The sequence below is a fragment of the Vigna umbellata genome, chromosome 1 (genome assembly GCF_029865625.1).
Source record: "Vigna umbellata cultivar VRB3 chromosome 1, Vumbellata_1.0, whole genome shotgun sequence".
NCBI lineage: Eukaryota > Viridiplantae > Streptophyta > Magnoliopsida > Fabales > Fabaceae > Vigna > Vigna umbellata.
In genome coordinates, this window is record NC_142165.1 from 15,487,118 (window position 1) to 15,597,101 (window position 109,984).

The window sequence follows — 109,984 nt, forward strand, 5'->3', positions numbered from 1 at the left end:
TATAGAATTTATGATTGTCAATTTTTTTTTGTAAAATTTACCTTATAATGAGTGATTTAGGAGAGGAATCTCCGACGGCTTAGAGACAAAATTGGTGGCTGCTAGTAAAGATCACAAATGAAGGCTGTCTTCAATATAGGAAACATAACCATGCATTCCTTTAATACGATAAATTTCATTATTTAAATTAATCAAATCAATCTCACTGTATGTATTATTTATTTACCTTTCATATTATATATTATATTTATATATTATTTTAAATCTAAATCTATATCTAAATAAAAAATATTAAATTGAATAAAATGAAAAATTAAATAATATATATAAAAATTACAATGAATTTTAAGGTTTTATATTAAAGGTGATATGAGATCCTCACTCATATATCCGAAGTTGTAAAAACTTTATGTTAAAGATAGTATTATATGTCATATATGACTTATACTTTAGATAAATGTTTTACATAAGGGATGATTTAAACATTTTATATACACAACTCATCTTTTTCAAAACTATTATCGTAAAAAAAATTAACACATATAACATTTATTTATTACATTTTTTTTCTCTGAACATAATATTATTATTGAAGTAACTTTTTTTTAAAATTGAAACTAATGATGTTTATATGTTTCTTTAAAGATTTCTTATTTTTTGAGATTAATGGAAGAATGTTATATAATTTAGGGATTAAAATGATATTTACTCACTGATTTCAAAATTCCAATTATTCATAATTGTTGTTTCTGTGCAGTATTTTTATGTTCTTTTAATTATTTTCATATTGAGAAAAAATATTTAAAAAACAAGTTCTAGGCATAAAATTTGTTTTATTTTTTTTTGTTTCAAACAATTTATTCTATTTTATTATTTAATTGAAATTAATTATCTTAAATTTATTTCTAAAATTGATAATTTTCACTCAATTTTTTCAACTTAAATGATTGAAAAAATAATTTCTTTAATGTCAATTATCTAAAAAATAATTTTACAAACATTTAAACCAGTCGAACCTGTAATAAAAGTGCAAAAGCAAAATCAAATTACTCTTCTAATCAGCCGTCTTGTATATTAATTTTGAAGAATAATGGGTGAGATATAACTGGTAAAGTGATAAAATCAACCTTACTGACATATTCAATGACGATGTTAATACGTTCAGAACAGTTGCTGTAATCATAAAAAGTAGCTAAATTGATTGACATCGAATAAACTAAATGTTAACCAAATTCAAACCCCTTAAAAAAGTAGTTCAATTTACTGCAACAAAGAAATAAAAAAGTTGACTTTAATTACTGCAACAGAATTCTATTCCCTCCAAATAGTAGAGCCACTTGTCTATATCTCTATATATATATGTGTGTATATATATATATATATATATATATATATATATATATATATATATATATATATATCTCAAAGTTCAAACGTAGTTTATAGCAACAAAATCATCACCACCAAAGGCATTGCAGCGAGCTCATCAAATGGCGCAGAGTGTGGAAATTCCTCGTGTGAAACTCGGAACTCAAGGCCTTGGGGTATTAAATATTCTTAGTTTTTCTCTTTTTTATGATTCAATTTCATTGCTTTGGCAAGCATGGTATTCTGATTTTTTGAACAGGTTTCGAAGTTGGGATACGGTTGTATGGGTCTCACTGGAGCTTACAATGATCCACTTCGGGAAGAGGAAGGCATATCTGTTATCAAACATGCATTCGATCAAGGAATCACTTTCTTTGACACTGCTGATATTTATGGGGTCGACCATGCTAACGAAATTTTGGTCGGAAAGGTATCAAAATGAATTCTTTCCACAGTGACGAGTTTGAATGTTATATATTTTTCCCTTTAAATATGTTCAACACCTGTTTGACAGAAAGCCCATGATTTTCAACTGCAAAAATGCGTTTTCTTTTCAAGAAGGGTCAGTGGAATCGCTGGTTAATTATTTTTTTTATTCTGCTTGACCAGGCTCTGAAGCAGCTACCAAGAGAAAAGATCCAAATAGCAACCAAATTTGGCATAACAAAGATTGATTCTTCTGAAATGTTTGTTAATGGGACACCAGAGTACGTGCGGTCATGCTGTGAAGGCAGCTTGAAACGTCTTGGTGTTGAGTACATTGATCTCTATTATCAGCACAGAGTGGACTTATCAGTACCAATAGAAGATACAGTTAAGGATCTGTTCCTCTAAATCTAACAATAGTTTTTAGTACATATTATAGCAATGGTTTTGTAATGGTAATTGATATTATAGGTAGGTGAACTCAAGAAACTGGTGGAAGAGGGGAAAGTGAGGTATATTGGATTATCTGAAGCAAGTCCAGATACTATAAGGAGAGCACATGCTGTTCATCCCATCACTGCTGTTCAAATGGAGTGGTCCCTCTGGACTCGTGACATTGAGGAGGAGATAGTTCCTCTCTGCAGGTAAGTTCAACGTCTTCTCCAGTAGTAACATACTACACACAAGCTAACTACATGAAAAAAGTGATAAAAAAATGTATTTGATACAGGGAGCTTGGCATTGGAATTGTACCATACAGCCCTCTTGGTCGAGGTTTCTTTGGTGGCAAAGGAGTTCTGGAAACCGTGTCAACTGTTAGCTCCCTGGTATAATAATTATCGATATTCTTCATCTTTGATTATGTGTTCATCAAAACGCAAATACTTGAACAAAAGCAATGACTTTCCACATCAAAAAGACTTCACTTAAGAAGAAATGTTTAAGATGAATCTGGGTGTTTGATAATATTTGTTTCACTTATCAGATGACACATCCACGCTTCCAAACTGAGAACCTGGACAAGAACAAAAGATTGTATGAGAAAATAGAAAGACTTGCTGCGAAACACCACTGCACTCCTTCACAGTTGGCTTTAGCATGGATGCTCCACCAAGGCAACGATGTTGCGCCTATTCCTGGTGAGTGACTAAATATATTTTTTCTGTTCTAAATATATCAGGAGCAACTATTGGGTATGTTTAAACACATTGGAAAAGTTTTTATATAGTATTTCCTATTACATATGAAATGTCATCAATCAACCATTTTTAAAGCTCAAGTTATTATATCCATGCGAGTATGCTTCTTAAATGTGGTTATCCATAATTAATTGTTTGTCTGAATTTGTTTGGAGCGTACAGGCACTACTAAGATTAAGAACCTGGATCAAAACATTGGTGGGGTATCGTTGAAATTAGCAGAAAGTGAGTTGAGAGAAATTTCTGAGGCAGTTCCCATTGATGGCGTAGCAGGGAATCGACACTACTATGGATCATCTAGTTTTGCGTGGACCATTGCTAATACACCTCCAAAAGATCCCAGGGTCTAAACTTCAATCACTCAAAATCCTTTTCAATGGAACAATACACTACTATTTGTAAGATGAGCACGAGCTAACCGATGTCTGTCATCGTATGTAAAATCCATAGTATCAGTATTTGAATATGCGTGTTGAATTTAATAAATCCAATTCAATTATGGCCTCTCCATGATTGAAATATTTGGTTGGTTTTGCTGTACAAGTTTGTGATGTAACAAAAACATTGAATAATGCAATATACAACTTGAGTGTGAGGTGAATCTTTGCTCATCCAAATGTGCACTCAAGTTTTTCTTTGCAAGGTTGTTATTTTCTGTGTCAAGAATTGAGTCTCCAAATGAAAACAGTGCAGGAATCTGTCCATTCTCAGCTGAAAAATGTTGTAATGAAAACAACAAATGTTACAAGTCTCTGCCAATGATTAATGGCCATTCTTCATGTGTTATATGGCAGTTTATATCCTCTGCACAGCTCAGACAATAGAAACTAAAGTCAAACCTATTTAATGTATAATCATAACAAATAATCACAAATTTTAATCATTAAGTCAACTTAGAATTCTTGATTCAATTAGTTTCTATTCTTTATATTATATTTTTATTTTATAGAAAACAAATTAATAAATCCAAAAGTGATAAGCTAAAAATAAAACTACAATATGTCAAAATTAGTATAGATTAGAGTCCTTACTTAAAATATCGTAGATTTATCATTTCTAATTATAGTTGTTTACTTTTGTAATTCAACTTACCTTTTCAAGTAAAAGTGTTTAAAAACTGTGTGAATCTAAATCCTTCGTTAAGTAAAGATAAAGAAGTTAAACAACATGCAAAGAAGAAGTCATATAACTTAATATCTTAAGATTTTTAGATTAAGACTATGTTAACTTCTTATGTAAATTAGACTCATGTTTTATTTATGTTATATTTTTTCAATAAATCCTTTTCGAAAAATTCATTAGTATCAAAGTTGATAATTAATCTTAATAACTAAATCAGCCGATAAATTTTTAGTTAGAGGTGATCTATGAGAATTAGTCTCACGCTTCATTAATATTTTATCAATTCTCTCTTAAAAAATCCAACAAGTACTATTATACGAAATGTGCTCATTTCATGATAAAGAAAGACAGAGGAATGAAGGAAACCTGATTTTCAACTTTAATATTTAAATATTAAAACTAGAACTACAAATTATTGGCCATATAAAAGGTTTAGTAGAGTTGTTTTTTCACCATTTATATGAAAAATAATTTATATTATGTTATGAGGGATAATAATACTTTTGTGATTTCTCTCTCTTAAGATATACAAATTTTTGGCCATATAAAAGGACATCAATTTCCTAATTATCGACATCTATGTTGACATTTAAACAAATAATAGTTAATAGAAACTTAAATATATTTTACATTTCTACGAATAAAATAATTTTAATATATTTTCAGTCTATATATTTTGAGACAAGCTATCTGTATAATTAATTGTCCTTTATTTTGTTCTCCTTTGTAACAATATAGTAAAAAGAAGAAGTAAAAGATGCTACACATTGTAGAACAATAAATTATACATTATAAAATAATTTTATACTCCTATTTAATTAGTAAGAGTTTTTCATCACGTGTGGGCCCCTTTTGAATGTTTGGAAATAGATAATTAAAATGTGAAATAAAATTGGTGTATTGAATAAAAAAACAATATTTTAATATCCTCAATCATTTAATTTACCAGATGACAATTTGATTTAGTAATGTAATAATATACATATGAAATATATGTAAAACTCAAGCCTTACTACACACTATACCTCCAGTGTACATTAATTAATAGATGAAAGAAAAGAGTTCATAAGAAAAAAGTGTCATATGTGTGCAACCTTTCGTGATTTTATTACGCATATTTCAACTTAATACAATATTTTAGCAAGAAAAGATAATAAAGAAATTTTTTTCTGTCAACAATGGCACCACTTTTATCGTACAAAATAGAAACTTGGATGAAAAATAACATAAGGAAACATTAAGCAAAGAGTAAGCAGATTGCAGAATACTCTTAAATTTATTATCCATAAGAATAAAAGAAAAAACATAGAAAATGTGGAAGGTCTGGGAGATGGAAAATGACTATAAAAATCTTTCAAAAAAGTAGTGAACAATCACACGAACAACCCGCAAATTCAAAATAGTAATTTTTCCTTGCTATCATAATTAATATATAATTATTTAGACAAACTTCTCACAAGTATTTTTAATAAAAAGAAATAAGAAAAATTAAAATAAAATTACACATAAGTTAAGATTAATTTATATATAAATTACTGAATAGAAATTATTTCTTATTTATTTGAATTACTTTTTTTAACTTATGTATACTTTTATTTTAACTGATATAATTTTTCTTTCTTAAAAATACTTAGCATGAAATTTGTCTAAATATACCCTTATTTATATTATATGGGGAGTTCAAAACAATTGGCTGGTGTACTTTTCAAGAACACCATTCACTAGTCTTCTGTAAACGCCTTCTGTTGGATGGTAACTGTCCCAAAAGACATATTCCGAAGCATTAGAACAAGTGGAATCCAAAGGATTGCATAACACTGCAACCTCTAGTTTCCCTGTGCCACAGCAGCCTCTGTCCATAACTTTATAGCCTGCAAAAAAAATTAAAAGATGTGATTTTTATGAAATAAATTCTCATCAGAATCAATGAAGCCAAAGCTAACTTGGGATTACCATATTTGTGGTAGTTTTGAATGATATCGAATAGAGGGTTGTAAACATCAATGTAAACAATTCTGCTATTGGGGTAGCTGTGAAGAGAATGAAGTTCCTTTGAGAGTTTCGAATTGAACATCTTGGCTGCATTATTGTACTTTTCTGAGCACCCTCTTTCTAATCCTCCAGCTAGAGTTCTCTGTGATGGCACACACCCAATAGGTGGTGCACTCAACACTGCAATTCTACGAGCTCCCAGATTATACAAATCCTAATCAACAAAAAAATTCACATCATGAAAAGTGATGAAATTCTTTTTGCATATGACTTCAGTTTATTTTTATACAACATGAGACTTAGACTATTTTGAGATTGATTGATGAAGAAGAATCTAAAGCATATACCTTTACAAAATTAGAGGCTGAGTTGACCATAAGGTCAGTGTAAGAAGGAATGTCATACTGCAATATTCTGGCGTGAGCAACAAAATAGGTGTTGGCGATGTCGTCACTGCCTGCCACCACAAGGTAAAGACTGTTGGCTAGGATGAAGTTTGTTCTGCTCTCTCCGACAATGCCTTTCAGCTTTCCTATGTATTCCTTGAACATGTCTAGTTGAGAAGATAATGATATAACTGACTGTGTTTACACACCACAAACAAACGGCAATGATTAAGAATTTTTGCTTACATCTATGTAACTTCATGACAGGATTTTTGTTTTATCAAATGTGAAGACACTTTGTTCAATCATTATTGAAATTGGTTTATGTTACCGCTATTTGGGGTGTCAAAGGATCATATCCTGAAGCACCGGAGGCAAAGCAGACGCCAGTAACAAGATCACTGGATTTCAGATTTGGATCCAAATATGCAGGCAAATACTCCTTAATACCCAATTCTTCAACTGAAACTCAACGAATTTGCAGTGAGATTGATAACAAAATCTTATAATACACTAACTCATTAATATTATATTACTTTCAGAAGTGAATTTTAAGTTTACTGCAATAATACAAAAATCGATTTGTAAGATGAACACTTATATTAGATTTAGAAACACTGTTTTGATGCATTTTCCTAGGTGTTTTTAATGTTACTCTCTCTTCAAGTTAAAGATTTATCTTGACAGCTTAGACTGACTTTTATCCCAGGTTATTCCTATTTCAGCTTGACAATAATATATCAAAATTTTATTCTGTTTATTACAAGAGAAAGGGACAAGAATGAGAATATATAGTACTAAACTTTTACTGTAATTTAACAAACGAAAATCTGAGAGATGTAAACAAGACAAGACAACATAGAACAGATAGAAGAGAGTACCTATTATGTCTGAAGGGATTTTTCCATTGCAAAATCGACCAGTTGGTTTTCCTCCCTGAAAATCTTTTCCATAAGGTGGGAAGTTACACTTGATCAATGTTTTAATGTTGTTGTTGTTGCCGGAGTCGACGATCGAATCTCCAAATGCTAACACTGCTGGAACTGAGACGTTTGATGGCAGCTTCAGCACACCCTTTGTTCTGCACCATAAACCAAATATTACTATGAAACGCAGCAATGAGGTAAGGGAAAAAGTAGTAAGCTGCATGAAACTCATTCTTCTTGTTTCTAAATATGCTATACACAACAGGTTTCTTCACTGTGCTGTCTTCAGGAAGGTTATATTATATAAATGAACGTAACTACATGCAATAACTGCATGAGATCTCTCATATTCAATGCATCTTTACTGTTATTTTTTCATATTATTGGTGAGGAACATGTATTAATTTTACCCATGATTTTGTTTCAAAATCAAACTCATTTCAATCTTGTTTAGTAGCTGTTTCTTTGTAAGTATGTGTTTTAACCTAGATTCAAATTTAAAACTTTGTCGAAGAAGTTTGAGCTCTTAACAACATATATAACGTATTAGTATAAGAGACTCAAAATGGCTTAACTTGTTCCCAGTTATGAAGCTTTTGAGAAAAATGCAAAGATAGTTTGAAATAAGAAAAATGATAGATTGACTAGTATTGAAATCTGTACCTTTTTTTTAAAAAAAAAAAATTTTTTACATCCAATATTCAATAAATATGTAGATTTAATTTCCATAATAATTTTATTATTTTGTAATTTATTAATCATTCTAGTTATTTATTTACATGAATATTCGTAAGTGATATTGTTAAAATTGGCATAGTAATTTAAATATAACACAACAATAAGTTAGAAAATAATTAAGTAGAGAAGAGGGTAGGTTTGTTAAGATATATATATATATATATATATATATATATATATATATATATATATATATATATATATATATATATATATATATATATATATATATATATATATATATATATATATATATATATATATATATATATGAATGGTATTTGGGTGTGTTGATTGATCAAGCAGTAAATTAGTTGGTTGAGAGTGTATGAATGGATATGAATATGGTAGTGCCTTTAACTTCTTACCTGCCCCATGCAATTAACCAAAACCTTTATATCTTTTTTCCAGCAATTTCTTTTTCATGCACAAAATATTATTTAAAGAAAATTAATATATATACTATTTGCATCAACTACCCATTCATTTATGTAATGTACATCATCTAAATAAAACTAGTATCTGTATTTTTAATTTGTTGTGGTTTAAATGAGTTTGAATTGAATTTGAACAATACTGATAATAGAGCTAGCTAAATTTGTGCTGAACCAACCAAAATTCATGAAAGCACGTACAAAGAGAATAGAGAAGAACTTAAAGTTGACGGATGAGTTAGTTAAATCTAGTAATTTTAAGAAAAAGTTTTTGTCTCACATCAAAAAGGCTCCCAATTAATATTCACTTTTTCTATGTTTATATATATATACACACACGCACGTGTGTGTATATATGTACCCCATTACAAATTATATAACTTATTATTATTATTATTGAAGGGGTGGTTGCTCATCAAAAGAAGTGGTTATACAATTTAATAATATTAAGTTAGAACTGATTAAATGGTGTATAAATATATTTACTAATATAACTTTTATCAAATGGCCGTGGATAAAAATGATTTTTTTTATCTTATAATTTAAACTCTAACAAGAAAATATCTTAAAGATGTACTAAAAACTAAACTTAATCTTTTTTATTTCAAAGTTTAAAATCCGATAGTTAAATTTGTAAAGTCCAATAATATTTCTTTAGAGAAATAAAATGGTAAATATAGCTACATGCAAATAATATATTCTAAAATTTTAATGAATGTTATTAATTTAATTTATTAATAGGATTATCTAAAAAAACATGTTTGACAATATGGGTTAAAATTACACAATCTTAATTAAAAGAAAATGAAATAAATTAAAGTCATACTCAACTACGCATTTGGGTTCAGTTGAAAAAGTAAAACTAACGGTGAATTGGTGATCAATTTGTGAAAGTAATGTGTATGGACTTAGTACATCAGAAAAAGGTTTATTACCTCTGCAGGTGCTTGCTTTAGTACCAGCCAAACTTCGATAGTTCATCAAATAGAAAAAATGTGTGAAACTATTCAAAAATTAAATGATGAATGTATGGCAAAGGATGCCAAGGAGAGGATGCTTGAAGAAAACATAGAGCTTTTGATGAAAAATCATGAACAACAGAGTGAATACACAACAATATTATTAGCGACTGAAAAATAAGTTGGTATTTTATCACATATGCATTCGAATTATTGACCGAAGTATTTTAAAATTTCATATATTTTTTTACATTAGGGATTGATATAAAAAAGAGTCACTAAATTTTTTAGTCACTGAATTTTTGGTGGCTAAATTGATTTCCTAAAGTAAAACGTGACCAATCCTTTTAGCGAATGATTCGCAACTGAAAATTTGGTGATTATTTAGCGATTAAATTTCGATTTGATAATGTTAATTAGTTTGCAACTAGAGTCTTGTTATTACTTCTGTTCGATTTTTATTTCAGTTGCTAAACGATTTTTGGCCATGAAATTAGTGATCACTAAATGTCTTTTTTTTTTAGCAATAGTGGTTGATGAGGTTGTCAAGTAGTAATGTTTTATTAACTTTTGTTCCTCCTATTATTTTTATTTGAAAACACGAAAAGTATAAACAACTTATTTATATTCCCTCATTTCTCTTGTGCGTGCTACGATTTAAAGTTGGTGTTAGTTGGGTACGTAGTGATGCACACCTAAGCAAACTATATATTCAAATGTGTAAGCAAAATCATAACAACAAGTTATGTAAAATTATTGAAGATATAATTTGCAGTATTACAAAAAAAGCTATTAAGAAATATATGTAGGGTAGGAAATACTCCTTACAAGTAACATAGGATATAGATCACTATTATTTTTTTCTTAACAACTTTTATTACTATAGAATACAAAAAACAACACAATCGATAAAGTCTTTTAGGTAGGGCGTGTTTGGACCTTCAGAGAAAATGGCTTTGAAAGACGTACTTTTCTGCTTTTACGTCAAACAGATCGAGTGATCACTGAAACTGGTGAATATGTTTCTGCACAATAATGGGCACAAGCTTTTTGTAAACGCTCTCAGTAGGGTGAAAACCGTCCCAAAAAACATATTCCAAAACATCAGGACACGTGGCATCCAAACGGTTGCATGTCAATGCAACCTCCAGAGTCCCTGTGCCACAACATCCTCTGTCCCCGACTTCGTACCCTGCATAATTTTCTACAAACGTTAAAATCATCGAAGATTGTTACAGTTAAAGTGATAAACAATTGCAGTTTCTGTCATCAACAGATTACGAAGTGAAAAGTTACCATATTTTTGGTGATTCACGAAGATATCAAGTAAAGGGTTGTAGACATCCATGTAAACAATCCTACTGTTTGGAAGTTTCTGATTGAGGGAACGTATCTCCTTGAATAATTTATCGTTAAACAACATCATTGCATCGTTGTACTTTTGTATGCACTTTCTTTCTATTCCACCAGACAATGTTCTGTGATATGGCACACACCCAACTGGTGGCCCATTCAATACTCCAATCTTTCGTGCACCCAGTTCATATATTTCCTTCAAGACAAGAAAAAAATCAATACATCGCACAAAAGTTAACTTTTTTTTTCATGTTTTTCGATGATCGTATGATTAAAGTTAAAGGGTGAATTTGGTTGTAACTTGTAAGAAAGTTTGAGCAATTGTAAACTCTGGATACCTTGAAGAAAGTAGAAGCTGAGTTAACAAGGAAGTCAGAGTAAGCAGGAACATCGTATTGCAGTTGTCTGAGATGGGACAAAAAGTAGGTGTTGGAAATGTCGTTGGTGCCTAAGACGACAAAGAAAAGAGCGTTGCTTAGGATGAAGTTTGTTCTGTTCTGTCCAACGTGGTTTTTTAGCTTGACTATGTATTCTTTGAACATTTGTAGCTGACCAGATAGTGTTATAGCTCCCTGGTTATAAAGGAGTAAGCGAAGTTGATTAGAATTAGAGGAATATACAGAGAATTATTTTCAGAAATTAGGTTTGGAAGAGAAAAACTATGTACTGCAGTTTGTGATGTTAAAGGATCGTATCCTGCACCACCAGATGCAAAGCAAACACCAGTGGCTAATTCATCAGGTTGGAGATTTGGATCCAAGTATGCTGGAAGAAACTCTTTTACGCCCAATTCTTCAGCTGATCCATGCAATACAAGAACACAACAAATTCAGAAGAAAATGATCTTTATGAAATTTTGATTTTAATAGTTTCTTCAAACACTAATTAAAGATAAAATAAAAGTATATATTTGTGGATACAAATTTCAGTTATAAACGTTTCCAAGATTAAATTAGATTTAAAATTTATATTTTAACATAATATTAAAGTATTATTATATTTTATTTTAATGTTTTTTATTGAGTATATTATTCTATTAATTATCAAATTATTTATTAATATTTAAATTTATGTTCAAAAACTATATAAAAATATGTATTAAAAATTTCACGCCCACTAATAATTTAAAATAGATTAAAATATACTTTAGCATAGTTCAAAATTACCTGAATGGAAGGAAAAGATTGACCAAAAATACCTAAATTTAGATAAGAGTTTATATATATATTTGATAAAAAGAACTTATTTTTCTAGAATAATGTAAACTGAATATATTTGATAAATTATTATCACAAAAATCTAAAAATCTACTGGAAACTTTTACGCATTAACGTACTTGATTTCAGATAGTATATTTTCTAGAATAGTGATAAAGTATTTTAATTTAGAATTTTTGACATATTTAAAGGCTACAGATAGGATCGAGAGATAAGTAAAGTATTAACAAAAATATTATATCCAAAATATTAAAAAAAAAAACAAACAAATTCATATGTGAACGTGTAACCCTTTTAGTTTTTCAAATTAGCTGTTACAAAAAAAAAATATTTCTTATCAGGCTTGATCATCAATACTAAACTTTTCAATATAGAAATTAACCAAAGGCTACCAAACTACAAACCTAATCACACAAGTTTTCATAATTTTTAACGGAAATCCTATGCATAGCTCAATAATTTCACTTTTAAGAAAGCGATTTGATTAAAAAAGAAATTTTATAAATTTCACAAATGATCTAAATATAAACAATGATAAATATCACAGACAAATAATTGTTAACATACTATTTGTCTATGCTTTGATTCAACAAGTGATCAGTTTGTGGTGCTCCCTTTCTTGTTTGTCATTTCAATCAGTGATCCATCCAATTTTAAAGGAAATGCTTTGTTTTAATTAATGGAAGAAATAAATATTAATATAAGCGTCATGTCTTTTTAACGTAAAATATTTTCTATTATTAACCAATATACTATAAAATTTAATCTTAACTCAAAATTATTAAATATATAGCCATTTATGATTGCATGACATGTTTTGTAGTAGATATTTAACTCGTGATGTGATTCGGAATGAGTCCAAGGAAAAATAATTGAACAGAGAAAATTTCATCACGAATATTTATGGGATTCAAAGGAGTAAAATAAACATGAAACGAATTAAATACAATTAAAAATCCTATGATTCTTTTAAAATATTTGTAACTTTAAATGCAAACATTTCTTTCCAATTAATACACTTAAAAATAATTTATAAATTGAATGTTTTAATAAAGTAAGAGAATTTGATTTTTGTGGAAAAAGAAGAAGAAATTGAGAGCAAACCTATGAAGTCTGATGGAACTTTTCCATTGGAAAATCTACCAGTAGGAATCCCTCCCTTAAAATCTTTACCATATGGTGGGAAATTGCACCTTGCTGATGTTGCCAAAATCTTGTTGTTGTTGCCAGTGTCCATGATCGAATCTCCAAACGCCAATACTGCTGGAACTGAAAGTTTTGCAGACTCACATGTTTTGCAGATATCAACTAAGAAAACCACTGACAGAATCAAAACTGAGTTAAAGGTTGAAGCCAGAAAATAATGTGGAGAAGAAGAAGAAGAAGAAAGAGGGATCTTCATTGGAAGAAAAACAGTAGAATTAGATACTGTAGATTTGCTTTTGCTTCTTCGTCAGAATGACAACAAGAGTATATATGTACACAATAAACTCTGATTGTACTTTGAGCCAGACAGTTGCATCTCATTTATGACAATCATGTGTTTCAGTTTGGAGACAATACAATCAAATTTTTAAATAATGATTAATTTAAATATTAATTTATAAATTAAAAATTATAATTAGTTTTTAAAGTGATAATTAAAATAGTTTTTATTCTGAATTAAGTTATTAATATTAGTTACCAAAATTTTGACTGTTAAAAAAATGATCTTTAATTATAAAATTAGTTTATAATCATATTTTTAATCACAGTCATTAATTAAAAAGTTGGATAAAGGTCTGTTGGAGAGAGACAGATGAATATATTAGGCATCTAAAAGTGTCCTAATTAAAAATATGTGATTTTTAACTGATATTGGTACAGATGATCTGTAATTGAAAATAATGGCTATCAGATTCAGAATCTAAAAATGTGCACTTTGGTCGGGTAGACAGCAATCTCAGAGTAAAACAATTTACCGACCACTTTTGTTTCCTTTTCTGATTTAAATTTAAACATAGACATTAACTTCTCTTCAAGTTTAAAGTTTTACAAACACTAATCGGCTTGTGTTTAAAAAAAAGTCATCAATTAGGTTTGTCTGACTATAAATCTTATCATATATATGGAAGTATGAATAAAATAATTTCTATTTAATAACTATTATTTCAATATCTTCTCAAAATTATACTAATATCTCACTTTTAAAAAGTCAAATATATTTGTTGGAAATAAGCTTGTATTTTGTTATATTTTTGTAACTCGATTTAATGACTTCTTTAAAAAAAAATTATTAGTGTTTCTGCTGAACGACGGTAGTAACAATTAGGAAAAGATTATCTAATATAATTTAAGTAATCCAAAGTAATAAATTTTGTTTATTGGATTTTTTTATATGATAGTAATTTTTTTTTTAAAATGGATATTTTTATACATGTCTACTAAACCTAATAGTTACGTATATTAGATAAGTCTCATTAAATTTAATCTAATTGATAAAATTAATTAAATTTAAATTGGGTTTGATCTAGATTTAAGTCCATTTAAATTAGATTGGAAAAGAATTAAATTTAATTAATCTAGTTAATATAAATATAAATTATACATCTAATTTATTTTATTAAATCTAGATTGGAATTGACTGAATTTTGAAAATTTTAATTTATTTATATTTTTAATTTGATAGTGAAAAACAAAACATATTATAAATTAGTCCATCTAGAAGTCAAATTCAATCTAAATTGTTATATCTAACACCCTAAAATATAGCATAATATTATATCATAGATTAATCACACATAATAATATGATAGATTAGTTCATCAAGAGTTAGTAAAGTATTTAAATTACAGTTATCCAAAATAACCATAAAACTAAAAACTTTACAAATCAACATAAGTCTGATACAACAAAAATACAGACATAATTGAACGGTGATACAACAATTTGTATAACCCGACGGGTTTACAAAAGATAAACTAAACCTATTGATCGAACGATCGAATCTAAAAATATACACAACTGATGACCGAGCGGTCTTAACTTAAGCAATAGGGTCCTCACCTTCCAATGCTTGTTCCACCGAACACTCGTCACCTTCTACTCACATCCACAAGATGATCATTATAAAAGAAAAGATAACCGGACGAACAAAACAAGACAACCAGAAAGTAGGGTAAGCTAACGTAATTTAATTATAAACACATATATACAATTCGTGCAAGTTCAATACGTACAAAGACGAACGGTACATCATGCAAACACAGAATACATTTAGTCACATACAAACCGAACACCACCATTCAATATATATATATATGAACTGGACACTATGACTTGACCATCCGAATTGTATAAATATGTAGCTACAGTCGTCCTTGCACTTGTGGTAGTGTAACAGCTGACACCAATCAAGCTACTACCCAAGGTTAATCCCATAATACCTACCTCGGCATCCTGAGGTGGTAGGATCTCCTACTATTCTCACAAATGAAATACCTCTCTCCATATGAGAATGATACTCATAGAATTTCAGGATGAACGCCAGCTTAGCATATCCATATTCATACTTTACAATTCCATAACCATACACGAGACATTCCGCCTTGGACTTCTCTTCCACAGTATACATAAATCCAAAATTCACATATTAAACATAATTTGTCATTCATCAATTATATTTTCATTTATAGAATAAAGAGGACATGTGAACATTGGAGACCAAACACCTTCACACTACCCAACCGAGAGAATCGAACAGTCCATAATAAATAAAACTAAAGAAATATCCGAAAGCTATTCCTGACCGACCACTATATAAAAATCAATTACTATGAACTTAGCCCAAATCTGAAGAGCTTAAACCGAACGCTCATAGCTCAACTTGAACTCTTAAAACTTAGACCGAATGTGTATAGCTCAGTCGAACATCATTAATACAAGATATAAGTACGAGACTGAGTACTAATAGGCGACTGAGTGCTAGTACGAGACCAAACGCTTCTGAAACCGAATGTTGTATATGACCTATCACTACCAAAACAGTACATGACAGAGCGCTACCGAGAATGACCAACACACTTAAGACCGAACGTTCAACATTGATAACACTAAAGAGACCAAACCCGGTTAATGACCGAGCAGGCCGATCGCTATGACTACCGAATACTACTAGAACCGAATGTTAAACATAGTACTACTAAGAACAAACGTTAATACCAACCCGAAGACTGCTGAGGTTGAAAACAAGTATTTTATTTTTAAACGGAATGCCAATACTAAAGCGAACAACACTAAGTTAAAATATCACTACAAAACCTAATATCACTAAACCCGATTTCATGACTTGACCGAGTGTTCGATAATGAGCTCTCTACTTCCTACAATTCTGCAGAACTTCTCAACCAGTTCACAAGTCTCGCCAATACACAGAAAGCAAACCAATATCAATTTATTCACACATGCACCCGTTCAACCAAGCATTTCAATCATAAACAAACATAATTAAATTACTAGCTTCCCTTACCTCGAATAACCAGACACTTCCTACGCTTCCACAGTGTTGACTAACCAGCAACCACTTCTAAAGCAGCCTACTACAATTCTGATCGATGAAAAGGGACCAACCAGAGGATCAAAAACAAAAACTGGTTTAGAGAGAGATAGATGAAGAGCACATGCAAGCTGAACAGTGCTTGCATGTTCCAGAAAATACCGAAACTTAAAAAAGAAGAATGAGTTTACTTACCCACTTCACACAACAACTAGATTGATGGAAAAGAAACTCTTGCCACCAAGGAAGAACTCAGACACAACCCAGATGATGATCAGAAGAAGGATAAAGTGAGGATTTTTAGAGAGAAGAATGAGAATTGTGGAGAGAAGGAGGAGAAACTCAAAAATTTGGAGAGAAGAGGTGCATGTAAAAGTGGCTCAACGTTTGAAAATTTTGCTTATATATTACCGTCAAAAAAACTGATCGGTCAATCAGCTACACACCTGTTTTCCACTTTCTGAATTTTCTAAACCCTTACTCTACACCTGGCTTCCACTCACGGTTGAATTTAATGGTTTTGAAACTATATATTTCCAAACGCACAATCTAAGTATATTTTCGATTAATCTGAAATGTTAAACAACATTGAAAAAAATAATAATATAAAAGAATTTACCCCCTAGATTCTACAATCCAAAATCTTTCCGATAAAATTGAGTGGAGGGATATCTTTTATATTTTACACGCGGTCAGCGAGTTATTAAATTACGAGTCTAACAAGGTTTTAGATGCATCTTACTGTATTAAAGAATAATTTTATGGTCTTGGACCACCTTTTGTAAAGTTCTATTTTTCCATCTGTTATACATGTGAATATTATTAATTCGTATTTTGTTGTTAAGAAATATGTCAATATTTCACATTAATTGATGAATCAACACAGAACATGTTTTTGTTTAAAATATAACGTTATCGTCTCAAATCTTCCTAATTTCATCATAGTAATATTTCTTATCACCAAATTTGAGTAGCATACAAATTAAATCCTCCATATATATATATATATATATATATATATATATATATATATATATATATATATATATATATATATATATATATATATATATATATATATATATATATATATATATATATATATATATATAAGAACACAAAATGGTTAAAAACCCAAAAGCTAATAGATCTAAAAAAACATAAATTCTATTGAAATGAACGAAAAACAAATCTACAAGTAAAAAAAAAGAAATTAAGAATGAGCTATAATTGAAGTATAGGAACCATTTATATGAAAAGTTAGAAGTTAACCTTATAATTGATTAATTGAAAGTGGAGGTACTAGGAATTGACTAGTCACGAACAGTGTTTATTCTATACCTAATTCATAATAAAAAAAATTGATTTTTTATTTATTTGATTACTTAATAGATATTTGTTTAAAAAATATTTACGAATTTTAAAAAAATTATAAATATTTATGAATACTCACATATATTTCAAAAAATAATTACAGATTTTTAAAATAAAATTAATATATGTATAATATAATATAAATTAAATTAGATTTTTATTTTATTTAAATTTAAACTAATAAAATATAAATTAAATTTCAATTTTAATTCTCTTATAGATGATGAATATCCAAAAATAAAAATATAGATAATGTAATATTTATCATTGACTTATTTATAAATAAATATTAAATTATTTATTATTCATTATTTACGAATTATTATCCATGACAAATTTTACGTGTGAATTCCTACCAACATGGATATATTTAACATCACAACACACTAGTATATGAAATGAGGATTGGACTTTAGAAGTTGGATAAATGAAGATGCGCATATCAACCAAAGAAATTGAAAGTGAAGAAGAGAAAAAGACAAGAACTTGTTCATAAGAATAAGCAATAAAAAATAAGATTTTTCATGAACACGAAAGTTAAAAGAATAATACATCAATTACAAATGTAACTAATGTAATATGCATTTATTCTTTTTCTCTATCCCACTAGTCAAATTATTCAAAAACTTTATTTTTGAATCTATTCATTTTCATCTTTAAAAAAAAAAAACAATCACAACTTTATCTACAAATTTACTTTAAATTCATTCGTTCACTTTTTCTCAAATTTATCTATTTAAAGAAATACACCCTTAAGATTTATAAAAATTAAAAAACTCATTCTTAAAAAGTTTGGCAAAGAAACACAATTTTTAAGAACATATATGTTTAAATCTGTCTCTGATTCTTAAGAATTACACATATACTTATGCACTGGACACGTTAAACATAAGACTGATCTTTAAATGTTTGTAATTGTAAAGAATGTGATACAACTTTGTATTGTAAACCTATATATGTTTACAACTTTTGGTTTTAAGCAATGAATTTGGTAATAGTGTAAGTGTTGCTCACAAGAACTTGTTCAAATATTTTCCAATAACAGGGCTTATAAGCTTTTTATAAACACTTTCAGTTGGGTGAAAACTGTCCCAAAACACATACTCCAAATCGTTAGAGCATAATGGAGTGAAACGATTGCATAGTAATACCACTTCTATTGTCCCTGTGCCACAACACCCCCTGTCTCCCACTTTATACCCTGCAAAATCATAAGAAATATAACATGTTTAAAAATTAATAATCGATGAATAATTTCATGTTCGTATCAGAAGTACTAATTACTTACATGTCTATGTTTCAATGTTTTTTGTTGTTTCAGTCAATAGTATATTAAATGAACAGACCCACCTTTTAATTATCCTGATCTACTCATACATGTGCAAAGCTAGACATAGGAATAAATGCATCCAACTACCTTTCTAAAGAACCTAAAAGAATAGTATCAAATATCACTTATAAATGGCAAATTATCTTAAGAGATTTGCTCAAGCTTTGGAACATATTAGAAATGGTAATTCTGCAGGTAAATGTACATTACAATGTTTTTTTTTTTGTCATAAAAAGCTCTATAAATTAATATGCAAAAGGAAAAGTGAAAATTAAAATTACCATATTTTTGGTAGTTGACTATGATGTCAAGGAGAGGATTGTAAACATCAACGTACACCATTCTGCTATCTGGAAGCTCGTGATTGAGAGACTCGAGTTGCTTTGACAATTTGGTGTTAAAGATCTGTACGGCGTCGTTTATCTTCACTACAACGTCTCTTCGTATTCCTCCTCCGATCGTTCTCTGAGATGGCAAGTACCCAAGTGGCGGCACACTGAACACTGCAATCCTCCGTGCTCCTTCTCCATATATTTCCTTTCATTTGTATTCAGACCAAACATCAAACATCAGACTATCAAAGACAACATAGTCCCATGTTTGTGAGAGAATTTAAATATATAACTAGATATAAGACAATTTCATTGCAAGAGAAAAAGATATTACTTGTTACCTTGAAGAAAGTAGAAGCTGAGGAGAGCATAAAATCAGCATATGCAGAAAAATTAGGGTACTGCAGTTGTCTAACACGGGTCAAAAAGTATGTGTTGGAAATGTCGTTGCTTCCTAATACCACAATATAAAGAGTGTTTCTTAAGATGAACTTGGTTCTCTCTTCTCCGACCGCCGCTTTCAACTTCCCTATGTATTCTCTGAACAACCCTAGTTGACCCGATAATGATATGGTAAACTATCACAGCAATAGCACCAGGTTAGAAAAACGATCATAACCGGTTCTTCACTTTCAAGAGATATCAGTCAATCGATTTGGAGATGAAATTACCGATGATTGTGCTGTGAAAGGGTCGTATCCTGCGCCACCAGATGCAAAGCACACACCAGTCGCCAATTCACCGGGTTCGAGCTTTGAATCCACGTACGGTGGAAGAAGCTCTTTTATGCCCAGTTCTTCAACTGAGTTATGCAGAAACACACGAGTTATTCAGAATTTTTGTTTCTAAATGGTTAATTAAAAGTGCTTAATAAAATTATTAGTGTTATTAAGTGCTTTTAATCATTATTCTTTTGACTGCTCCTTGGTTGCATCCAAACTTTCAGTAACATCTACTTCACATCATGAGCTGTAATCATATCAGAATTACCTTGAAAATGACTTTTCTGTAGAACTTTATATAATTGGAAAACAAAAATATTAGTCCAATTTCCTTACATGTTATCGTAAAACTAACAAACACTTCTCAAATATGTTAATGTAATTATATTCTATACATAGTCTAATACATGAACTAGCTTTTTCATTAACATATAAGTTTGATCTCAGTTAAAAAAATAAAAAAAACTCTAAAAAAATGCTTATTGTTGAAATTATAAGATATAAGAATCATCAAAGTAAATCACATTTTTAAATTAAAATTAATTTAAAAATTATACCATGAAAAAAGTAAGATTAATTTGATTTATTCATAATTAAGTCCCAAAGTAATACATTAATTCAGCTTGTATTTTCATAGTGATGATACATTTGGTAGAATTTATTTGAAGAGTCAAACATATATAACTTTGATTGTCTTATAAGAGTAACTATTTATGATTGCTTGTATCATAAAATTAAAAAAACTATATGCATTAAATTTTTGCAAAGACGGGAAGGACAGTGTCATAAAAAAGAAGGGATGATAAATAGGACACACTCACCTATAAGGTCAGATGGAACCTTTCCATTACTGAATCTCCCAGTAGGGATCCCTCCCTTAAAATCTTTACCATATGGTGGGTAATTGCACCTTGCTGTTGTTGCTAAATTGTTGTTGTTATTGCCAGTGTCCATGATCGAATCTCCAAACACCAACACTGCAGGAACTGAAACATTTGGTGGCAGTTTCACAACTGCCCTTGTTTTTTCACACACAATCAAAACTGTTATTATAAATAATACTATGAAACGGAAGAGTGAAGAAGGAGAAGGAGAAGAAAAAGAAGGAGGGAACTTCATAAAAAGAAACATAAATTATTGGTTGTGCTTCTTTTTCTGGAATGATAATAGATAATGATGAACATATCTTATATAATTTGGATCTTAGCTTGTGTGCACCACAAATTGCATGAATGAATCATCGTCTGTTTTTTAACTCATTTATGGCATCATTATGTCAAGCTACCGGGAGCTTTTTCATTGCAGTTTCACGATTCTGTCAAGGCATTAATGATTACTTTCTTTTTAAAAAGTTTCAAATTACATATAAATGCATGCAATGCTTTGTTATTTTAATGAAAAAATTAATTCCGACACTTTTTCCAAGAGAGTAAAATGATTTAACGAAATTGAACTTTTATATTAGTAAAAGAAATAATGATAATTAAGAATAATGTAAAAAAAATTAAATATTACAATATCCTAGTCTAATTTTAATTTATTTTCTTTTCGTGATCAATTTTATATAAAAAAGAAGTCATACTTGTATCTAGCATTGGTCACTAAAAACAATGTTAACAGGAAATTTTGCTTTAGGAAAGAATAACGGATACGTAACCTTAACGAGTGAGCTTCGGCATATATTCTTATACATAAGCAAAAAAAAAGTATAAGATTAAAAAATCAATTTGTTGTATTAAAATTTACTAATTTTAATATTTTTTCATAAATGAAAAATGTATAATAATGATAGTTTATAGACGGGACATTAATTAAAGCTCCAATACTCCAAATGATATTAGTGACGTGTATATATATAAAATCAATAAAAAATAAGCTCCCATACTTGTTAATATAAATATTTACTAATAAGTTCCCATACTTGTTAATATAAATATTTACTTATACGTCGAGTTGGTTACCCAAAATGGTTTTTAAAGAAATAGCTTTTATTATGTAGAATTTATATTTTCTTTTAGTTTGGCTTTTTGTTTTGTGACTATATAAGCATTGGTTTAATCTTCTTATGATGTATTTGTTTCTTCTTTTTTTATGTTATTTAAACATTTTTTGAATTCTACTCTCAAATATGGAAATTTTTAATAATAAAAAAAAAACTCAACCGAAAATTTAAGTTTTCAATTATTAATATGTACGTGTTAAGTTGTTTCTTGGTATAGTTTATTTATTGTAATTATGATATTGTTTGTTTGTAATCATATATGAGTACTTCACATATGTATAGATGCAAAAATGAATTAATTATTTTAAACAAATCAAATCACATACCTTACACATGTACGTGGGTGTATAAAATATAATAAATACATATATCATCACATCTAGAGCACACCACAGTTACACTTTTATCCAATAATACTTAAATTTTTAATTACATATTAATGATGTAAAGTGATTTATCTTTGATGTATTCTAAAAAATTAGTATTAATCATTTTCCGCTAAATAATAACATTTGATCTCTCGTAAACATATTAAAAAATTAATTCTTGCTTTTTTTTGCCATGTTCATTACACCTAATTTTATAATAATATAATGCACAAATGTTCTTTAATTAATATACATGATCATATCATCGGTGAAACATTTCACGTCTTATTTTTAGAATAATTATTTTTAGAATAAATTTTGTTCTTACTATTATTACCCATTAGAATCATGATATCACCATACAAGCCTTTCATTACACACTCATAAAGTGTCACAACACACCCATAAAAGGTCAGACACATCACGTATGTAAAGGATCATTTTATCATACAAATGCATGTACATCATCATAATCAATAATATAAATATATATTTTTTACTACATGGATTTCACCAACAATCACACATCACTTAAACGACTTCTCATAGGATAAGTGATTTTTTTTTTATACACAGACAACTATAATATATGTGGGTTACACAAACACCAATAACATCTGAGCCAACTATATAAGAAATCGACATTACTCTTTACCCAAAACCTTAAGGCTATGGGTTAGTGGATCTTTCATCTTTATATAGTATTCTATTTTCCAATTTCTATCCAATGTGGAACTTGGACTCACACTTGAATTTTCAACATATTATAGGTTCACCCTTGATCCTTTATTGTTTGAGTATCACTTATTACAAAGAAGAAAAATTATATTGGTTTCTTTCTTATTCAAGCCCCAAGTCAACTTGAACAACATGCTTTGTCATTTGAGCATTTATGCTAAAGAGTTTGAACAATATTGAGTTCTGTTCATAGTGATAACTCATCTGTTAAATATCTCATGAGCAATGTCAATTTAGAAACATAAATTTTATTAGCATATAGTACAACAACTTCAATTTTAAAATTTACTTCAAACTACCAATTCAAGCACTCATATGATTGTATAACCTTCTTATTGTTACAACATTATTTAAATATATAAATTAATTGAAGTATATATTAAAATTAACTCCCTGATTGAAGAGAGCATGTCTATTAACAAAATCCATCTTGTATACTTCTAAAATACTACAATTGAAGCTTATGAATTTTTCAATGTGTTAATCTAGACATCATCAACATCTTTCTTTGATCAAAACTTCCAAAGAAAGAAGAATTAGGAATCAAAATAATTATTTGGTCAAGAATTTACCTGATTCACCAACATTTACATCTTGGGGGATTCAAATAAATTCTTGACTCAATCTCACTAAGTTTTTCAACTTTCTCTCCCACATTTTCAAATTTCTATATATATGTTTAATGTATGGAAATAATATTATAAGACAGGACATAGAATTTGTGAGAAAAAAAATGGAACAGATTAAGTATTCTAATCCAATCTATTTAGGTTTGTGTCTTATAACAGAAATTAAAAAATTCATTATATTTTAACTCCAAAAGTGATCTGAATTTCTTTATTTTCTTTCTTTTATTCATTTAATTTATGTTTATGTTTGAATCTCTAATTCAATTTTGTATATAATATTAGTTAATTATTATAGTTTTTAATAGATTAGATAATAATTTATTTTTATATTTTTTATTCATGTTTAACTTTTATATATTAATCTTAAATAAATGTTAATATTATGTTTATTATATTAGATCCTTGAACTAATCATTAACAAAACAGGTCAAAAAACTAATTTACAATCTGTGTGAAACAAGTTAACCCAATCCATTTTTTGGAAGCGAAATATAAATGGATGAATTGTTATTTTAAATGTGTTACTTTAAATTCTTACTTCCTATTTATTTCCAGTGACTTAAATTTCTATATATCGTACGAGTGTATTTTTTATTACTAACTATAAGACGAGTATAAAAAGACGATTAAGTAACTAATAAAAATACTTAAATTTGTAACATTTAAAGATTCTATTTCTATTCTTTTGTAACAAGTGAACTACTTTCTTTTTTCATCTAAGTGTAAAAATTAGGCTATTTATTACTATTATTACCTTTGTTATATTTTTAAAATATTAAAGTAATACAATTCATAATTATATTTATAAATACTTATTTATTTTTTTAATTTAAAAACTAATATGATAATACTAAAAACTTTAAAAAAAATATCTTTAGAGCTTCAATATTTGCTGTCTGTGTCAACACTACCAATTGCCAGTTGCTTTCCACTCTACCCATTTCCCCTTTTTCAATCCTAACATTATCTTTTAGCAAACATGATTTAAAAAACAAAAACAAAAACAAAATAATATATATATATATATATATATATATATATATAGAGAGAGAGAGAGAGAGAGAGAGGGAGAGAGAGAGAGAGAATATTGTTTTAGTTATCTTTTTAAAATTGAAATATAATTTTATTTTAATTTCTTTAAATTACGTAATTAAAACATGATTAAGAAACTATACATATATAATGTATTTTTAATTATGTTTTTAAAATTTAAATATAATTTTATTTTATTTGTTTAAGTTACTTAAATTTAATTATTGTAATTATATTTTTTTAGATAAATAATCGATTTAGTACAATAAACATTAATATATTTTATTTTTAATTTAATAAATAAATATAATAAAAGTTTTAATAGAAAAAAATTATTTTTATTAATTTTGTTTGAATTCTATTGATCTAATTGAATATTTACATATATTATTAAAGCAAAAAAAAAAGATATATTTATTAAAGGTAAAATTAGTATTAACATATAATTAATTTTAAAAGATCTTTTTTTATTTTATAAATTTAAAATAACTAGTGATTGTTTCAAAATTAACTAATTATTAATACGTGAATAATGATTTTTTTTAATAAACTCACTTACTAAATTCATGTTTAATTATATTGATAGTAAAATTTAAACAAAAAATATATAATTAAAATTATTAAAAAATTAAATTTTTTTATTTTGAATTTTAGAGTAATTAAGAAATAAATACCTTTTTAAAAAAATAAAATTATAAACTCACTTATTTTACAGGAATTAAAAATATATATTTAGATTTATTTTTAATCCATTTTTCACAATTTATATACATATATATATATTCTTTTAACTACTATACTATAAATATTTAAAAGAAAAGTGCATCAAGAACACTGATTAGCAAGACTTTCAATTTCAAGTAAATAAAAATGCTTACAATGACCCTCATTCAAATGAAAAATGATAAAGATCAAAGGATATTGTTATCTCACAGCTCATGGAAGTACACTAATTATAAGTCGAACCAGACTTTCGAGGAAATTGATTTCAATTTACTTCAGTACACCATTCTATTTCTAGCTATTGAAACAATACTGTGTTTTGATAGTAATGTTTTAAAATTACTATCTGACAGAGAATTTATTTCAATTTTCTGTTTTAAATTTTTTTATTTCTTTGTTTTATGTAAAATAATTAAAAAAATAAGAGTGTAAATATAAAAAAAAAAGTTGCATTATAAAAATAATAACTAAATAAAAGGATTTTCTTAAAGAGAGTAACACTTATAAAGAAACATAAGGGTATTCCATTTGATACTAAATGTAACAAGTGTGCATAATCTTTATTTATAACACTAACTTTTCTGAATTCAATACTCAGTTATGTATATTAAATTTTACAATGAAAAGTACAATAATTCATTGTTTTATGGTCATTCCTGATCTGATGCATTAATTAATTTCTTTTTTACTGGAGAGAAAGCTTGAATTAAATTGAATTTAGTATACACTATAACCTAATAATTAAGTTTTAATTTTGAATATTAAATCGTTTTCAGATGGGGGAGTGAGTAGTTATGGTGTTGATGCATTAATTAAATAAATATAAATAAGGGAGTTATGTACTAAATTGAGTTAGGTATCAGTTGCATAGTTGCATCAGTAATCACCAAATTCAAATAATAAGCAGACGCGTGTGAAGTATTCAATTTTCTGTCTATTGTAGCAATTAATTACACTTTTCAATAATTTGGCAACCAAAGCTTTCCCAAATGGTACGTTTTCAAAAATTCTCGTTCAAAATTTTTTCAAAAAAAAAAATAATGGAAGCTCTACCTTCAAGGCTAATTTACAGAATAAGTAATATAAAAATTATTTTACAAATCAGTTAATTAAATTTAAAATTTACATTTATATAAATAAATATAAATTTGTTAAAAGATAATTTAATTATACAAAATGATTGTATGTATAACATTTGAATTTATTATAATTATAAATTTGAAGTTAATCTAAATTCAAAACCTTTTTTTAATTATATACTCAAAATTAGCTTTGACCATGTGTTTTGTACCTTCATATGCTTTTGTCGAAATTGTTGATTCCAATTTAAAATACAGTGGTAGGGATGGAGAAGCAGTTCTTTTGCTTTTCATGCAACCATAAACGTGCTTGTAATAAACAATGTTGCCTAAGAACATGTAAAACTTTTGTAAAGATATATTAAACTATATTGTTTAATGTCATTTGTATGCACTGTCTTACTCTATTGGGTTTCTAATTAATAATGTGTCGCATATAATAAATACGTTTTGAGCAGTTCCTGTAAAGTTAGATGGTGGATGTTAATTATATTATCTTGCAAATGAAATCATTAAGTTTTGTCCACACAATCTTTGATAAGCACACGTCTTTCTGCTCTCTTCATGAATACAAGTCATGCAAATTATTCCATCATCAATGCATAATTACATTGTTATTATATTTAATTGGATATTTTGCTTCATTGACCTTTCTATCACGAGACATTCTCCCTGCACCTCACTGTCTTCGTCCTGCACCTCCAAAATATATTTTAATTTTAAAGTATACCCCTCAATACAGTCAACAAGAATATTTTGAATTTTTAAAAGGCTGACTAATTTTGAAACTTGAACTCTGCCGCATCTCACCCTCAAATCCTACACCCCCTTCTAAATCACTCCTCCCTCCTCCGCCCTCCCTCCTCTCCCGTTGTTCTCTCTGGTCTCCTCTGCCCCTCTTTTCTCCTTCTTCTTGTGCCAAGTTGTTTGCGTTTCTTCTCCGTGCTTGATTTCTCACAAATCTCAGGTGCTTTCTGGCGTCTAGGTTAGTATCTTGATAAAATGTAGGTATTTGCTGTCATACAAATATATGCATGTGCTTTTTGAGTTCTCTAGGTGGTGGTGGTGGTCGCCGGAGAGCAGCTGCTTAAACGCCAGTGGTCGCAGACTTCCGCAGTTGGAAGTGCGGAAAGTAGGGAAACCGCATATTGATATGCGGATGGTTTCCCAGGCGGCTCACACTAACCGCACATGTGCGTTAGTTGTCGCGCATTTCGAATAGCGTTTAGGTTTGATTTCTAGGTTTTTTAATTTTGTTTACTAGGTTAGTGTATATTTATTTTATTAGGTTAATTTTTTATTAGGTTAGTATATATTTATTTCATTAGGTTTGTTTTTTATTAGGTTTGTTTTTTATTAGGTTAGTATAATAAATTTAATTTTTTTTATTAGTTGATAAATAAAATGTTTTCTTAATATATTTTTATTTATTTTATTTGTTTGTTAAATTTTGTTGAATTTGTTATTTTTTAACATATTATTATTTTCGTAATATATTATTTATTATGTATTTAATTTTATTTATTTTTTTTTTATGAAATTGAAATAATTATTAAATTTTTTATTGAATTAAATTATAATTATCATCTGTAAATTTTGTTAAATATTATTTTAGATTTATTTGTAATTATTTAATTATTATATATGTATTTTTTTGAAATTCGTAGCATAAAATATAATAAAAGAAAAACGTGCACATATAAGAAACGCACTTCAAAGTGCGACAGAAACATATAAAATGCACTTTGAAGTAAAATTGGGGTACACAATGAAGGTAGTGAGGTGTAGAAAGAATCAGTCTTCTATCATTAGAGTTGTTCTCTTTTTTGTGAAATACTTTTAAGGACGAAGAAAACAATCAAGGTTTTACAAAAGTTAAATATGCAGCTTCAAGTTTTGACCTGCTTTAAAAATAAATAAAAAGAATAGAAATCAAATAAATTAAAATAAGGTTAAATAGTTTTAGTACTCAAATTTTAATGTGAAACAAAAGTACATCTTTCTCTCAAATTTTGATTCATCTTTAAAATAATAGATATAATCTTCTTGATTCAAGTACATTAAATTTTTTTTGGACATATTAAATGACATTTTTTATTATATCGTTTGAGTTGTTTTTACTGCTTTTATATGTTTCTATTAACCTGAAACCGTAGTTTAACATATAAAACAAAATTAACGTTATTAAATTAAAAGAATTATATTAATTTATTTTTGAAATTTGGAACAAACTGTGTCAAAGTTTGGACCATTGACTAATTTTAATTTTGAGTTCAAATTTAAAGACTATAAATATATTTAACCATTAAAATGTATGCTTTCAAATTTTGTTGGTAAAAAAAATTAAAGAATTTGTTATGGCGATTACAAATGTAAAATATAGTGAGACAAAAATATTGTATGTAGATAATTGTTGTAATAATCACATAAGTGGAAATAAGTTTTATTTTTCATATCTAAAGGAAAATTTTCTTTCTACCATGAGTTTTGGTAGGGAAAGGTGATATTAATATATAAAATTAAAAATAAGAATGATACGTAGAAAGAATTTCTAATGTTCTTCGTGTCTCTAAGTGTTGGTCCTAACAAGAAACATGTTATGAAACTTTTATTAGCAAATGTGTCTGAGAAAAGTTTTATCCTATTTGAGTTGTCATTATAATTGCAAAGATGAGTTCAAAGAAACTATTTTCATCTATAATTGAAAGCCAAAGTTAACGATTTTGCTCAGTTGCAACATTATCATTGTAATCATTTGAGATTCTGAGTGTATCGAAGATGTTGAACAAAAGACACGGTAACATCCTTTTCACAAATTATTGTTCATTGTTTAAGTTTGGGGAAAATATGTTGTTATTAAACAACATTGTTCTCAATTCTCTAATGACAAATTATGGAGAGTAAATAATATTTTGAAATGGCTCATTTCGAATATCTGTGATCCAATAAATTTGGCTTCTACTGAAAGTATACAATACATTATTTTCACTAATGATTTTTTGAAAAAAAAAACTTATAAGTTTTTTTTTTATTAGAAAAGTTAAAAGTTTTTTTTTATTTAAAATTTTCAAAGCTCGTATCGAAACTAAAACGAGAAAAATCATAAAGTCTTTTGAAATAAACCATGATAGAACCTGTTCAAATGAATTTTAAGAAGAAAGAATATATTATTTTAAGAAATTTTCTGACAGATGAAATCCATAAACAGCAACACAAACAGTTATCCGAGGTAACAAAAAAAGAACTAAGCAGAAGAAATTCTAATAGCTCACTTGAATTGGTACAAATATTTTTGAAGAATAGGAGCTATGAGCCTTTTGTAAGCGCTTTCTGTGGGATGAAAACTGTCCCAAAACACATAATCCTCAACATTCGGACACGTAGAATCCAAACTATTGCATAGTATTGCAACCTCTATTCTCCCTGTTCCACAGCATCCAGTGTCTCCCACTTTATACCCTGCACAAAATTCATGATTATTTTATGTTCGTTTGATATTGTTTTTTACTAAGGATAATTAGTTTAAGGATTGGATACCATATTTTTGGTAATTGACGATGATGTCGAGCAGAGGGTCATAGACATTGACGAAAACATTTCTGCTACTGGGAAAGTTACGATTGAGAGAACGCAGCAAGTTGGACAATTTGGTGTTAAACAATTGGGCCAAATTGTTGGGCCTTGGTGCACACTTTTTCTCCATTCCTCCACCCACTGTTCTCTGAAATGGCAAACACCCAATTGGAGGTGCACTGAACACTGCAATCCTCCTTGCACCTAACTCATTCAATTCCTTTCAAACCAAACATAAAAGAAATACTTTAAAGACCGATCATATCAAATTAAAAAACTAATACGATATTATTATGGTTAAACTAATACGATATTACCGTCAAAAAGGTGGAAGCTGAGTTCAGAAGAAGATCAGAGTAAGAAGGAAGATCGTAGAGGAGAGATCGAGTGCGATAGGTGTTGGAAATGTCACTGCTTCCTGCTACCACGATGAAAAGACTGTTGGCTAAGATAAACTTTGCTCTCTCATCTCCGACCAAACCTTTTACTTTCACTATGTACTCTTTCAACAGATCAAGTTGCCCACTTAACGACATTGATCCCTGATTAATTTTGTTAATTAATCCATCTTTCTTGCATTATTAAATATGCAGATAATTAAGGTGATAAGGTACTTTATAGATAGATAGAGATACCTCTAATATGGAGGTCAAAGGGTCGTATCCTGAGCCACCTGAAGCAAAACAGACCCCTGTCACCAAATCACTAGCCTCGAGATTTGGCTTTAAATATGCTGGCAGAAGCTCCTTGATTCCCAATTCTTCAACTGTTCATCATTTATGTTATGCATCAAACCATAAATAACACTACGCACCCACATGCACAACAAAATACTCACATTCTTACAGAGATAAAATCATTTTTCATTAAAAATTAACTTTTATATTAAAGAAAATAGTGAATATATAATAATGAGAGATAGTGCCAAAATTTTAGTATTAAAATATGACTGTTCTTATCACTACGTGGAAAAAATAACGTCACGTTCGGCTATCTTAAATAGTGTGAAAACGAGAGTAGAAAGTAAAGAATTTCGACTATTTAATTTATGATTTTATTATATCTAATAATGATGATGATAATTAAATGTCCCTTATTGAATAACATACATTAATTTGTGAATACTGGGACCCACCGTTCCTGCACGTCTGAGGCTGTGAATTGAAAACTCAACGTAGCTCAATAAATACTCTAAAGTACATGCGTCAGGGATATCGAAAATTTCCCTGAATTTTTGTTGTTCTTACTTTATTTTCTGACTTTAAAAATATGTTGATTTTAGTACGTTAAAATAATTATATTTAAATATACGGTGAAAGAATAATATAAAAAATTAACGAAATTCAAAATGGAGAGATGAAAATTTCGAAAATAATTATATTTTTTAATATATATAGTTGGTGTGAAATACAGTGAGGGGATTTAGAACTAGTGTAAATAAAATGTGCAGTGAATAAATAGAGTAAAGAAAGATAAAAATAAAAATGAAAAATATAGGTAAACAAAATACTTAAAACGCACACTCTATATAGGCAACTAGATTCGCTAGGTTTTGACAAGTCTAAAGTGTCGGTCAATTTCTAAATAATTTATATTATTTCACATGATTTTTAACTAGTTTTTATAAGTTTTATTTAGAAGAAAATTTTCAGAGGAAATCACTATATTACCCTTAAATGTTTAAATATGTAATTATCTTTTGACCTAAATTAATATTCAGAAAACATGGTTGTTAATTTTTTTTATTTTTGAAATTTATTTATTTTAGAGTTAAGACTATCATTGTATCACATTATATTACCCTTTGTCTTTTCTCTTATTTCCTCTAAAAAAAATAGCTAGGTTTTAATCATTATTGCTTACATAATTTTTTTTTTCTCTTACATTTCTTTCTCTATATTATTAGGCATTATTAATTAAAATACAAAAAATGGTTCACTGTATGAACTCTGACTAAAATATGAGCTTTCGAAGTCCTCAACGGCTTAAATGCTATCTTTTATTTATGTCTATCACTGTCGTGACAGTGGGGTGATGATACTTTCATTATGTAAGTGATACCTTCACATGCTCAGATAAGTAGAAAATGAGAGTGCATGCTTCTTTTCATACAATTTTTTTTTTATTACCAGAAGTTGAAATGATTAATATGATAGAGAAAATATAAGAATATTGTTATATCCCTTCATATGATTAATTTCTTTTACTGTAAAAATAACATTTTTTTTTCTGTTAATTATGATCTAGGGTGCAGATTGATTCTTCACAATAAAATATAATATCTCTGTGCCATTTTACAATTTTTGCCCTAAGCATTTTCGTACGAAAAATAATTATTTGAGATACATAATCTTTTACCTTCATTTAATATTATGTTTTTTACTTTTCATTTTCTTTTCAAAAAATTACAAAAATTCATTCTTTTAGAATATTTTACTTAAATAAATGTTAACGTGTATCATGTTATCTTTACTCTTTTCTTTTTATAAACACAAAACCAAATTTGTAAATATTGTTAAAAATCATTTTTTGCTGATATTTTATCATAATTTTACAAACATTTACCTGTTTACTGTGTTTAAAAACCTCTTATCTTTTATGGGAATTCGCGTCCATGTTATCGAACTCCATTCAACTATTATAATTCAATATTTTGTTATTTTTACTAATTACCACTAAACTTAATAATTCAAAATTCAATATTTTTATTTTTTTATTTATTGGTCATCACTGAACTTAATTCAATTCATATAGGTGAAGACTTAAACTAATGGACCCATCCACGTACGGGCTATTATAATGGAAATCTTTAAAAAAAAAAACTAATAAACTTCATAAGTAAATATAATATCATATTTTTAAAACCTCACTTTGCCTCTCTAATATATACTATTTTCTTTCCTATCATCTCTTTCATAATTGTACATTATTATAATTAGGGGACAAAAGTGAATTAATTTAGCTCACAGTTCATTAAATATTTAGTTAAAAATAAATAAGTTCATTAGACTTGTTTTTTTTAAATAAAAAAGATTTTATAATTTTACTAAGTTAAATGAATTGACTCATCTAAATATGTTTTATTATTTCATATATTTATCCTAATAAATTGATTTGAAACTTTTCTATATTTCTCTAAGTATTTATTTCATCAAATATTTATAAATACACCAGTTAAAAGTTATATTGTCAGCCTAAGAAATAAAATAAACATTCAAAAAATTTAAATATTATTAAATAACTCTCTAGTTTTTAAAAATTCAAATTAGAAACTTACAAAGGAATAATAAATAGTTATAATAAAAAATCAAACTGTAAACCTACATAAAAACAATAAATAGTTAAAGGAATTGAGTTTGATTAAATTCATATTTAAAAAAAGAAAAACTAAAGCTTTTTCAAACCCAAACACTCAATAATTAAAATGAGTTAATAAAGTAGTTTAAATCCATTTTAATATCTCTAATTATAACTTTTCTTAAAAATCAGAAATATATATTGTTTGTCATTTTAAAGCTTTGCAGGAAATGTTGACTTGTTTCACATAAGGACACATATATCTCTAAAGTATTATCATACAAAGTTTCACACGCGAGGAAAAATGGATTTATCTTCTTTTTTTTTCATTAAGCTGCTAAAATCTGTGTTTTATCTAACAAAGCTGTAACAGTATAAAATAAAGAATAATGGTACTATAATACATTTTTACATTTATTTAATATAGAATGTAAATGTTATAAAAATATAAAATTTTATATTTTTTTAAAAAGGAAAAAAATAAAAAATGTAAAAAATTTATGTATATGAAAGTATATTTTTTTCTAAAATAAAATAGGAAAGAAGATAAGAGATAGTTACCTATAAGGTCTGATGGAACCTTTCCATTGCTGAATCTACCAGTCGGGACGCCACCTTCAAAGTCTCTCCCATACGGAGGGAAATTCGACCTAGCAAACGATGTCGTTCTGTTGTTGTTGTTGCCGGTGTCCACCACCGAATCTCCGAACACAAACACTGCTGGAACAGACACATTCGGTGGTAGTTTCAACAAAGCCTTTGTTTTTAAGGAAACAGATAACAGCAACAATGCAAAAGGAAGAAACTGATAGGAAGAAGAAGAAAGAAGCTTAGTGAGATGAACCATGGCTGCTTCACTTCACTTTTCGCAACGTGTTTCACAACATATAACATCACTCTTATTTATAACCTACGTACTCTTTTCATGGAAATAATTATTTTTTTTACAAGCAAAAAGAATTTTATTAAAATAGGATGGACCATTAGTCCATTATGTATATACTTTAGATAATCTTATTTAATTTTTCCGTACGTGTAAAACAACTTTTACATCTATTTTTAATATACTTTAGATAATCTTATTAATATTTTGATTAATATCTGAAAAACACTTATTGTTGCTCTCATTTTTTAAAGTGAAATAATTGGTACATGTCGGGTCCTTTAGCTTTCAGGTCATTTATTGCATGAATTTGTTGTTGGCCTGAAAAACAAGACAAATCAAGGAAGCTAATTTTGCCATGAATCATGTTTTTCTTATAATTATATTAATTTGATTTTTTAGTGTGGTTGTATAATGAATGAATGATAATGCATGATAAGAATACAACTTTATTGTTTGTGTCTGATTTTTTTAGTTTTTTTCGTGTAATAATGCATGATAAGAAAAAGTCTCTTTCTTCTTCATCTCAAATATTTAACTAATTTAATTAATTTTACAAAAAAAAAAATCAAAAGTAACTGTTGTATTTTGATTTGTATTTTTATCTTTCTTTCGTCAATGTTATAGTTTATAATAAAAGTTTAATACATTTTCATATAATAATAAAAACAGTCAATTTAATTATTAAATATCATTCTTCTTGTACTGAGTGTGAAAGTCTAATTGATTTCACTATTGTACGATAAAATATTAGTTTATTTCTAAATTATATAATACAAGTTATTTATTATTTTACATTAATTTTAATATTATTTTATATTAGTTATAGAATCTCATTTGTTTAAGTGTGAAAACACATAAGTAAAATAACAAAATGAGATAACAATCACAATATCTAATCAATGAAAATGTTAAAAATTACAGAAAATCAATTAAAAATTGTAAAATTTGTAAGTATTTAACAAATTACAAAAATTATAAAAATTTAATTGAAAATTTTCAGATTTATGATCAATTTAAAACTTAGTTAGACCTAAAATATAAATATTAAAACCAAATTTTATGATAAAACTGAATCCTACTTTATCGTTTTTATGAAAATTTTAAGTTTAACAGTTAATTTGATGAAATTACTTTAAACAATTTTGGAAATAATTCTGCAAAGTTTGTCACCAATAAATTTAAAGATTTATTTTTTTTAGATAATTTTGACTCATCACTTGTTATGTGTTTAACCATTCCAATCATATAGACTATATTTATAAAATTTTGATATTCATCTAAATTCATTAACTACTTTGTTTGTATTAATGTCGACATTATTAAGACAGATGTTGGAATACATGATGACATAAGAATTCTTTAATTATACTTTCATTATTGTTTGATTTTAGTGAGTTTTGACATAAGAAATAAAATAATACATAACCATAGTTTAACGATTGGATTTACACTATCTGTGTTATTAATAGTGTATACATTTTACATCTTAAACTCAAATAGTTCTTTCCCAATATATGTTGGATTTAAAATTTATATCTGACTTACTTTTTTTTGGTGGTATTTATAGATAAGATTGGATTGAATTTTTATTTAATCCAATTAAAATATTTTGAGTTGAATCCATGTTATTGTTTTAATATATATATATATATATATATATATATATATATATATATATATATATATATATATATATATATATATATATATATATATATATATAAACAATAATTTACATTTTAGAAAATGCTAATTTCTCTTCACCATTGTCTTTTGATATAACTTTCAACTAATTATATCATATATGTAACTTGGTCAAATAATCCATATAAATAAATTAAATAAAAATTTAATTAGAGGAATAAGGAATGTTTGAATAAAGTGATTGAGACAAGAATGAAAGATAAACAAGAAATAGAAATAAGCAACCCATAATATAGAAAAAGTGATGTTGAAATTCATGTTTAATTGCGTAAATAATATACGACGTATATGATTTTATTAATATATTATCTCCATGTAAGTTTCATGTCCTTTTTTGTATTCACATTGCATCTATTTCATAATTTTCATTTGGCATTTGCACTTAATCAATCTCTAAAAAATTACTTATCTCTTAATTATTATTTTTACATCCACACTGCTCCAATAAATAAATAAATAAAAACATTAACTGTATCGAAACATATCTTCAAAGATTGAAAGAAATTGATTTAAAAATGAACAGTGAAGTTTGATTATTTGTATAGAAATTAATAGAGTATGTGCATTGATGAGATGGTAGCAGGCTTGAAGGCAGTTGAAGCAGTTGGCACCAGCCTTGCCTGGGCCCTCCTTTTGGGCTGGGCCTCCATCACAAACCCAGTAACGTGTGGGTCAGAGACTATGACCTTGACACCACATGGGCCCAGTAGCGTTTGATTTGTGGTACCAAATTTAAGGTTGAGTTGGCCCGTGCAGTGTTCTGTGTCAGGTCTATTTTATGGGCCTCAGATGTTCTTTGTATTGTCCTTTTCCATTCTGCATTGCCAAAAATAGTAAGAATAAAATAATAAATATATTTTTTTCCCATTTTACTAGTAAAAAAAGGCAGTAAAAAAATATATTTACGATATAAAATTAGTTTATATCAAAAAATTATTTTTCAAAAGGCAATGGTAATGCACAGGGTACAATTTATATTGATATTTACGTTTTAGAAAAAACTTGTACTTAAACCGACATCATCGTATGAAGTTGTAATCAATGTCTATTTAATTTTAGTTTGACTTTATTTATAGTTAAATGAATACACTTTTAATGTTTTTTAATTAATAAACTTTAATTTTATAAAAAAAATGGAAAAAATAATAATAATAAGTATTAATATCTAATTCGGGTTAGCAACTGTGTTTACTAAAAAAGTGTAAGAAGCAATTACTCAAACCTTTAGTTATATTATATATAGTTGAAAATGATAACAAATTTGTAGTTTCAGATAATCCATATCTTCCTACGAAGCTCATGTTAATATAATATTGTAATAATTTAAAAGTTAAGCAAATAATTTAATTATTTTATTCAATTAAAACTTGTTAAATAAGTTTTAGACTAACTAAAAGTTTAGTTTCTTCTAATTTTAATTGTTTCTTACGATTTTAGGTCACTGTTTAAAAATCCCTAATTTTGATATAATTTTTTAAATTATCATTTATTTATTTATATCTATGATTTTCTTAAAGTATATATTGTAAACCGTGGATTTAATTAAATAAAAAACCACAAAGTAAAATGTATGTAAAAATAAATTCAACTGAAATTATAGAATTTTCTTAAAACATGAAGACAAATTTAAAGAAAAAACAATTAAAATCACATTAAAATTTTCAAAGAAATCAAAATTATTACTTGTGTATTATTTCCTCAATCAAAATTCAGCTCCAAAAAAATGAAAATAACATTAACAAAATGAAGAATGAAGAGGAAAATGTGTAAGTATACTACACCACAAAGAAGTTAAAAATCACCTTTTCCAACTTCTTAATCAGTTTGATTGCCTTATTGTGTATGTAGTAATTGCTGAGAGCTATGCTTTATACTTTCCTGAGCTTAATAAGAAAAGATTGTCAATGAAAAGTAGGATTACAGGATTTAGAGTTGTCTTTAGTTTCAATGTTACAATAAAATTTGAGATTTATTCTATTAGAAAGTTATTAGCAAATCTATTGAACACTTTTATATGCACCTTAACTCAAACATTACTGTTGGAGCCACTTCAAATGTCAATATAGATATTCTATTCCCTCTTGGAGCCACTGCAGTGTCAAACCCATTACTGTTGCTTAACTTTGGCACACTACTTCCAAGTGTGTCCAGAACTTCCACTGCCCTCTCACCAGCTCTTCCCCAAATGGAACCTCTCTGGGATCCCTGTGAAAAAGAGAGACACCATTGATCAGTGTAAACATCAAATTTCCAATCCAAAGTCTCCATAAGCAGCAACTGTTTGATTTTATTCTGCTCATAGTTTAATAATTTACAACTAAAGAATTAAATAGTTAACTGTTTGAATGCTGTAAGAATCATACAACAAATCTATGAACTGTTCCAGAGTTAGAATATTCCACCAAAATGTTTTCCATCAGTTAAAAACCATCAATATGCAGTAGAATCAGAACCACTTCTTGTTAAGATCTCTAACCTCAAAGATTACTCTGCAGGATCAAAACAGCTTCACCACTTTCATATTTTAGGCAGCATATCTTCACTCAAAAACAATAATGTAATGGATCTTAATTTTTACGAGCTTCCAACTCATTCATAATTTTGATTCTTAGTACCATCATTCTTAGTCAGCAGACTCACCTAACATATTCAATGAAAGGGTAACAAACATTAATAACCAATTGTATAACTATATTAACCACACCATATCGGGATAGAATGCGAAAAATGAAACCAAAAACCATACATGGATATGATAAAGATGAAATTTCAATCATATATAGTTTATTAATTAAATATGCATCAACCATAGATTTGGCTATTTTAATCATTTGGTCTGACTTAGCACCTTTTAAGAAATTTGATCATGAAATAAAATAATCTAAACATGCAATCAAAGAAAATCAAATAACCATTTCACCTACCAAAACAACTTTATTTACATCACATAAAAAATCACTTTGGGATATTAATAGAAAAGGGGAAGGAGTAACAGATCAGTGTAATTGAAATATTACAAATCCATCATCAGATATATTGATGAGCTAGTAATCAGTACAATTGAATGAGGAACCTGTTGTAACCACAAAAACACATAAATCATACCATAATAAACATATTAGTGGCCTAATTAAAAAGGTAAAACCCAAATCGAAAAGACACTCCATACATACATCACAATTATAGGAAGATGGCACAATATCCTCAAGCTTTTTTTTGCCAGTTAAGATGTCAATTCCAACAAAGTGACACTTTGGGTGGAAATTTATCTAATTGATAACCAGTTAGCTCAAGAACTGAAATTACTACAACAGATTACAAACAGTACATAATGTCAATAAATAAACAGAAGCGAGTAGTGTCAATAAATCTTCCCTTGGCCATGCGATTTCCAATAGAAACACCGATATCAGAACCACACAGGTACCAAGATAAACACCAATGACTATTATTACTAACAAATTGAGCAAAACTTCTTGGAGTCAGAAATAAAATATAAGGACTTACAATAAATGTAAATAGGAAATATTTCCTATCAATTCAAAAAAAGCTGAAAGAAAAGACAAGCATAAGTTGTAACCTGTTCAAATGTTAATGAAGAAAGTGTCTACTCAAATTTGGTTGTAAATTAGAGAAATAATTACTTTTTCAGAATATAAAGTAATTAGCAATAATATAAAACATGAGGAAAGAACAAAAAGTATGAATTCAATCACTGTCATTCATTTCTCAAACAATCAGCCCCTGGAGTGGGTAGGGAGAAAGTGGAGGTTTCTCAATCTAATTATCCGGTTAGTTCTGTAGTAGTTCAATTTTGATTCCTTAAACATATTCCAATAAAAAAAATAGAACAACATACCCATCATAGAACCCAACATACCTTAACCATAATACTCACTTACGTATGTCACACTAGCAAGTTGTAAAATACTGACCACCAAAGCACATGGTATACAAGTCCATCAAACTCGGGCAGAGCCACCCTCTATTCCAATAACTTCAAATCTTAGGTCATATGAGCTTCAAGGAATCACCAATAGTCCTTGCAAGAACAGTAACCATCCTTGAAATGATGAAATCTATTAGCATCCCTCAAAATGATCTCCCTTCCAGTAACTTTTGCAATTAATTTAATTGCAGAATGGCAATCACCACAAACCCGCAAATTTTTCATAACTCTAATTTGCATTCCTTTCGGCACTTTTAGAATTCCATATGCTACAGCTAGCTTTTCACTATGATAACCCAAGCTAAGTGTCTTCTCTTCCTCATCCACATCGTGAAGGACAAAGCTACCATCAGGACAATACCCAGCTTCCCTCAACAATCCACCTAACTTCTCCAACATTTTCATGATAATAGGCTGCTCAGGGTGGCCCTTGCTGTCACCCCCGGTGAACATATGTACCTTTTTCTCCACCTCAATCCAACTACAACCAGGCAATTTCATAAAACTCCTAGACTTCATTTTCTTCCTAAGGACTTCAACATCTTTCCATCTTCCTCTGGACGCATACATATTTGAAAGCAAGACTAAAGGTCCAGCATTTTTAGGTTCTAGCTGTGCAAGTTTATCAACGGAAATTTCAGCCAAATCCAGATTCATATGAGTTCTGCATGCTCCCAACAATGCACCCCAAACAATTGCATCAGGTTCCATTGGCATCTTTTGTACTAGTTTCATTGCATCATTAACCTGGCCTGCTCGGCCTAGCAAATCAACCAGGCAAGCATAGTGTTCAATTCCCGGTTCCACTTGATATTTGCATTTCATTGATTCAAAAAGTTCAAGCCCTTCTTTCACCTTGCCACTATAGCTACATGCTGAAAGAACTCCGATGAAGGTAACATCATCTGGTGGAACTCCAGAGGAGCCCATGTTATAAAAAACATTCAAAGCTTCGTCCCCCAATCCATGCTGGGAATAACCCGTGATCATAGAGTTCCACATAACAACATCCTTCAAAGGAAACCTGTCAAAAACACGTTTTGCTCTCACAAGATCGCCACACTTAACATACATTGTAATTAAGACCGAGGCAACATATAAATCCTGATCAAATTCAGATCTCACCAATTGAGCATGCACCTGCCTCCCATGGTCAAGACTGGCCAGGCTGGCACACACAGAAAGAACACTAATTAATGAAGGGAAATTCAGCGCAACCCCTTCTATCTGCATCCTCCTAAACAAACCCAAAGCTTCTAACTCGTACCCTTTCCTCTCATACACCTTGATCAAGGCACTCCAAGTTCCATCATCCCTATCCTTCATTTCCTCAAACACACGCCTCGACTTATCCACCTCGCCAGCAAACCCAAACCCCATGATCATCTCATTGCAATCAACAACCAGCTTCACCGGCATCATGTCAAAAAGCTTAGAAGCCTCTCTCATCCTCCCACTATGAGTATAACCCATAAGCATAGCAGTCCAGGACACCTCATTCCTCTCCGGCATCACTTCAAAAAGCTTCCTCGCAACATCCACTCTCCCATTCCTTGCATACCCGGAAACCATAGTTGTCCAAGTAACCACATTCCTCCTCGGCATTTGATCAAACAGCTCACGAGCCTCGTCCAAACGACCCTCCTCACAATACCCTCCAATCATGTTGGTAACCGCTACCACATCCTTTTCAGGCATCATATCAAATAGCTTGCGCGCATCCTCAATACGAGCCTCTTGCAGCAACCCGCCGAGCATAACGGTCCATGACACCACATTCTTGTCGGGCATCTGCCAGAAGAGTCGTTCTGCTTCAGCAACATGGCCGTTTCGAACGTAGCCACGGACCATAGAAGTCCACGAAACAACGTTGCGATCGGGCATTGCATCAAATACCCTGCGCGCCTCAAGCAGCATTCCGTTCTTAATGTGGCCTGAGATGAGACCGTTCCAAGATACGGTATTTCTGTGGGACATTCTCTGGAACAAGAAAAGGGCCTCGCGCGGTTGGCGAGCCTCGAAGTACGCAGCGACCATTGTGTTCCACGAAGAGATGGTTCTGAGAGGGAGAGGCGTTTCGTCGAACACCTTGCGAGCATGACTGAGCTGACCGCTACGCGCATAACGTGCGATGGCATTAGCAGTGGAGCACAGTGATCTCACTTGCAGCAGCATGCTCCATAACACAGTGGCACGACCATGGTGACCCATCTACATATAAATTCAAATAAATCTATTAAAGGTAGAAAATAATTACATTATCAGAGACAACCTTTGTAGCAGATCTCACGGGAGTTATAAATGCCATTGAGATTACTGTGAAAAAAGGATGGAGAGCTAAGTAAGAGGTGTGCAATTTTTACTTAGCATTGATATATCGAATTAAAAAAATAAAACTCATGACAGTTGCTATGTAAAATCCTTGAACTCGGTCAAAGCAACTGACAGGTGGTTTGGTGTGCGTGCTAGATATACTCACCCCTTCTCAATTTTATATTATATAAACAAGAAAATACAAAAACAAAAAATAATTTTCAATATATTTATCTCAATTCATTAACCAATTCAAGTTATAATATATATGCATTATAATGAACATAATTATAAAAATGGTAATAATAATCTTTAAAATATTATATATTTAGTAAATCAATTATCATTATCCTTTTATACAAATGGAGTTTATTTTGACATTTAATTAATTATTTGATTAATTTAATCATAATATATTTTCACAAACATATTTGTTTCTAAAATAAATATAAAGCATATTTATTTAATTAAACATAATAAAAATAAAAATGAGGTTTGTATTGTTTTTGTATGAGATCTCCAACGTTAATAATAATATATTATTCATAAACATATTAGTCTTTAAAATAAATACAAACATATTTTCTGAATTGAAAATAATAAAATAAAGATTTTAGATACATTAGGCAATATCTTTAACATAAACAATGGATAAATAATATACAATAATAAGATAAGTGTCCATTAATTTTAATCCAATTAATTGTACACCTTTGAAATTGATATGCGGAGAGGGTAATATCGTAAAAGGAGCAATACGCGTGGTCGCGTAGACATCACGAAACCGTGTGGTACTGGAAGTCGGTTTCTCTGGCTATAAATACAACCCTTTCCCCTTCTTTTGTTTCATTTGGCTTGCGCGATTCAGAATTAGGGTTTCATCTTTGTGAAGCCCTTTGGCCGTAGCCGCCTGTCAGAGAGAGAGATTACTCCTTTCCTAGCTTTTCTCTTCTCCTCTTTTCTTGAAATCGAACCTCGATTCGTTTCTGTAGCTGAAGGATTTGGTCAAAACACAAACACTCACAACCATCCATATAAAGCAAGCTTTTATATTAACCGAAGATGTCTCGGTGTTTCCCTTTTCCCCCTCCAGGTTATGGTGCACGTAGCGAGGCCTTGATCGAATCGATTAAGGTTTGTGTTGAGCCGTTTCGTTTTTGCGTTTGTGCGCTCAACTCTGCATGTTGTTCCAAATTGATTTTCTGGATAGAACTGCGGGATGAGATTGTCCCCCCTCTTTGGATCTTTGGATGTTTTGATCGAACCCTAGAACGTGATTTTGTTTTTTGGGCGGGGATAGGTTGATTTTTATAAGTGAATGTGGAGAAATGGTTCCAGGGTTTTCTTTTGGATAACTATAAACAATGACATATTTTTTAACATAATATATTTGGTGGGATTTACCAAAGGATTTCTAAAAGCATGCAGTTCTCTCAACTGACTAATAAATTATTTTAATCTTTGGGTTGGGGATAATGAAATTTTTATTTAGTATAAACTAATAATTTTTCGCAATTCTAAATGTGGGATTCAAATCTTGGACGGGTTTTTTATATACATATTACTGCATGTTAGGTTTATTTAGTTAGGATGAAGATGTGAGATCCTGTTATGTATAGATTAGTGGGTGATTAGGTATTTCTAAACGATCTCACGTTGGATCTTGTGTGATGGAGCTAGTCTGGGCCTCTTTTAGTAATGCGTGGCTTGTGGACTGCTACTGTCTTAAGATTTGTAAAGGATATAAAATATAAAATAGTTCTTGTAATGGCTGAAACTATTGTTCTTGACTACCAAAAGATCTGTACAAATATGAGATAGTTTAGTTATTGCAATTGCATGGTGAAACAAGATTGAAATGCTTGCATAGCATGTTTGTTTCTTTGGACTTCTTCCCTATCCTCTATTTGAAAATGTTATTCTGGTGCCTAAAGCTCCGAGAGGAGATAGAGAAGAAGAGGAGGGAAAAGATAGAGAAGAAGAGAATCAAGAAGGAGAAGAAGAGGGCAAAGGAGGAGAAGAAAGAGATAAGGAAAGAGAAGAAAGAAAGGAAACATAAAGAAGGAACAACTGCAGCTACTAGTGGCAGTGACGATGACAAGAAGTTCAAGCTCATTAAGGATATTAAGGAAACCAAAGCAGATGGGAAGTTGCAAAAGGGTGAAGTCTGTGACAATGAACTACTTGAGAGGAGTGGAATTACAGAGGAACTTGAACAACCTGTTACTTCTCGGGAGCCTTGCTGCTTGTCTGATAGTACTCAAAGCAGTAAGAGGAAAAGGGGCTCCCCACAAGCAACCCATGAAAATGGTGAGGAAGCTTTGAAGTGATCACTTCATTGTTTATTGGTTTGATTGGGTAATTTGTGTTTAAGTCTAATTTTTGCTTATGTATGAAACAGGACCTGCCATTAAAATCCGACTCCCTCTAAGAAAGCACAGTGATCCTGAAGAATTGAATTCCAAATCAAAATTTAATGTGGGGTCTTCTTCAGGAAATGTGGGGGATAGTGAACATCCCTTAAATAAAACTGGTCTTGCTACTGAGCATCAGTCAAAATGTGTCACTAACACAGGTCCCAAAGGATCTATTGAAAAATCTGATTCCAGCAGTGACAAAGTGTTGCAGAGTTCTTTTAGTGGAAATGCAGTGGTCACTACGAGTACTGTTGGAAGTGACAGTCAGTCACAATATCTCAGGACTTCACAGCCCAAACGGGTTGTTGGAAACTTGGATTCTAGACATCCCAAATCTGTACACAGTTCAGTTCGTCCTGATGTTGTGGTGGGTAAAGATACGATTGGAAATGATAGTCAGTCACTGTCTCTCCGGACGACAGAGTTCAAACGGGGTTCTCTTCGAAACTCTGTTTCTAGACATGGCAATGCAATGCAGAATTCTGTTCATGGAGATTGTGTAGTGGTAAAAAACACAGTTGGAAGTGAGCGTCAGTCACAGTCTCTCAGGACTGCAGTGCCCAATGGTGTTCTTGGAAAATCACAATGTCTTCAGTTGGAAGAACCCAAACAGGTTCTTAGTAACTCTGGCAAAGTGATACACAATTCTATTCGTGGAGATTCTACTGGTGCTAAAAGTTCCACCCTTCAAAATGATCCTCAGACATTACCCAAACGGGTTAATGGAAACTCTGCTGCTAGACATGGCAAAGCGGTGCAGAATTTGGTTCATGGAGAGGTTTTGGTGACTAAAAATACTCCAGGAAGCTATCATCAGTCGATCGCAGACATTGCTGTTGATGATGCCATGGTCACAGATAAAGCAGTTGATGCCATGGACATAGATAAAGTAGTTGGTGATGCTATGGAAATGGTTAAAGCAGTTGATGATGGTAGTAAGAGAGTGGAATCTTTGTACAAGTCTCTGTTACTTATTCCTCCACTAACGCATGATGGATTTGAGTCATTAGATGAAAATTGGTTATTTAGTTCGGAAGCACAGGCAAAACCGCCTGCCTCAAAGAAACAGAAGTGTGATTCTGATGTCTTCAAGCTTTCAAGTTCTATGTGGCCTCGTGCAGAATACTTCCCTGAGGTTGATGTGTATGCGCTGCCATATGCAGTTCCATTTTGATTTTTTTTCACATTAGGTAGTTTCAAAGTAGGAAGCTGTGTTCAATTTGACAGAACCGGAGAACTATTGTTTTTTGAAAGAGGAAAAACACTTACATGGCATGCGGTGAAAGATTGCCTAATATATTCTAAACGTGAATGATGCAATTTTGTCTTCCACACCCGACGTAGAGTATTTGCAGAATGTACATAAATATAAATATATATAGATAGAGATATTTATGATTTGTTGTCTATATATTTTTAGTGAAATTTAAAACTTGAATATAATGATATTTTGTTCATCAATTATAATACTTATGAAGTTTTTTAGGCATTTGATTGCTTGTTTAAAAAAAAAAGTCTCTGATGGGTTTTTGTGATTTTGCCAATAGAATTTCAGTACTTTCTCTAGTAATTATTTTGGCTATTATTATTAATTTATTAATTAACATTTTTTTATCACTTTCTGATATGTTTTAGGTCAAAGGAATAAGTTTTGAACTATGACTTGAATGATGAAATGTGTATAATTGTGCATGGACCTGAATAATTGTCTCTCTTTATAGAAAAAGTGTACATTCCCAATTTTTTTGTGCAATTATTTTACTAAGCATGTAGGCATATACTAATTATCAAGTCATTTATACCTTATACTGTTATCATCAGTTGATATTCAGACTATAAATAATTATTTTGTTATCATATTTCCTAATATCTTAGTGATCACTGCTTGTGCATTACCAAATGTTAGCATTTAAAGTACATAATTTTCTAAATCTTCTTACATCTTACCAATCCTATGTATTTTACATTTCCAAGATATTAGACTGTATTCGTTTTTCATTGAATACTTTCTAGAGGATTAATAGGAAGGTATAATAACATGGAAATTTGCAATAATTTTCAAAACTATTCTTATACAATCAGTTTATATGAAAAAAAAAATAATAGTGGTAGACTATTACTTTTTAAAATTGAATTTTTCAATCCTCCTATCTTCATAATTAAGGAGGTTAATAAAAACAGTATAATTGTTGTCACCGGACATTTATGTTATAACTAACTTCAGACAAATCTAAAACAATTATTTGACATCTCTAACAATATTACTCCATCTTAATGAATAGATCTAGTATTTTTATTTGAACAAATATTACTGACACTTTTCAAGTCCACACTAATGTTTTTTTATGTTTCTTTTGAAATATCATCACATTTTTTGTACTTTTGTAACTCAAGCAGTAAGTAAAATATTACTTTAAGAAGCATATATCAATTACACGTTATAAACACATGAAAAAATAATTTTTATTGTTTATTTTGAATTCTTTATTTTTTTTATATATCAGTAAGAAAACTTTAATATCTTCTACCTTGGGTCATTGATTAGTAACTTTCATTTATTACAGGTTATATTTTTTATAATATTTTCATTTCTATCATTTTTTTAATCTTAAAAATTATAAAAATATCCTCCAAAAATTATAATTAGAAGATATAAATGAATTGTTTTGTTAAGAATGGAAAGACTCAAAGAAAAGGGTGAGGAGCATAGAAAGAGTCAAAACGAGTAATACAATATAAATATAAATATAAATATAAAAGGATAATTCATATATATTTGGTATATAAGATTTATTAATATGTAATAACGTATTATCATATAATTTTGTTATTTTTTTGGGCGAACTCATACCAAATGAATACGAAATTGTAGATAAAAAAAACTTGTTCTTATTCATGCACTTGGATTAAGTATAGAACAATGAACAATATGGTCTACAAGGCACATATAAAAAGTAAGGAATAACACGACTAACACAGCAAGTGCAGAAGTAAAGAAAAGGAAGAGGCTTAATGAGTTTATAGTAATGATCAATCCTTACTACTCGAAATTATGATCCTCTTCACCCTCACCCTCTTCATAGTCATCATCTTCATCAACTGTTGCATCCTGATATTGTTGGTACTCTGCCACCAAATCGTTCATGTTGCTCTCTGCCTCAGTAAACTCCATTTCGTCCATTCCTTCCCCTGTGTACCAGTGCAAGAAGGCCTTGCGTCGGTACATTGCAGTGAATTGCTCACTCACCCTTCTGAACATTTCCTGAATTGAAGTGGAGTTACCAATGAAAGTGCTTGACATCTTCAAGTTCTTGGGAGGGATGTCACACACACTTGACTTCACGTTGTTGGGTATCCACTCAACGAAGTATGACGAGTTCTTGTTCTGCACGTTGATCAGTTGCTCATCAACCTCTTTGGTGCTCATTTTTCCCCTGAACATTGCTGATGCTGTCAAATAGCGTCCATGGCGGGGATCGGCAGCACACATCATGTTCTTGGCGTCCCACATTTGTTGGGTGAGTTCAGGGACAGTGAGAGAGGCGTACTGTTGAGACCCACGTGAGGTGAGAGGAGCAAACCCCACCATAAAGAAGTGGAGACGTGGGAATGGGATCAAGTTCACAGCTAGTTTCCTGAGATCAGAGTTCAGTTGGCCAGGAAACCTCAAGCAACAGGTCACTCCACTCATGGTTGCAGATATCAGGTGGTTCAGATCACCAACTACAATTGCAAACAGTTAAATTAATCAAGTTATCATTACTTAGGGAGTGAATGACTAAAATTTTGACTATGTAACTAAAGGTTGATTAAGATAATCATTGTTGTATATTAGCTTTTACATAAAATATGATGGTGTATTATAATTTGTATATCAAAATTTTGAAATGTACTGGTACCAAAGATCTACAAATTTCTCTGTGGAGGAGAATTCTAAAGAATGCTTTTCACAATTCCAGGACAGTTCCAAGTTGATGAATGTGTGAATGTGAATAATGAATGCAGGAATTCAAATTTATGCAGGACTGAAGTACTTACAACTAGGGGTGGTGAGTTTTAAGGTCCTGAAGCAAATGTCATAGAGTGCTTCATTGTCAAGAACCATGCACTCATCTCCATTTTCCACCAGTTGGTGGACGGATAAAGTAGCATTGTAGGGCTCCACCACCGTGTCAGAGACCTTCGGAGAAGGAAAAACAGAGAAAGTGAGCATCATTCTGTCCGGATACTCCTCCCTGATCTTCGATATCAACAGTGTTCCCATGCCAGATCCCGTCCCACCTCCAAGGGAATGACACACTTGAAAACCTGAGAAAACAAAAAAAAATTCAACACACATTAAACCGACAACACAGTATCACATTCATCCATGTTAACAAAAAATAGCTGGTCCAATCTTAAGACAATACTCAAACTAATAAAACACTCATCACACCAGGGACAGGAAATACATATATCTGTGTTGTGGCTAATATGATCAAACCTAATGCTATCTTATAAAGTGATCTACATTCTATGTTACATTTGCAACTATGTTACATGTGTGTGATCTCTAACAAACAAGTAATCCATAAAACTAATTAATAGAATTTAAAAAAAAAAGCCAATAAACTTTACGAGATCTTATCATAGTTCCATGATTGTTTTATAATTTTGAACTGCATTCTTTACATTGGTGTAACAGATCTACATTGATATACAAAAGAAAGTGTAAGAGGAACGTGGATACCTTGCAAACAGTCACAGTTTTCGGCCTCTTTGCGAACGACATCAAGAACAGAGTCGATCAACTCAGCACCTTCGGTGTAGTGTCCCTTGGCCCAATTGTTGCCGGCACCGGACTGTCCAAAGACGAAGTTATCAGGGCGGAAGATCTTGCCGAAAGGGCTGGATCTGATGCTATCCATGGTCCCTGGCTCCAAATCCATCAACACAGCCCTCGGAACATACCTTCCGCCGGAAGCCTCATTGTAATACACGTTTATCCTCTCCAATTGGATATCCGACGCCACATCGCCGGTGAAGTTTCCGGTGGGGTCGATCCCGTGCTCATCGCATATCACTTCCCAGAATTTCGAACCGATTTGGTTCCCGCATTGCCCACCTTGCACGTGCAATATTTCTCTCATTCTTCTTACTCAACCGTCTCTCTCCCTTTCAATTCCACAAACACATATGTATATATATATATGAGATCTCAGAAACTGAGAGTGCCAGGGTAATGGAATGGAAAAAGTTATTATTTTTATGTTCTTGGAGTGTGGTTTGAAGCGCCAATTCTACCACCCATAATTATTCCTACCTTAACTTCTCTCCTTCTATTTCGCTCTATTTTTGTCTTTTCCCAATCCATTTTTTTCTTTTCTTTTTTAATTTTTACACTTCAACAATATTTTGCTTTAAAATTATTTAACTTTTGTAAGAAAATATGGAACCTATTTCATTTTTATACTGATTTTAAATACTACCATTTCCAAACTTTAAAATAGCGACTAATGTTGTCGGCTATTTAGAGTAGCCCACTCTTACAAGTGATAATTCCTTGGGCTTGTCGTTGACAAATCGAAGATAGGAGTTTTCTTTCTGCACTCCTAACTGTTTTTCATTTACCTCCAAACTTTTCTAAATGTTTTAAACTGGCCTTTTGACTAGGTAATTTTTTTCTTCTTCTATAATTATTCCATCTATCCATTTTTACTGCCACACATGTTTCTTCTAACCTAGCAATGTACGTGGAAAGCTCGGTGGTTCATTGAATTTTGAAATTTGGTTAAGGGGTAGACTAAATTTTTGAAATCTAGTCGCTGGAATATGTGAAAAGCTCGGTGGAATATGTGGAGAGTTCGATGGAGTATAAGGAGAGCTCGGTGAAGCATGTGGTTAGCTCAGTGAAACATGTAGTTAGCTCGGTGAAGAATAAGATCAAACCGGTTAAATCAGTAAGGCATCTACGTAGCTGGATTAAGTCAATGGAACAACTTGTATTTGGAAGATGAATGAAGTAAAATGAAATATACAAAGGTAATGAAAAAGAAAGCTAAAATCCCAAAAATAAAAAAAAATACGTTCAAATGACTTAAGATACCGAACAGTAATTACTCTTTACCTAAATTTTTTTATTATATATATATTTATTAAGGTCAAATTTCTCTTCAGAATTAAACTTGGAGGAAAAGAAAAAATCCCTCAGAGATAATAATTTGTGGTGCATCTACAACAATTTGAATTTTCTTTAAATAAAAATCATTACACATTTAGTTCACGGAATAAAACATATTTTAAAATATCCAACACGTATAAAAAGCATATTTTCAAAAATAAAAATTAACTAACTACACTTATATTTTATATCTATTACAAAAAATATAATTAAAATTATTTTTCAAAGACAATGCATATATTTAAATAATCATTTCCAACTTTTATTAAATGTTTAATTATGCAAATACACCACATATTAAAATATAATAATAATTTGTAAATAATATTTATAAATAAATTTAACAAATAACGTAAAAGAAGGTCTAGTGAGAAAAACATGTTTTCTGCCCATTGCTAACGGATTAACTGCCAGCCATACAGTGTTTTTCACGACAAACGTTTTAAAAATAGGTCCCATTTAACCTTTTCTCTTTCCTTGTCGTTTCTCTCTTTCCAAACGTGAAAAATGACATTTGAAAAGTGTATTCTTTCTTTAAAATTTCAACTAGAATTTCAGATATTTACTTGACAACAATAAATGAAACTCGTACAATTTTGGAACTTCCAAACAAAAATTACTTCATAATTTAAGATTGTGTTAACAAATGTTATGAATACTTACAAATCGAGAAGGGATGACATTAATATAGGAGCTCAAGAATCAAGGGTTTTGATAAAGATTACAAAAATGTGATTTTGGTATCTAAAATAACAAAAAGGGATAATTTTATGAGATGAAAAAGCAATTAAAATCAAAAGGTTAGAAGAAAAATGTTTGGTAAAGTGGGGATGGAATTTCAATGATGAAAACCTAAAACGTGAAATTTTCTATGAAGGTCTAAGATGGGAAATTTTGACAAAGGTTTACCTTTGTTAGTCATATTTAGGACATACGAGTTTGACTAAAGAAAAATGATACTTTTAAATATATAAATTTTTACATTTGACATTATTTTTTTTTTACTTTATATTTTTTATTTTTTTTTAAATATAAAAATTTACTTTTTTTATGATTATTTTATCTTTATATTATATGTGAAATGTATCATTTTAATATAAAATCATAAAAGATACCTACTATAAATTATGAGTAAATCATAAAAGAATGAATAAAGATATAATTAAAACTTGTTGATTTGTACTTTAATTGTTTTAAAAGCTAAATTTAGAGTGATTTCTAATTGAGTAATACATTATGACACCAAATAAGGAGTTGAGAGGAGTAAGTATGATTCAGAAACATAAGCAGAGCCTAAATCAAACAAAACGGGACAAGGTAGATACTAAACTTTTGTTCGTTTTCACGTTGTCTATGTCTTTCATACGTAGTACATGACAATAACACTCTATCAAGTTTGAAGCAGTCTTTGATTCATTGTCATGGTTCGTGCCACGAAATTTCCTTTCCTCACAATTCCAATTACGCGTCTCTTATTTTATTTCTAAGTTTACTTCTATTCTTATTATTTTATATGTTCCAAAATTTTCAACCACCCGAATGTCCTTCATCAATCCACCTATCACATTCTAGTCAAAGCCATAGTTGCAAATTATCTCTTTCAACATCTACTTCATCTCCCTCTTCAAGTCTTCTACAAGAGTTTCCGTTTTGGAGTTCGATGCTCTCTGTAAATAGTCCTGAATATAGGTATGCTTATGTTATGCTCCCATTCAAACATGTCGTTGATTCTTATAATAAAACTATGCATGTCAACGTTATTGTCTTCATTGTAATAACCATGATCATTAGCCAAGAGAATGTTCTTTATTATATTTTACTTTTGGTCTTTTTTTCTGTGTTTTGTTTACCATGTTAAAGAAGTTAAAGTTGCAGGCTTTGAAATTTTGTTCTTTTCTTTCTGCTTAAGACAGTAATGGGGTCGGTTTGTTCAGCTGGTAAGGCTGAGAAAAACAAAAACAAAGAGGTTAGAGGGAAAGGCTTGGGAAACCTTAAGAAGTTAAAGAGTGTTGCAAAGGGGAAAGGAGATTGTTTTTCAAATTCAAAGATCAGTGATCGTGGTAGAAAGAAAAATGGAAGTGAATTCAGAATATCAAACCCTACTGGAAAAGAAAGGAAACAGGTACTTTTCTTTTACTGATTTTTGTTGTTTCTGAAGCTGGATTCATTTGGTTGAAGGTAACAAAATAGTGAAATGCATGTTAATCTCTCATTAAATGTAGAACAAACGTGATTTTTTTAAGGTCTTCGGGTATGAATAAAAGTCAACGAATTATTATACTTAGTAAACTGCTATGGAATGACTATGTAAACGACCTCTGCATTATTTATTTTTAAATTTGTGAAGGGTTTTCTTGTTCAAACATGATTATGGGTAACAAAAAACTGGTTGTTATTCATAAAGAATCAAAACTATGAATGAGTTGGAAGCTCGCAAAAATGAAGATCCATTACATTATTGTTTTTGAGTGAAGATATGCTGCCTAAAATATGAAACTGGTGAAGCTGTTTTGATCCTGCAGAGTGATCTTGAGGTTAAAGATCTTAACAAGAAGTGGTTCTGATTCTACTACATATTGAGTGTTTTTAACTGATGGAAAGCATTTTGGTGGAATAGTGTAACTCTGAAACAGTTCATGGATTTGTTGTATGATTCTTACTGCATTCAAACAGTTAACTGTTTGATTCCTTAGCTGTATTATCAACTATGAGCGGAATAAAATCAAACAATTGCTGCTTATGGAGACTTTGGATTGGAAATTTGATGTTTACACTGTGATCTATGGTGTCTCTCTTTTTTCACAGGGATCCCAGAGAGGTTCCATTTGGGGAAGAGCTGGTGAGAGGGCAGTGGAAGTTCTGGACACACTTGGAAGTAGTGTGCCAAAGTTAAGCAACAGTAATGGGTTTGGCACTGCAGTGGTTCCAAGAGGGAATAGAATATCTATATTGGCATTTGAAGTGGCTAACACAATAAATAAAGGAGCAATCTTGTTTCAATCACTGTCTGAAGAAAACATTCAGTTCCTTAAAAAAGAGATTTTGCAGTCAGAAGGGTTGCAACAGTTAGTTTCAACTGATACAAAGGAGTTAATAGGCCTAGTTGAAGCTGACAAAAGGTCTTTTTCTTGTTTAGAGCATGGTGTTTTCTGTTTCATCACATGTGCATGTATGTTTCTTTTTCTAATGTTCTTTATCTCTGATTTTTGGAATTTGTAGGGAAGAATTCAATGCGTTCTCCCGGGAAGTGGCTAGATTTGGAAATATGTGTAAGGATCCTCAGTGGCATAACCTAGAACGATATTTCTCAAGGTGAGTTTACTTGCTTTTAAAAAAGATTATGCAAACTCATTGTGTTGATTTCTCAAATAATCACAAACATTTCAGATTACATATGTACCTATTGGACAACATGCAGCCAAGGGTAGAGGCAGAAAACACAATGCAGGAGTTGACAACTCTATCTCACAGTACTGCTGTAAGCAAATCGTAATTTTCTCTGATGAATGACTGAAATGTTACATGTTTAATCCATGAATATGATTGCTGTTGTAGATATTGCAGTATTTCCTACTTCTGATGTGCTTAAACTTCAGTTCTATTCTTGAATTTTTTTTTATTCCTTCTTTAAATAACTCGATATTTTCTCTATGTAGGAATTATACCACGAGCTAACTTCGTTAGAACGTTTTGAACAAGATTATCAGAACAAGATTAAGGAAATGGAATCCTTAAATCTTCCTCTCAACGGTTAGAAGCTTCCCAATATACTTTTCCCTAATATGTCTGACTTTATTTTCGATTGATGATTTTAGTTTTGTTCATGTGCTAAGACAACAATCACTTTAATTTTTACTAAGAACATTCTTAATTGTTGGTCTTCTTGAGAGTTTTCATTTTAGATTATCAATATAACAAATGATCTGCAAATCAATCTTCTGCAGTATTTCTCTTATTTTTGACAGGTCGTTTTCTATATAATTGTAGGGGACAGTCTCACAGCTTTTCAGATTGAAATAAAGCATCAGAGAAAGTTTGTGAGGAGCTTGAAAAGGAAATCTCTTTGGTCCAGAAGATTGGAAGAGGTATACGAGATTGTGATTATTCTAACTATGAATAGTTAATTCCTCATTTGAAATTTACATAGTTGAATTCATTCATAATTTCCATTTTCCTGCATTCCTTCCATTCAATATAAAAGTTTTGTACATCTGCATTTACCTACTGCAGATTGTTGAAAAGCTTGTTGACATAGTTACCCATATGGATCAAGCAATTTTCGAGTTCCTTGGAAACCATGGTATGAGATATATCTAATAACAATTCAAAATCTTTCATCTGTGTAGTACTTGGATTTCTGGGGCAAACATATCATTAGTATTAGACTCCTAAAATGTCACGAAATCGTGAATTTGTCGCAGGTACAACTTCTGTAAACTCTTGTAAGGGTTCTGAAAGACTTGGTGAAGCTGGTCTCTCTCTGCACTATGCTAACATTATCAATCAGATAAACATGATTGTAAGTTTGTACCAAGCCAGTGTAACTTAGCAAGGTGTTGTAGACGTAATCTAAATAAAATGTCTGTTTCAAACTTATATCAGGCATCTCGTCCAACTGTTCTTCCTCCAAATATGAGAGACACATTGTATCATGGATTGCCTAATAATATTAAGAATGCACTTCCTTCTCGGCTGCAAAATGCTGATGCCATGAAACAGGTATGTGTAATCTGATTATTGCAGATCTGTTCTTGTTAGATTATGCTAAATGGGAATTTTCTTTAGCTCTCCATCACTGAGGTCAAAGCTGAAATGGACAAGACGCTGCAGTGGCTTACTCCATTTGCCACAAACACGACCAAGTAAGATAACACAGTTTCCTACTTTTATATTTGAAAACACCAGTTGTATGTTGGACTCGTTTTGTTCCTTTGAAACTCCAATTTGTAAAGTTCAGATCGAAAGTAATCCGAATCATGAATTTGTTGAGATATGTCATGCATTCAGACGTTTATGAACATTAGGAGTTTCACATTAAGTAAAGTTATTAATAGGTTATTGTGCTGGTTTGATTTGTTTTCTTGAACTTATATGCTAATATAACATGTTCATGGCAGTATAAAATCAAAACAGGATAGAAGACAAAATTAAAATTTGACTATGAAGAGAGAGTAAAATCATTTTACTCTTCAAAAGAAATTCAGCCAAATGTCATTGAAATTGCTGAAGTATGTTGTTTTTCTCTTTTTTAATCTTTGCTTTTGTGTATTTTGCAGGGTACATCAAGGTTTTGGATGGGTTGGTGAATGGGCAAATTCAAGGTTATCTTTTACTTTTAATTCAATGTTTTTGTGTAGAGAATGATTCATGGCATATACACTTGACGAAAATCAGGAAAAGGAATAGAAAATATGATGAGTGAACAAGAGGTAGGAAAATAAAATAAAAATTAGAAAACAGAAGTAGTGTATGAATATCATTATTGTATTTATTCATGATGATCAAAGTTAACACAATAATTTGTGGTAATTTTTTGTGATTTGCAGTACTGACTTTTGCGAAAACACATCCAAAGAAAATAAACTGATTCGGCTGCAGACACTCTACTATGCTGAGAAGCAAAAGATAGATTTTTACATAGTTGAATTGTTGACTAGACTTCACTACTTGGTTACCTTTGTAAGATACAGACATAGTAATCCCATGAGACCAATGTCCACGACAACTTCTCCGAAGCGACTAGAATTTCAAGCAAAGATGTTAGAGTTTATAACCTTAGACATTAGCAAGTCATTGGGAACTCAACTTTCCCAAGAGGACAAAAGATTGTTAGAGGAAGTAACTATGAGAAGAAGGAATCCAGGCGTTAGCAAAAGTGAAGATCTTGCATCGACCAAGAAAAGAAGAGCCAAAGTTTGTCATCATAGCAATAGTGTAGGGAGTTCACCTTTTACAACAAAAGCTTTGGAGAACCAAAAATCTAATCTTTTGGATATTATGGATGGGCTATAAGATGTTTTTCAATTTCTTTTGTTTTCTTGTGCAACATGGAAATGTTTATGAAAGATTATGGCAAAAACATATTTATGACATTTGTGTTCAATTTCTTGATACAAGCTTCATCCATATTTGTTCTTTCAAAAATATTAATATTCAAGAAAATTTCTTTAAAATAACAATAAAATTTCTTTAAAATAACCATATTTTCTTTGTTCTTATTTCATATATTTAGAGAGAAAAATATTGTACAACCCCATTTTACATTAATATAAGGCTTAAATTTTGTTCACTTACAAAACACCCACTGGTTGACTTCACTGGTTGAAGTCATCAAATTCATAATACACTAACACATGGTTGAATTAGGTGCGTATAAAAGTGTTAAATGGATTTGCTAATAACTTTCTAATACAATAAATCCCAAATTTATTGTAACATTGAAACTAAAGACTACACTTAATCCTGTAATCCTACTCTTCATTGTCAATCTTTTCTTATTAAGCTCAGGAAAGTATAAAGCATAGTCTCTCAGCAATCACTACATACACAATAAGACAATCAAACTGATAAAGAGGATGTTACTCGAGTCACCAGAACTCCTAAAACTATAACTTTTATAGAATGTAATATGGTTCTCTATTGCAAGATGATCCGGTGTGGGATTGCAACATAGATATGCAGACCACTCAGGTGACTTAACAGAAACTATTTACTTCATTCTACACATAGTAAAAACTGTTTTGGCTCAATTCATATGGTTCATTACCATATTGTAGCTCTATAAAATCTTATCATAGCAGTAGTTGAGCAACTAACACTCACTGATCTAGCTCTATCTATACCATCAACTCAAAACAGCACTCCAATGGAAACGTAATACCAAAAAACGATTAAAGAATTCAAAGGAAAAGTCTTTTACACTGATTAAATTCTGTTTTTCTTTGGTATTTGTCATTATAGTATACAGATAAGGTTGTAATAAGAGTCTATGTCTCAACACTAAACCAACATGCTCTCAACTAGGGAAACTTGCGTGCTTGAAAGGGTAACTTGAGAAAAGAAAAATAAACACCTAATCAAGTCTACTAGCTGGTGGGCTATAATAATGTAGATAATTACAATTCAAAAACCTCTTGTTTTCATAAATTAAATTGCTAATTAATGCTGCTATATCAGTCCCAGATATTTTTGGTGTGCCTTTTCTGACTTTTAGATATTTTAAGGGCGCCAGATACTTCAAATCCTTGTATGAGATACAAGATAATAGCATCGAAATATCTCATGACTAAATTCTTATCAGGGGAACACTTATAATTTCCATGAAAATTTGGTTAACTGCAGCAAAACTGAAGCTGTTCAACAATGTGAGGAATTTCTGGTATCAGAAATTGGGAAGTTGAAGCTAACTTGCACAAACAGATTCAGCAACTTGATCAACTAACTTTGTGATTTGGTGGAAGAGTAAAGTGGTGCACATAATAGTCAAAAAAGAGGTTAAGAATTTGTTATATAATAATTAACTAAGATATGTTCAGAATCGTGTCAAAATTGCAAAAGTTGCCAAACAAGACCTGCTTTTTTATCCATTTCATATCCCTCTCTGCAAAGGCTGCGCTAGCTGACAGTAACAACTAGGGTTGTAGAATGATGTGACACTTGAAAATAAATGTTTAAGAGTAGTTATTTCTGGCCAAAGAAATTATTAACACCTGATATATATTTAAATTAATAAAAGTAATAAATTTATAAATTATGTAATATGATAAAAAATAAATAAATAAGTGTCCGCGAATTATTTTTCAATTTTTAAAACCTTTTTTCTCATACATCTTCTGTGTGGGCTCCATGTTTTTGTCATGACACCTCAATAACGCCAAAGTTTGTATAAGTCAAATTGCTCGTCTTCATCTTAAAATGAAGAGGTTGAATTATATATAATTTATTTAACTTTTTAATTTATGTGATTCACCCTTTCATTATTTTAAAACTTAAACAAAATTTTATTTATTTATATATATATATATATATATATATATATATATATATATATATAAAAGTTTGTTTAAATTTAAAAAGTGATAAAAGAATAAATCATTTTTAAAAGTATAACTTATTTTATTATAATTAAAAACATCTTTGTCTCTATGTATTTCATAAACCATAACAATATGTTGTGGTAGAAATTAAAAGAAACAAAATAATACCTCGGTACTCTCATTTTTAAACGAATTAATTTTAAAATGTGTAAAAGTTTATTTAGTTTTGAATTTAGATTAGTTAAATTATAATGCATTACAATTATATTTCTTAAGCTCTTTTATTCACTCAATACTTGAATTTTCCAAGCTAATTCCATAATGTGTTTTTTTTAACATTTTTATTGGATTAATTTTGTTCCCTTTGCAGAATAGAAAAGATGCATAAATATGAATTTTATTTATTTATATAAAATATCTATTGCTTCAAGAAATTAATGAGTCTGGTTTTTTAAGTAAGATCTTAATTAATTAATGGCTAAACACTACTCTTACTTCAATGTTTAGATATCTGAAACTTTTAAAGTTTAATACGATATTTTTTGTTATTTTTAACTATAGTTGTAAATAGGCTAACCGAGGTTTGTTTAATATATTTGTTAACTTGTTTAATATATATTTTATTGGCTGAGTTTATTTTTAATTATCTATTAAGCTAACTTGTTTTTGAAATGTTTAAACCTTGACAAGTTTTTTAATCTTAACACGCTTTATTATTTTTTCTTTAAATACTCTTATTCCTTATTTATTCAATAAACAAAACAAAACCTCGACACGTTTTCAATGTGTTTTGAATATCCGTTTCGGGTTGGGATGTCAGCTATGATAAATATTTTCACATACATTTTTTTTTCAATTACTTGTAAAAGACTTCAATTTCAACTCGAGAATTGACGCGAAATAAATTACATAAACTTCATAAATATTTAAACTAAAATTTATTCAGTAAACTTAAAAACATTTATTTAAAATTATTTTGTCAAACAAAACAATATTCCGCCAAATACTTTTTAATTTGTAATAAATACGAATAATAAATGTAATCTTATTGTTGTATTGAAATTAAATATTATGCCACGTTTGTCATTTCTATATATATATATATATATATATATATATATATATATATATATATATATATATATATATATATATATATATATATATATATATATATATATATATATATATATATATATATATATACACACACACACGTACGTGTGTGAAGTTTCAAACAGAAAAGTAATACTATATATCTATATGGTATGAAGTAATCAAAATAATGGGTTATGAAACAAAATAAACCTCTTTAGTTAGTTCGAATAGGATTAGATTTAATTTAAAAAAAAAAAGATTTTTTCTATATAGGTTAATCATCTATCAAATAGCACGTTCATTAAAAATGTGGACATTTAATTAATACAATATCACTGACTACAATAGAATGTATTTAACTAAAATATCATTTTTCTTATTAATGAAGCTTTTATTCTTGAGTAAATCATTTACTTTTTAAAACGGTAAATCATTTCATTAGTATTTCGCTTGAACTAAAAAGTTAATCGATACTCAAAAAAGTAAAATTTAAGGACCATGATTCTCATCTATACCTAACAATAAGTGAGATGATAAGAAACTGATAAATGTGAAAATATTTATCATGTTACTACAAATAAAATAAAAGGAAGTCTTCTTAAATTAAAATAAAATTAATAAAATCAGAGAAAAACAGAAATATTAAATGATAAGTAGTGAAATTTTAAAAGTGGCTTCAAGAAAAAAAGAAAATATGTCTACCTAGAAATATGTTTTTAAAATTTCTCATTTCCTAGATCAACGTGTGACTTTTTGAAATTTTAGAGGTAGATGACGTTAATATTATATTTTTTAAACATATCTAAGTCTATATATTTTTTAAGCATATATAAGTCGATAAATAAATTGAAATATATTAATTTTTTATTAATATATAAAAACAAATATGTAATATAAAATCATCATGAGCAATAATTATTAAATAAAAGCGATAATTAATAAAATCAGAGAAAAACAGATTATAAATAGAAGCGAAAATATGTAGAGATCTTAGGCGTGTTTGTATTTGCTCCCATGATGATGTTCAGGTGAGGAAGTGATTACCAAATATGTATTCTTTTGGTTTCACTGAGAAATACCAATGAAAAAGTGAAAGAAAGAAACGCTTAACGTTACTTTGGTCACTGTACTGTCCCTACCACTGTAAAACCATGAGCCCCACATCAATTAAATTATTTTCCTTCCCACCATTCTTTCTATAAATACAGCCACCACCCTCCACAGCACTCCCAAACCAACAAAACTATTTCTTCACATTCCAAACATTCATCATGGAACGCATCATTTTGTCACTCTTCTCATTTTATCTATTGCTATCAAGTAATGTTGCCTATAACCATTTCATCAAATTTCTTATCTCACGCTTAAATAAATTATACTATAGTTTGCATTAATTTCTAACATTGTTATCATTACAGGGGTGACTTCAACAACATTCACTCTAGTTAACAAATGTGATCACACGGTGTGGCCGGGGATACTCTCAAACGCGGGTGTTCCACCTCTTTCAACCACCGGCTTTGTTCTACAAACAGGCGCGTCCTCCACAATCGCCGCACCCGCGTCTTGGGGAGGTCGTTTCTGGGGCCGAACCCTCTGCTCCGAAGACTCCACAGGCAAGTTCTCCTGCGTCACCGGCGACTGTGGCTCCGGCAAGCTCGAATGTGCCGGCAGTGGCGCCACTCCGCCGGCTACACTGGCGGAATTCACCCTCGACGGTGCCGGAGGCCTTGATTTCTTCGACGTAAGCCTTGTGGACGGCTACAACGTGCCGATGCTGGTCGTGCCGCAGGGAGGCTCCGGCGAGAAGTGCATCGCCACGGGGTGCGTAGGGGACCTCAACAGCGCGTGTCCGTCGGAGCTGAAGGTGATGAGCGCGGACGGAAAGGAGGGCGTTGCGTGCAAGAGCGCGTGCGAGGCCTTCAACTCGCCGCAGTATTGCTGCAGCGGTGCATACGGCACACCCGACACGTGCAAGCCTTCCTCTTACTCTGAGATATTCAAGAACGCGTGCCCACGTGCTTATAGCTACGCGTACGACGACAAAACCAGCACCTTCACTTGCGCCTCCGCCGATTACACCATCACCTTTTGCCCTTCCCCTACCACCAGGTTTGTCTCTTCTCCACTTCAAAAGTTAAAACATAAAAATATTTAATATTAATCATTTTTTTTATTTTGTGAAAATACTATTATCAAAAGAAATCATGTGTCAACTAACACCTAACTTTGTATAAATGACAGTGAGCATAGTCAACATTTTATACCAACAATAACTGTATGCCAAAGAATGTGATTTTTGGGTAGGACTGAGTTGACAGTTTCACCTTGTTCTATTCCAAAAAAATTATCTTATTTGATGAAAGTAATAAAATAAGAATGAAATCAAATCATATCAATGGAATAATATATATAGTAATGAGTATCCCATAAGGGTTGTGTGAATACATCCGTCCAATTTTGACAATAGTGTCAATTTATTTATTTACTAATGAAAATTATTATTTTAATGTGTATTTTATTATATAAGTAATTAGAATACATGAAGAAGAAATAAATTCTGTAAATTTTTTCCAACCAAAGCTCAATAGCAATTGAATTTGATTGCATGGTGAAACTACTATCAAATAGTTAGTATACAGTTTCCATAGAAGAAAGAAAGATTGACATATCGACTTTGAATATTGGGCATTAATAACATTCAAAAAGTATGGGAATTGGGTGTGTAGTCATAGTTGTATTTAGGTAGCGTAGCCATGTCAAAGCTCAACCATTTTCTGCATCTACAAGCAATGTGGCTAGAAAAAGAGATGAATCAAATAGTTTGTCCCCACTCTACAATTCCTAACGTGATTGGTCTCCTTAGACAGAGACCAGGGACCATATCTTCAACCAAACACCCACAAAAAAGAATTGCCTACATAATTCGAGAACTGATTTGGTATTTTTAATTGTGCACATGGGAAGTAGCGGCTGGCACACATGCCAGTGGTTATCGTTACACTCAATTATTACTGAGTTAGCATTATTAAAGTAACTGGTTCTGTGCAATTCATGACCGTTGCACAAATCTCATAATGACACGTTTCAGAGTTTCTAGTTTTGCACATCCGTTTGTTGTTTTGTCATAATGATAATTATTGTCGTTTCTATTTTTCAGCCAAAAAGCATCCCAAGAACAAGGTGGTTCATCCACCACGCCACTGCTTAACAACGGCACAATGGTGTACGTCGGTGCTTTCGATCAGAGTGAAATCTCGTGGGCCACGCGCAGCCACGTGTTTCAATCGCGAGCCGTTGCCGGCATCGTCGGTGTCACGATGGCTATGTGGCGGTTCAGCCAGCTCTTCTAACTACTAATAGTTCTTCAGCATTATTTTTCACACGGTTGGGCCCATGGGCTCGCACAAGTCCGCGTTCATTGCCCCCAAAGGAGTGGGCCCAAGCTTGACTTATAGTTATTATCTGGCACACCAAGAACGAGAACCATGTGACCTGTACACGACGGAGCTGACGGGGATGTGAGTCATTACAGGCAGAAAGATCATACGAATCTTGTCCACCATAGTTTTGTGTGCCAGAGTGCATACTATTACTCTACTATATATATACATGTAGCAAAATAGGCAACACCGTAGTATTAAGGGAATTTTCCATTATTAATTTATTTTTGTAGTTTAGATTATCATTAGGAATACTATTATTGAATTCTTTATTGGTTGGGGTGTAATATTTAATTACAATAAAGAAATGGATTAGTGTATTTTCTAATTGCAATATTGTGAATTAAAAAGGACAAAATGGAGTGTTTTTAATTTGTAGTAATGTAAAAAGAAGACTAATGAATTTTGTACGTATAGTTGTAAATAATTTATGAGCCGTAGCAATGGTATATTTTACAGTAACATGCTACTTTTTTTATAGCCCACACATAAAACGAATGTCACTTTTCTTATGGTTTATAGATCTTTACTATTGGAATCTACCTCCATAGCATCTCCTCGCCCCATTATTAGGCAGCACCTCTTTCTTTTCTTTGATAGCTTTTTAGTCAGAAAAAAATATTTCAAATTTTACATTTGATCTCTAAGAATATTTCTTTTACCATTATAATTAATTACATGATTTATGTTCACACAGCGTATTATATTATATTGTCTTGTATTTATACAATATAAAGAATAATATTAAGTGAATTAATTGCATTTATAGTTCCTGAAGTTTGATACTGATATGATTTTGTTCTTCCAAAAATTTGAAAAATATTTCAGATGTTTAAACTAAAAAAAAAAACATTTTTACTTCTTAAAAATTAAATTTCAGGTATTAAAATAATTGTTTTACTCTTGAAACATTAAATTTGGGATACTGAAACGATATTTCTTAATCTTGAAAATGTTAAATTGTCTTTTTAAAATTATAGGAACCAAACCCAAATTTATTCCAAATTTCTGAAATTAAAAATATAATTAAGTGTTTATTTTTTTAATTTTATAAACATTTACCTATAATTATGTTTAATTTTTCTTCATTACTGCCAGTGTTTTTACCGTTGACAGTAAAATCACTACTATAACCGTGCGAACTAGTTATAAAGTACGTTTATTTCATTCTAACACTATCACTACGTACTTTTACATAGAAACTTTAGACAAATTTGTTTGCCCTTTTTTCCTAGAGTATCTTTGAATTAATTACTGTGTTACTAAAATAACTTTTAATCACTTCGCATATTAATTAATTAGGCAAAAAATATTTAAGAGAAAATGAGTTTGAGTAATTTCAAAGGCAATTTCAAAGGGAAAAATGTTAAGAATGAGATGTAAAAAGAGTTTTATATATAAGAGCGACGGAAATAAATATTCATACAAGTATGTTATTGATAATTTTTTTTATAAATAATATCATTATTTAAAAATAAATAAACAACAACTTAAATACTTATTAATTAAACTACAAAAAACCACTCAACTTAAAATTTATAATTACATGTATCACTATCCAAACACAACCCTGAAATAAACTGGTACAACAAACACCACTTGAAATGAAGGCATTATCATAGATTTTTCAACACTAAGCGTTTTTTAATTCATTAGATAATATAATCTCTTTGTTGACTCACCAATCACATGCCTTGATGTTTCATGTTAGTAAAACGTATACGTTCAAACTCACTTTTTATCATACGATTCAATATTCAACTATAAAGCAAGGAATACAAAAATAATTTATGTATTTAGGGTTGAATATTTACGAATAAAAATAAATATTTTTGGAATTGGATTCGCGATAAGGACATATAGCAGGCTTTATAGTAGCAGTGAAAAATACCAAAACCCGTATATATTCATATCCATGCATGCATGGTGTTTGAATTCAAATCAATGAAACACGATTTTTTCATTTTCAGCCGCCACCGGAAAATGTAAACATGTTACAACAAAGTCAAACACCGGTTAACATTTGATTAGTCAAATGTAATGAGAAATATATACATATTAGGAATAATTTGACTCGTCTTATTACCTAAGTTCTGTTACAAAAAGAGGAACTGTGAAAGTTCTACGTCTACCTTCTGTGAGTGTTTTTGTACTGGTCTTGTGTTGTTGGTTTTTTTTAAATCAACCTAACAATAAATTAATTTGTTTGCATACCACTTTTAGCTTAAATTCTTAAAACCTACATTTTTAAATTTGACTACTTATGTATTATTCATCTTATTCCTTTTTATTTAATGTGAAATTTTTAATTCACCTTGAATTTTTAACCATTACAATACTTTTTATTTGTGTAGACATAGATTTTCATTTTGAGACAATCTTCCTTAATTTGTGTCTTGAAGTCGTATAATGGGAAGCAAATATGTAAATAAAATTGGTGGTGTGTGGCTTGTATGGATAAGATGATCCCTTGACTTTTGACATGCTCAATTATGAAGAGTAGTTGAAATTTAGATATCACTGCTTGTCTAACCTTAGCCTTTTTCTTTTTATATTTATATTATAAAGGGTTCGAATATTAATTGAATTGTTGCTTCTCTCCATCAATGAAAACAATGTATATATGAGGGATTTTTGGAAGTGCATAGCATCAAGGTAGACATGTTTGTTCCTCTATAATAGTCAAATATGAGAGACTGAAAATATTCATTTTGTACTCGTAAATTTAAACATAGGTTTTCAAATAAACTTTGATTACGTATTTCCAAATTATTCAAATATATTATGAAGTAGTAGAAATTAAATAGGTTAAATATTAATTAAATGACATAAATTAAAATTAGTGGAAAGATAAAATTTGAGTGGTGATGAAATGTTATTTGGATAATGCATTTCTAAGAAATGTAGACCACTTGTTCGAAAATAATTAAAAGTTTTAGGTGTGATTGAGATCATTCGTGACGCCACTTCAATGTGTGCACGCTTCAGAATAAGACTAAATTTCAATTTTTTTAATAACAAAGTTGGGGCGGTCCCACTGGTTCTTCTCAATTGCACAATTGGGCTGGGCCCATTCCGGTCCCTTTCCCCTTTTTCATCATGGGCCTAGGTAGTGGGGGAAGGATGATCTGTATAGAACTACTATTATTTATGTTGAGTGAGACACCGGTGTTTCAATACAAAAAGATATGTTTTTTTATTTCAATTTTTTAAATTCTAATATTTTTTTTACATAATAATAAAAATTATAATATACCGCTTAATCAAAATCAATCAGAAATTAAATATTAAATTAATAATAATTGAAATTTAACATAAATATTCATCTTTTAAACTTTTATATATATATTAGATAGTGATAAAAAAAATCGTAATAATTACATTAAATTATTATGTTATAATAAATACAATTTATTTATATTAGTGATAAAATAAAAATTAAAAATAATTATATAAAAAAATATCAAAACATGATTTTATATGATAAAAATAAATCATAAATAAAAACTCGTTCAGACAATATTTATATAAAGGAGTTTATTTCCCATCCTACTCTTCAAACAATTATAAATCATAGCATATGATTGTTAGTTAATTTTTTTATAATAATTATGTATTAAAAGTCATACTAACAATTATTTTGGATTGGATAAGAATATAAAATCGTTTTCTACCATTAGTACATGAATAACAGTCTCTTTTCAACGTTGATTTCTAAAGACATAAATTATTTTAATGAATTTTGGAATCACCATGGAGGCCAAGAGTTCTTTCAAATTACTTCATAGGATTCAAATCAAACAGCCACCTTTAAGTTTTAACAGTGTGAAATATAAACACTTAAAAAAAATCAATTTAATAAATATAACACTTGAAATAATAAAAAATTGTATGGGTTTGTATGTGATGATTTAAATAGGAAAAAGCTTTGACACGTCTTGCGTGAACTTTTGGTTAATTGCGTTATTCTTATTCTTTAAGACACATCAATTTGTAAGGCTTTTTACAATTTTCAAACTTGTCAACCTAACTCTTGTGTGCACACTTATAGGGCTAATCACATTCATAATAGTTAGATTAGAAATGTCTAACTAATTATATTGCATGTTACATAATAGACAGGTTTTGTTTTTAATGAAGAAATAGGGAAGATTCGTGTTCAAAATGTTTTCTTGGAGAATGTTGTTCTGTCTCTATCTAGAATTTCTTTATCATGTTCAAATTGTTAAATTTTGACCCTTATAGCTATGGGTTATTGCTTACTGCACTCGTACAATTACTAACTATACTCCAACAATACTGGAAAAAGACTTAAATATTCTTTATCATTGTCTTTTTGCAGAGGAAGAAGAAGAGAGAATGCTGAGAAAAAATAGAGAATGCTGAGAAAATACAGTAAAGAAAAACTTCTTTCGAAAGGTTTTATTTGGAATATATTTCATGTATTTTGAAAAGGTTTTTTTATAACATATTCCATTTATAATATTTTGTTCTATTTCAGAAATTATGTTTTGGAAATTTTGTTCATAAATTTTTGTTTTGAAATTTTAATTGCGAAAATGTTTTTAAAAAAATTATGGAAAGTTTGTTCCAGAGAATTTTCAGATATGTAATTTGGGAATCACTTTTCCAGATGATAAACTGATCATTTCAATGTGCAAAGAAATTGTGGAGGTACAGGAAGTAAATATCCCAGCTTTGAAGTTACAATCTGAAAAACCCATTACCCATTTGTCATGACCCATTCATTCCAAAGCCCAAAGAACATCCAAACTGAAATTCATCCCATGGTTTTCTTTAAACACTTTCAACTTTTTGTTCTAGTTTCATTTTACCACTACAAAATATATACTAAAAAAAAATAATTATTATATGTCTTATAAGAGGTGTATGAAATCTGGAACACACGATTCTAAAATCCGATTAGTATTTCATCGAATCATGAAATCCGATTAATAAATACGAAAATAAACATTAATATTAGGTTCTTCGGATTTGTAAAAGCAATACTAATTTATATTAGTGTGTGTATAATGAGACAGACGTTGTACATAATTTTAAATATATGTATTCAGAACAAAATTTTTGATAAATTATGATAAAGTTCTGATTTTACTGCTTAATTTTTGCTATTATTCAATCGTTAATTAAATATCTCATTTATATAAGTTTTTTTTTATCCCCCGCATTTGCTAAAAAGTTCAGACAAAAAATTTGAAGTACTGTAAAGATTAATCTCATTATTATAGTAACGTATTTCTGAATATTATGGACATGTTTTTTTTTTTACGTAGGCGTAATTCATTACAAAAAATATTCTTTAATTTTAAGAAGTATTTTTAGTATGTATGCATACAAATAAAAATATATATTTAAGAAAAATGTATGTATACAAATAAAAAAAATGTCAGAAGTGGGATTTGAACCCACGCCCTCGAATGAGGACCAGAACTTGAGTCTGGCGCCTTAGACCACTCGGCCATCCTGACTTTGATATGACTTTTGATTAAGCATAAGTAATTTGTATATTACGTTTTTATATATTGCTAGACAAATATCTTATTTTATCACTTCTTGATTATTTTATCCAATATCTTAAAACTTTCAAGACACAATTTAAAATACTAGAAGTAGATTATAGTCATCATATTAATTAAAATATACTTTTTGTGTTCTAATTTATAGCGTAAGTATATGAAACAAATCTTATCAATGTTACAATAGTAACATTATTAACACTATACACTTAATTATCAAGTATATACTTTGATAATATTTTTGTGGAAAGTTGGTACATTAATGATAAATGTTAAATTTTTTAAACTATTTTTTATTCTTGTGTGTGTGTGTATATATATATAAGAAAGTGAACAATGATTTTTTTTTCGTGAGATTTTCTCTTTTATTTTTTAGAGTGAATAATAATATATTATAAGTTTTATACTGTAAAATATTTGATGTTCAAATGATAAAATTGCATATATGAATTATTATAAAATTTCACGTTAAAAAACCATCAATACATTTTTTTTTTAAAAAAGTCTTATTTTTATTTTCTAACGAATGAATGTTAACAAGTCATAATTAGAAAATTAAATATATATATTTTTAGTTATTAAAAACGTTTATTTTTTAAATTTAATTTCTTTAAGTTTTCTCCAACATTCTGAGAAAACTACTCATCATTTTCTAACATTTACTAAAAATCAAATAAATAATCATCTATCCCTGATTTAATTTAGACGAAGTACGGTGATAGTAAGTTATTGAAATTTTAAGGAAATATTATTTAATTTCACATTGGTGCATTAACTTTTGTTAAAAGAAACATTCATATTCATTTTATAACTAAATTTAATAAATTATCATAGTTTGAGCTGTTACATAGCACGCATCAATCTATAAAGGGCAGCAGAGAAAAAGAAAAAAAAGAAAAAAAAAGAAAGAAAAAAGAATGCAGAAATATACGGTTCTTAAGCCTTGTTTTAGTAAAGTGCTTTGCGTGTTCTATATTTTATTCAGAAAATCTCAATTTAATGTATTCAATAATGTTAGTCCATAATTAAAAGTATTACTTATTATCAACACTAACAATACTGAATAATGGGTTAATATAACATTTATTAATAGAAAAATAGTTAATGTAAACCCAACTAAATACAATAGCTATCAATTTATGGGATAATTGAGAATCCAATTCTCCAAGTTAGAAAGTCAGAGATTATTTTAAGAAAAAAAAAACATGGGGAAAAATGCAGAAGCATCATGTTAAAAAAAATATTATATTCTTGGTCTTCCAAGGATGTTAGGTAAACTTGTCACCAAACAAAACATTATAAGATGCTTTCAGAGTAACTAAACTGAAAGTTAGTAAAGAAAATAGTTTATATACAATACAATACAAAGAAATTTGAAGCTATTATTTAAATATAAATTATTATTCTAAATTCGTCTTAAATCAATTATCATTTATGTGTTTAAAAATTTTATTTATTAATATTTTATCTTTAAAATAGAAACAAAAAGAATATTTAAATTTCTTTAAACTTTAACTCTTAATTTACGTAAGATTATTAAATACGGTATAAACATTATATATAATAAAATTATTGATTTTAATAATAATAATAATAACATGTTTCTTTGTTCATATTGAGGGCAAATTTTCATATTACAATTTCTTGAATAAAGCATATCATTAATCCGAAATTTAGGAACTGAGAAAAGCGTGGCGTGCAATGCAATGAAATCGCAGCAAATGAACACAAAAGTCATCACTTCACACACAATTGGAAAAATATCTGATCTCAGTTCCTTGCTGCAGAGAAAAATGAAAGACTGAAGAAAGAAAGAAGATAGAAGAAGAATCGATTCCCTTAGCCACTATCAAAAGTGAGAGTTACCTTAATTAATTACATCATCATCATCGTCATAATCATAATCATAATCATAATAATAATAATAATAATAATAATAATAATAATAATAATAATAATATACTTTGCCCCTTATATTATATCGTGGGTTCATTAAATCCATCTGATAAAAATCATTGCAACATAAATTATCCCAAAAATTGAGCAGTGAAAAACCAGATAAATACAAATATTTTGCGACAACCTTTGGCTTAACCTTTTACGTATGACTGAACAACTTATAGTGGGTTTTACTCAACCTAATATTCTTTATAGTATCGTTATAATCCATCTTCCACATCTCTTATATCTTATTCATAGGAAAAACTAGCACTTATATTATCATATCCATTTCTTTCATTTCATACATGGCGTCTCTTCTCCTCTACCATTTCCATTAATCAATCACATTGCAAATGGAATATTGTTTCTCCTTACACATTGCTCTCATTTGGGTATTTCTTTTCAAAGGTAATTAATTATATACTTCATTCATTCATTAATTAATTCTCCATTCATTAAATTTTCTACCTAAAGTAGTTATAATTTCTATCATAATAGGTGCTTCGTGTGCCACATTTACTCTAATCAACAAATGTGACTACACGGTTTGGCCTGGGATTTTAGCCAACGCAGGGAGCTCCGGATTGGACTCAACTGGGTTTGAACTCAAACCGGGTGGGTCACGGATCTTCCAAGCACCGCCCAATTGGTCCGGAAGATTCTGGGGCAGAACCGGCTGCAATTTCGACCCGAACACCCAACAGGGTAGTTGCACCACAGGAGACTGTGGCTCCAATCAGGTCCAATGCAACGGGGGAGGGGCAAGTCCACCGGCCACATTGGCGGAGTTCACAATCGGGTCGGGTTCTGGCACACAGGACTTTTACGACGTGAGTCTCGTTGACGGTTACAACTTGCCGTTAATTGTAGACCCCAGTGGCGGGTCGGGTACGTGCGGGTCCACCGGGTGCGTTGCGGACCTGAACCAACGGTGCCCCAACGAGTTACGCGTGGCGGATCGCGCCGCGTGTAGGAGTGCCTGTGAGGCGTTTCAGAGCCCAGAGTATTGCTGCAGCGGCGCGTACGCTTCACCCGCGACATGCAAGCCTTCGATATATTCGCAGGTATTCAAATCCGCGTGTCCGAAATCGTATAGCTACGCGTACGACGACGCTACGAGTACGTTTACGTGTACCGGAGCCGATTACGCCATCACATTCTGCCCTTCAACCACAAGGTAAGGAGATTCTGCATCTAACTATTATTTTAATCACTAATTTATTCTGAGTTTACGATTTCAATCTTTTCGGTTGTTCATCTTACAATAACAATAGTAACTATTATTATAATAATATGCAACTTTTAAAAAAAAAAAAATTGAGTGATACGGTGGTTGGTTACTAACTTTTTAGTTTTCTAGTTATGGTGCCCTTTTAGTGTGGCTCAAGTTAAAGTACAAACTATATTTGCTTGAACAACACAAAAAGAACTAAGCAACAAGAATACCTCACTCACGATTGGAATCTATTACAGAATATTTTCGTTGGATTGTTTCATTATTCAAAAACATATCACAAGAAATAATATACCATTTTCAAAATAAAAAAAAAAATTCGTTTGTGGAGAATCTAAACGTGAATCCGATAGAAATAAGAAAAGTAAAGTACTGAAGGTGAAAGATTGTTAACTCATTGTCTTAGGTTTTTTTGATACATAGTGATGTTAATTTCTTATATAATTAGATTCAAATTTGATTGGTGTTGTATCTCTTTACGTACAAAAGTGTTTTTGTGTTTAATTGCAGCCAAAAATCTGCAAGAGATGCAGCAGCTCCTCCTTCTGGATTTGGATCAGAAACAGGGACAGGGGAGATGCCGTTGATAGTTGACAGTCCATGGTTTTCCAACTTTTTCACTGGAATCTCATCCAACTCTCATTCATGTCCCTTCCCATTCATTCTTACACTCACTCTGCTAATCTTCTTCTCTTTGCAATACTCATAATAGTGCAAAAAAGTGGTAGGTGACATCGATAACTAAATCTCACGATGAGTTCTCTTTCGTAATCATTTGAACTCGAAAGCAATTGCAATGAGAATCATGTGCACCCCACCAGCTAAAAAGGGAGTTTTTCATAGGTGGATTGACATTATTGAATTAGAAAGCGATGTAGCAGAGTATGAAAAGCAGTGTTTTCTATGCTTTGCTTGACTTAGAATTTGAGTAACATGGTTGGTACTCTAAATAAGCAGTTAAAGGGAACTTTGAGGGTATTTTAAGGTTGGCACCATGTCATTTGGGTTGGCAAAGAGACATAGCCACTTGTTCAAGTGTTAGTTAGACATTTGGAGTTTTAGTCCCATTCACGTTTACTTTTTGTGCTCTCTTTTCTAAGGTTTCGTGATCGGATCAATCGTTCATTTTGTAATTTGAAAAAGAGAAATATTATGATGTCCAAGTCAGTGTAATTTTAAAATAATTATGCACAAAATATCACCCCTAACTATGAATATTTGTGTTTATCAAACAAAAGAAACATTAGCTACATTCCCAACTCTTCTAGTAAAGAATCATGGACACCTGTTCATTTGTTCTTCCTTTTTCTTCTTTTTGCCACCCTTATTTAAGACATTATTTTGAATATTTTCTCTTTATTATCTATATTCATTGTATTTTTTCAGTAGAGATAATACTTTAAATCATTAAAAGTAATATAAACCTCTTAATGTCAATAACATAATTTGTTCGTTAAATGGATATTAATGCCATATGAATCGAGAATTGAAGAGTGAAGACCAATGAAATAATACAGTTAGACTTGAGTCATGACACACTCTACCTATCTCACAATAAAATATTATAATCAAGAAAACAAAATGTTCTAACCAATAAGTATAAAGATCCTTAAGTCAGAAAATTCAATGTCTTCTTTCTTTTTCTTCTTTTTATCACTCTTATTTAAGATATTATTTTAATGTGAATATTTCTTCTTTATTATTTATATTGAATTTATTACCGGTGAAAGTACTCTAATATTGTTAAAAGCAAATTTAAACTTTTAATGTGAATAATATAATTATTAAATTTCCATGTGAATAAAGTATTGATCAAACCTGACAAAATCAAGATTTGAGCAATAACATTACACTAACATTTTAGAAAGTTACAACGTGATTAGTTTACGCTAGTCCCCATCATACTACAAATGTTGCAGTTACTCGTTATACGTTTTTTTACGAAAAGCAATATGGAATAGTCTAGGTTAGTGCTTATTTAGTTGATGTAGCTACTTCGGTAAATTTTTTATGTACAAGTGTACATTATTTAAGAAGTCATTTTAAGTTTTGAGACTTATACAATATTAAATGATAATGCCTTAATATAGTGGATCTTTTTTCCATTTATTAGTTAGTGCACAATTTTACTTTAAATATTTGTTGAAGAGAGTGAATAGAAAAGTGGACTTTTATTTAAATATTTGTAACTATTAGAATATACAAGGAAAGACTTACCCCCAATTTATTTGGTGACATTTAGGAGTTATGGAAGGTGGGAGAAGAAATTTGTAGAGTATTGGAAGCAGTACCTAATTGTTAGGCTCAATTTCTTTTGCTAATTATTTTTTAAACAGTAGTTCAATGTATCGAAACATTTTGCAATTAGAGATTTATTACAGTAACAACATTTAATTTTTTTGGGTAAATTGGGTAAAGCTTTTATGAAGTCAGAAATAAATATTGTGAGTTGTAACATTATACACATATGTCAAGATGGCCGAGTTGGTCTAAGGCGCCAGTTTCAGGTACTGGTCCGAAAGGGCATGGGTTCGAATCCCATTCTTGACAAATTATGCTTTTTCTTTTTAAAAAAAATTGAACAGTTAGGTCACATTTTGTCATTAAACTAATTTTAAGCAATTAAACTGTTTTTGTGTAGAATATGAAAAAATAAATCTAAATTATACATGATTGTAGTTAGAATTAAATCAATGAGTGAAAATAATATTTTTAAGATTGACTTAATTTCACTTTTGTTCTTTTATCTTGTTTGGAAAATTCAATTTGACATGTAATTGTTATTTTAATTAGATTATTTTTATTAGATTCACTTTAATATTTTTATTCCAATTAGATTCTTATATTTAATATAGTTTTTATGTTTGAAAATTTTAACTTAATTTAATCCTAATTATTTTAAAAAATTAAATTATTGTCATTTTTCAAAATAAGACCAAATTAATATTAAGCTTAATTACATCTTAAAATAATCTTTTAAAATTTTTACATCAAATCACTTCACTCAAGTATAAAAATTAATTTTATTTTATACATTTTTAATTTCAATAAAAAATCTCTATTTTATAACTTATATATTTTAACATATATTTCTTAATTGTAATTAAAATTAATTATTAATTTTTGCTCTCATTGAATAAGAATTATATTGTTCCATAAAAAGCAAATTAAGTCAAAACTTCAAATACAATATTAAATTGAATACAATATACACTGATACGGACACACTGATACGTTTATTCGTATAATCCAAAAATGTGTTCCTTTTACCATCGTTACGAAGACTCCTCTCACAAGACTCTTAATTATTCCATTGGTGAACAATTATATACTTAATTATAAATTTAAGTCGTTCTTTTTTAAAAATTTGAAACAATCAATATAAATACTTATCATTTTTTATGATATATTTTTCTCATAATGCGGCGAAATCTTTTGACACGACGCTGATGATAGTAAAGACAAAGAAGTAAACTTGTGACCGAAAATTGTGTTAAGCTAGTATGGTGGGAGGACAAAATTCCAACGTAAAAGATGATTACACTAAGGTCTTAAACTTACGAAAACAAAACTCGTACATAAAGCTATTACTGTCTATTAGCTAAACCATGAAAAAGAAAAGGAAACCGACAGCACCGTCAATAAATAGTGGATGTCATTGAAATCTACAACTCGTCTTTCGCATCGTCAACATCATCATCAACTTCAGCTTCAGGCTTGTTTGGAGTTTCTTTTACCTCACTTTCAGCCTCCGCCTCGGTGTCATCTTCCTCTTCAACTGTTGCATCAGGACTGATGTTCAAACTAGACTTCACCGAATCATAAATACGGGAAGTGAAATCCTTGGGATCATCAAGATTGAAGCCACTTTCGAAGAGTGCAGTCTGGTACATCAGCTGTGCTGTTTGTTTCACGCCCTCATCCTGAAAAGTTAGCCCATTGTGTTAACAAATATGCCTTAATCGTGTTGAGTAAAGAGAAGCTACAGATAAAATTAAATAACAGGCACCATTAAAGTCTAAGAATACCTCGGGGTTCTTTACTACTCTCTCGCGGAGCTCCTTGATAATAGGGTGCCTAGGATTGATCTCAAGCACCCTCTTCCCACGCATGTATGCTTGCTTGCTAGCATCTGACAAAGTTTGAGACTGCATGATTCGCTCCATGTTTGCACTCCAACCATATTTTGATGTCACTACTACACAAGGAGTGTTATCCAATCGGTTGGATATCTTCACATCATCGACATTGTCCTTGGATAGAGCAGTTTTCCACCACTTGGTAAGATCCTTAAAGGATTCCTTCAGTTCCTTGTTTTTCGTATCCTTCCCGAGTTTCAAACCCTCCTTGGACACATTTTGGAACTTTTTATCTTCATAATCCATCAGGTATTGCATTAAGTATTCATCAACTGGATCCGTGAAGTAAATAACCTGTACCAAGTTGAAAAGAAAATACACTTAGAATACATCAAATCAATGAAATCGTTTTTCCTCAGCAGAACAGAAACAAAAGTTTCCAAAGAACAAATAAATACAATTTCTGGAAGTAACGATCTGCATTAAAATAAATTGATTTTAAATTCCACCTCAAAATTTTTCTTCTTAAGCCGTTCAAGGAATGGAGATTTCTCCAGCTGTTCTTTGCTGGTTCCAGTTATGTAAAAGATGTCCTTCTGGCCAGCTTTCATTCTAGAAATGTACTGATCCAGGGATGTCAATTTACCATCAGACTTGGTGCTGCAAGTGTTACAAGCATCAGAAAAAATGTTACCTATCGAAAACGGCGAAATTACACTACTGAGTTTAGTTATTACAAGCACAAGTACTATACCTCTCAAATCTGAGCAATTTTGCCAACCGATTTCTGTTAGTGGCATCCTCGATGATACCAAGTTTAATGGATTTACCAAATTCATTCCAGAACTTGACATATTGACCTTTCTTCTCATCGTTGTCAGAGGATGCATCTTCTGCATAAATATTTAAGATAGATGGAAGTAAGAAGTCAGCGAATAGACTTCGAGAAGCTACTCATACAATTAAAGAAAGATGACAAAATCATTTCAGCACCACCACCGCAAAAAACCAAAAAAAAAACGAGAATATTTGGACTGTAGGGCACACAGCAAGCCTAAAATTATAGGACTGATACACGTTTTGATCAACCATATCCCCTGAAAAGAATATGGATTCCAACAGATCGAGCCCATAATTTAAAATCATACCTTTCTTTTCTTTGTCACTGGACTCGTCAGGATCCTCATCAGCAATCCTACGGATCATATCAAGGGCTTTCCTGATAAGTTTCTTCTTGATTGTCTTTAGACTATTATGTTGTTGAAGCATTTCTCGCGATACATTGAGTGGCAATGTGTCGGAATCAACAAGACCCTGTTCCCAATGTCAAAAATAACATTAACAAAAAATTAATCTGATCCTCATAAATATATTTATCTCCAAGAACAAGGCACAGTGATGCATACCCTCAAGAAGTTTAGGTACTTGGGCAACAGTTCATCAAACTCGTCTGAAATGAAGACTCGTCTAACGTACAACTTCAGGTTGGATTTGTTTGCGTTATAATAGCTCTCGTATAAATCCTGAGGTGCCTTAGGTGGTACAAACAGGACTGCCTTGAACTCTACATCACCTTCGGCAGTGAAGTGACTCCACGATAGAGGTTTCTCATCACTGAAATCCTGAACAAACATAAAGCCACTTCATGAATATTAAACTCGGAGTGGTGTGACTTCAGCCATATAGAAGTATCGCATATGTAATAAACTTGCAAATATTACCTTGGCAAGAGAGTGGTAGAATTTGGTGTATTCTTCCTCGGTAACCTCCTTTGGATTCCTCAGCCATATAGCTTTCACATCATTTAGAAGTTCCCATTCGTAAGTTGTTTCCTTCACTGTTTTTGTCTTAGGCTTGTCTTCATCTTCACCTTTATCAGCATCTTCGTCTTCGGTTTCCTCCTTGGAGCTGCCATCAGCTGTTTACGGAAGAAAATAAGGTAAGAATCTTAAATTATCATCACCATAATATAAAAGAATGAACAAACACCGAAACATCATCTTGGAACAGGATGTAAATGGCAAGATCCAACGAAATTCTTTAAAATATACATACCAGAATCATCTTCATCACCGGAATCATCTTCATCTGCGGGAACCTCCACATCAACCTCTTTGCTTGCCCAAATATAGATAGGGAAGTTAATAAATTCAGAGTACCTCTTCACCAATTCCTGTGAACAACAGTTGTCAAATCATATTTAGCAAGAGAATGGCTTCTTTCGTATTGAGAACAGTCATTAACGAAATCTTCGAATATTAAATCATGTCAATCCTTCCTTTTTCTTATCCTATTCGCAACCATAAATCATAAATCCATATAAATATTTACTTGGACTGAAAAAGTTACTTTAACTAATGAGAACTCGGGCATTTTGCAAGTGCAACACTCCATATAATCCCAGCGCTCTACTTAATATTGCATAAATGCACACTACCTATTATATACTCTGAAGTGTAAGTTAATGACCCCTAAGCATAAACTTGTGCGCAGTAAACAAGGAGACAAGAAATTTAAACTCAACAAAGTTATAATAATCAAGGTAATAGTTTGGTGCATACTTTCAGTTTAGATTCCTCTAAGTACTCCCCAGCCTCTTCTTTGAGGTGTAGTCTAATCTCGGTTCCACGTCCTAGAGGTTCGTTCCATGTATCTTCCGAGATTGCGAAAGCTCCATCAGCTTTTGATTCCCATACATACCTGAGAATCGAATAATTTCATATTTACAAATCAACAAAAAAAAAATAAAGCTTTCAACATTTACTGATTAGAAAAACAATATCAAGTCTTAAAGACATACTGCTTATCCTCATTATGCTTGCTAATAACTTCAACATAGTCAGCCACGAGATACACAGAGTAAAAGCCGACACCAAACTGCCCAATGAGATTGAGATCTCCACTTGTTTGCATTTTCTCAACAAATGCTGATTCAACACACAGTTCCAATTAACACCATCCCAACCATATCACAGCAAAATCACATCAGCAAAAGCAACAACATACATACCTGAAGTTCCAGATTTAGCAATTGTTCCCAAATTCTTAATCAAATCCTCCTTCGTCATACCAATACCCCGGTCTCTGATCGAGAGAATTTTCTTTTCCTTGTCTAACTTAATCTGAAACATCAACATGCTTCAGTTTAGTTTAAACACAAATCACTAACGAAACAATACACAACCGCCATTCATTTCTTAGACTGTCAACGTAAACATTATACCAAAAATATCTTTATAATAATAATAATAGTAATAATTAATAGATGCTACCAGACTAACCTGAATATCAAGCTTGGTGTTATCACCTTCTCCCAAAACCTCCTTGTCCGTGAGAGAGAGGAACCTAATCTTGTCCAAAGCCTAAAATGCACGCATCATTTGTCATTAACAACAACTTGTTCGAGTTCGGGCGCTGAAATTGAAATGCAGCAGTTTACTAAATTTAATTTAAATTAATAAATAAAGCGCTTACGTCAGAAGCATTGGAAATCAACTCTCTGAGGAAGATATCCTTGTTACTATAGAGAGAGTTGATGATAATATCCATGAGCCGTGACACTTCCGCTTGGAACTCAAACTTCTCGGCGTTGCTCCGAAGAGATTTCTTCGAGATCGACTCCGCCTCCCTTAAAATCACGGTAACACGGGTTCAGATGCCAAAATAATAAATCGAAAGGTAAAGAGAGAGAGAGAGAGATAACAACACACACCTTTTGACCACATCTGAATCGGTAGAAAGGCCATGAGGAACAGCGCCGATCTTGTCCTCCACCTTGGGCGGATCTACAACGCCGTCGGAATCGCCCGCGGCATTCGCCTGAAACTTTCGACCTGCGGAAGAAAAAATACGATGCGTTAACGAATTCGAAAACGAAATCGAACACGCAGAAAACAAGAGTGAACGGTAAACGGTGAAGTGGCGTACCTTGATCTGCAAAGAGAAAGAGGAGACAGAGTAGAAGGAGAACGGAAGCAACCGTCCACTTCCTCATCGCAGTGCGCGCACACTCAATGCTTCTAGTAGCTTCCAACAGTGAAGAAGAGATCCGTTTAGTTTGGATTGATTTCGCATCTGCGTTTAGATGGTTTATTTATATATGACTCACCTATAGGTTTTTGCTCGTGTTTGTTACGGGGGAGCTTATTTCCTAACAATACCACCGTTCGCCAGCGTGGACAATCAAACGGTCTGAAATCAAAGTTCTGACGCGTGGCATTATTTTATTGGCTCTCTCTCGTTCATTCGACGTGGAAATTGTGAGTAGTGTAGGAGATGGTCCCACAGACGACTCCAAAGCGCAAGTCCACCATTACCATTTGGAAAATGTTAGGTAGTTTCTCCAATACGGCAGCTTCTTATTGGTTATATATTTTCTTTTTTACGTGGAAAAAATCTAATAGCTTTCATCCTATTCTTAATGTCTATTTCCTTATTCAATTTCTTTTACATTAAATCTTAGTATAAAAAATACTTTTGCAATATCAAAATTAAATTTTAAGAACTATTTTTTATGAGGGTATTTCTAGAAGATAATAACTAATAAAAATAATTCTTATGTTTATTAAACCATTCAATTTATTTTTTCTATTATTCATTCCTTAAGTGAGTGTGTCGATGGAAGAGTGAATTTGAAAAAGAGTGATTAAATGGGTAGGAGGGATAAAAAGATTATTGTGATATTATTTGGATTAAAGAATTTGAAGAGATAAATAAAGAGATTTGAAGAAAAAGTTTGTATAAGTTTGTAAATGATACAATGAGTATGATAGATTAAAAAAATGTTTTAATTAATAAAAAAAATATGATTACAATTTACTCTTATATGGAAATTTTATATAAATTTAAACTTAAGTAGTGAAAATTATTTCAAAATGAAAATAAAATTGTTAAGGATAAAAAAGTTGTAAAAAACAAAAAGAAATTTTATAAAAGAGATTTGTAGGATTAAATTTCAAATTTATTTTCTTAAACAATAAGTTGTTGTTTCGGTGTACATTTTCCTGCGTGTCTTTACTGTTCTTGGCTGTCTGGGTTGCTTGCTGATCTTCAATTGTTGTTCTTCATACTCGCCAAAGGAGGGGAGGTACCTGCAAAGATACTCCGACGCTCAAGTCAGATATGAATTATGGAGCTGAAGCTCTCAGGAGAATGATTATGATACTGCTCTGAAATATTATTCAGAAATAACCACCTTACCTAAAAATGTGGTTAGTGGCTTTATAAATATCTTAAGATATTTTATGTAATATAATATCTAAGATATTTTATGTAATAAATATCTTACTACATAACAGTTGTATATTGTTATTTAAATTGTTGTGAATCATGTTTATTAACCCACATAATTATATATAACTAATAAATAGTTATTAATAATAAATTAATATATATTTATCATTATACAAAATTAATTTATGTAACAATTATCAACATACCAAAATATTAACAATCATACCAAATTATCAACACTTTTAACCTTTTGAAGAATAAGAAAACTAACACGTTATCCAACTAACAATATAGTTAATTATGACTTTTCCATCACATACTATCAAGAACCACCCTCTTCCACCTCACACAAACAAAAATAAAACACATTTAATATTACATGAACATTAAACACAACTACCATAATAGATTTCACTTGCATGATATGAGACCATGAAATTGATTCCAATATCATTTTATTCATCAAATGCCACTATATCGATTTTAAATATTGATTCCATCATACCCAACATACTAACAAAATTAATTCCACATGCATTTATAAGATCATGGAATATGTATTGTATACGATCGAGTATCCCTCAATAACATTAACATTGATATTGTCCTAGGACAACACGACACAAAACACAATTGATTGCGTCCTATGTGCTTACACCAAAATAGTTCCAACTCGCATGACTACCAGTATCCAATCACAAGTTAGCATATCTAACTACCTATACCTAGCCAAAAGCTAACTTGTCTCGCTGCTAGTTTGCCCTACTATTTATTGGCCTATACAATAATTTATGGCCTGTCCGACAACCTCTCAACCCATCTGACTATCTGGTAGCTTGTTTGACTATTTGTTTGTCTAAGCTAAATGCATATTAATTTGTAACTTAGCATCATATGAACCAAACAACAAGCTCACAGGGTAAATGGGTCATCACTTGACTGCAAACTCATTAATTTTACTCTTACATAGAAATTTTATATAAAATGAAAATGAAATTAAAATTGTTAAGGATAAGAAAAAATAAAATTGCAAAAATAAAAGGAAAATCTATAAAAGAGATTTGTAGGATTGAATTTCAAATTTATTTTTTTAAACAATAAGTTGTATGTTACTATTTAAATTATTGTGAATCATATTTACTAAAACACATAATTATATATAACTAATAAATAATTATTAATAATTAATTAATATATATTTATCATCATACAAAATTAATTTATGTAGCATTTATTAACATGTCAAATTATTAACAATCATACCAAATTATTAACACCTCTAACCTTTTGAAGAATAAGAAAACTAACACTTTATCCAACTAACAACACATTTATTCTAGACTTATTCACCATATACTATATAAAATCATCGTGTTAGATGTTCTTCACCTCAAAAAGAAACACGTCAAATATTACATAAACATCAAACACGACTACCATAATAGATTTCACTTGCTTAATATGAGACCGTGAAATTGATTTCAGTCTCATTTTATTCACCAAATGCCACTAAATCGATTTTACATATTGATTCTATCATACCCAACATACTAATAAAATTGATTCCACTTACATTTATAAGATCATGTAATATGTATTGTATATGATCAAGTACCCCTCAAAAACATCAACATTGATCTCGTCCCAGGACAATATGGCTCAAAACACAACTGATTGCGTCCTCTGTGCTTGCACCAAAACAGTTCCAACTCCCATGACTACCGCTATCCAATTACAAGTTAGCCTATCTAACTACCCATGCCCAGCCAAAAGTTGACTTGTCTGACTGCCTACTGGTCTGCCCTACTATCTATTAGCATGTGCAACTACTTATAGCATGTTCAACTACTTATAGCTTGTCCGACAACCTACCAACCTATCTGACTATCTAGTAGCTTGTTTTGACTATTTGTCTGCCTATCAACGCTAAATGCATGTTAATTTGTAACTTAGCATAATCTAAATCAAATAACGAGCTCTGGGGTAAATGGGTCATTATTAGCTGCAGAACCATCGACAAAACAAGTGCATCAGTCGCAGCATAACAAGTGATAAATATCGTTATTTTCCAATTGACTTGTTCAACACTTGACAACTCATGCACTCAACAACTCAATTAGACCACACCATTCACAAAACACGAGAAACTCTTTGATATTTTCATCAAACAGTTGGTGTGTAAAGAAGTGTAACTTAGATTATTTACAATTTTTTAAAATTAGAGTTCATCCAATTTATTCTCATGTATTAATAATAATCTTATGTCCATATTTATATCAAAATAAACTCACAATTATAATAAAAACAAACACAATCTAAAAGAAATTTATTTTATTATAATTTTTTTTCAATATATTAATTTTTTTAAAATCAAAATTCAATAATTTTATGTTAAATTATTAAAATTAAAAAATAAAAGTATATAGTATAAATTATTTATTTTAAATTTTAAACATTATCATATACGACTATATATATTAGATACATTAAAATGTTAGTTTTATAAAATTATGTAACGTGAAATAGGAAGATGTCTCTAAAATTATTATATGATTAATTTAAACCAACATTCACGTCCAAGGTCTCCAAAATGGGCTCCAGCAGCGACTGAGAAAGGGTCCTTTCCATGGGCCGGGACAAAAATTAAAAAACCAAAAAGACTAAAACAAAATGGGTTTCTTCTTGCACTTTCAATTATAAACTATAGGTTTAAACATTAGGATGTCACTCGTATTTGTATAAAAATCTCAAGTGGGTTCTCAAATTTTGTAACTGTTTCAATTAGGTTCTTATATTTATAAAATTGAGACAGTTGCAATTAACTCAATTGACTCAAATTTTTAAATATTTGGACTCAATTAGATTGATTTTACAAATATTAGAACTTACTTGAGACAGTTGCAAATATGAAGACCCACTTAAGATTCTCATAAAATACGAGAACTATTCGAGGATTTAAACCTAAATTATAAAACTTTATATATTTTAAAATTTTTATATTAACAGAAATAACCTATAATTTTTTTTATTTAAAATTTTTAAAATTACACATCCCACAACCATTCAAATAAAATATATTTTGAAATAAATATTTGATAACATGTAATTTGAAATCAATTTTGAAATGAATTTCTAATTGATATAAGATTGAAAAAAATGTCCATTTGAAGAAAGGAACAGAAAAAGAAGAAAATAATTAAACGAAACTTTCTTATTTGAAAAGAGTTATACAAAAGAATGAAAAGAATAAAAAGTATATGTGTAGAAAAAAAGGAAAGCAATGACTTATAAAGTTGAAAATGGCTAAACACATAAAGAAGAAAGAAAAAAGCAACAGAGCTTTTAATGTTTATCAATATCTACTAAGCGATTTGTTGAAAACTGCAAATTCTTGGCTCTTCTGATAAATATATATTTTTTCAAAGTATTTTAATATCTTTAAATTATGTTTTCTAAAAAATACGAAGGTGTGGGAATATCATACATGAACTTAGTAATGGAAAAATTGTCTTACTTTTAACGAGTTGAAAGCATAAATAAAACAGTTAAATCTTTCAAATTTCAAATCTTAAAAAATAATTCTCAAGATACAAAATTAATTATAACAAGGACGTTACAATTAACACCTAAACATGGTTATAAAATAAAAGATTAATTTGATGTTAAGTATGTTTCAAAACAGAAAATCTTTTGTTAAGCGGTCTTATCGAGTAGACTTCACATTAGTTCCTTGGGTAATAAATGCTCTTCACAAATTCATGTTAATAAACTCATTCCATTTACAAAAATGTACGTATATGAATATATTCAACCGTATAAAAACATTAAACTTGATAGAAAAATTTAATCTCCCGTATAAAATGATAACTTATTATTTAATTTTATAGGGAAGCATTTTTATTTCTAAAAAAAAAAAAATACATGTGCGAAACTTGTGTTTAAATATTATTTTTTATGAACAAAAGGACTTGTGCAAGTGATTTTGATTGAAGATGTTATAAATAGCATGAAGGTCCACGAGAAACGTGACGAACCCCTCTAAAGTCAAAGTTTTGTTTAATTTTCTGTACCAAATTAATTCGTTGAAGAATGTAACCGAATGAAGTTGGGGTATCGTAATCCAAAGTTATTATTTAATATAATAATATCACCCCTTTTAAACTCTACATCGTGTAAATAGCTTTCTTTATTAAAAATAATATTTTTATTTTATATTAAAAATTAAAATGTATATTTAAATTTTACTTTAAATAAAGATAAAAAATAGAATATTATACAATAATAAAGATTTATTAATCTATTATTTTAAGATTTTATTGAAAATAAAGTCAATTTTTTATATAATTGGAGTCCATTTCATCGTATATGTAATATGAACATATTTTTCTTTATTTTTTAAATAAACATAAAAAAATATTTTTTTATATTATTTTATTTTTATAATGTAGGTTAAAAGAATATAAATATTTGGTTTTATAATTATGTTTTTGAAAAATAATATTTTGATACACATAAAACAACTTTATATTTAATATTTTTTTTATCTTTTACTCTTTTATATATCTCTATAATATTAAAGTAGTCCGATATTTTAACAATTTTTTTAACAACATTTTTACAATGAATTATGTGTCACTATATTATTATCATATATTTAAAACAGACCAATCACAAACTGCCATATAGACTGCTATAAAAACGTTGTAAAAAAAAATTATTAAAAAAATTTTTCCAATATTAAATAAATGTAAAAGTGTTTCATTCTAATTCTATATTTATTAAATTCTAGACAGCCAAACAAACGAATGACATGTCATACCACCACTTGTTCCGAGAAAAGACACAACAAACGAAGTGGTTCTATTTCTTCATAGACCCGCAAAAGTATTGTTATGTCCATCATAACATTAGTAACATTTTACCTCAAATGATGCCACTGCTCAATCCACATTTTAGTTATATTTATCTATCAAATTCAATTCCGTGGATACAACGGTAGAGCATATAATGGATACGAAAAGACATCATGTTTTTGACTGAAGATTAATTATGAGAAGATTGCATGCAAGAATCACGATTGGTGGGTGACGCTGACGGTGACTGTGAGGGTTAGGGTTAGGGTGTTATCACAGTTACCTAAACCAGGTAATTAGAAAAGAACCATTCACGGTACCTTGACCTACCTATATACAGAAAATATTAGAAAAATTACTAATTAAGTATAATAATTATTTATACACTAAAATCCATATTCGACTTTAAATGTCATATATATGGAGTTAATAATACATTAGTTAAATTAAAACCATCATAATCTAAGATTGTAACGTGCTTTTCTGATATTACGAGGTCTTAGTATAATCCGTACAACATACGGTAAAAAGGAGACAGTGTCTAGTAGTGTTGATGGTTATACTTGCGAAAAGTATAAGCATAATAACAACAAACCACATAAGCAGAATACGGTAAAGGAAAGGTAATACGAAGCCCAGAGAGTAATTAAAAAATAAAAATAAGAGCCACGTCAGGCGAAAAGAGACACGAGAGACACGTGGCATTATCTCCTTGGAGTTACAAAAATCGGCGGTTGCGTACGATAATAACACCACGATAAGTTACGAATCCGGTGGATATGTTCGGATCTCCTTGTTCTGAATATCGAAATAGATAAGCTCGATGTGGTTGTAGTAAATAACCACGCCATCTCTTTTATACTTTAAATTTACATTTTTTTATAAATATAATAAATTCTTGATCCTATGAGATTGTTTATTGTATTACTTTTTTACATGACATTAAATATTAAAAACAAGGATATAATTAGCTTATCTTCAATTTTAAAAAAACATTACATAAAAATAGCATTTTAAACAAGTGATGATTTTCACCTCTTCCATCCTTATTAAATAAAGCGTAATAGAAAAATATGTTTGAGTGCGTTTTTAACATTTAATTATAAAATTTTGATTCTGTAATTTTAATTTATCATGAAGAGTAGATTTCAATCCTAATCCTAATAGTTAGGTAAAAATTATGAGGTTGTTGGTAAATTTATCTTTTATTTTAGTTAGTTTATATATATTTTTTATTTTGATTTGATTTATATTTATTTTTTATCTTTAATTAATTTATTATTATTATTTATTTATATTTTTAGTTTAGTTTATATATTTTTTATTATAAATAAAGTAACTATAATTTTTCTTATATTTAACACTTTATAATAATAATAATAATAATAATTACGGTGAGATATCAGACAAGAGGGGTCCATTCTCGTAATTTCAGCATCATCGGGTGTTATAATTAAAAGTTAAAACCCTGAAACATTCCCAAGACGACGACGCATTAAAGCCACAACCATAGCCAGATCGACCCACACACAAACATTTTCTTTCTCTTCTATGGCTGTGTCTGATGCTGTAGTGAGTAACCTAACGGTGCTGTACGTGGCGGTGATCGCCTGCATCAAGGCGTATGGCTTCGTTTGCGGACGCAGCTTCGGCGGCGCCTTCGTCCTGCTCGTTTCCACTGCCACCGTCGCACTCATTCTCGTCGCCACGCTCACCTGGGACGTCTCTCGTAAGGCCACCTACGCCTTCGCCGCCGATCACTCTCCGCCGCCATCCCCGCCGCATCACGCGCACGAGCCGTGCAAGGGTGGCATCTGTTGGCACGGCGTCGCCGTGCGCTCGCCGGCATCGCAGGTTCGCTTCAGACTCCCGCAGAATCTTCCTCACACAACTTTGTGATCAGTGAATCCCTCGTCATCAACACACTTGCCAACAGAAAAAGGAAAGGGGGTTTTGCTAATTACTTCTTCTTTTTACTTTTTCTTTTTCTTTTTTTGTTGTTGTTTTTTTACCTTTTTTTTTAGTTAAGTTCATAAATATATAAATATATAAATATATATAGAGAGAGAGAAAGAGAGAGAGTGTTTTCTTTGTCTTTTTTTTTTTTATTAATTTCCTTTTTTACCAAAAAGACTTGTATATGTTGTGATATATGATGACATATATAAATAAGGGTTGGAGGGTTTATGTGAATAAATTATGTATTTTTGTTACTGTAATGGCATATATAAAAGTTACTCAGCAACTAATAAAATAATGAATATATTTATGGTAAGAGGAAAAGTGTTTTAAAAAATAAATAATATATGTTTTATTGATTTAATGGAAATTTTGAAAGAAACATTAGGATAACTATAATAAATTCATTAGTTGTGTTTACAAAAGAATCAAAGTAAAATATATAAGTAATTCTTTGATGAAAAACCAATGAATAAATCAATCTGAGTTAGAAAACCAAATGGACTTAGTCATGACTTTGAATTCAGTGTAACTTGTATTGAACTCAAGTCGACTATTGAATAAACTATTTTTTTATTGAGTTGAAAACATGAAGAAAAAAATCATATTCAACTTAAGTCCAATTTTAAATAAACTAATTATTTATTTTGTCAATTAAATTGGATGATATATTCTTACGAGCAAACATGACAAAAATATAGAGATATAGAGTAGAGTTATGTTTCCAGTTTTAATTTTTATTAATGAAAATTTAACTCCAGATAGAAGATGATATTTAGATGAGTTTATTGACTATCCCCTTTATGAATTATTTTTGAGACAAGACAAAATAACATTTTATGTTTATGAACAAGGCTACAGGAACATAGGAATGCATGTCGTTCGAATAATTATGATACAGATCTTAATAATGTGATAAATTGATTGTTAGTACAATTGAAGAATTATTTTTTAACCCGATTTTTTATTTATTTTAATAAATATTTAAGTATTTATTTTTAATTTTTCGCGTTTAATTTTTCACATGATAAACTGTTTCTTTTATTCTCTTTCCAGAAAACTAGTTTGTTCTTTTTTTCATTCATAACATTTTTAACACGGAATGTCGTTAAAAAATATTTCAGGTCTAGTTAATGGACCCAAAATTTTCACGAGAAAAATCCTAAATAAAACTATTTAAGAACAGAAGTAAAAGAAAAAAAATCTGTTAGAAGCGAAAAGAAAAAGAAAAATTAAACAAGTTTTGGAGACAGATATAGAAGCCAAATTCAATACGTTAATTTTAAAAGTTTCATATTTGTTTAATTAATAATTATGTTACTCTGAGTAACAGTATTATATATTATGCAATTGAGGTGTATCTTACCTTTGTACAAATAAAAATTATAAAGATAGGTGCATTTATATCATATCATGTTTTACATTAGTTTATTTCGTCAAGGTAAACCTCTTATACAAGTCATTAATATAAAATGTCTCAAACTAAATATAGCATAAACATAAGTTTATTCCGACAAATTAACAGGTCACCATTCTAGTAATTCTGACTAAGGTTTAAACCTCAAATCAAAAGTAGAATAAACTAAGTAAATAAATAAATAAAAAAGCTAACATTATTAGCTTTTGTTATCTCTTAATCATGCAATACTTGATTACCAAAGGACAAAAAATATATCAATTGAATTGTTTATTTTGTAATTTTTAGTTTATTTTTTCAAAGACAATTATATACATTAACCGATTGGGTCACCTTAAAGTAGTTTGATATTTTAAACCTAATTGCTAAACAAAATATTTAAATTGGTTCATTTAATTATAAGTTTTGGAAATTAAAATATAATCTTACGTTCTTTCTCCTTAGACCAATACAACAGAGATATTACAACAAACGTGTTCAAGCGAGTAATTAGAAACTGAACCTGAATAATTTCCTAACATCGTTTTTCATTTAGGCCCTAATCTGTACCCAAGGGAAAATAAAAAATTAGAAGGTCAGAGAAACTAATACAAGACTCTGAAAATTGAGAAAAAGCAGTTCCAGAGTACAGTTTGCAGACTATACTTGGAAATAATGGCTGCAGATTTGGGAAGTCAGATTTAAGGTTCAAGAAAGCATAAATTGGGGAGAGGGGAATAACAAATGTCATGTCACTTTGTATACTTTAAGAGCACGTGTCAAGCAGGAGTTGTATCGAGTTAGACTATTTTATGTAAGCGGAGAAGTTTTGAACACAGTTTTCTCTATACAGGTTATTACTTGATAACAAATACTCACTAAAATCAACTAAATTTGTGACCATGTACTCAAGTACCACTCAGTGAGAAACACGATACTATTCCTATAATTTCTTTGACATGTGAAAGACATATTACAGCTAAATGCACCAAGCCTTGTGAGCTTGTACTGACTTTCTATGAAACTGCAGGAGAGAAAAAACAAAGAAAAAAAAAAACTAATTTTCCCCCTTTGCCAATCAATCTCATGAATCATATTAGATCCATCGTCCTCCACCTTTTATTTGGCTGGTTCTTCTCATGCTAAAGGATTCCAATGGATTGGCCTACCATTCAATATCAACTTAAAGTAATAATATAAGCATCAACCGGTAGCAGAATTATAAACAGATCAGATGAGAGGTAAGAGCGTAAATTAGAGCTATTTCCATGGCGGTTGCTGATGTTTGTAGCTACGTGGATAGGTTTCCCAGGCACCACCGTCTGGTTCCTTTCTTTTCACACTAACCCCAGAACTAGAGGACTGTGGAAGGGTCCTTACATGCTCCTCAATGGCTCTGCCTTGAGCAGGAAAGAAAAATTGCCTTGCAGTCAACATGTCTCTGTTGGGGCCATCAATCGTGAAGCCGGAGTTTAGATCAAAGTTGGGATGTGAAGATCCAACCCCATTTAAACCAAGCTGCGTTCCAGTCATGCTTACGATAAATGGAGGCTGAGTGTAAGATGAGAGGACGGTAGACGAAGATCCCCCAACCTGAGGCACAACTGGAGTTCCTCTCGAGTCTACCATGTACGGAACTGGGCCACCAGAAGGTCCGTACATGGCTGACGAAAAAGACAGAGCAGGCACTGAGGTCAGTCCATTATACCCAAAAGCATTTGAATGATTGTAGGATAGTGGGGGCCCCATTCCTAAAATGCCACCTGCTCCTGATAATGGAAGATCCATTGCTGGCTCAATAGCCTTGCCATTTGGCAGCGACAAAGTTTGAGGAACATATTCTCTTCTACCAACTTCCACCTTGGCACCCAAAATAGAGATAACAGGAGCCCCCGGTTTAGACCGTTTATATGGTTCAGTTATCGAAGATGACTTACTATGCCCCTGGTCCACTAAATCTGTTTGAAAGTATGGTCTGTCATTCAAATCAATGTTCCGTACTGAAGGTTGCATTGATGACGACGAAGAAGCAGGTGATGGGCTCCAATAACCATTTCTTCCAGAAAAGGGTGGGCCCTCGATCCTCTGATTTGAAGGTTGGACATCACCATCATCACCGATACTGTTTAAATCCAATTCGAACTTGTTTGATCTTTTAGAACTAAATTCCACTGATGATTGGCCAGAAGGAAGGCCTGAAGATTCACCAACTTGTTTTACCAATCCTTCTTCACCTTCAGCAACATTCAGATCAAAATCCAGGCAACAATGCCTCTGCTTGGAAAGGTCAGAGTTTCTACCAACAGAAACATTCTTCTCGCTATCAGAAGTTTTACGAGGTGATGCAGGACGAAAGGCACTGGTGGCAGCTGATCCTTTCCATCCGTGGGTCCCCTCAAACTGCAAAGGGGCCATTGGTAACCCAGAAGACTGTGCAGGTTTTGAAGCAGAGACAACAGGTATTGGCATAGTAGGCATAGCATTTACAGAAACATCCATATCATCAGATCCAACATCTTCATTGAGATCAAAGAGACTTTTCTCTGAATTACCTCCTGGGTCACGAGCTGCTTCAGTCACCTGCGAGGAGTCCATGTCATCTGGCCCGGCCTCAACATTATCTAAAACTGTCATATGTCCTACCTCTTCCGAACACACTTCAGCAGAGTTGCTTTGCCTGGATGATACTTCCTCAGGCTGGATACGAGTGACTTCATCCTTTCTCCCTACAGAATCAAGGCTGCCTCTCCGCCTAATTCCACCTTCAGAGATTTTCTCTGAAGAGCTGGAAACTTCTCTCTCAACCTCCTGAGCAACTTGTCGGGCAACTTCTAAAGCATCAACCATACCATACTCAAGCTCAATTTCACAACTCTTGCCAATAATATTAGGGCTTTTGGGACCATTTCGCCATTTAAAAGAATCAGAACCATCTGTGGTACAATTAGAACCATGGTCATTCCCTTCCTTTACAGGGCTGACACATTCTCTCTCAACTTCTTGGGCAACTAGTCGAGCAACTTCTAAAGCATCAACATTACCATATTCAATTTCCATGTCAGAACTCTTGTCAATAATGTTAGGACTTCTGGGACCTTTGCTCTGATTAAAAGAATCAGAACCATTTGAGGTATCATCATCTTGATCAGACTCTTGGTCCTTGCTTTCCTTTACTGCTATGACGTATTCTGATTTGGTGAAAGACATGTCAGGTTTTTCCAAGTTACTTCCAGTGACAGACAAGTCAGGCAACATTCTTGAACAACTGTCATCATCATTTTCTGATGCTTTGGGAAGCTGTGGATTGCTAGAACTTGTGGCTCTGAAATCATCCATCTCACTCATTCCATCAGATTCAGGCGTTCTCATGCTACCAGAAACACTTCTTTTTGGACAAACAACATTTTCATTGCTTTCAACATTATGTTCTAAAGCAGGTTCTTCTTTCACAGATTCCAGTGCTTTTGCTTCACTATCACCAGTGGAAACAGGTTCAGGGTCTGGCTTTGCAGATGCCGTAGAGATATCTGATGATTTTAATTCTTCAGGAGGACCATTAACATCTTGATCTTGCTTCTCCTTTTTGGACAAGTCATTTAACTCTAAATCATCTTGCTGTCCTTTGAAACTGCCTTGTTTAGAGGTAGGTAAGGTAGAGGTCCCAGCCAATGTGGTCTCACATTCACTTACGGTAGCTTCTTGAGCAGAAGCCAAAACACTATTAACATGGCTTGATCTCTCTTTGATATCTTCACAGTCCAAACTTAGAGAGGGCTGGAGTGCATTGTCAACACTCTGTGTCTGATTACTAGTAACTTTCTCTTGTAGCTGACTATTTGGGCCTCCCAATATAGACTTTTCATCTCCAGCAAGTTCAGATGCATGATGATTGTCATTGCCAGCATCATTCACACAAGATGGCTGGCCTTCCTCCCTGGCAATCTTATCACTCTCATTGTTGAGTCTATCCCGATCTGAATTATCACGTGGTTCAGCATCTCCAAGTCCACCTCCATTCCAGTGGTCATATAATGCTCTTGCTCTATCCTGCACTTTAGAGCTGTGATGGCCAAGAAGGTTATTAACAGTGACTGAAATTCCAGATGAAATTGACTTTTCACTGTCTAGATATAGTTTTTCTACTGCTCGTAACATTGTAGTAATTGATTCTTCAATGAAGCCATCATTTGTATTATCCGCACCCAAATTTTGGGCATCCTTTAACCATCTGTTTATGAACCAAAGTCCATCTAATTGAACAAAAAGATCAAGACAATCTTTATTCTCTGTAGCAGCAATAGTGCTTGCAACAGCAGCCCACTGCCTTGTCGCATCACCAGCATTTTTAACAACACAATCTTGCTCCTTCTTCATTACAGAGACCAACTCTTGCACTCGAGAAGGGGCTGTGAGGCCATCTTTCATTTCAGTCAACGTAAAGAAATCTTCAAGAGTCATCCTGTTTCAAATAACCTTTATCAAAGCATCAAGGCTGTCCTTTTGGTGTGCAAGAACTTCTCCCATTAAAAGAGGTTTATTGGGATTTCAGAAAAAATGCTTCCCAAACATGCACTGCAAAATATAATAAAAAAAGTAAACATGCATGTCGAAAATGGAGACAATTATCTGAAAAGGTGTTTGAGGAACTTCACACAGATTTATAACAAAAATCAGAGCACAAAAAATCCAACTGAACCTTTTTTACAGCAACAATACGGTAAAATATAGCTGAAAAAAATATGCACATAATTTTCAGTCTTATTTGCAACTGTTAGGATATTTATCCTATTTTATCATGATTATATTGTGTCAAGGATTACCCTATTTATCATGATTATATTGTGTTTAGAGTTACCCTATTTATCATGATTACATTGTGTCTAGGGTTACCCTATTTATCATGTACTCTTATATTAATTTATTCTTATAAATAGAAGATTATGAGAGAAATCAATCAAGCCCTCTAAAATTATTCTACAGTTTAATTCTCAAGTGCAACTAACAATATACAGAAGAAAAAATTCCAGGCAATATTATCATTGTTAAATAGACATTTATGGTTCCCTTGCCACCTTTACCGATAGGCTACGTCATCTGATGTACTCCCTTTAATGGGCTTTATCAACACATACTCAAACCATAAAAAAGATGAGATTCATCCATTTTCTCAAGGATAGTTGCTACTCTGACTTACTCTCTAATGCATTAAGTTCAAATCCTATCTATTGTAGTATGGACATAAAATTCAACAAAGTTTTACACTGATAATTGACTACCTAAAACAACCTTCTTTCATACAGGCTGGGAGCTGGCCATGTGAGAAACATTTGCAATAAAGATTTACAAAGGCAAAGTTAGCAAATCATAAGAATAAGATATAGAAGAAAGAAAACACATACAAACAAAATAAAATTAATCGCCACAAAAAAGAGATAAGAAAAGAGCATTCCAGTGTATAAATCAAACAAATCAATCCTCATGTACAACACATCAAACAAATCCAAATCCTTTAATCCCAAATCATAATCGTATACCACCAAAATCAATCTATGAAACACAGTCTGACACAGACACAACACTAATAATAAGACATATTCTTTTATGTTCACTTTTCTCTAATAATAATATGCCACCAAAAAAAATATTGATACATTATTTTGCAACAAAGAACTCGATCTCTTTACCAAAAAATCCAAAAATTAAAAAAAAAATGAAGTTATATATCTTTCACCTTCTTCAACAGACTTTTTTAAGTTTTTATTCCCTGTGATGATGAGACTCACAAAGAAGGGTCAGAACATTGTTATCAATTGTGGATTATGGTGGCCAAAAAGAATCAATCATATATTAAGGGTCCTTGGGGTTGAAGATATGGCAGAAGGATGTACATGTAGGGGGATTACCAAGTGAGAACTATTCTTATTACTTGAAATGATTGTTAAAAATTTGAGTAATACAATCATAAAGGGCAAAAATTATAAGTTAATTATTGCATAATCACTTAAGAATTCATGTGCATTTTTTGTTTTAATCTTGACCATCCAAATATGATCTATTGGCTTATATTGGTAGCTCACATAAAGAAGAGTTTTCATTTGAAACGTTCCATGTGTGTGTGTGAGGGTATGTGTCATTGCAAAAGTAAAATTGAAGCAGAAGAGAATGGACTGAACAACCATAAAGTCAAAGGGGAAACAGAGAGAGGTTGACAGTTGGATATGCTAAACAAGGCTGAACAGAGTAGAGTAAGAGAAACAAGGTAAAATAGCAAGGTTGAGGAACTGGAGAAGGGTACATGCCGGAGGTGTTTGTAGCTGGTGACAGCTGTCATTGAATGGTTTCTAGATGGGCATGCTACTCTAGCTATTGTTGGAGACAAGATGAATTGTTTGGGGTGTCATGGTATATTAGCTAACAAGATTCACAGGTGATACACATCTGCCCTTTTAATGTGTGGACCTGGATTTGGTTGGTTTTTACAGGGGCAGGTTGGCCAGGGTTGGGTCAGGTTTTACTTTTCTTTAATTTGGAAAAATGTTGGGTTTGGTCAAACAACCCAACCCATTTTTTATTTCTATCATCAAATTTCTGCTGCGTGCTGCAATTTTATGGTATTTGTCTTCCATGAGTCTATCATTTCCACCAAGGCCACTGCTTGCGATTCAGCCGCCACACAAAAAGCAACCACCACGTATCACTACACCACTGCCATAGAATGGCAGCATTGATAAATCTGTGACTACCATCCGCCACGGCCACTTTTTCATCACAGCCGCTCAAAGACGTTTTTTAAAGTTATATTATGTTTTAAGCTGAATTTTTTAAACAAGTGTGAGGGAGGTGTACGTACAGGAAACATGTCTGACTTGGAAAAATTCAAACAAGAGGTGTTCATACTTCATAAATAGTATTGACTTTGAAAGTCTAAAAGCAATAAATAAGCAACCTCTTTATGGAATTAACTATCGATCCGTGTGCTGGAAGATTCACCTATGCAAATCATTTACTAATACCAACAAAAAAATAAGGCTGCCTATAATTCTTGTTCTGTATGACACGAAGTTACTGGCATTTGTTGATAGCAATCATAGAGCATTGTTACAGAAAAAACCAAGTTCTCTTAATATTTAACAGACAAAATTATAGTGAGTACCATAATATATATGGTACGTCCAAGCAGTTTGGACAGTTTTCAAGCCTATAACTGACAAAAAGAAAACTAGCCAAGAGACACTTCTGACTCATATAACTCTAACAGAAAATCTAAGAAAAACATTTATAGTGACAGGAGAGAATCCATTTCCCCATTTATCTCATCAAACTCAAAAGTGAAGGCTGGACAACTGCAAACTTTTGGTTATATTAACAAACTCATTAATTATCACACCACATATATGATTGCATCAATTGCCCCATCACCATAACCATTTTATTTTTCATAAAAACAATGTTTGTAACCTTTTCCAATTAGGAAAAAACTTGACTAGGAACAACTTATCAGGAACAAGTGAAACACACCAAACAGTTTGATGTGATTTCCACACTTTACAACCCTTTAAGCCTAAATTCAACTTTATATGCAAACTAATTATGGGTAACATTTTTAACAAAAAATATGATGATTGAAACCATAATAATTGCTTCCTAAAATCCAAACTAGTGTATACAATGAACCTCAAGACTTATTCAAGTAAATAAACAACAAAACATGCCACTTCGCATGAACTGCTATTTGGAGTTCCATTTACGATCAAAATCTCTTGTTACCATTCTTACATTAACATGTGTATTTGCTCAAATTTTCATAAATCAGTTGGAATTCTCAGGACAAATAATAGAATAATGATAACCAAAGGAAAAAGATCTATAGCGGCAACATTTAGCAAATTTGAATCTGTACTCACAAAACATAGTACACCAGTATTGTTTAAAAATTTCACAAAATTTCAGCAAAGATAAGAAAAATGTGTTGCTACAACTATTCATACTAGTAGAAAGTTTTTCACATGAATAACATTGGATGAGCAATTCAGAGTAATATTTTAGAAGACAGAACAAACCTATTCAGAGTAATATTTTAGAAGATAGAACAAACCTACGAGCCATCATTTACAAACTGCCTGCTCCAAACAATGATGGGTAAATCAGGTCTTATCTTAAAGAGTGATAAAATAGCTAAACCTAAATCTATCAAGAATAAGATTTCCAGTCACGTCAAGGACGGGTATAAAGTCACAGTTAATAATAATAAGCTGTAGCTTTCCAATCACGATCACTCGAATATTATTTCATCATTGCAACGGCCAATTATGAACTAAAATCACAATCCCACAAAAGTAAATACAATTAATTTAACAAGTTCTGATTAAGAAAAAATGCTCTCTGATACAATCGGGAATAAAAGAGGAAGGGCAAAAATAGAACACTAATCCGTAATTTGAACAAATAGTAGCATATAGATTCTCCCTCCCCCGGCATAGACACCACAATTGCAAAACCCTAAAATCTGGCGTTTGATAGAATGTATGGAAAACCCTAATAATTAAAAAAAAAAACGACAGGCGCATCGAAATGTAAAGAGGAATTAAGTTAATACGTAACATGCCATAATGGAAACAGCGAGATATGGAAAACGTGAATCCCTGATAAAGGAACATAGAATAAATGCGAGAAGCTAATTGAGCGAGAGAGAAAAAGGAAAAGTGAGAGAGGTTTACGATTTGGCTGGTGTATCGAATCGAAACCCTAGTTCTGGTTGGGCGTGTTAAAGGAGGAGCGCCACCGCGAAGGGTTCGCGAGAATTTTCAAATGCTGCGCACGGAAAGACGGAATTGGGGTTTTGCGGGTGGTGCTCGGCGCTCCGGAGAGAGAGCTTCCTTTTGTGACTTCTGCGAATTTTCAAAGCGGAAGGGAATATGTGGAAGCAACGTTTTACTTACTTCTTCAAAATATTTGGTGCAGATTTGTTTTTCATTTTTTTTTCGTGAATTTGTTCTATTGATCCGAAGGTTGGACAGTAACACGTGCCACCCCAGAAGTTGTTAGGAGCTAATGGGACCAGGATAACAACATGGACTTTAAAGCCGTTTTCTTCCAATTTCTTTGAGAAAAAAGGTTTCCAATTTTTATACAATTAACTAGTTTTAAAACAAGCATGTGTTTATTTGTGTTTTTTAATATTTGTAAATATATGATATATTAAAAATTTTAGAGATTGATAGAATAAATAATAAATATTTTTAGATTATAATTAATTTTAAATAGATATGAGTAAAAGGATAAATTATTTTTTAAAAATAAGGGACAGTAAACTAAATATAAGCAAAAAATAAATTAATAATGTCAAATAATTAAAAGAATATTTTTTAAAAGAATAATAGAATATATTTTTCATAATTTTTTTCTTACATATATAATAGATTTTTATCCACTGTAAAACTAGTTTTTAAATATGTAATTCCCTTATAACTCTAAGTTAATAAAAGATTTTATGAGTTGGAAATGTTTAATAAAATTGGTGAATAAATTAGTGGATAAATATAAAATTTATAATATAATTATATGAATAAATGTTGTGCTTTTTAAAAAATATATTGTTATATAATTTTAATTTATAATTTTTTAAAATAATGTTTTTTATTAAATTTTTAAAATTTTTATTAGTATTTTAAAAGTTGAATAATTTTAATTTAGATAAATTATTTTATTTAAATGAATCAATTTAACAATTATTAATCAAATTTAACTTTTATCTTTTTTAAAAGTTTAAAATTTATTATTTCTGAATTTAAATTATTATTATTACTATTTTATAATTTTTAGTTTTTACATTATTAATTGCTTCAGTTTGTAATATTAAATTTTTAATTTGAATTATTAAGAAAATTTTAAAAATAATCCAAAAATTATAAAAATAATACTCAACTTCAAATAATCGAACTAAGTAGGAATGAATAAAAAATAATATATATATATATATATATATATATATATATATATATTAAAATATAAGAGATCGTAGTTAAAAAAAATAAAAACTATATTGAAGGAAAAACTATCTAAAATAGTTTGTAAGTTAGAAATGTGTGTTCACAATTATTTTTACGTTGATTAAAGTAATATGTAATCTAGTTAACACAACTCTACATATAAATAATCATAGTAGAGCATTATACAAATTTGAACTTAATAATGAAATATATATTACTTTTAACTATTTTTGTAATCATTTCCGATATATATATATATATATATATATATATATATATATATATATATATATATATATATATATATATATATATATATATATATATATATATATATAGGGGTTTGCTAACATAGCCTGTTTTTCAGTTGGTACATTTTAGCAATGTGTACCGGATTTTAGTAGACAAAAATACCTTTATATATTATGGATTCCAAGTTTTAAGGTTAAGGGTATTTTAATAATTTTCATTCTCAAAACTTAAAGAAAAAAAAAAGAAACCCCCCAAACCCTAACTCACCTCTCTCATTCTCTCAATCCTTTCTCTTTCATCTCTCTCACTCCAACATTTTCTCTGTCATTCCTACCTTTAAAAAATTTTCCTTTGCAAAGAGTTGAGTCATTGACATATTCACCTTCAAGTCAAAGGTTCATTCAAGATCTCTTCAATTTCACCATCTTCACTAACCTCTCTAATTTCATCATCTGTATTTGTTGAATCATCATCTCTAAAAAAATCCTCCAGGCCAATTACCAATTCTTTCGGATGTCATTATGCTTGTGAAAATTAGATAAAATTATATACGACAAAAATTATAAAATGAAAACTTATTATAAAGTCATTTTTTGTAAGAAATTGTTTAACAACTGAGTGTTTCTGATTTTTTTCCTGGCCAATTCCCAATTCCTTTGATGTCATTATGCTTGTGAAAATTAGATAAAATTAAATAAAACAAAAATTATAAAATAAAAACTCATTATAAAATCATTTTTTGTAAGAAATTGTTTAACAGCGAGTATTTCTGATTTTTTCCAGGTCAATTACCAATTCCTTTATGCTTGTGAAAATTGGATAAAATTAGATAAGACAAAAATTATAAGATGAAAACTCATTATAAAATCAGTTTTTTGTAAGATTGTTTAACAGCAAGTGTTTCTGATTTTTTCAATTGGGGCTACAGGGATGACAGAGAAAAGATTGGAGTGAGAAAGAGAAAAGAGAAAGGATTGAGAGGAATGAGAGAGGTGAGTAAGGGTTTGGGGGGTTTCTTTTTTTTTTTTTAGTTTTAAGAATGAAAATTATTAAAATACTCTTAACCTTAAAACTTAGAATACATGATATATAAGGATATTTTTGTCTACTAAAACCCGGTACACATTGCTAAAATGTACCAACTGAAAAACAGGCGTACGCGCGTTAGCAAACCCATATAATATATATATATATATATATATATATATATATATATATATATATATATATATATTATTTTGTATAAAAAAATGTGACTAACACAATCTTGACATTATTTGAATAGGTGTAAATAAGGCATTGGGTCAAATATAAATAATAACAACTGAAAATAAAATATAACAGAATAAATATACTTAATCTATCTCTATCTTGTATCAACAAAATAAAATAAGTATGTATCTAAATAAATGGAAAATCAAAACTACCAATTCTTATTTTTTTCTCTATCAAAATCAAATTAAATATTATTATACTTAATCTAATAAAATAATATTCAAACAAAATTATTAATAAATCTTTAAAATTTAAGTTTATATATATATATATATATATATATATGTATGTATGTATATCAAGAAAATAGTCGTTTGTGATTTTTTATATGTGATTTTGTGCAAAAATTGAATCTAAAAAGGTGATGAATTTAAGAAGTATACTCCAATACAGTCTAATCACATGATAAGTTTAAGAATTATATGGGTAAAATTGTATTGTGTAGAATTAGTTATGATTGTACAAAGTTTTAGTTGATTAATATTAATAGCAAAAATAATTAGCAACAAAATTTCCAAATGTAGTAAAAACAATTTTGTATCTCACCCACTTTGAAAAAAGAGGCAAAAGTTCAATTAGTCAAAAAAATGTTTGCTTACTCCTACAAACTATGTCAGCATTTGTCCATAAAACTATTATGATTAATATCCTTAGTCCTTGTAAAAAATTACATAACCATTGGTCAATTAATTATTTGGTATGTTTACCCCCTTTAAAAAAAAGTATGGTAGTATTAAGACAACTTTTTGCCTCAAACATTGACTCACATTTAATCATTGTTTCTAAAATAATTGATTAAATGAAACAAAAAAGATAAAAATCCATTTTCTACTTGAATAATCAATTATATGAAGTATGCCATATATAGTGTATTATGTATAATAGAATATGTTTGTTATTATATCATGTGGAACAAACTGTAAATCAATTAAATCACATTATATCACTACTTCAATTCTCAATCTTTAAGACATTAATATATGAAACATTCTTTAATGTTTGTTCATCTACCTATATTTTGAGTTTCAAAATCCTTAAAAGAAGGAATAAGCTCATTACATTAGTGCAGTATGAATAATTAGAATACTTTATATTATGGTTTAAAGTGTAATTCTGCAATCTATCAATAATAACATTAACCATATGTTACTTTTAGTTAATTTGCATAAACAAGGTGAACAGAACTTAAACATCATTGGAATTATTATTACATGAGTGTAACTCATAAGAAAGTATGAAGTCTCTGGTGTTATTCTGTTTATCAACAATAGAACAGCAACACTTCCTATTTTCTCAGTGTCACAGAGATTCATCAAGTTTGAGAGGTTTCATCCAAACCTTATCAGAAGAAAGAGTGCTTTACAGAATTATGTACTCTGGAGATTTGTAAATGCAATGCAATAACCAATGCCATTATCATCAGGGAGTTCTCCACTGAAGCTCAATCTGAATCCTTCCATTTCTTGAGTCAATAAGATGATATTTCTCGTTGATTCTCTTGTTGGTAACAACATCAGACAATTTTATATCCACGTAACCCAAAGTTTCCTGATTAACAAACAAGGTTCAATGAAAACCATTTCAAGTGGAGAAAATATGTTAAGAAGTAAACTTTAAGTCTAATTCAACCTCACAAAATCGATACAAAACCAGTTTGTAAGGCGAGGTTTGAACGCACTTATATATTTTAAATTGGCTTTATCTCTAATCGAGACGAAACTTTTAACAAAATATACACGGAAAAATGAAATCCTAAACAATTTGTTTAAAAGTGGAGTTTTACCTTAGGATGCAGAAGGCCAAGCTTTGAGGACACACTTTGCACTTCAACATATAGTCTCTCATTGGAGGGAGGTTCCTCTAGCATAAATTGAAACGACTCACCCCATCTTGGATCTCTGTTTTTCTTTACATGCTGTATAGTTTTGTCACCAGAAATAGTCAAATTTTCACAGAAAGATAATGCTACATTCAAACTCTAAAAACAACAGATGCAGCAATCATTGGAGACGTTTATTTATAGCAGTAGACTTCAGTAAGAAGATACCTTGGTTCTTCTCTCTTCTCCTTTAAATAGCAGCCGTGCAAACGGATTTGTGTGGTGTTTTCCTTCAACATCTTCAGCTTCATGGACAGTGATAACAAGTAAACCACCACTTGCAGGTGTTCCTTCAGGAGCCTTTTCTATTGCATTGGAGTCTTCTGCATTGTGAGGTAACTCATCCTCCTTAAAGGGTTTGTACAGAACTTCTACAATGAGCTGCCCACGTGATTTCTCATTCTCAGGATCATTGGGGTCCAAGGTCTTCAGTAAATCAAGAGTCATCACTTTTGGCTCATCAGGAGTAATCTCTTTCAATGGAATGACATTCATACCCATCTTATCATGCTTGCCAATCTATGCAAAAGAGAAAGAAAAATCATGCCTGAAAATGAGTAATAGGAAACTTCCTTTGCCATGAGTAATAGGATACTACTACTAACCTGCTCCCAGTCATAAACAATTAGCTCCAAGACCTGAGATTCTGGATCTTTGACAACTATATTGAATTCCTCGTTCCATTCTGGATTCAAGTTCTTGTATTTCACGGTTGTTTTCTTTGAAGGAAGTTTCTCTTCTGTGAGTTTGAGTTTCACATAAGGGTCTGAGGCCCCAAGTAGATCTTTCTTTTTAAGCTTCTCTGCCCTCACAACTTTCACATGAAGAATTCCAACTGGCGATTTCATGGCCCTGATCACAAACCAAGAAAAATTAGCCAGTTCAACACTAACTTACACAGGTTTGATGAAAGGATGAAATAGTACATACTTTGTTGGATCCATTATTTGAACTTCTAATGCCTTTGGCCATAGATACATTTTTGCAACTTGATCTTTGATGATATCCTAAAAGGAAAAAAAACGAGGAAGAGAAATCAGTACTCAAGCTTGGCCTGCATAATAATGATTAGGCATAAACAGTAATGTAAAGTTTATAGGAAATCAAAGTACTATATGCTTACCTGGACAACCCTATAAAGACCAGGAATAGACATTACATCAGCTCCAAGAAGTTTTAGTCCAAAATCAACATGAGGCTTCAATCAAGAGATTCAAGTCAACAAAGAGGCAGAAAAGGCAAAGATATCAGAAAATAATTGTGTAGATGGATGCAGATAGGTGTGACAAGGATTCTGTTTATGCAGACACATGTTATAGTTTCCATCAGAAACGATTGTGTTCAAGAACATCAAATATATCAATCCTTTCAAGAGCTTCGATGAAATTTATATATTTATGGAGTTTGACATCAAACACACCTTCTCCATGAGAGACACGTAAATGTTGGCAAAACATGGAAAACTTGGAACCAGAGGCTTCAGAGTTATACGTGGAGCAGCAAATACTTGCAGATCAATAACCTGAGATTATTTAGAAGCATAAATACTCTGTATTAGGAGAAAACAATTGAAAACTTTTGCAACTGCCAACACATTTTTAAACCATACACTCTATTTTCAAAAGGTCATGAAGTAGAAATATATATATACCTGCACTGTGACTCGAAGTCCAAATGCTTTAACTGCAACAGTAATATTAGGATTCCCAGCCCACTTCACTAATGGTTCCATGATCAACTCCTTTTCATCAGTAGTATAGACTTTCATTCCTGGCATATATTCAGATGAAAATTAACATCAATCAATCTAAACTTCTTCTATTACCTGATAGATTAATGAAGGATCGACTTAATATGGAACCATGAAACATGTGACAGTGATTTCATTTTGCAGTTCAAGCAATATCAGTAACACTGCGCATACCAGATTCATGGCCTTACACAATAGCAGCTTCACATGCATAGTACTCATGTGATGTGTGTCTCTGTGTGGAAAAAGAGAGAGAGAGAGAGATGAACCTTGAAAAGTTGGTGGCAGACAACCCAAGTTAAGTTCTTCAAATTCAACTGACTCAATTTTGTACTTAGGAATTTGCTCAGCAATAATGGGCTTTGCTATACTCCTTGCAGTCTTGCAAATTGCCTATGAAGATTGAGTTGTAGTTACTCTTACAAAATTGTTAAATAGAGAAGTTGCACAAACACTACAATCTCATACATGCCATAAGAACAATCTTGAAAATCAAGAAAAAGTGTGCATAGGTACCTTGTCCAGATAAGGCCACATGTACTCAATAAATTTATTAAGCCAATCAAGCTGCAAACATGAAAATACAATCAATTTTCTGTAGAACATATAATGCATCTCTTGCTCCAAGCATAAACACTTGTACATATAACTGCAAAGAATAACATACACGGTCATAGTCTGGATTTTTAATCCAAGAGGGTATCTCTGGAAGCATCTGTTGTAGAGCTTTAGAATCTACCTCAACCAAGGGTTGAATTATTGGATCCTGAAATCAGACATGCCATAGTTTGAAATGTGAGACAATAACTAAAAGAGAGGAAACAGAATAGCAGAAAGCGATAAATTAACTTCTTCCCACAGTGTTGAAATTACACATAACTTTCAATGGAATGCGTTGGTCAGGTATACTTAAGTACATGCCTGTGTGTATAAGAACACAGTCTGCTTATATTTTTAATAGTTGGTAATATTTGAGTCCTGTGTAAAGTATTTTTTTCGTAGTTTACCAAATTAGTCATGTAAAGTTTACTATTTAGAAGTCTGTAATAAAATTAGGAGAAGAAATTTCTCTACACTTCGTTTTCTTTGAGATGGAACAACAAAAAACAAAATTTTGTCAAAATTCAACTCGAACTTTTGATTTAGCATAAAGCAAATAAGGTTGAGCAGGAGTATTTCAATACAATGTTACTTAGTTCCCTGAAACATAACACAATCTGGTCCTTTATGTTTATCTAACTTCAATTTCTCCACTGAAGTTTCAGCATTCTTAGAAACTCCTCTCAATGTTCTAATATCAGAAAGTACTACAGCAGAAAGTTTACATGAAAAAATGGGATAAACAAAATTTATCTTAGAGAAAAGCAATTTTAGTTGTATTCAGAACAACCATTGCATTTTCCTTAAGGCAGAACCTCCATGACAACACACTTCACCTACAATTAATGTCACAACATCACGGTTCAGGCTAAGATCATACTCAGAAAAAAACCAAGATCAGAGAGTGAAGTGAATCTACAGTATAATACTCAGACAAACATCAAAACATAATTCCTGTTCCATAAAGAGGAAGACATTATGTTTTTATCAAAGGAATATACAGTATCATGCTCCTGCTAATGCTTATGCTAACAACTAAAAAACAAAATGGAGAGAGAAACAATGAACAAGAGAATAATAACAGACAGAGAAAGAAAAAAACTGAACCTTAACATCAGTTGGCTGGAAGTATATGAACATATAGTAGCCAATCACTACCCCAATTGAAGTTCCCACTCCAAATCCTAAAGAAGTTGTTATAATGCTGAAAATTCCCATCTTCAATATCTTTGTCTACCACAGAAAATTTATTTGTGCTACAATGTGGAAAACAAGAAGAGAGGGAAGGGAGTTAAGTTGCTTCCATAACCAAAGGGCAACCATCCAAATCAAGAAATGCTTTCAGTGAGTGCCCTCCTATTGTTGTGGATGAGTAGATTCATTTTGAGTGCCAATGAAAAGTGAGTGGAAAAGACAAAGAAGTTGAATTTCTTAATGTTATGATACAAGTGCAATAAAGAGGATTGAAACTAGTGGCTAATAAAGACCTTGTTCAACTCCCACTTGTTCCACACAACAGTTGTTGATAAAGAAACTTGTAACCGCGTTAGATGGCACAGAGTGTCGGTAAGTCTATTCCTTCAGATCTTTTCAAATACTACCAAGTTTTCAACAGCGTAGATGTTAACTTGGATGATAATAATGATCCAACAGTGAACCGTGTTCATCAGAAACAGAAACAAATGCCTTAAAGTGGTACAATAAAGTCAGGTCCCACATCGCTTTGTATTTTGTTTGGCTTTTCGATATTTTAGAAACTGATAAAAGTAATGTTTCACGTTATCTTCTTACCCCGTTAATCAATATTCCAAAAAGTAACCGTTTAATACAAATAGACGTTTTCAATATTTTAGAAACATAAAAGGTGTCTTTTAATTATAGAATTGCATTTTATTTTAAATTTGAAGTGAAATAATCTAATTATTACATGTCAATGTCTCGTGGATTTTTTTCCTTCTAAAATTTATCACTTATTCGTTCCTTCCTTGCAAATCTAAAAGACAAAAAAAAAATCATTTTTCAATTCTTTTCGGAGAAAAATAAGACCAAGAATATTTTAAACGATTATACTTTTTCTCAATGAAGTTGAATTTTTGAAAAGGAAAGTTACACTATTAACTTATGATTATTTAGAGCCACTTGAATAAAATAACAAATAATAATATCTACAAAGGCGAATAATGTTATCTAAAACCAAAGTGTAAATCGATAAATTTTCATATTAAACTACAAAACTTATTTTTTTTATAATTATGTTCTGTGATCATTTGGTCAATTTTGAATTGAATGGTCTAAATAGTCAATTATACTACAAATATCATCATACATTATTTTTAAGACTTTGCGACTGTAACCAATAAATTGAACTGAGTCGTGACCAATAGTGGAATTGACAATATATAGAGAAATTATCTTTAACACTACTTACTTTAAAACAAAGCATGATTATCACTGCTTGAATTCTAATCATATAGTTAATTATCCAAAACTCATTCTAAAATTTATAATTATAAATTTAAGATAAAAAAGATATATAATAACATTTAATACACATTAATAACTTTAACTTTCAAATATTTATTAGTATGAATCTTCTACCAGTAACCTCCAAACATTACAAATGACCTGCAAAAGTAAATAATAATATAAAAAAGAATATTTGAACCGCCAACAACTTATATAATAATAAATAATTGAACTTATTTCACATCCTAAACAATAATTATGAATAAATATATACTCAAACTATTAAAAGCTAACTTATTCACTTCTCGAGTTTTTTATTTGATATTATATTTTTCAGACTGATTTAATATATATTTAAGTGTTTTTATAAAACTCTTCAAACTGGTTCAATATATATTTACGTGTTTATTTTAAGTATAACTTAAACTGAAGTATGTCCTAAAATATTGATGGATTATTCAACCTATTTGTGTTCATTCAGAAGAATTTCATGGCCCACAAGACAGTTGGGCCCATATTTAACATTATTATGACAATTTCCTAAATCTCAAATTCAAACATTGACCAAACTTTCTATTTAACTTTTGTTTTTGTTAGAGGATAAAGTAAAGTCTTAAATATTGAATACTTTATAGAAGAAAAAAGGAAGAAAGAAAATAATAATAATAATAATAATACTTTATAAAACTAAAAGTTAAATGCATATTTGTAAGTTTATTTTACAAATGTCTTGACCAATCATAACACGAAATGTGAAAGTTTCCTCATTGGTCATTACTGTCCTTGTCAGTTTTAATGCAAACCACAAGCAAAGATAATGGGTCCAACTTTTTACAACCTTTAAAAGGTTTTAGTATTTGTTTTTTTCATTTCAGAATATTCATCTTAAAATGTAAATTCTACATTTAAAATTAGATTTTTCTAGAATTTCTATCACGAGTTTATATTTGAAAGTTATCTCAAAAAAAAAAATTAAAAGAGAAAAATGAATATGAAATATCATTGACTTTAACTCTTAACAAAACTATTAGATATCACAACATAATTTGTTCGTATAAAATTAAAGTCAATGATTTAAGCTGTATTTTATTATTCAAAGTTTAAATGTTTTTCAGAAATTTAAGTATTAAGTTGAATTGTTTATTTAAATTTAAAGATATTTGTAGAAAGTATTTTAATACTAAAATTAATTTAACATCGAAGATTAGTATTTAATGCAATGGTAGATGTAAATAACCTACTTTCTTATTTCAAATCTATTTATAAGTTTTAGAATAAATTTTTAATTAATATTAACTTAATTATAATCTAAATACGAATAGAATGACTTTTAAGATTAATCTTCTGTAATAAACGGTATTAATCCATACCAATCAGTCTGTCTAATGACCTATTGGTCTGACCGAGCTCGCTCATTCAAAATCAAAATCTTAGAACTTTTATTTGTGTTATTGTTTACTTTTTTTAGACAAAACGGTTTTATTAGTTGTAAAGGGTACACAACTGAAAATTTTTGCTAAAATCGATGTTTGTTTGTGTATTTTTTGGATACATAAGTACAAATCCATGTTTTCACGAACAAAAAAGATTGGACATGATCATTACGTCACAGTTTCTGTGTCGTACGTTGTACTTGGATTTGTGTTCTGTGTTTGTTTGCGAGATAAGAACCTTCAAAAC

General features: G+C 30.5%; 15 protein-coding genes and 2 non-coding genes across 20 annotated transcripts; 7 read left to right on the forward strand and 10 right to left on the reverse strand.

Moving 5' to 3' along the window:
- Positions 1-1,423: 1,423 nt before the first annotated feature.
- On the forward strand, positions 1,424-3,594 carry LOC148204765 (putative aldo-keto reductase 1). The gene is made up of 7 exons (XM_088105201.1): positions 1,424-1,544; positions 1,628-1,798; positions 1,978-2,181; positions 2,266-2,438; positions 2,525-2,621; positions 2,780-2,933; positions 3,156-3,594. The coding sequence occupies exons 1-7, from the start codon at positions 1,491-1,493 to the stop codon at positions 3,341-3,343; spliced, it is 1,041 nt and encodes a 346-aa protein (XP_087961327.1). The 5' UTR covers positions 1,424-1,490; the 3' UTR covers positions 3,344-3,594.
- Positions 3,595-5,795: 2,201 nt separating this feature from the next.
- Positions 5,796-7,651, reverse strand: LOC148204766 (GDSL esterase/lipase EXL3-like). Its single transcript, XM_088105210.1, has 5 exons — positions 7,375-7,651; positions 6,825-6,955; positions 6,455-6,688; positions 6,069-6,321; positions 5,796-5,986 (listed from the first exon to the last, which is right to left on the reverse strand). The coding sequence occupies exons 1-5, from the start codon at positions 7,649-7,651 to the stop codon at positions 5,796-5,798; spliced, it is 1,086 nt and encodes a 361-aa protein (XP_087961336.1).
- Positions 7,652-10,271: 2,620 nt separating this feature from the next.
- LOC124836938 (GDSL esterase/lipase EXL3-like) lies at positions 10,272-13,583 on the reverse strand. The gene is made up of 5 exons (XM_088105219.1): positions 13,228-13,583; positions 11,574-11,704; positions 11,245-11,478; positions 10,847-11,102; positions 10,272-10,742 (listed from the first exon to the last, which is right to left on the reverse strand). The coding sequence occupies exons 1-5, from the start codon at positions 13,523-13,525 to the stop codon at positions 10,552-10,554; spliced, it is 1,110 nt and encodes a 369-aa protein (XP_087961345.1). The 5' UTR covers positions 13,526-13,583; the 3' UTR covers positions 10,272-10,551.
- A 5,330-nt stretch (positions 13,584-18,913) lies between these two features.
- Positions 18,914-21,633, reverse strand: LOC124836949 (GDSL esterase/lipase EXL1-like). Its single transcript, XM_047312209.2, has 5 exons — positions 21,237-21,633; positions 20,365-20,495; positions 20,035-20,271; positions 19,643-19,898; positions 18,914-19,232 (listed from the first exon to the last, which is right to left on the reverse strand). Exons 1-5 carry the CDS (start codon positions 21,544-21,546, stop codon positions 19,042-19,044), a joined length of 1,125 nt encoding a protein of 374 aa, XP_047168165.1. The 5' UTR covers positions 21,547-21,633; the 3' UTR covers positions 18,914-19,041.
- Positions 21,634-30,129: 8,496 nt separating this feature from the next.
- Positions 30,130-34,718, reverse strand: LOC124836937 (GDSL esterase/lipase EXL3-like). Its single transcript, XM_088105232.1, has 5 exons — positions 34,418-34,718; positions 31,195-31,325; positions 30,877-31,101; positions 30,524-30,779; positions 30,130-30,445 (listed from the first exon to the last, which is right to left on the reverse strand). Exons 1-5 carry the CDS (start codon positions 34,701-34,703, stop codon positions 30,255-30,257), a joined length of 1,089 nt encoding a protein of 362 aa, XP_087961358.1. The 5' UTR covers positions 34,704-34,718; the 3' UTR covers positions 30,130-30,254.
- Positions 34,719-38,160: 3,442 nt separating this feature from the next.
- On the reverse strand, positions 38,161-42,862 carry LOC124836947 (pentatricopeptide repeat-containing protein At1g56690, mitochondrial-like). Of its 4 annotated transcripts, none has more exons than XM_088097381.1 (3): positions 40,345-42,862; positions 38,923-39,086; positions 38,161-38,651 (listed from the first exon to the last, which is right to left on the reverse strand). In XM_088097381.1, the coding sequence occupies exon 1, from the start codon at positions 42,604-42,606 to the stop codon at positions 40,477-40,479; it is 2,130 nt and encodes a 709-aa protein (XP_087953507.1). In that variant the 5' UTR covers positions 42,607-42,862; the 3' UTR covers positions 38,161-38,651; positions 38,923-39,086; positions 40,345-40,476. The 4 variants fall into 4 exon arrangements, with proteins under 4 accessions (XP_087953507.1, XP_047168158.2, XP_087953512.1 ...); XM_047312202.2 differs by having other exon boundaries at positions 40,327-42,862; XM_088097386.1 differs by lacking the exon at positions 38,923-39,086.
- A 696-nt stretch (positions 42,863-43,558) lies between these two features.
- Positions 43,559-46,534, forward strand: LOC124836948 (uncharacterized). The gene is made up of 3 exons (XM_047312208.2): positions 43,559-43,842; positions 44,643-45,018; positions 45,110-46,534. The coding sequence occupies exons 1-3, from the start codon at positions 43,771-43,773 to the stop codon at positions 46,297-46,299; spliced, it is 1,638 nt and encodes a 545-aa protein (XP_047168164.2). The 5' UTR covers positions 43,559-43,770; the 3' UTR covers positions 46,300-46,534.
- A 1,457-nt stretch (positions 46,535-47,991) lies between these two features.
- Positions 47,992-50,408, reverse strand: LOC124836941 (tubulin beta chain-like). Its single transcript, XM_047312193.2, has 3 exons — positions 49,855-50,408; positions 49,164-49,433; positions 47,992-48,848 (listed from the first exon to the last, which is right to left on the reverse strand). Exons 1-3 carry the CDS (start codon positions 50,252-50,254, stop codon positions 48,166-48,168), a joined length of 1,353 nt encoding a protein of 450 aa, XP_047168149.1. The 5' UTR covers positions 50,255-50,408; the 3' UTR covers positions 47,992-48,165.
- Positions 50,409-52,815: 2,407 nt separating this feature from the next.
- Positions 52,816-57,375, forward strand: LOC124836933 (protein PSK SIMULATOR 2-like). The gene is made up of 13 exons (XM_047312185.2): positions 52,816-52,974; positions 53,195-53,407; positions 54,091-54,404; positions 54,505-54,597; positions 54,673-54,763; positions 54,942-55,035; positions 55,273-55,370; positions 55,516-55,585; positions 55,707-55,804; positions 55,888-56,004; positions 56,071-56,147; positions 56,562-56,606; positions 56,832-57,375. Exons 2-13 carry the CDS (start codon positions 53,201-53,203, stop codon positions 57,295-57,297), a joined length of 1,770 nt encoding a protein of 589 aa, XP_047168141.2. The 5' UTR covers positions 52,816-52,974; positions 53,195-53,200; the 3' UTR covers positions 57,298-57,375.
- Positions 57,376-61,581: 4,206 nt separating this feature from the next.
- On the forward strand, positions 61,582-64,190 carry LOC124836935 (thaumatin-like protein 1b). Its single transcript, XM_047312187.2, has 3 exons — positions 61,582-61,739; positions 61,838-62,531; positions 63,580-64,190. The coding sequence occupies exons 1-3, from the start codon at positions 61,691-61,693 to the stop codon at positions 63,770-63,772; spliced, it is 936 nt and encodes a 311-aa protein (XP_047168143.1). The 5' UTR covers positions 61,582-61,690; the 3' UTR covers positions 63,773-64,190.
- A 5,077-nt stretch (positions 64,191-69,267) lies between these two features.
- Positions 69,268-69,351, reverse strand: TRNAL-CAA (transfer RNA leucine (anticodon CAA)). The gene has a single exon. It is a non-coding gene; the product is annotated as a tRNA-Leu (tRNA).
- A 2,253-nt stretch (positions 69,352-71,604) lies between these two features.
- LOC124836950 (thaumatin-like protein 1) lies at positions 71,605-73,820 on the forward strand. Its single transcript, XM_047312210.2, has 3 exons — positions 71,605-71,748; positions 71,839-72,517; positions 73,085-73,820. Exons 1-3 carry the CDS (start codon positions 71,694-71,696, stop codon positions 73,281-73,283), a joined length of 933 nt encoding a protein of 310 aa, XP_047168166.1. The 5' UTR covers positions 71,605-71,693; the 3' UTR covers positions 73,284-73,820.
- Positions 73,821-75,043: 1,223 nt separating this feature from the next.
- Positions 75,044-75,124, forward strand: TRNAL-CAG (transfer RNA leucine (anticodon CAG)). Its single transcript has one exon. It is a non-coding gene; the product is annotated as a tRNA-Leu (tRNA).
- A 920-nt stretch (positions 75,125-76,044) lies between these two features.
- On the reverse strand, positions 76,045-80,739 carry SHD (Chaperone protein htpG family protein). The gene is made up of 15 exons (XM_047312188.2): positions 80,581-80,739; positions 80,366-80,486; positions 80,128-80,281; positions 79,935-80,015; positions 79,664-79,775; positions 79,454-79,580; positions 79,215-79,353; positions 78,709-78,826; positions 78,375-78,571; positions 78,060-78,275; positions 77,802-77,967; positions 77,408-77,546; positions 77,163-77,313; positions 76,603-77,007; positions 76,045-76,497 (listed from the first exon to the last, which is right to left on the reverse strand). Exons 1-15 carry the CDS (start codon positions 80,645-80,647, stop codon positions 76,240-76,242), a joined length of 2,451 nt encoding a protein of 816 aa, XP_047168144.1. The 5' UTR covers positions 80,648-80,739; the 3' UTR covers positions 76,045-76,239.
- A 7,463-nt stretch (positions 80,740-88,202) lies between these two features.
- LOC124836939 (uncharacterized) lies at positions 88,203-88,951 on the forward strand. Its single transcript, XM_047312191.2, has one exon. The coding sequence runs from the start codon at positions 88,290-88,292 to the stop codon at positions 88,635-88,637; it is 348 nt and encodes a 115-aa protein (XP_047168147.1). The 5' UTR covers positions 88,203-88,289; the 3' UTR covers positions 88,638-88,951.
- A 1,921-nt stretch (positions 88,952-90,872) lies between these two features.
- On the reverse strand, positions 90,873-99,115 carry LOC124836946 (uncharacterized). The gene is made up of 2 exons (XM_047312198.2): positions 98,811-99,115; positions 90,873-94,665 (listed from the first exon to the last, which is right to left on the reverse strand). Exon 2 carries the CDS (start codon positions 94,549-94,551, stop codon positions 91,354-91,356), a length of 3,198 nt encoding a protein of 1,065 aa, XP_047168154.2. The 5' UTR covers positions 94,552-94,665; positions 98,811-99,115; the 3' UTR covers positions 90,873-91,353.
- A 3,669-nt stretch (positions 99,116-102,784) lies between these two features.
- On the reverse strand, positions 102,785-107,281 carry LOC124836943 (synaptotagmin-2-like). The gene is made up of 12 exons (XM_047312195.2): positions 106,946-107,281; positions 105,906-106,004; positions 105,755-105,805; positions 105,508-105,631; positions 105,140-105,258; positions 104,909-105,010; positions 104,612-104,686; positions 104,419-104,495; positions 104,094-104,340; positions 103,657-104,007; positions 103,393-103,524; positions 102,785-103,157 (listed from the first exon to the last, which is right to left on the reverse strand). The coding sequence occupies exons 1-12, from the start codon at positions 107,054-107,056 to the stop codon at positions 103,029-103,031; spliced, it is 1,617 nt and encodes a 538-aa protein (XP_047168151.2). The 5' UTR covers positions 107,057-107,281; the 3' UTR covers positions 102,785-103,028.
- Positions 107,282-109,984: the final 2,703 nt, after the last annotated feature.

Bases quoted from the DNA above. Each gene is read 5' to 3' on its own strand.
- LOC148204765 (XM_088105201.1), top strand. From the start codon at position 1,491: ATGGCGCAGAGTGTGGAAATTCCTCGTGTGAAACTCGGAACTCAAGGC. The intron at 1,545-1,627 runs GTATTAAATATT...TTTTTTGAACAG, and splicing joins TCGGAACTCAAGGCCTTGGG to GTTTCGAAGTTGGGATACGG. The intron at 2,622-2,779 runs GTATAATAATTA...TTCACTTATCAG, and splicing joins TGTCAACTGTTAGCTCCCTG to ATGACACATCCACGCTTCCA.
- LOC148204766 (XM_088105210.1), bottom strand. From the start codon at position 7,651: ATGAGTTTCATGCAGCTTACTACTTTTTCCCTTACCTCATTGCTGCGT. The intron at 6,322-6,454 runs GTATATGCTTTA...TTTGTTGATTAG, and splicing joins CAGCCTCTAATTTTGTAAAG to GATTTGTATAATCTGGGAGC. The intron at 5,987-6,068 runs GTAATCCCAAGT...TTTTTTTTGCAG, and splicing joins TCAAAACTACCACAAATATG to GCTATAAAGTTATGGACAGA.
- LOC124836938 (XM_088105219.1), bottom strand. From the start codon at position 13,525: ATGAAGATCCCTCTTTCTTCTTCTTCTTCTTCTCCACATTATTTTCTG. The intron at 11,479-11,573 runs GTACATAGTTTT...CTTTATAACCAG, and splicing joins CTTTAACATCACAAACTGCA to GGAGCTATAACACTATCTGG. The intron at 10,743-10,846 runs GTAACTTTTCAC...AAAATTATGCAG, and splicing joins CGTGAATCACCAAAAATATG to GGTACGAAGTCGGGGACAGA.
- LOC124836949 (XM_047312209.2), bottom strand. From the start codon at position 21,546: ATGTTTCTTTTTATGAAGTTCCCTCCTTCTTTTTCTTCTCCTTCTCCT. The intron at 20,496-21,236 runs GTGAGTGTGTCC...TGCATAACTCAG, and splicing joins GGTTCCATCTGACCTTATAG to TTGAAGAACTGGGCATAAAA. The intron at 20,272-20,364 runs GTAATTTCATCT...TTGCTGTGATAG, and splicing joins CTTTCACAGCACAATCATCG to TTTACCATATCATTATCGGG.
- LOC124836937 (XM_088105232.1), bottom strand. From the start codon at position 34,703: ATGGTTCATCTCACTAAGCTTCTTTCTTCTTCTTCCTATCAGTTTCTT. The intron at 31,102-31,194 runs GTATCTCTATCT...AAAATTAATCAG, and splicing joins CTTTGACCTCCATATTAGAG to GGATCAATGTCGTTAAGTGG. The intron at 30,780-30,876 runs GTAATATCGTAT...TTGGTTTGAAAG, and splicing joins CAGCTTCCACCTTTTTGACG to GAATTGAATGAGTTAGGTGC.
- LOC124836947 (XM_088097386.1), bottom strand. From the start codon at position 42,606: ATGGGTCACCATGGTCGTGCCACTGTGTTATGGAGCATGCTGCTGCAA.
- LOC124836948 (XM_047312208.2), top strand. From the start codon at position 43,771: ATGTCTCGGTGTTTCCCTTTTCCCCCTCCAGGTTATGGTGCACGTAGC. The intron at 43,843-44,642 runs GTTTGTGTTGAG...TGGTGCCTAAAG, and splicing joins CCTTGATCGAATCGATTAAG to CTCCGAGAGGAGATAGAGAA. The intron at 45,019-45,109 runs GTGAGGAAGCTT...TGTATGAAACAG, and splicing joins ACAAGCAACCCATGAAAATG to GACCTGCCATTAAAATCCGA.
- LOC124836941 (XM_047312193.2), bottom strand. From the start codon at position 50,254: ATGAGAGAAATATTGCACGTGCAAGGTGGGCAATGCGGGAACCAAATC. The intron at 49,434-49,854 runs GTATCCACGTTC...TTGTTTTCTCAG, and splicing joins AAACTGTGACTGTTTGCAAG to GTTTTCAAGTGTGTCATTCC. The intron at 48,849-49,163 runs GTAAGTACTTCA...TTGCAATTGTAG, and splicing joins AAAACTCACCACCCCTAGTT to TTGGTGATCTGAACCACCTG.
- LOC124836933 (XM_047312185.2), top strand. From the start codon at position 53,201: ATGGGGTCGGTTTGTTCAGCTGGTAAGGCTGAGAAAAACAAAAACAAA. The intron at 55,036-55,272 runs GTTAGAAGCTTC...ATATAATTGTAG, and splicing joins CTTAAATCTTCCTCTCAACG to GGGACAGTCTCACAGCTTTT. The intron at 55,371-55,515 runs GTATACGAGATT...TACCTACTGCAG, and splicing joins GGTCCAGAAGATTGGAAGAG to ATTGTTGAAAAGCTTGTTGA.
- LOC124836935 (XM_047312187.2), top strand. From the start codon at position 61,691: ATGGAACGCATCATTTTGTCACTCTTCTCATTTTATCTATTGCTATCA. The intron at 61,740-61,837 runs GTAATGTTGCCT...TTATCATTACAG, and splicing joins ATTTTATCTATTGCTATCAA to GGGTGACTTCAACAACATTC. The intron at 62,532-63,579 runs GTTTGTCTCTTC...TCTATTTTTCAG, and splicing joins TGCCCTTCCCCTACCACCAG to CCAAAAAGCATCCCAAGAAC.
- LOC124836950 (XM_047312210.2), top strand. From the start codon at position 71,694: ATGGAATATTGTTTCTCCTTACACATTGCTCTCATTTGGGTATTTCTT. The intron at 71,749-71,838 runs GTAATTAATTAT...CTATCATAATAG, and splicing joins TTGGGTATTTCTTTTCAAAG to GTGCTTCGTGTGCCACATTT. The intron at 72,518-73,084 runs GTAAGGAGATTC...GTTTAATTGCAG, and splicing joins TTCTGCCCTTCAACCACAAG to CCAAAAATCTGCAAGAGATG.
- SHD (XM_047312188.2), bottom strand. From the start codon at position 80,647: ATGAGGAAGTGGACGGTTGCTTCCGTTCTCCTTCTACTCTGTCTCCTC. The intron at 78,827-79,214 runs GTATGCACCAAA...TGTTGTTCACAG, and splicing joins TAGAGGAATCTAAACTGAAA to GAATTGGTGAAGAGGTACTC. The intron at 77,314-77,407 runs GTATAGTACTTG...TAACACTTGCAG, and splicing joins AAATTGCTCAGATTTGAGAG to CACCAAGTCTGATGGTAAAT.
- LOC124836939 (XM_047312191.2), top strand. From the start codon at position 88,290: ATGGCTGTGTCTGATGCTGTAGTGAGTAACCTAACGGTGCTGTACGTG.
- LOC124836946 (XM_047312198.2), bottom strand. From the start codon at position 94,551: ATGACTCTTGAAGATTTCTTTACGTTGACTGAAATGAAAGATGGCCTC.
- LOC124836943 (XM_047312195.2), bottom strand. From the start codon at position 107,056: ATGGGAATTTTCAGCATTATAACAACTTCTTTAGGATTTGGAGTGGGA. The intron at 106,005-106,945 runs GTTCAGTTTTTT...GTCTGATTTCAG, and splicing joins TCCAGCCAACTGATGTTAAG to GATCCAATAATTCAACCCTT. The intron at 104,496-104,611 runs GTAAGCATATAG...TTTTCCTTTTAG, and splicing joins GTCTTTATAGGGTTGTCCAG to GATATCATCAAAGATCAAGT.